Source organism: Rhodnius prolixus, unplaced genomic scaffold, assembly GCF_049639745.1.
Source record: "Rhodnius prolixus isolate KJV_2025 unplaced genomic scaffold, Rpr scaffold_5, whole genome shotgun sequence".
NCBI classification, from domain to species: domain Eukaryota; kingdom Metazoa; phylum Arthropoda; class Insecta; order Hemiptera; family Reduviidae; genus Rhodnius; species Rhodnius prolixus.
The window spans coordinates 31,527,278-31,663,525 of NW_027411624.1; the positions used below are offsets into that span (position 1 = coordinate 31,527,278).

The 136,248-nt window shown below is 32.2% G+C and overlaps 6 protein-coding genes and 5 long non-coding RNA genes across 19 annotated transcripts; 7 read left to right on the forward strand and 4 right to left on the reverse strand.

Annotated features, from left to right (window-relative positions):
* The first annotated feature begins 26,758 nt into the window (after positions 1-26,758).
* LOC141458835 (uncharacterized) lies at positions 26,759-34,925 on the forward strand. Its single transcript, XR_012461213.1, has 2 exons — positions 26,759-27,951; positions 29,681-34,925. It is a non-coding gene; the product is annotated as an uncharacterized lncRNA (long non-coding RNA).
* A 7,694-nt stretch (positions 34,926-42,619) lies between these two features.
* Adi1 (acireductone dioxygenase 1) lies at positions 42,620-46,239 on the forward strand. 2 transcript variants are annotated; one of them, XM_074137359.1, is made up of 4 exons: positions 42,620-42,754; positions 42,842-42,964; positions 43,032-43,211; positions 46,018-46,239. In XM_074137359.1, exons 1-4 carry the CDS (start codon positions 42,632-42,634, stop codon positions 46,135-46,137), a joined length of 546 nt encoding a protein of 181 aa, XP_073993460.1. In that variant the 5' UTR covers positions 42,620-42,631; the 3' UTR covers positions 46,138-46,239. The 2 variants fall into 2 exon arrangements, with proteins under 2 accessions (XP_073993460.1, XP_073993461.1); XM_074137360.1 differs by lacking the exon at positions 46,018-46,239 and adding an exon at positions 45,644-45,880.
* On the reverse strand, positions 43,715-47,106 carry Naa40 (N-alpha-acetyltransferase 40). The gene is made up of 3 exons (XM_074137358.1): positions 46,258-47,106; positions 45,951-46,094; positions 43,715-45,671 (listed from the first exon to the last, which is right to left on the reverse strand). Exon 1 carries the CDS (start codon positions 46,957-46,959, stop codon positions 46,297-46,299), a length of 663 nt encoding a protein of 220 aa, XP_073993459.1. The 5' UTR covers positions 46,960-47,106; the 3' UTR covers positions 43,715-45,671; positions 45,951-46,094; positions 46,258-46,296.
* Positions 47,107-47,367: 261 nt separating this feature from the next.
* LOC141458832 (uncharacterized) lies at positions 47,368-59,461 on the forward strand. Of its 2 annotated transcripts, none has more exons than XM_074137356.1 (6): positions 47,368-47,792; positions 48,078-48,206; positions 49,347-49,487; positions 51,404-51,571; positions 51,766-51,878; positions 53,870-59,461. In XM_074137356.1, exons 1-6 carry the CDS (start codon positions 47,744-47,746, stop codon positions 53,978-53,980), a joined length of 711 nt encoding a protein of 236 aa, XP_073993457.1. In that variant the 5' UTR covers positions 47,368-47,743; the 3' UTR covers positions 53,981-59,461. The 2 variants fall into 2 exon arrangements, with proteins under 2 accessions (XP_073993457.1, XP_073993458.1); XM_074137357.1 differs by lacking the exon at positions 47,368-47,792 and adding an exon at positions 47,872-47,896.
* A 2,355-nt stretch (positions 59,462-61,816) lies between these two features.
* Positions 61,817-69,496, forward strand: LOC141458871 (ejaculatory bulb-specific protein 3). Of its 3 annotated transcripts, none has more exons than XM_074137425.1 (2): positions 61,817-62,056; positions 68,334-69,496. In XM_074137425.1, exons 1-2 carry the CDS (start codon positions 61,870-61,872, stop codon positions 68,474-68,476), a joined length of 330 nt encoding a protein of 109 aa, XP_073993526.1. In that variant the 5' UTR covers positions 61,817-61,869; the 3' UTR covers positions 68,477-69,496. The 3 variants fall into 3 exon arrangements, 1 of the variants encoding a protein (XP_073993526.1); XR_012461234.1 differs by lacking the exon at positions 61,817-62,056 and adding an exon at positions 64,714-65,428 and having other exon boundaries at positions 68,334-68,474; XR_012461235.1 differs by lacking the exon at positions 61,817-62,056 and adding an exon at positions 65,489-67,530 and having other exon boundaries at positions 68,334-68,474.
* A 967-nt stretch (positions 69,497-70,463) lies between these two features.
* Positions 70,464-76,945, forward strand: LOC141458873 (uncharacterized). The gene is made up of 2 exons (XR_012461236.1): positions 70,464-71,251; positions 76,721-76,945. It is a non-coding gene; the product is annotated as an uncharacterized lncRNA (long non-coding RNA).
* On the reverse strand, positions 73,525-84,232 carry Marf (Mitochondrial assembly regulatory factor). Of its 2 annotated transcripts, XM_074137423.1 has the most exons (14): positions 84,022-84,232; positions 82,756-82,885; positions 82,519-82,681; positions 82,200-82,430; positions 82,003-82,110; positions 81,843-81,866; positions 81,150-81,303; positions 80,918-81,056; positions 79,473-79,650; positions 77,437-77,644; positions 77,128-77,354; positions 75,493-75,675; positions 74,939-75,135; positions 73,525-74,849 (listed from the first exon to the last, which is right to left on the reverse strand). In XM_074137423.1, the coding sequence occupies exons 1-14, from the start codon at positions 84,230-84,232 to the stop codon at positions 74,642-74,644; spliced, it is 2,361 nt and encodes a 786-aa protein (XP_073993524.1). In that variant the 3' UTR covers positions 73,525-74,641. The 2 variants fall into 2 exon arrangements, with proteins under 2 accessions (XP_073993524.1, XP_073993525.1); XM_074137424.1 differs by lacking the exon at positions 81,843-81,866.
* A 22-nt stretch (positions 84,233-84,254) lies between these two features.
* Positions 84,255-90,053, forward strand: LOC141458874 (uncharacterized). Of its 2 annotated transcripts, none has more exons than XR_012461238.1 (3): positions 84,255-84,897; positions 86,364-86,599; positions 89,661-90,053. It is a non-coding gene; the product is annotated as an uncharacterized lncRNA (long non-coding RNA). The 2 variants fall into 2 exon arrangements; XR_012461237.1 differs by lacking the exon at positions 84,255-84,897 and adding an exon at positions 85,563-85,669.
* A 16,655-nt stretch (positions 90,054-106,708) lies between these two features.
* LOC141458298 (uncharacterized) lies at positions 106,709-117,010 on the reverse strand. Of its 3 annotated transcripts, XR_012460878.1 has the most exons (5): positions 116,559-117,010; positions 115,521-115,764; positions 111,168-111,220; positions 107,783-111,022; positions 106,709-107,512 (listed from the first exon to the last, which is right to left on the reverse strand). It is a non-coding gene; the product is annotated as an uncharacterized lncRNA (long non-coding RNA). The 3 variants fall into 3 exon arrangements; XR_012460876.1 differs by having other exon boundaries at positions 106,709-111,022; positions 116,559-116,976; XR_012460877.1 differs by lacking the exon at positions 107,783-111,022 and having other exon boundaries at positions 106,712-107,512; positions 116,559-116,975.
* Positions 117,011-127,994: 10,984 nt separating this feature from the next.
* Positions 127,995-131,087, reverse strand: LOC141457887 (uncharacterized). Its single transcript, XR_012460593.1, has 3 exons — positions 130,914-131,087; positions 128,676-128,797; positions 127,995-128,355 (listed from the first exon to the last, which is right to left on the reverse strand). It is a non-coding gene; the product is annotated as an uncharacterized lncRNA (long non-coding RNA).
* Positions 131,088-134,065: 2,978 nt separating this feature from the next.
* On the forward strand, positions 134,066-134,686 carry LOC141458137 (uncharacterized). The gene has a single exon (XM_074135728.1). The coding sequence runs from the start codon at positions 134,066-134,068 to the stop codon at positions 134,684-134,686; it is 621 nt and encodes a 206-aa protein (XP_073991829.1).
* The last annotated feature ends 1,562 nt before the right edge of the window (positions 134,687-136,248 follow it).

Genomic DNA, 136,248 nt, shown 5'->3' on the forward strand with positions numbered 1-136,248 from the left:
GTACACTGGCAGCTAGCAGAATTTAATACCTGTAGCGCGCTATACAAACTATAACATTCGAAAAATAGTTTCTAGACACGTGAAAGTCACGTGTTAAGGTTGGCCACGTGTTTTACCTGTGTTAGGAACGTGCTTGACAGACGCCCCTAACATAAACCTCTACCTAGTACAAGAAAGGCTAAGTTTGGCCACCAAATCTAGGCCCTTTTAAAAATCTTTCACTCTTGACATTCAAGTATTAACGGCCATTTGTTAAAATGATTGGGGGTGGTCTTATTCTGGTGTTTGCTTCAAAACCTTGTGTAAATCCTTTAACCATACTTTCGAACTATACAGAAACTTGCTGCCAATAAAAATGGGTAAAAATCTAAAGCGTTTTATTACTAAAGTTTCTCAGATTTTTTGTTTACCAGTAACAAGAACATTGGCCAGATGAATTGCTCTTGCTTTGTAGGTATTATTGACCATTGCTAATACTGATTTCCTGCTAATTTACCATATTTAAAGGTATATACTACAATTCTATAAGATATATACTACAGTTCATTAGTTCTATATTGCGTGAATATTCTTTTGAAGTTAAATAAGTGAATTCAATGTAGCATTAATTAGTTTTATTTGATATATCTTTAAAAACAAATAAAAACTCACATTTAATTTAAGTTTGGTGTAATGAATAAATTGGGCATCAATTAAACGAGGAAACCCTGAAAAACTTAAAAAAAATAAGTAATTTGTCAAAATTCCTATCTAAAATTGAGGAAAAATTCACTTTTAGTATCAGTAGTACATGATGGTAAAGGAGCTCGTCTTGGAACCTATATGGAAAGGTTGTAAAGGATTGGGGGAAAATACCAGCCAATCATACGTCAAAGAACTGATCTTCGCCATTTTGCCCATTTTCAACATAACCAATGAGATACAGGAATCGTACTGGGCAAAATATAGACCTGCTCTACTACTTCTGATTGGTTGACTGTTTCTTCAAATCTGAAAATACCTGTTTACTATGAATTTGTATCGAGCTCCTAATGCATTATGTTCTCCTGATACAATTTTTTTTTTCTTCGTATTTACAAGGGAACTGATGACAGATTTCCTTTTTCTTTGTATTATATTGTTTTTTAGGTGTTATTAACCCTTATTAATGCTAATTTTCTGCTAATTTAGTAATTAATTAAATGTAAAAGTCAGAATTTTCATGACTAACTTTGTCTCTTTGTATTTTAGTGCGATGTATGTGATTACTTATATATAATAAAGGGTTTAGGGAAGGGATTAGCTATGAGGTTAGCATACTGGACTCCCACGCGGAGGTCCCGGGTTCGAATCCAGCTGCTGACCCTTAGATTTTCTCTTCCTAGGAGCTTCTTACAGCTCACTGTCCGGTGATGGACAGTGTTGTCTGTAACGAGAGAACACTGTCCGGAGGCCGGCAGTGCACTGGAAAAAGCTCCGGGCGCCAATAACCTTAGATGTTGACGCGCCTTAAAAAAAAAAAAAAAAAATATAATAAAGGGTGTAATAAAGACAAATCTTCTGATTTGATCTTCTGATTCTTCTGAGTAGTACAGTTGAAATCAAAATAAAGTATTTATTTAGATGATATACATATTATCATAATTTGACTAATAAATTATTATGAATGAAATGGCCAGCATAAGGGTCTGTGACATTTAATAGATTCTAATCAATATGAATGAAAATTTAATGCTGTGAAATTACTTAAATTATATCTATTGTTATATTTTATTAAATACATGCTTTTTGGAAGGTTTCTATATGGCTGAAATACGAGCTGAAGTATGAATGAAATGTTGGGTACTTGCTGATTTGTATGACGTTTAATCAACCTTCACACCTTACCTTTTTTTACTGTAAGTTCTTGTTAAGGAGATTACTTGGACGCTTTAGAAAGCATTAGGCCAACGCTTTTTTAATTTAGTGTCTTCAAAACAGTTTGATATCTGAGAAGGGTTATAAAACCTTTGTGGAATAAGAGTTTACATTATATTCCGTCTAGCAGCTCTCATCTTTGAAAATAGAGGTCACACACCAAGAAATCTAATTAATCTCTCGTATCGGAAGAGTCCGTAACGGAAGATCAACCGCTTAATATACAGTACTATCCTCAAAACTACACTCAGTGACAAAAAAAACCGGACACTTATATTTATAATAAAAAAAAGCCGCACATTTGTATTTATTCGTTTAATTCCTATTTTTTATCTATGTATTAATTATAACGCATGTAATAATTTACTGAATAAGTTAATTTTAATGCAATCAGATCAGAAATTCATAAGTTACAGAAAAATTAAGTAAACACCGGAAAATCTTTATACTGATAAATTGAAATTTAAGTAACAATTATTACCTTGTTGATTTCTAATTCTGCGTATTACCTCCTCTGGTCCTTCGGATGGCTTCCAGTCTCCTAGGCATCGAGTAAATAAGCGACTGAATTTCATCTTGTGAAACAGCATCCCATAACTCACCAACAGCAGTTTGTAGCTGATAACATTTGTTGGGGGTGACGGAAGATGCCTGAGGTGTCTCTTTAACATGTCCCATAAGTTTTCAATGGGATTCATGTCTGGAGAACGTGCTGGCCAATTCATTGTAGTAATTGAAACATCCTCCAAGTAATGGGTAACAATTCGAGCAACATGCGGTCGAGCATTATCCTGCATTAACACGAAGTTATCCCCAATAAATGGAGCAAATGGGACCACAGCTTCCTGAAGAATCTCTTCAATGTACCGTCGAGCAGTAAAATATCCATTCTGTATAGTAATTAGTTCGGTACGGGCTTGGGTGTTGATTCCACTTCATACCATAATTGGCTGCCTTTGAAAAGGTTGGGATTCTCGCATGGTACATGAAGCATAACGCTCACCAGGTCTTCTCCATACACGGTCCCGGTTATCTGATTGCCACAAAGCAAACCCGCACTCATCTGTGAAGAGAACAGCCCCCCATTGCTCAAGTGTCCAATGGAGATACTGATTTACAAAAAGTCTCCTTTCTACTCGATGCCTCTCCAGTCTACTGAGGACCTGATGCGAGACGTCTAGAGACTAAGTTATTCTTTTGAAGCCTTCTAATGACTGTCCGAGAGCTCACCCTGACATTACGGACCGTTTGTAGTTCGCTACGTATCTCGGGAGCGGTCACATGACGATTTCGCAGACTGTAAGAGTAATAAAACGATCGTCTCTAGGCGAGACTTCCGGTGGTCCTAAGTCGTTGAAGGCCATCGTGGATGGTAGAGCGCGGCTCACCTATGACTTGAGCGATGTACCGTACGCTGCGCCCTTCGTTGGCCAAAGCATCTGCCCGGGCAAGGTCTTCACGACTTAAAACCATCCTTTTAGGGGAAAAAGTCAATTTAATTAAATTTTCGCAAAAATTTATGTTTAATCAAAGAATATAATTTGAAAAAATTAAAAAACTCACTTGATAAGCTGACTCAAGAAAAAAATAAAAAATCTGTTAATCCGTTTTAAACACTTTAAAAGAATAAGTATCACTGATAAATGGTAAACAACTAGTCTGCAATGATTAGTTTGAGCTCAAAGATCATTGCTAACATTTGTACCTAATTATTAAAGAAGATAAACAAATAACTACAGGTGTTAACCGGCTTTTTTTGTCACTGAGTGTATGTGGACTTACGGACTAGAGCTGTAATTCAGCCAAACCTACAAACATACGGACTATACAGACATTTCAATCAAAACTACTGCCGACAGATAGTTGACGCTCTTTTCTACGGTGACTAACCTCACTCTTCACAACGACCTCAACATTCCCTTCATAGACCAACTTGCTAAGACTAAATACCAAAAATTCCATACTACTCTCTCGACTAGCTCTAATCCTCTTGTACAGTCTCTCGCTTGCTCTGACATCCCTAATACTCCTCGCCGACTGAATCGCCAGTGGCCCCGCGACTTCCTGGCAGTCTGAAGGCCTAAACGCCATTATTCTCCTATCTCTCCTCCTGCTTTCCTCCCGCACCAGTTCATCACTCTCTCCATATTTACTTATTGTATACAATGAACACAGATTGTAAATTACAAAATAAATTTTTTTTAAAAAAATTATGCTTTACCCAACTGTATTTGATGCAAATAAATCAAATAAATAAATATAATATAAATAGAAAATAATCATTTAAAAAAAAATTAACTTAAGATCTGACAAATTCAAAACTCAGGAATTCCAATTAGACACAATTTATTAAGACACAAGCTTTAAAAAAAAAAAAAATTTGCAAAAAAACTAAACGTTAAAATAAAAATAAAAAAAATTGTGCTGAGTGCTAAATTTTTGGGATCAAATGTTTTCGAGAAAAATGGTAATAAATTTAAATCTAAAGAAGATAATGGAGCGAAGTGTGGTCCAAGAGATGAGAGAGAGCTGCATCACACTGGAAGATAGATGGGTTGCGTGACATATACATACACGGATATCTCTTCCTTGTGCTGGTGTTCGTGGTGAGGAGAAGGAGAAGAGAGGTCGAACGTAGTGGCTGCTAGAAGAGGCACGAGATGCAATATAATCGAGGTTGAGTAGCTAATTGGATCCGTGGCTACCCGTGAGAACTTCACTACCTTATAACTGAACTAACACACAAACACAGTTTCATATCTTCTACACTCTTTCAAACACATACACAAATAGTTACTCATCACTTTAAAACGAGAGGGAGAAAGAGATAGAAGATAGTGACAGAGCTCACCACTTGTGCACAGCTTCCATTTCTGTACCATGACTCTTCACCTTTGCCAGAATTTCATCTTCTTTCCGTTATGCACTTTTTTCTTCGTCCCTCACTTGAACAAAATCTTCACTTAACAAGATAAAGATCCGTACGAGTGCAATTATTTAAAAGAGTACAATTTTTTTTACTACTTAAAAAAAAGTATAAAATATTGCAACAATTTAAAGCAGCCATGATTAAAAAATAAGAAAAAGCTCTGGTAATTAAAATAAAATCTCATTTAGAAAGATGACAAGAATATTTCCCACAAAGTTTAGCTCAGTCTTGAGATTTTTGTTGATGTAGTAGTTGATTTTGTTTTTAAAGAATTTTTTTATCTTGGATTTCAGCATTTTTATTATATTTTTTCAGGCGGGGCTTAACGTCCAACTACCAATTAGGTATCGCGGACGGAGACATAAGTTCATACTTTACTATAAAACAATTTTATCTACCAAATAAAAAGTAGTCCATACGCGGGATTCGAACTGGCAATCTTCCGCTCACTAAGCCATTGTTTTGACCACTAGACCAACACCTGTCCTAGACATCTAGTCGCTAGTTGGGCGTTAAGCCTCTCTTAAAAAAAAATTGGCAATTTCTTAATATTAAAAGAGTTAGCAAGTGTAGGTTCGAGACGGATACTTGAGTGAAATCGTAGTTTCTACATCAAACTATTCAATCTATTTCGAATAACAGATGATAAAGCTGGTCCACGGATAAAATAAACATGCGTGCAACGTTGGTTAATATCGAAGATACTTAGGGTGCGTTCCACTAAACGACCACGCTCACGACCGCGATTTTGCCCGTTCCACTTGCTTGCGAGCGTTGCGATCGAAAACCCAAGTGGAACGGACTGTGGGCGTTTTCACCGTTCATGTAAACATTACATATGGTGGCCTCGAAAATAAGTTAGAAGCTTGAAGAGGTTATTTTTTAATTTTAACCCCGTTTATATGCAGTTATGATAAACTTTATTAATTATTGGTAAAGTTGACTTATATTAAAAATATATATATAATTCAATTTTTTATATTACATTTTAGTGGAGTATTTATAAAATTTACGTTTAAATAAAATTAAAATGTCTGTGGCAACTGTTGGATATTTATTAATAATGCTTTAGAAAGTTCTTTATCTAGTTCCGATGAAGAGTGGAATGCAATTTTACAAAATTGCAATGGTAAAAAGCGAAAACTTAGGCTATTATTAGCTATCAGTGTAATTGATCTTTATTCAGATGAAGAATTTAAAAGTTATTTCAGGTAAATGATTTTGTGTTATTCAGTGATTTAGTATGTAAAGGGATAAGTAATTATTTATTTATTTATTTTTTGTAGACTTTCGAGAAACACATTCTATTATTTACATGAAATAATACTTTCATTTACATGAGATAATTTTTTCGGTCGCCATATTTTGTTTTAAAAATTGCGCCATATTTCTGAACGCCCACTTCGACCCAGCTCTATAGATATGGCGTTGTGGGCTTCGCGTAAGCGAAAATAGTGACGTCATTAGTGACGTTTTCGCCACGACCACAACGACCGCGGTCGCCAAGTGGAACGCCTGAAGGTATGTTTTGGTCGTTGTGGTCGCTTAGTGGAACGCACCCTTAGAGGTTAGTTTATAGTACTTAAATTTCAATAAGTTTGGAAAAATTTATGATAAACTTATTGTTTACACCCTTGGATTTCGTTCTTATACAGACAGATTCGCTCTACAATCATGGTTCTGGACCGTAGCAATGGTATTTACTGCTAGTGTTGGAGCCTTTGCGAATGATTTTTTTGAAGAGAGCAAACCGTCTTCGAAGTTGAACGAATAATTAAACATTACTGTGAAGATGTTCAGGAGGCCAACTGCACGATACCTATCCAAATAACGTAGATTAAACAATTTTTAACGCTTGAATAGAATGCCAGGCCATAATGGAAAGTAAACGGCTTCAATTGAACCCCTAAATAAGCAGTTCTATTAAGAAATGCGCAGCAGTTAATAGTGGGTGGTAAGTTGTAAGAAATGTGAAACAAGATAGGCCGCCAAAAAAAATATGGAAACCATTTCTAAACAAAAAAAAAAGCGTCATTTCTACACATCTACTCCGTCAGCCTGTTGCCTGTTTCAGGCTTTTTAACTGGGCACACTTAATAGGAGTAGCAAATTTCCAAAACTGCCTTCCTTCTAACATAGCTGAGATGAAAGCAGAATTTGGTTCTCTGCACTGTGATTGACGATGTCTTTAATGTGGTGAATATTTTAAAGTACGAGGGTCGTTTGAAAAGTCCGTGCAAAGTCAGAGAGATACGCACTACTGGCGCGTATCGAGGTTATGTTTAGTTAGTAGCATCTCTTGGAAGAAAACACACCAAGTTTCAGCCAGATCGGTCTATTTATTTGTGTTTGGCATTCGTTTGAATCGAAGAAGTCGAGTGATTTTCAAAAAATGGACGAAAAAGAATTTCGTGTGTTGATTAAACACTACTTTATAAAAGGCAAAACGCCTAAAGAGAAGCTTGATAAACATTATGGTGACTCTGCACCTTCGATTAGAACAGTTTATAAGTGGTTTCAAAATTTTCGGAGTGGCCATATGGGCACAAGTGACGCTGAACGTTCTGGACGCCCTGTTGAGGTTACTACTCCAGAAATCATTGATAAAATCCATGATATGGTGATGGATGACAGAAGAGTGAAGGTGCGTGAGATTGCTAGTGCTGTGGGCATCTCGAATGAACGGGTACATAATATTTTGCATCAACATTTGGACCATGACAAAGCTATCCGCAAGATGGGTGCCGCGACTGCTCACGCTTGACCAAAAACGAAATCGTGTGAAGTGTTGCAAGGACGGTTTGCAGCTGTTCCAGAAGAATCCGCAGGACTTTAAGCGTCGTTTCGTCACTGTGGATGAAACATGGATACATCACTACACTCCTGAGACCAAAGAACAATCTAAACAATGCGTTATCAAGGGGGAATCTGTGCCAAAAAAGGCGAAGACCGTTCCTTCGCCCGGAAAGATTATGGCGACTGTCTTTTGGGATTCGCAAGGAATAATCCTCATCGACTATCTGAAAAAGGGTAAAACTATTACAGGTGCATATTATTCATCGTTATTGGACCGTTTGAAAACCGAGCTGCAAGAAAAACGCCCACGATTGGCCCACAAAAAAGTCCTTTTCCATCACGACAACGCACCAGCTCACACCTCAGCAGTTGTGGTCGCAAAATTAATGGAAATAGGGTTCCAACTCGTTTCACATCCCCCCTATTCTCCAGACTTGGCTCCCTCGGACTACTATTTGTTCCCCAATATGAATAAATGGCTGGCGGGAAAAAGATTTTATTCAAACGAGGAGGTGATTGCAGAAACGAATGGCTATTTTTCAGACTTGGACAAATGCTATTATTCAGAAGGGATCAACAAACTAGAGCAGCGTTGGACGAAGTGTATAAGCCTAAAAGGAGACTATGTTGAAAAATAAAAAAGGTTTACCCCAAAAAATTAAGTAGTTTTTATTTTTGCACGGACTTTTCAAACGACCCTCGTAGCTAATTTTCACGTAGCTACCAAAATGAAAATAGCCTAAACACTACCATAAAAGACCCTATTTTTCAACTAAACAAACCGTGAATGAGGTAAGAATGAGGAAACATTTCCTATCCAAGGAAACATGTTTTAACATTGACAAAGAAGGGCCAAATCATTCAAAGTGGATCATTATTGATGTTGTTAAACTGTTCTTCTACAGAATTTTCTTGTTATTTTTATAAAATCACAGCAGATTATATTTTTTTAAATATTAATATTAATCAGTAAAAAATATTGAGAATTGAATAACAGATTGGAAGTGTTAAAAGCGACATTGTGGCACCTAGTCAATACTTAAAAAAACCTGTACCGTGGGAGTCTTTTCACTGAGATTTAGGTGCGAAGAAGAGGGGGAAAATTGCGGCAGACTAAAGGAGATTCTGAATTAATGATTACCGCCAAAAAGAAAAAAAAAAATCTCTTAAGAGAGATAGTCTGTTATTAAAAGATATACAAATTTAAGTCATAAAAAATAAAACTGACAGCAGATTGATTCCATATTATAAAGTTTATTAATTATTCAATTTGATTGAAATGAGACGCATATTAATTAATATTTTTTTTTGTAACCAGATAATAGATTTTGAGAAAAAAAAACGGCATTTTCACAAAACGTTCTTGTTCTTGTTACCTTTTGATTTTGTAAACAACGTAGCACCTAAACGCGTGAACTGATTTTAATGAACGAAGTGTCAGAATTTCATGTAGATGAGTCTTTATGGAGTCTTGACGCTGTACATCGAATGAGAGTGGAGTAAGACCCATTTATGTAAGGTTAAATCCATCAATCATGCACCTACAGCTGAAAGCCCTAACACAGGGGTCGGCAACCCACGGCTCGCGAGCCGCATGCGACTCTTTTATCCAAATTGTGTGGCTCTTCAGCCCGTCCAAAATAAATTGTATATTTCAATTTTATTGGATAAAATGAGAATTTCTTTTATTAAAGTTAAGATATTTTTCCAAAAAGAATTTTAACTGTGATTGGTGTGAAATTGAATAAAATTATATTAAAACAAAGGACGTAATTATTAAGACTGCCGCCATTTTCACTCAAATACAGTTTAGTTATTATTTATTTGTTTATTTACTTAGTAATATGTGAAAATAAATATATAAAACATTTAAATGTTATTAAATATCATAAAATAATAATTTGTGAATACAAATGATCTGCAGAGTTTTTTACACCATCATCCTTGCGGCTCTTGGTAAGATTTATTAAAATTATTTAAGGAGAAAATGGCTCTCTACTTAGAATAGGTTGCCGGCCCCTGCCCTAACATAATGTACAGTTTTTATTTGTGAACTTACTGAAGATGTTCAATGCAAACATTGTTTTAGAACACTTTTTAAGAATAGCTTTAGTAACAATTTGCAAACTTTGCTTTAGAATACTTTTTACATATAGTTTTATTAACAATTTATTATTAAATATAAATATTTTTCTACCAATTATATTCAAAGAACATCAGTACCTTACACATTGTTTTAACTGCTTTAAATTATTTAAAAAATCAAATAAATATAATAAAAAAAGAGAAGAGCTACTGCATTTACATGTACGTACATAATTCAAAATAATATAGTATGGAATAATTCAACCAGATAAACATCTCTTAGATAGCAATGAAAAAAAATTTAAAGTAAACTTATGATTTTCTTATTATACGTTACGCAACTTATTTTTTTTGTTTTGTTATTTGGATTTATCTAGTGGAAGAAAGAGAGAAAGATTGGATTACAGCATCAGTAACTGTGGGAACTACATCCAAACAGTACTAACAATGGAGAGTGGAAGAAATCTGGTAACGCCCGTGAATTTTCAAAAAAATAGCTCTCAGATCTCTTCGATAACCTAAGGTTTTAATAATATATGGTATTTGGAGTTTAGGTATGCAGTTTATTTTTAAATAGATAAGAAATAAAGTTGGACCACTACATCTTATAAGGAAAAAGTAATAATCATAGTAACACAAAAAAAAATAAAATAAAACAAAATCAGTAGCTAACATACAAAATTCCATTCCCTGGTACTGGCCTACGTTCTTACTACTGTAAAGGAATTAATAATAACTCTCCAGTTAGGAAAGGAATAGTATTCATCAGATTCAGTGGGATGGACTAGGCACGCTTTCAAGGTCCGGGGCGAAAGTGATTGCAGCAAGTTTAGGTTAGTGAGAGGTTAGACGGACGGTATAAAGGCTACTCTGTTTTAAGTAGCCGGCGGCATTCGGCTGACGGTTCATTAGGATCTCACTAGACCGTATATTATATTATACATATATATTTATCTATTTTTCTAATATTAATGGGCGTTTCAATATGATCCGGGAATATACTGTGATAATAGTTCTGAACTGACCAATACTATAAGCAAAGAAACCAAAAAATAAAAATAAACTCCTACAATATTCTAGTGGTAACTGATTGTTATAAACTCACCATTGAAAAAACTTTATACAAATTCATTTCAAAAATTTTTAATCATTTCCAAGGAATGACTACACTTTCAAGGTAACCAAATAACGTTACAGTAAGAATGTGTTCAGCTACCGGGTGTGAAGTCACCGCTGAAGGTTGGTGAAAATAAAATAAACAAAATTAACAATAAAGAATACTTTTCACCTGCTGCAGCAACACTCAATTTAACTAGAACTATCTTTTTAAAATTTTATTTCTACGTAGGTATTGCATTATTTGAGTTCGTCTTTTTTCCCTAAACTTACACAAATGTATTGGAAATTTTCTGAATTAATTTACCATTTAATGCAATGGGTTCTACAAGTAAGTATTTGTAGTATATCAATGTCTGAATTGTTGAAGATGTAATTGGGTCCATAGTGCTCCCGATAATAGCGTTGATTTTATCTGTTAAAACATGCATGACTGTTGGAATCAGCCAGTGTAGTGTCTAACAGAAACTTAGTGGAAACCTCACCATGAAAAAAAAAAACTTGCGAGTCTACAGTGAAGATGTTTAAGAAACTGCTGAAAAGTCTCAGAGATTCTCTGATATCCTATAGAATCTACTGGAATGGAGAAACACACCAATTATAAATGAAGTCCTCCAGGCACAGTGATCATTTGCTAGTATTGATGAAAACAACGCTTCCTTAAAGCCAAAGATTGTTGAAGATGTGACTAGAAAAATTAACAGTATGAATTGTAATCAGTCCAAACATTGGAATAATTATAAGTACTAAATCTTATTAAACATTAACATTAGTAAAACATACACACACGCTAAATGGACATTTTACACTCAAGATTAAAGGACTTTCAATTTGACTTTTCGCAATGAAAACTACAATTTTTGCAAGTTCTTTTATTACCTCTGGATTTCAAGTAACCTGTGGGCAGAGTTGGGCAAAAATTCAATCAATTAAAAAACAATTGAATTAAACCGAAATTTAATTTTAATCATGATTAAAATTAAAAAATTTAATCGGCCAAAATTAGTTGATTAAAATTAAATTCACTTTTAATTTAATCGGAATTTAATCAATTAAAATTTTTAATAATAACTAAAAATTAAGATTAACATTGAAATTAAATAATCATAATTTTAATTGATTGAATTAAATTCCAAATTTAGTTTTAATCACTTTGGACGATTAAATTTTTTAATTTAATCAAAATTTGAGAGATTAAATTTTTAAAACCAAAAATTGCCAATGGTTAAACCAGAATCGGAGCAATCCATCTTTATTCCGCCTAGCTGGTGCCTCTTCTCTATCAATATTATCACTTTTCCTAAACTTGGCACCTTCATTCTACCAGTCTGGTGTCTCATCTATACCATGTTGGTGACTCTCAAGACTTACATAGGACCACCTTACTCTCACATTTAACCAAGTTTACCACTCACTATACTTAGATAGGACTACCTTACACTCACATTTAACCTAGTTAGCAGGGTGACCAGAGTTATGTGTTCCACCCATTTTTTTTTTTAGTTTTCTTCAGTAATTGACCCATTTTTTAAACCCCAATTTCCCCAGATACAGTATCGTAAGTTTTTTTCAAATGGAACAAACCAGATCTAGGCAGGCTAGAGCTATTCGATATTCCGGATCTTCGATTGAAGCCAAGGGATTAAGGTTACTGTACACTTTATTTTTTAGATATCCCCTCTGAAAATAGTCTATTGGGGTTAAATCCGTAGTTCGAGGTCAAAATCGAGCTCTTCTTGAACCGGATGATAACTGGGGATGAAAAGTAGATTACCTACGAAAACATCGTAAGGAAAAGGACATATTGTGAACCCGGAAAACCTAGCCCTTCCACCTGTAAACCTAATTTCACTCTGAATAAGAGAATGTTGTATATATAGTGGGACATTCGAGGACCTAAACATTATGAGCTCTAAAACCGAAGGAACAGCTAAATTCGGAGAAGTATTGTTAGCAAATGCATAATTTAAAGACAGCAGTCCAAGCAAAAAGGCCGGCGATGTTCAATAGGAAGAACATCATACTGCATCATGATAATGACAGGCCAAATGCTACTTTAAAGACTCGTCTAAAAATTGCAGAACAAGGCTGGAAAATTCTGTCGCATCCACCATATTCCCCGAACTTAGCACCCACCGACTATCACTTGTTTTTGTCCTTGAAGGGCGAAACATTTAAAAATGAAGTAGATATCAAACAAGTACTGGTTCAATTTCTCGCATCAAAAAATAATACATTTTTCAAAAATGAAATACATAAATTGCGCTCACGCTGGCGAGATATGGCAATTATATTATTTAATAAAGTTTATTGATAAGAAAAATTTGTATTTTTTTTTATTCCAAAAACGGACAGAACTTTCCGGTAGTCCGTATCTAAGTCTAGTGAGTGGTAAACATGGTTAAATGTGAATGTAAGGTGGTCCTATATAAGACTATTTTTTTTTTTCTTATACACTTTGTTTTTCTCAATTATAAACTATAGTTATTTTGTGCACAGATCTAAAAAGGTAGAAGATATAAAGGGTAGAAAATTTTTTGGGTCATGAAATTCTGTAAAATTGAGGCCGTTCTATATCTCCCACTGTGAACCACGTATTGATATGGAATTTTGTTCTCTTATACACTTTGTTTTTCTCAATTATAAACTATAGTTATTTTGTGCACAGATCTAAAAAGATAGAAGATATAAAGGGTTGAAAATTTTTTAGGTCATGAAATTCTGTAAAATTATGGCCGTTCTATATCTCCCACTGTGAACCACGTAATTGTATGAACTTTTGTTCTCTTGTACACTTTGTTTTTCTCGATTATAAACTATAGTTATTTTGTGTACAGATCTAAAAATCTAGGAGATATAAAAGGTTGAAAATTGTTTGGGTCATGAAATACTGTAAAATTGTGGCGGTTATAAATTTGCCACTGTGAACCACGTATTGATATGGAATTTTGTTCTCTTATACACTTTCATTTTCTCAATTGTAAACTATAGTTATTTTGTGCACAGATCTAAAAAGGTAGAAGATATAATGGGTTGAAAATGTTTTGGGTCATGAAATTCTGTAAAATTATGGCCGTTCTATATCTCCCACTGTGAACCACGTATTGATATGGAATTTTTTTTTCTTATACACTTTGTTTTTCTCAATTATAAACTATAGTTATTTTGTGCACAGATCTAAAAAGGTAGAAGATATAAAGGGTAGAAAATTTTTTGGGTCATGAAATTCTGTAAAATTGAGGCCGTTCTATATCTCCCACTGTGAACCACGTATTGATATGGAATTTTGTTCTCTTATACACTTTGTTTTTCTCAATTATAAACTATAGTTATTTTGTGCACAGATCTAAAAAGATAGAAGATATAAAGGGTTGAAAATTTTTTAGGTCATGAAATTCTGTAAAATTATGGCCGTTCTATATCTCCCACTGTGAACCACGTAATTGTATGAACTTTTGTTCTCTTGTACACTTTGTTTTTCTCGATTATAAACTATAGTTATTTTGTGTACAGATCTAAAAATCTAGGAGATATAAAAGGTTGAAAATTGTTTGGGTCATGAAATACTGTAAAATTGTGGCGGTTATAAATTTGCCACTGTGAACCACGTATTGATATGGAATTTTGTTCTCTTATACACTTTCATTTTCTCAATTGTAAACTATAGTTATTTTGTGCACAGATCTAAAAAGGTAGAAGATATAATGGGTTGAAAATGTTTTGGGTCATGAAATTCTGTAAAATTATGGCCGTTCTATATCTCCCACTGTGAACCACGTATTGATATGGAATTTTGTTCTCTTGTACACTTTGTTTTTCTCAATTATAAACTATAGTTATTTTGTGCACAGATCTAAAAAGATAGAAGATATAAAGGGTAGAAAATTTTTTGGGTCATGAAATTCTGTAAAATTGTGGCCGTTCTATATTTACCACTGTGAACCACGTATTGATTTGGAATTTTGTTCTCTTGTACACTTTGTTTTTCTCGATTATAAACTATAGTTATTTTGTGTACAGATCTAAAAATCTAGGAGATATAAAAGGTTGAAAATTGTATGGGTCATGAAATTCTGTAAAATTGTGGCGGTTATAAATTTGCCACTGTGAACCACGTATTGATATGGAATTTTGTTCTCTTATACACTTTCATTTTCTCAATTGTAAACTATAGTTATTTTGTGCACAGATCTAAAAAGGTAGAAGATATAATGGGTTGAAAATGTTTTGGGTCATGAAATTCTGTAAAATTAAGGCCGTTCTATATCTCACACTGTGAACCACGTATTGATTTGGAATTTTGTTCTCTTGTACACTTTGTTTTTCTCGATTATAAACTATAGTTATTTTGTGTACAGATCTAAAAATCTAGGAGATATAAAAAGTTGAAAATTGTTTGGGTCATGAAATTCTGTAAAATTGTGGCGGTTATAAATTTACCACTGTGAACCACGTATTGATATGGAATTTTGTTCTCTTATACACTTTCATTTTCTCAATTATAAACTGTAGTTATTTTGTGCATAGATCTATAAATGTAGAAGATATAAAGGGTTGAAAATGTTTTGGGTCATGAAATTCTGTAAAATTGTGGCCGTTCTATATATACCGCTGTTAACCACGTATTGATATGGAATTTTGTTCTCTTATACACTTTGTTTTTCTCAATTATAAACTATAGTTATTTTGTGCACAGATCTAAAAAGGTAGAAGATATAAAGGGTAGAAAATTCTTTGGGTCATGAAATTCTGTAAAATTGAGGCCGTTCTATATCTCCCACTGTGAACCACGTATTGATATGGAATTTTGTTCTCTTATACACTTTGTTTTTCTCAATTATAAACTATAGTTATTTTGTGCACAGATCTAAAAAGATAGAAGAAATAAAGGGTTGAAAATTTTTTGGGTCATGAAATTCTGTAAAATTATGGCCGTTCTATATCTCCCACTGTGAACCACGTATTTGTATGAAATTTTGTTCTCTTGTACACTTTGTTTTTCTCAATTATAAACTATAGTTATTTTGTGCACAGATCTAAAAAGATAGAAGATATAAAGGATAGAAAAATTTTTTGGGTCATGAAATTCTGTAAAATTGTGGCCGTTCTATATTTACCACTATGAACCACGTATTGCTATGGAATTTTGTTCTCTTATACCCTTTGTTTTTCTCAATTGTAAACTATAGTTAGTTTGTGCACAAATCTAAAAAGATAGAATATATAAAGGGTTGAAAATTTTTTGGGTCATCAAAATTCTGTAAAATTATGGCCGTTCTATATCTCCCACTGTGAACTACGTATTTGTATGAAATATTATGAAATATTGTACACTTTGTTTTTCTCAATTATAAACTATAGTTATTTTGTGCACAGATCTAAAAAGGTAGAAGATATAAAAGGTTGAAAATGTTTTGGGTCATGAAATTCTGTAAAATTATGACCGTTCTATATCTCACACTGTGAACCACGTATTCATATGGAATTTTGTTCTCTTATACACATTGTTTTTCTCAATTATAAACTATAGTTATTTTGTGCACAGATCTAAAAAGGTAGAAGATATAATGGGTTGAAAATGTTTTGGGTCATGAAATTCTGTAAAATTATGGCCGTTCTATATCTCACACTGTGAACCACGTATTGATTTGGAATTTTGTTCTCTTGTACACTTTGTTTTTCTCGATTATAAACTATAGTTATTTTGTGTACAGATCTAAAAATCTAGGAGATATAAAAGGTTGAAAATTGTTTGGGTCATGAAATTCTGTAAAATTGTGGCGGTTATAAATTTGCCACTGTGAACCACGTATTGATATGGAATTTTGTTCTCTTATACACTTTGTTTTTCTCAATGATAAACTATAGTTATTTTGTGCACAGATCTAAAAAGGTAGAAGATATAAAGGGTAGAAAATTTTTTGGGTCATGAAATTCTGTAAAATTGTGGCCGTTCAATATCTCCCACTGTGAACCACGTATTGATATGGAATTTTGTTCTCTTATACACTTTGTTTTTCTCAATTATAAACTATAGTTATTTTGTGCACAGATCTAAAAAGATAGAAGATATAAAGTGTTAAAATTTTTTGGGTCATGAAATTCTGTAAAATTATGGCCGTTCTATATCTCCCACTGTGAACCACGTATTTGTATGAAATTTTGTTCTCTTGTACACTTTGTTTTTGTCAATTATAAACTATAGTTATTTTGTGCACAGATCTAAAAAGATAGAAGATATAAAGGGTAGAAAATTTTTTGGGTCATGAAATTCTGTAAAATTGTGGCCGTTCTATATTTACCACTGTGAACCACGTATTGTTATGGAATTTTGTCCTCTTATACCCTTTGTTTTTCTCAATTGTAAACTATAGTTATTTTGTGCACAAATCTAAAAAGATAGAATATATAAAGGGTTGAAAATTTTTTGGGTCATCAAAATTCTATAAAATTATGGCCGTTCTATATCTCCCACTGTGAACTACGTATTGATATGGAATTTTGTTCTCTTATACACTTTCATTTTCTCAATTGTAAACTATAGTTATTTTGTGCACAGATCTAAAAAGGTAGAAGATATAATGGGTTGAAAATGTTTTGGGTCATGAAATTCTGTAAAATTATGGCCGTTCTATATCTCCCACTGTGAACCACGTATTGATATGGAATTTTGTTCTCTTATACACTTTGTTTTTCTCAATTATAAACTATAGTTATTTTGTGCACAGATCTAAAAAGGTAGAAGATATAAAGGGTACAAAATTTTTTGGGTCATGAAATTCTGTAAAATTGAGGCCGTTCTATATCTCCCACTGCGAACCACGTATTGATATGGAATTTTGTTCTCTTATACACTTTGTTTTTCTCAATTATAAACTATAGTTATTTTGTGCACAGATCTAAAAAGATAGAAGATATAAAGGGTTGAAAATTTTTTGGGTCATGAAATTCTGTAAAATTATGGCCGTTCTATATCTCCCACTGTGAACCACGTAATTGTATGAACTTTTGTTCTCTTGTACACTTTGTTTTTCTCGATTATAAACTATAGTTATTTTGTGTACAGATCTAAAAATCTAGGAGATATAAAAGGTTGAAAATTGTTTGGGTCATGAAATTCTGTAAAATTGTGGCGGTTATAAATTTGCCACTGTGAACCACGTATTGATATGGAATTTTGTTCTCTTATACACTTTCATTTTCTCAATTGTAAACTATAGTTATTTTGTGCACAGATCTAAAAAGGTAGAAGATATAATGGGTTGAAAATGTTTTGGGTCATGAAATTCTGTAAAATTATGGCCGTTATATATCTCCCACTGTGAACCACGTATTGATATGGAATTTTGTTCTCTTATACACTTTGTTTTTCTCAATTATAAACTATAGTTATTTTGTGCACAGATCTAAAAAGATAGAAGATATAAAGGGTTGAAAATTTTTTTGGGTCATGAAATTCTGTAAAATTATGGCCGTTCTATATTTACCACTGTGAACCACGTATTGATTTGGAATTTTGTTCTCTTGTACACTTTGTTTTTCTCGATTATAAACTATAGTTATTTTGTGTACAGATCTAAAAATCTAGGAGATATAAAAGGTTGAAAATTGTTTGGGTCATGAAATTCTGTAAAATTGTGGCGGTTATAAATTTGCCACTGTGAACCACGTATTGATATGGAATTTTGTTCTCTTATACACTTTCATTTTCTCAATTGTAAACTATAGTTATTTTGTGCACAGATCTAAAAAGGTAGAAGATATAATGGGTTGAAAATGTTTTGGGTCATGAAATTCTGTAAAATTATGGCCGTTCTATATCTCACACTGTGAACCACGTATTGATTTGGAATTTTGTTCTCTTGTACACTTTGTTTTTCTCGATTATAAACTATAGTTATTTTGTGTACAGATCTAAAAATCTAGGAGATATAAAAAGTTGAAAATTGTTTGGGTCATGAAATTCTGTAAAATTGTGGCGGTTATAAATTTGCCACTGTGAACCACGTATTGATATGGAATTTTGTTCTCTTATACACTTTCATTTTCTCAATTATAACCTGTAGTTATTTTGTGCATAGATCTATAAATGTAGAAGATATAAAGGGTTGAAAATGTTTTGGGTCATGAAATTCTATAAAAATTATGGCCGTTCTATATATACCGCTGTTAACCACGTATTGATATGGAATTTTGTTCTCTTATACACTTTGTTTTTCTCAATTATAAACTATAGTTATTTTGTGCACAGATCTAAAAAGGTAGAAGATATAAAGGGTACAAAATTTTTTGGGTCATGAAATTCTGTAAAATTGTGGCCGTTCTATATCTCCCACTGTGAACCACGTATTGATATGGAATTTTGTTCTCTTATACACTTTGTTTTTCTCAATTATAAACTATAGTTATTTTGTGCACAGATCTAAAAAGATAGAAGATATAAAGGGTTGAAAATTTTTTGGGTCATGAAATTCTGTAAAATTATGGCCGTTCTATATCTCCCACTGTGAACCACGTATTTGTATGAAATTTTGTTCTCTTGTACACTTTGTTTTTCTCAATTATAAACTATAGTTATTTTGTGCACAGATCTAAAAAGATAGAAGATATAAAGGGTAGAAAATTTTTTGGGTCATGAAATTCTGTAAAATTGTGGCCGTTCTATATTTACCACTGTGAACCACGTATTGTTATGGAATTTTGTTCTCTTATACCCTTTGTTTTTCTCAATTGTAAACTATAGTTATTTTGTGCACAAATCTAAAAAGATAGAATATATAAAGGGTTGAAAATTTTTTGGGTCATCAAAATTCTGTAAAATTATGGCCGTTCTATATCTCCCACTGTGAACTACGTATTTGTATGAAATATTGTTCTCTTGTACACTTTGTTTTTCTCAATTATAAACTATAGTTATTTTGTGCACAGATCTAAAAAGGTAGAAGATATAAAAGGTTGAAAATGTTTTGGGTCATGAAATTCTGTAAAATTATGACCGTTCTATATCTCACACTGTGAACCACGTATTCATATGGAATTTTGTTCTCTTATACACATTGTTTTTCTCAATTATAAACTATAGTTATTTTGTGCACAGATCTAAAAAGGTAGAAGATATAATGGGTTGAAAATGTTTTGGGTCATGAAATTCTGTAAAATTATGGCCGTTCTATATCTCACACTGTGAACCACGTATTGATTTGGAATTTTGTTCTCTTGTACACTTTGTTTTTCTCGATTATAAACTATAGTTATTTTGTGTACAGATCTAAAAATCTAGGAGATATAAAAGGTTGAAAATTGTTTGGGTCATGAAATTCTGTAAAATTGTGGCGGTTATAAATTTGCCACTGTGAACCACGTATTGATATGGAATTTTGTTCTCTTATACACTTTGTTTTTCTCAATTATAAACTGTAGTTATTTTGTGCACAGATCTAAAAAGGTAGAAGATATAAAGGGTAGAAAATTTTTTGGGTCATGAAATTCTGTAAAATTGTGGCCGTTCTATATCTCCCACTGTGAACCACGTATTGATATGGAATTTTGTTCTCTTATACACTTTGTTTTTCTCAATTATAAACTATAGTTATTTTGTGCACAGATCTAAAAAGATAGAAGATATAAAGGGTTAAAATTTATTGGGTCATGAAATTCTGTAAAATTATGGCCGTTCTATATCTCCCACTGTGAACCACGTATTTGTATGAAATTTTGTTCTCTTGTACACATTGTTTTTGTCAATTATAAACTATAGTTATTTTGTGCACAGATCTAAAAAGATAGAAGATATAAAGGGTAGAAAATTTTTTGGGTCATGAAATTCTGTAAAATTGTGGCCGTTCTATATTTACCACTGTGAACCACGTATTGTTATGGAATTTTGTCCTCTTATACCCTTTGTTTTTCTCAATTGTAAACTATAGTTATTTTGTGCACAGATCTAAAAAGATAGAAGATACAAAGGGTAGAAAATGTTTTGGGTCATGAAATTCTGTAAAATTATGGCCGTTCTATATCTCACACTGTGAACCACGTATTGATTTGGAATTTTGTTCTCTTGTACACTTTGTTTTTCTCGATTATAAACTATAGTTATTTTGTGTACAGATCTAAAAATCTAGGAGATATAAAAGGTTGAAAATTGTTTGGGTCATGAAATTCTGTAAAATTATGACCGTTCTATATCTCACACTGTGAACCACGTATTGATATGGAATTTTGTTCTCTTATACACATTGTTTTTCTCAATTATAAACTATAGTTATTTTGTGCACAGATCTAAAAAGGTAGAAGATATAATGGGTTGAAAAAGTTTTGGGTCATGAAATTCTGTAAAATTATGACCGTTCTATATCTCACACTGTGAACCACGTATTGATATGGAATTTTGTTCTCTTATACACATTGTTTTTCTCAATTATAAACTATAGTTATTTTGTGCACAGATCTAAAAAGGTAGAAGATATAATGGGTTGAAAATGTTTTGGGTCATGAAATTCTGTAAAATTATGGCCGTTCTATATCTCACACTGTGAACCACGTATTGATATGGAATTTTGTTCTCTTATACACATTGTTTTTCTCAATTATAAACTATAGTTATTTTGTGCACAGATCTAAAAAGGTAGAAGATATAATGGGTTGAAAATGTTTTGGGTCATGAAATTCTGTAAAATTATGACCGTTCTATATCTCACACTGTGAACCACGTATTGATATGGAATTTTGTTCTCTTATACACATTGTTTTTCTCAATTATAAACTATAGTTATTTTGTGCACAGATCTAAAAAGGTAGAAGATATAATGGGTTGAAAATGTTTTGGGTCATGAAATTCTGTAAAATTATGGCCGTTCTATATCTCACACTGTGAACCACGTATTGATTTGGAATTTTGTTCTCTTGTACACTTTGTTTTTCTCGATTATAAACTATAGTTATTTTGTGTACAGATCTAAAAATCTAGGAGATATAAAAGGTTGAAAATTGTTTGGGTCATGAAATTCTGTAAAATTGTGGCGGTTATAAATTTGCCACTGTGAACCACGTATTGATATGGAATTTTGTTCTCTTATACACTTTCATTTTCTCAATTGTAAACTATAGTTATTTTGTGCACAGATCTAAAAAGGTAGAAGATATAATGGGTTGAAAATGTTTTGGGTCATGAAATTCTGTAAAATTATGGCCGTTCTATATCTTCCACTGTGAACCAGGTATTTGTATGAAATTTTGTTCTCTTGTACACTTTGTTTTTCTCAATTATAAACTATAGTTATTTTGTGCACAGATCTAAAAAAGTAGAAGATATAAAGGGTAGTAAATTTTTTGGGTCATGAAATTCTGTAAAATTGTGGTCGTTCTATATTTACCACTGTGAACCACGTATTGTTATCGAATATTGTTCTCTAATACACTTTGTTTTTCTCAATTATAAACTGTAGTTATTTTGTGCACAGATCTAAAAAGGTAGAAGATATAATGGGTTGAAAATGTTTTGGGTCATGAAATTCTGTAAAATTATGGCCGTTCTATATCTCACACTGTGAACCACGTATTGATTTGGAATTTTGTTCTCTTATACACTTTGTTTTTCTCAATTATAAACTATAGTTATTTTGTGTACAGATCTAAAAATCTAGGAGATATAAAAGGTTGAAAATTGTTTGGGTTATGAAATTCTGTTAAATTGTGGCGGTTATAAATTTGCCACTGTGAACCACGTATTGATATGGAATTTTGTTCTCTTATACACTTTCATTTTCTCAATTATAAACTATAGTTATTTTGCGCATAGATCTATAAATGTAGAAGATATAAAGGGTTGAAAATGTTTTGGGTCATGAAATTCTGTAAAATTGTGGCCGTTCTATATATCCGCTGTGAACCACGTATTGATATGGAATTTTGTTCTCTTATACACTTTGTTTTTCTCAATTATAAACTATAGTTATTTTGTGCACAGATCTAAAAAGGTAGAAGATATAAAGGGTAGAAAATTTTTTGGGTCATGAAATTCTGTAAAATTGGGGCCGTTCTATATCTCCCACTGTGAACCACGTATTGATATGGAATTTTGTTCTCTTATACACTTTGTTTTTCTCAATTATAAACTATAGTTATTTTGTGCACAGATCTAAAAAGATAGAAGATATAAAGGGTTGAAAATTTTTTGGGTCATGAAATTCTGTAAAATTATGGCCGTTCTATATCTCCCACTGTGAACCACGTATTTGTATGAAATTTTATTCTCTTGTACACTTTGTTTTTCTCAATTATAAACTATAGTTATTTTGTGCACAGATCTAAAAAGATAGAAGATATAAAGGGTAGAAAATTTTTTGGGTCATGAAATTCTGTAAAATTGTGGCCGTTCTATATATACCGCTTTGAACCACGTATTGATATGGAATTTTGTTCTTTTATACACTTTGTTTTTCTCAATTATAAACTATAGTTATTTTGTGCACAGATCTAAGAAGGTAGAAGATATAAAGGGTAGAAAATTTTTTGGGTCATGAAATTCTGTAAAATTGTGGCCGTTCTATATCTCCCACTGTGAACCACGTATTGATATGGAATTTTGTTCTCTTATACACTTTGTTTTTCTCAATTATAAACTATAGTTATTTTGTGCACAGATCTAAAAAGATAGAAGATATAAAGGGTTGAAAATTTTTTGGGTCATGAAATTCTGTAAAATTATGGCCGTTCTATATCTCCCACTGTGAACCACGTATTTGTATGAACTTTTGTTCTCTTGTACACTTTGTTTTTCTCGATTATAAACTATAGTTATTTTGTGTACAGATCTAAAAAGGTAGAAGATATAATGGGTTGAAAATGTTTTGGGTCATGAAATTCTGTAAAATTATGGCCGTTCTATATCTCACACTGTGAACCACGTATTGATATGGAATTTTGTTCTCTTATACACATTGTTTTTCTCAATTATAAACTATAGTTATTTTGTGCACAGATCTAAAAAGGTAGAAGATATAATGGGTTGAAAATGTTTTGGGTCATGAAATTCTGTAAAATTATGACCGTTCTATATCTCACACTGTGAACCACGTATTGATATGGAATTTTGTTCTCTTATACACATTGTTTTTCTCAATTATAAACTATAGTTATTTTGTGCACAGATCTAAAAAGGTAGAAGATATAAAGGGTAGAAAATTTTTTGGGTCATGAAATTCTGTAAAATTGTGGCCGTTCTATATCTCCCACTGTGAACCACGTATTGATATGGAATTTTGTTCTCTTATACACTTTGTTTTTCTCAATTATAAACTATAGTTATTTTGTGCACCGATCTAAAAAGATAGAAGATATAAAGGGTTGAAAATTTTTTGGGTCATGAAATTCTGTAAAATTATGGCCGTTCTATATCTCCCACTGTGAACAACGTATTTGTATGAAATATTGTTCTCTTGTACACATTGTTTTTCTCAATTATAAACTATAGTTATTTTGTGCATAGATCTATAAATGTAGAAGATATAAAGGGTTGAAAATGTTTTGGGTCATGATATTCTGTAAAATTGTGGCCGTTCTATATATACCGCTGTGAACCACGTATTGATATGGAATTTTGTTGTCTTATACACTTTGTTTTTCTCAATTATAAACTATAGTTATTTTGTGCACAGATCTAAAAAGGTTGAAGATATAAAGTGTAGAAAATTTTTTGGGTCATGAAATTCTGTAAAATTGTGGCCTTTCTATATCTCCCACTGTGAACCACGTATTTGTATGAAATTTTGTTCTCTTATACACTTTGTTTTTCTCAATTATAAACTATAGTTATTTTGTGCACAGATCTAAAAAGATAGAAGATATAAAGGGTTGAAAATTTTTTGGGTCATGAAATTCTGTAAAATTATGGCCGTTCTATATCTCCCACTGTGAACCACGTATTTGTATGAAATTTTGTTCTCTTCTACACTTTGTTTTTCTCAATTATAAACTATAGTTATTTTGTGCACAGATCTAAAAAGGTAGAAGATATAAAAGGTTGAAAATGTTTTGGGTCATGAAATTCTGTAAAATTATGACCGTTCTATATCTCACACTGTGAACCACGTATTGATATGGAATTTTGTTCTCTTATACACATTGTTTTTCTCAATTATAAACTATAGTTATTTTGTGCACAGATCTAAAAAGGTAGAAGATATAATGGGTTGAAAATGTTTTGGGTCATGAAATTCTGTAAAATTATGGCCGTTCTATATCTGACACTGTGAACCACGTATTGATTTGGAATTTTGTTCTCTTGTACACTTTGTTTTTCTCGATTATAAACTATAGTTATTTTGTGTACAGATCTAAAAATCTAGGAGATATAAAAGGTTGAAAATTGTTTGGGTCATGAAATTCTGTAAAATTGTGGCGGTTATAAATTTGCCACTGTGAACCACGTATTGATATGGAATTTTGTTCTCTTATACACTTTCATTTTCTCAATTGTAAACTATAGTTATTTTGTGCACAGATCTAAAAAGGTAGAAGATATAAAGGGTTGAAAATGTTTTGGGTCATGATATTCTGTAAATTTGTGGCCGTTCTATATATACCGCTGTGAACCACGTATTGATATGGAATTTTGTTGTCTTATACACTTTGTTTTTCTCAATTATAAACTATAGTTATTTTGTGCACAGATCTAAAAAGGTTGAAGATATAAAGTGTAGAAAATTTTTTGGGTCATGAAATTCTGTAAAATTGTGGCCTTTCTATATCTCCCACTGTGAACCACGTATTTGTATGAAATTTTGTTCTCTTATACACTTTGTTTTTCTCAATTATAAACTATAGTTATTTTGTGCACAGATCTAAAAAGATAGAAGATATAAAGGGTTGAAAATTTTTTGGGTCATGAAATTCTGTAAAATTATGGCCGTTCTATATCTCCCACTGTGAACCACGTATTTGTATGAAATTTTGTTCTCTTCTACACTTTGTTTTTCTCAATTATAAACTATAGTTATTTTGTGCACAGATCTAAAAAGGTAGAAGATATAAAAGGTTGAAAATGTTTTGGGTCATGAAATTCTGTAAAATTATGACCGTTCTATATCTCACACTGTGAACCACGTATTGATATGGAATTTTGTTCTCTTATACACATTGTTTTTCTCAATTATAAACTATAGTTATTTTGTTCACAGATCTAAAAAGGTAGAAGATATAATGGGTTGAAAATGTTTTGGGTCATGAAATTCTGTAAAATTATGGCCGTTCTATATCTGACACTGTGAACCACGTATTGATTTGGAATTTTGTTCTCTTGTACACTTTGTTTTTCTCGATTATAAACTATAGTTATTTTGTGTACAGATCTAAAAATCTAGGAGATATAAAAGGTTGAAAATTGTTTGGGTCATGAAATTCTGTAAAATTGTGGCGGTTATAAATTTGCCACTGTGAACCACGTATTGATATGGAATTTTGTTCTCTTATACACTTTCATTTTCTCAATTGTAAACTATAGTTATTTTGTGCACAGATCTAAAAAGGTAGAAGATATAATGGGTTGAAAATGTTTTGGGTCATGAAATTCTGTAAAATTATGGCCGTTCTATATCTCACACTGTGAACCACGTATTGATATGGAATTTTGTTCTCTTATACACTTTGTTTTTCTCAATTATAAACTATAGTTATTTTGTGCACAGATCTAAAAAGGTAGAAGATATAAAGGGTAGAAAATTTTTTGGGTCATGAAATTCTGTAAAATTGTGGCCGTTCTATATCTCCCACTGTGAACCACGTATTGATATGGAATTTTGTTCTCTTATACACTTTGTTTTTCTCAATTATAAATTATAGTTATTTTGTGCACAGATCTAAAAAGATAGAAGATATAAAGGGTAGAAAATTTTTTGGGTCATGAAATTCTGTAAAATTATGGCCGTTCTATATCTCCCACTGTGAACCACGTATTTGTATGAACTTTTGTTCTCTTGTACACTTTGTTTTTCTCAATTATAAACTATAGTTATTTTGTGCACAGATCTAAAATGATAGAAGATATAAAGGGTAGAAAATTTTTTGGGTCATGAAATTCTGTAAAATTGTGGCCGTTCTATATTTACCACTGTGAACCACGCATTGATTTGGAATTTTGTTCTCTTGTACACTTTGTTTTTCTCTATTATAAACTATAGTTATTTTGTGTACAGATCTAAAAATCTAGGAGATATAAAAGGTTGAAAATTTTTTGGGTCATGAAATTCTGTAAAATTATGGCCGTTCTATATCTCCCACTGTGAACAACGTATTTGTATGAAATTTTGTTCTCTTATACACTTTGTTTTTCTCAATTATAAACTATAGTTATTTTGTGCACAGATCTATAATTTTAGAAGATATTAAGCAGTGGTTCTTAACCGGTGTTCCGCGAATATGGTCCATGTGTTCCGCGAAATTTCAATTTTAAATGTATTGAAATTTAGAAACTTAGGAAACATACGAAAACCGAAAGTTGTTCCTTTTTTTTTTATTTGAATTTAATTTTAAGTTCTTGCTAAATACCGAATTTCAAATTATTTAATGTTAGTGTTCCGCGAGGAAAATATATACATATAATTGTGTTCCGCGTCTATGAAAAGGTTAAGAACCACTGGTCTAGAGACTCGTGAAGAAGTCCAAGTCTACAAAAATTAACCGAAAAGTATTTATTGAAGACGCTTAGAAAAAGGGCCTCGCCATAACGTGGTTCGAACCATTGGTTGAAAAGCCATAAATGTGGATAATTAAATTAGTTTGATTGACGATTGAAATTGAACTAATTCGGTGATTAAAATTAAAGTTTAATTTAATTCTCAGATTTAATCATAATTTTTTTAGTTTGATTAAATTAATTTGATAACCGATTAAATCTGAAATTTAATTGATTAAATAATTGTCATATGATTAAAATTACGATTAAATTCGCTGATTAAATTCTGATTAAAATTAAAAATAAATTCACTCAATTAAAAAATTTAATCAATTAAATTTAGAAATTAATTTTTTTTTTAATCAGTGCCCAACTCTGCCTGTGGGTATGTATTAAAATTTAATGTTAGGATCTCTTAGGTCACCTGAATGAGTCAAGCTTAAAGAAATATTGACAGGTAGATTTATTTATGTCAACAAATAATTTTAACTTCTTGAAATAATTATATTTATAAACTCAATAGCAGATCAGCCATCTACGAGGGTCGTTTGAAAAGTCCGTGCAAAAATAAAAACTACTTAATTTTTTGGGGTAAACCTTTTTTATTTTTCAACATAGTCTCCTTTTAGGCTTATAAACTTCGTCCAACGCTGCTCTAGTTTGTTGATCCCTTCGGAATAATAGGATTTGTCCAAGTCTGAAAAATAGCCATTCGTTTCTGCAATCACCTCGTTTGAATAAAATCTTTTTCCCGCCAGCCATTTCTTCATATTGGGGAACAAATAGTAGTCCGAGGGAGCCAAGTCTGGAGAATAGGGGGGATGTGAAACGAGTTGGAATCCTATTTCCATTAATTTTGCGACCACAACTGCTGAGGTGTGAGCTGGTGCGTTGTCGTGATGGAAAAGGACTTTTTTGTGGGCCAATCGTGGCCGTTTTTCTTGCAGCTCGGTTTTCAAACGGTCCGATAACGATGAATAATATGCACCGGTAATAGTTTTACCCTTTTCCACATAGTCGATGAGGATTATTCCTTGCGAATTCCAAAAGACAGTCGCCATAATCTTTCCGGCCGAAGGAACGGTCTTCGCCTTTTTTGGCGCAGATTCCCCCTTGGTAAACCATTGTTTAGATTATTCTTTGGTCTCAGGAGTGTAGTGATGTATTCATGTTTCATCCACAGTGTCGAAACGACGCTTAAAGTCCTGCGGATTCTTCTGGAACAGCTGCAAACCGTCCTTGCAACACTTCACACGATTTCGTTTTTTGGTGAAGCGTGAGCAATCGCGGCACCCATCTTGCAAATAGCTTTGTCATGTCCAAATGTTGATGCAAAATATTATGTACCCGTACATTCGAGATGCCCACAGCACTAGCAATCTCACGCACCTTCACTCTTCTGTCATCCATCACCATATCATGGATTTTATCAATGATTTCTGGAGTAGTAACCTCAACAGGGCGTCCAGAACGTTCAGCGTCACTTGGGCCCATATGGCCACTCCGAAAATTTTGAAACCACTTATAAACTGTTCTAATCGAAGGTGCAGAGTCACCATAATGTTTATCAAGCTTCTCTTTAGTCTCCTGAGGCGTTTTGCCTTTCATAAAGTAGTGTTTAATCAACACACGAAATTCTTTTTCGTCCATTTTTTGAAAATCACTCGACTTCCTCGATTCAAACGAATGCCAAACACAAAGAAATAGACCGATCTGGCTGAAACTTGGTGTGTGTTCTTCCAAGAGATGCTACTAACTAAACATAACCTCGATACGCGCCAGTAGTGCTATCTCTCTGACTTTGCACGGACTTTCAAACGACTCTCGTATATCTTCCGATTTCAGAATTTAGCTACTTATTTAACAGTTTCTAATTATTTCCAATCCTAAAATGCTCAGCATAACATTAAAAACAAGGTGTTATTGATGGTGATTTGATGGGCGAAGATTTTTAACCATAATTAACTAGTCAACAAATAGATTAAAACAAAATAATAATAAAAAGCACTAATTTAGCAATCAAATATGTTTTTTTACAAGATTGCTAGCAATCACTGAATTTTTATTTCTCACATTTTTTCTCTCCTCTAGATAGCTTAATCATTAGTTGTTTTTTTTTATACTTTCAACTAGTTTAGATCCTTAAATATTTAAAAATGATTCGATTTTTTTTGGGGGGGGGCTAGAATTAGGAATGTTAATTACAAAGAAAGAAAACATTTAACAACTGGTTCTCTGATTTTTTTAAATTTCGATTGAAATGCTTTCTGAAGAGAATTAATGAAATTGGATCGATTAATTGATGAGCCCAATGAATTGTGTAAAATAATTCCAATAGCAATTTATTGAAATTTTTAGAAACTAAAAGATGTACCATATAAAATATAAAAAAATGAAAATAAAAGATTAATATATTGACAGAATTATCAATGAATATTATTTTTATAATTTTTTTTGTTGATATTACCTAATATTACGAATTTAGTCAAACGGAAGAATGAATTTAGCATTTCAATAAATAAATATGTAGCATTTAAGCCTGACTGTAAAAGGTAAGGAAGATTTCTTACATCTCAAATTAATGAAATAAATAACGGAACCTATAATGACAAAAAGCGTCAAATCTGCTGACGGATTACTGGAGATTTAGTGGATCTTCTTTATAATCTAACAATTGCAATTGTTAATAGCAATAAGTTATTAATTTCTATTGTATCAAATCAATGTAAATTATAATGTTGTTAGTGTAAAATGCGATCCATAGCCTTGAAAACGATAACCTAGTCCCTAGGTTAAAAGCTTGGCAATAAAATAACGACTGAAATTGGCCCATATTCTTTCTTTTGAATTAATGAATCAGTCACCAAAAAACTATGAACCATACAATAGTAAATTAGAAAAATTCATTTTGATAGCGTGTTATAAAAGAAATATTGGGAATTGAGAGATGATGAGGAGCAATTGCATGGATGGAAACAATATTTCATTTTTTTAACTATTATATTTTTGGAATTGAGTAAAAAAAGTTGGGAAACCATAGTTTTATTTATTTTTATAAGAACTCTAGCCCAGGATTGAAGAGGTTATAAAATTAATTTAAATAGCCACTTTTTGACAAGTAACACACTTCTGTAAGAAGCAAATATTCATTTCTGTCATATAAATGTAAATGCTTTTGCTTTTGTTAACCATTTTAAATATTGATATGATCTGTTCAGTCTTACACTAAAATCTTGATGCTACGATAGGTTTTAAATTTTATTTTTTGAAAACTTTTCTACTTTTTAACTTCTATTTATTCTATAAAAAGCCTTCAGATTGAACCTGATCTACCACCGTCTCCTTAAAGTTCATTCATCGTCCACTTTAGGTACCCAAGTAGTTCAAAAAGGTCCTGTTTATAAAAACAACGTAATATCTTCGTAAGTAGGCAAAAATTGATAGTGATTATCGATTTTTTGATATCAAAATAAGACTGTTGCAAGAATTAGCGGTCCAACCACGCTTCTGTTATTACCATTTAATTACTAATAACAAAAAATAAAATAAATTATGCACTAGGTATCCATTGAGGTAAAATTGTTACGCACGGACAAACCAAAATATTAACGTTCGGATCAATCTAAAACAAGGCATGAATCGTCATGGCTTGTTTGAAAGTAACCAAAGAATCATGATAATGATAAAGGACACGAAAAAAAGGGAAGAGTAGTGGCAAAACAAAATACTATAGTAAAAGAAAATATCTAAATGACTGGGTAGCAAAGGAAGTTGAATTGAAGAGTTTGGTTGTATAACTAGAAGTAAGATAGGTGTCTGCGGTCTGTGGTCAGCAAGCACTCTTCTTGGAGATGTTATCATCCTTCTGGACATTGTACATCTGGGAAGTTTTGGACATTCAAATTATGTTAGAACTTGGTGGTACGTGTCAGAATGGTTATTTCTCTAGTCTGTAAACATTACATACGAAACATTAAAGCAATGAATGCTTTCCTTACATACTCTTCGAAATAGTACTTCGTTTTGTACGAAGCTTTTTAGTAATACTAAAATTGAATCCACTAGTTTGCTCCTACGTTTTTCAGCTGGTGATTTTCAATCGTACCCAGCCTTCTCTTGGCACTTCTTTTAACTTTGCCGCCATGCATTTTTCCGCGCTTTTACCTTCACTTCTTCTTCCCGCCAAACATCAATAACCTTTGTTGTGTTACCAGATAGTGCATCTTCTTCGTCTGCTATGATATGTAGAAGGAACATCAACCGCCATCCTGTATACTTTCAAATATTCATCAACAGTGTTTTTCATCATCTGCTTTCAGGTTTGTCTCCTCGGTGTTCTTATTTTTGCCTTTTTTTACGACCCTAGCTAGCCCTTCCAGCCTTGCCCCACTAGTGTCCAACCTTGACCAGGTGGTAGGAGCTTACAAACTAAGACTAACCCTCTCTAAAATTCTCTATTCTCTGTATCTAGGTGTAGGTGCCCTTTTGCGCTTACTGGTCATATAACCAGTTTCTTTTCGAGCACATTTAAATTGAATTTGAGGACAAACATTTTTTGTCCAAGAATAGAATAAAACTTCGCTCAAATTTAGCTTAGAAGCGAACGAATTTATAATTCTTCTAAATTAACTGGCTGAGCTAATGGGAAAGTTTATGCAAACTTACAATTGCATTTTAATCTGCCAGGCAATACATTATTTTTTTGGCAATAAAGAGAACTAAGCAAAAAATTATAAAATATGTTATAGCATTAAATGCTGATAAGAAATATGTGTTTAGATGTATTTAAAAGCTATAAAAACAAAAATCATTATAAGAAAAAAGCTTGTAAAATACTCGCCTTCAAATTGCACGCTAAAGCATTGCCCTTTTTACACCTAGCAACAGTCCTTAATAAGTTTTGGTACAAAGATTGCTGCAGAAACTTTACAGAATAAATTAGCCTCAATTCAGGATAAATATTGAAGAGGCTTTCATCACAAATAGACTATTCACAGTGAGAATCAGTGGCACCAACTCTTCTGTGATATTAATAAAAGCCGAAGTCTCTCAGGGCTCCACTACGTGGACCGATTGTGCTCATCATCTACGTATATGAATCCCTGGTCATGTAACACCCATGTTGTTGCAGCTTTTTGCCAGTAAAGAACATATTGGTAATTTGCATTAAGGAAATGTAAGCCGCTATCTACCTAATATTAAATAGCTAAAGAAACAGAAATTAAGAGACAGTAGCCAGCGGCATTGACGAATTCATTTGCCACGTTCAGACAATATGGTGGTTGCGCTGATTGGCTAAGTGTATCGTGCCAGCATCTCTATTGGCCGGTGAAACTAAAACGTTCTGCCCCCACTTCATCCTTGGATGTTGCCAGATTCGTGCGACCGTGTCCGTCACTGTTCCCACGCTCATGAAGTCCTAGAAGATTGTGTATGACAGCTCACTCATTGGAAATCTCTTTTGGCCTTCTTAAAAAAAAAAAAAAAAATTGAACTATAAAATACAATTTTGTCGTATCAACAGCCCTAATAATCTTCTGTTCTTCCACTTAAGTTAGGTAGACTAGACTCACTTAGTTCTAAACTTTGTTTTAAATTTTTAGCAGTTACTGCCTTTCTGCTTTCGTCAAGGTTGTGTCGTGATAACTTAAAAAAGATTTATGTCAAGGAAAATGTCATCTGTCAGTGTTTCTAAACTAAACTAAGTTTTATTTTAAAACTTATAGCTACACAAAAATAAATAATTAAAAATCATATTAATGACGAAATTTTCATTTATTAGATAGTTACTCTAAGTAAGGACAACAGGAATGCTTTGTTGTTTTTTTAAAAAAGGTTTAAACAAAAATACTTTCTTGATACCGTGTTCTTAACTTAAAGTATTTGAAACGGTAAATGGTAGGGCCCAAAATTCTTATTTTCACTCTTTGTACAAAGATTTGAATTGGAATTTGGGCTCAAATGATTATATTAAAGACGAAAACAATACTTGAACTGGAACTTTAATATTTCCCGAACAGAAAACAAGAGACTTAGCTCATTATGCAATTGGGGGAAAAAGAGCCCTATCCTGCGGGAATTCCGGATTTGATGGTTAGGCAAGCATTTATTAAAAAAAGGAGAAGGTAATCCCAAATTTAAATGGTAAACATTGGAAGAAGTTTTATTATTATCACTTACAGGCAATAAAGTACCGACAGTTTATTGGTAGATGAATTTAATTTTTAATTTAAAGAAAGAATTATGTATAACTGAAATTAATTTATGTATGTTATTATGTATAGCCTTAAGATTGTGCGTGGTGTGGTATTTGTATGGGTGTTTTGTACGTATTTGAGTGAGATTGTGTGATTGTAAATATTTTTTTTAGGAGTTGTTTTGTTTAATTTATAAAAGTAGAAAATATTTGTATCATTATTTTAATTATTTCTGTTTGCCAGACTGGTTTTATGTATTCTTTAATTTTTATTTTTCTTTTGGTTGGTAATCACTATTTATTGTTATTACTAATTAATGTACAACACTTCCCTAGCAGATGGACGGAGTCCGTGCTCAAGTGTTTGGGAGGTTAATGAAATTTCTGTAATTTGTGAAAAAAAGTATTTAAATAAACGCATTATTATTATTATTACTGTGTTCTTAAGTGCAAATTGGAATATCTGTATTTTTTGGCGAGTTTGAAGGTCTGATAGTTTTGGGAATTAATGTTTTATTAGGCGTCCTTACGGATGATCTTAGGCTTTCCTAAGAACCACTATAGATTACGAAACACATGTTTGAGAGAACAGAAAGTGGTTGTATGTTTTGTCAGAAAAAAAGAAAATGAAGCTTCTCTTGTTGGCTTCAGTATGAAGGACTTACTGAAAGTTCAGCTGATCGAACTCATAAGCCTAAATAAATTGTCAGTCTGGCAGAAGAGCCACAATAGATCCTGGGTTTGCAATTGACTTAGGCCACTGGTCGGCAACCCGCGGCTCTTTTATTCAAATTGTATGGCTCTTCAGCCTGTCCAAAATATATTATATATTATAATTTTATTGAAACAAATGAAAATTTCATTTATTACAGTAAAGATATTTTTTCAAAAAGAATTTTAAATGTGATAGGTTTGAAATTGAATAGAGTTATATTAAAATAAAATACGTAATTATATAATACTTTCATTCAAACACAGGTTTAGTTATTATTTAGTTGTTTATTTACTTTGTAATAAGTAAAAATAAATGTATAGAACATTTAAATGTTATTGATTTAAGTTTTAATGATTCTTTACTAATAATGTTTTCACTTAGCTTATTACAAAAATTACAATAATGAGTTACTAATTCAACAGAAGAAAAACTTAATTACTACATCTAAAACTGAAGATAATTGTAAAGATTTAACAAATAAAATAAACTAGACTTGTTAATAACAACAATTCCTTATAAAATACTTAAAAAAAAGTTTTATAGTGTCTGCTAATTTACAGTTTATCTACTTGGGTTGTAAACATAGTTGTAACTTCCATAAATGTGTTTCTATTAGTGAGAAAATACTATTGTAAATGATTTCCTTTTATAAAAAGAGCGCATTCCCGACGGTAAAATACTAGATAAAATTCTTTTTCTTTTAGAATGTTTTGTGTTCATTGTTTTTGTACAATATATAAATGGTTTGCTGTATTTGAAATGCAATTACATTTACCGATTATAAACGTTACTTAATGTTTGTTACATTTATAACATTACTGTTAATGCGTTGTCATGGTTAAGTGGTAAAACGTTTATTTATTTTTTTAAGAAATTTTTATAAAGAAAAAAAAAACATTCATATCATTTAAGTAGAACTTGTAAATGACCAGATTCAATGTTTCGTTAAATAATGGAAAAATTGACCAACTAGCAACATCTAGCGAATTATTTGTATACTAAATCTATGATGCAACTAACTAAACGTTTATTTTTCATTAATATTGGGAGTTTATTCTGTAATTGTCAGTTTTTTTGGTATTTTTGTTTTTTAACCCACTTCAATATTTATCCAAAGAAAAAACTTTGTGGGACACCTTCAACCTAAGAGGCATTTCCTTGTCTATTTTGAAACTTATTTCTACTCTATGTAGTTCACAACCATTTCAATTTTATTCAGTAACCAAATTGGTGTGGACAAAAAATATTAGAATTAAGTGAACATTCCATATTAACAGTTAGAAAAAGTATTTTAGATACCAATTCCTGTGTAGTGAGGATCATGTAAAAGAAACCAAAGATTGTAAAGGCTGCTATTTAATACATGTACCTTGCGTGAAGGGAGACGAAATTTGATTTCATCAGATAGGAATTGCTATGCCTCCGGGTTAACTGATCCTACGAGCAGAATAACAGAAGACATATGAGGACTGGTCCCATTGTTAGGATTGAAGTAATTCTTAATTTTCACCTTTTCGCCTTGAAGTTAAGGGGTGAACAAAAGAGGATTTATCTGATTAATCGTCGGGCGTACTTTCCAAAAAACCTTCCAAATTCTTAACTTGACTTGAAAGATGTTAGATGAGAGGATAATTACGGATACGGAAAGGAGTTGTAAAATCTATGATGGCGGAATTTTATCAGATGGGAAACAGAAGAAAAAGATTTATTCTAAACGGTTTAGAATGAGACATAATAAGGAGTACTGGTAATTTTCTTAAGCTATTAAATGTCATCACCGAAGGCTTAAAGTTTAAAACAAGCGTTAAATAAACACAGTTCTTGTCCTTTTTTACACATTTTAATTTTGAATTATTTTTTAAATTTGACATAAACATCATCATATAAAACGAATTAGTAAATACTTAATAATATAATATAGTGAAATAAATATTTAAAGAGTCTAGCTAATGGCAACATTATAATTAAGTTTTCCACTTTTTCCTTTTATAAATAAGTTATCAGAAAGCTATAATTATTCAGTTCTTTGTAAATTTACATAATAGTCTTAAAAGATTTTGTGGTATGGTAGGAAGGGAATGGAATAGTCTTGTAAACACGTATTAATTCTGTCGGTATCTTAAATTTTTTTTCTTTTTTGTTTAACTATAAGTTGTACAGACTTCTCTCACCTGAGGCACATCTCCTGCTTTTGGGTGGTCCTTATTCAAACAAACAGATCATTACTGTAAGTACAACAAAAGATAACAGATGTGCATACTGATTTCTTAATCCAACATTGTACTTGAACGCTTTTGAACTAAAGATCCGTCAAAAAAAACCATATTCCATTTTATTTAACTTTACTCAAAACAATTGTTTAAAGTATCATTTTCTCTAAGGTATTTTTAGTTTTTACCGCAAAATTGTTCTGAAATACATGTTACTAATGTGATAATCTGTAGTCTTCAATAATTCCAGATCCCTCACTGGCCCAGGTGACATCATTCTTTCCATCTTACCGCATTTTTATCCACCGTTAATACTTAAGTCATGCACATTTTTAGCTACAATCAGAATGCACAATGTGGCAAGATTGCCCCATCCACTGAGGCGTGATGAGTGTCGCAATCCACTCCTGGAATTCTCTAGAATTAGGATATTTTGCGGCCATCGCTGTTTTAAGCAGCGTGTTAGGTTGTTGGAGGACAAGAAGTAGTTGAGAGGATTTAAGCTATAATATTAAGATAACTGAATAGATAAGTGGGAAAGGTTCAAGAAAAAGCAAGAAGCGGAAGTAAAAAGTTTGTTGAGCTCTTTATGGATCTGTGGAGCTCAATAGAAACGTTGAATGGATTCCGCAATGGATTGTGGAAGGCCTGCATTCTTTGGATAATGGACAAATTGGAGGATCCGCTCCACATCGGAAGAGAGCTCCCAACGAACAAACTTAACTGTGATAAAAATTTTAAGTTTTACTTAGCCTACAAATAAACACAGAAGACTCGTAAGATTGTAAGTTAATTGGCTACACATATCCCAGTGGCGTCCAGTTCAGTAAGAAGATCCCTCTTAGTGATGAAAATGGATTCCTAATAAGAGACCCGGGTGGTCCCTCAGCTTCTTAAAAACACATGCCGCTGCTTCAAGCGCCATCAAATTACATACCATGTGACTTATGCGCAGTATACAAAACTCCAGCTAAGTCTGGCGCCTGTCGTCATCAACTATAAGTTCAGTTAAGCTCGTTTTCTTCTTTAAACTTTTCTCATAAAGTTTATCAACTCTTTCTTTTCTGTTTAACTTAATATAATGAGAGAAGGGATATTAGCTATACGGTTAGCGTAATGGATTCTCATGCGGAGGTACCGGGTTCGAATCCAGCTGCTGACCCTTAGATTTTTCTCTTCCTAGGAGCTTCTTACAGCTCACTGTCCGGTGTTGTTTGTAAAGAGATAACACTGTTCGGAGGCTGGCCGTGTACTGAAAAAAAAAGCTCCAGGCGCAAATAACCGCAGATGTTGACGCGCCTTAAATCGTTAGAAAAAAAGACTTCTTGGGTACACCCCTGATTTTTGGTTGATGCTCAGTGATCTGTAACAGACCATTAAACTGTACTGCCCTTTATATTGTTAGGATGTACTCTAGTCCAACATTAACTCTCAGACTAATTATTTTTTAAAAAAAGAATAATGGTCGTAGAAAAGTGCCTCTAACAAAAATCATATTTAAGAACAGTGCATTTCTAAAAAGTTGAGGGACATTACAATTGAAGTATACTAGTAAAAATTACAACAAGTACAGATTATGAAAGATAACTAACTAGATAATACTACCAGAACACTTTGCAGTTTTATATTTCGAAATAAGAGAGTCTTAGAATATTTTACTATTAAAAATATTTTTTATTTTGTTAAAAAGAGTAACTACCTACTTTACATTTATTGTGTAAAGAAAAAAAATAAGTTGAATAATAATAATAAAAAATTCAAGTTGGTTAAATTGGCATTTTGAAAGTGTAGAAGCTGAACAATTTAACGATAGACCACGCGCCTTAATAGCAGAGTTTTGGCGGTAGGTGTTTATGTTGGGTGGTAAGATAGCCGTCAGTGTATGACCGCCAGAGAGCGGACATGTATTATTAAATTCACACATATACACAGGTGTGCGAGCATGGTGATCTAGACAGGTAATTCAGAACGTTCAGTTAGCCACTAACTACTAGGCGGGCAGTGTACAATCTCTGGGGCAATGTGAGAGAGAAGGTGCTGGTTGCTAACTAGAGTCCCTGGGCACGTCCTGGACAAGCTCTACCGCGCACACAAATATATATACTTTACTATCTTCGGCAGGATAAAGTTGATTTTATCTTTATTTTGTTCTAACATCGTACATCTATTATATGTCGAACGTAGAGATATCATAGTACCTAAAAAGTCAGAACAGAGAGCACACCAATCTTTAATGTAAACAATTTGATTACATTTGTTTTAAGAATAAGCCCTGAGATGACCTAGTCTCCAGGCCGAAAGATTGGCAATTCAATAAATACAAAAAAAAGTATGATGGAAATTGGCAATAATTTGACTTAGACATATTCATAGATCTCAGTGCTGCATGTGCCAAGCTTTTTCAATATACTTACTGCCTAACCTGCTATCACCATACCTCATCGATTATAACCACGAAATACTAAAGATAGAATTTAAAATACAGCTAAAAACTAAATTATTACAATGCTAATTAGAAGACTTGTGCCCATAATTTATTTGGCCTAAATAATAAGAAAGATGGGAAGCTCTTTTTATACTCAAGAGTTTTGGATCTGAAGGATTTTGGAGTTTTACATTTTCACCACAAAACTGTGTCTTCCTGAAGTCTGACATCTAATAACTTCCAGTTTCTCAGTGAGACCAATATTTCTGAGGATAAAATCCGTAACAGATTTAAGTAAGTACAGTTAACATTTTTAAGTTTAAAGAAACAACCAGGATTGTAAGTAATTTAAATCACAGCAGTCTTTCTTTCTTTAATTTCCATTGTTTTCGGATGATTACGCATAGTTAATTCCACGTAACAAACTATTCTTTGCACTAAATCGATGAAGAAGCTTCTGAAGATGATTAAATGCGAAGCCGATCAGAATTAAAGAAAACGAAAGGTCTATTAAGATTGAGATTTCAGCATTTTGAAACCAATTTTATAATAGTTTATTTTTCCCAGGCCTCAACAGGCTGTTTCCTTGTCGAACTGCCTTCGTACTAGATTCTAGATCTAACTGTTCTTTTCACCTTCTCATTATTCTAAATATTCTTTTTCCAATCCAGTGAAATCATCACCACTAATTCAATCTTCTTATGCAGTAACCTTCTTCGTCACAGTCCAGGTTTGTCTACCTATAGTTGCAGCACTCTTAATGTGATGTAGAAGAATCTCAAGAGGTGTGAAGAAAGGCCTTCTATTTGTACAATAGAAGCTTCGAATCTCGTACAGTAACCGAAATAGTGTTGTAAGTTTGAGGTTTCTGCGACTTATGTTTTAGTGAATATAAACAAATACAGTTTTGTAAATCCTTAAATAAATGTATCTGTTAACTAAAATGATATAACCAAAAAAAAAAATCAATCAAAATGAATTTCGACGATATGACACCAATTTACTGCTTTCCAAAATAGCAAAAAGTAAATTGCAGAGAAGGAAATGTTCAGGTGGTCATGATAATAATGTCCAGTGGTCAACCTAAAACATGCTACACTATCTTGTCACGCACGCTCTTGAAGCCATCATTGACGGAACAGGTTACAATGAAAACTCTACTGTTTATAACCTACTTTTAACAAACTTGACTTAATCTCCTAAGTATTACAATGAGAAGAGAAAAAGATATCTGCTGTATCATCAAGTCCAAACCCAGACTGATGAGACTGTGGTACATCTCAGAAGCTCTTCAAGATTTCATCACACCTAATATGGTGCCAACTACTTGTAAGTTTAATAATTAATTTTGATGTACTCTACTGTGTTTTATTCCATTATGCTCTACCTAATTGAAAATGTTAAGACTGTATTTCAATAATAATTCTTTAGAGAATGAAGTTCAAGAATGGAAACTAGAGGTACACACATGTTCTTTAAGGAATGATAGCTAACCACAACAATCAAAATACAGTAGATAATATCCACTTCCAACTGTACTCTCATTTCTTTTACTTTTTTGCTCTTGATTACTTTGTGGGAAGATGTTCATACACGTACTCAGTTACACGATTGAACGGACACCTGTGCTCTGTGGTTATCTCATATCTGACACCTGTAGACGGTAAAAATCTCATCTTACTAATAATATTATGCCGGCCTCATTGCGGCTTCCCATAAAACTCCGCCCTAAAAATCTTGTCAATTCAAATATCTTCCAGAAAACTCTTATTTTATTTTTTTGTTCGGTTGTTTACATATTGTTTTATACTCAATATACTATAAAAACAAAGAGAAAAGTTGAATATTCATTCATTTTAGTTTAGAATAAACTTTGGTTCGACATAAATAAAATACCGAAATTCCAAACTAGAACCAAGTGAAACAACTGACAACTCACAAACCATGAAGTTCATAGTAAGGCCAATTGAGGATAATCATATTGGGCTCAAATAGTTCTTAAAAAGTCAAACAAGTAATATAGCAACTCCTTAAATAATTTGAATATTGTTCAGTTAATTAAAATTTAAAAAAAAAGGAGTGTTTAATTTGATAAAAAAACAAGAAGTAATTAATTTATGAGGTGGCCAGATAAAAGAAATATCTGGTAGCGAGATCTATTGAGAGCAAAGCACGAGCGTGGGTGGGCTGTTTACAACCTGGTAATTAAAAAGTATAAATTAGCGGAGAACCTAGGCCGGAGGCTACTAACTGGTTTATAGGACAACATTTTGGGAGCAATTAAACGTCGCGGTTCGTTACATTCTGTGTGTGTCTACTCTTTCAAAATCTTTGGGCCATCATTTTATACAATCTTGCATTTTACTGACCACTATCAATTCATGAACTCTCTCGTATTTTTTTTTTTAACCATATCTTTAGATCTACTGAAGAACGGAAGAGAGGAAAATGAAGTAGCAGAAATATCACCGAAATTAAGATCTGTAATTGCTTAAAATTAAGATCTTTTGCCCTGCATTAAGGACATTAATTACTTAATGTCTTATATTTTCTAAAAGTCTGTTATTTATTTGCATTAACACATTAGTAATAAATAATTTTTAGTATCACTTTATTCCTTAATTTTTCATCTCTCTTTAATGGTTCTTAGTTACATTTCATGCAGTGAGTAAATAATACTTTATTATTTCTGGTATTCTTTATTTAATAATTATTATTTATCCAATTTAATTTTAATTTATCATATTATGTTTATTGTTTAAATCACTACTTTATTGTTATTTAATTTGTAAAATATTATTATTATTATTATTTTCTCACTAATAAAGTGCCAAGAGCTCAATCTGTTTAGATAGGGTAATCCACCAAATGCAAATAAATATTTACCATTCTACACTACTATTAAAAATTCTTTAAAGGTTTTAGAACATCTTACCCTATCTAGCGGATAAATGGTAAACTAAATGTAACCAACTACGCTATTTAGTTTTAAATATTTCTACTGGATGGCATAAGCATCTAGAATTCACGTCGGCATCTTGTAATTGAAAACTTTTAGTGCTGTAGTTGCGTATCAATAGAACTGCATAATAATTTTTATGTATTTATATTTGTTTTAGGTTTTTTTAAACTAACCATTAAGCAAATAAAGAGAATTTTTGAAAGTTAAAGGCCAGAGATAAACCTTCAGCTACAGTTTAAGAGCGGCTACTTACGAGTTACAACTAGTAAAACAAAGTAATAAACAGGTTAATATTTATAGTAACTAGAGATACATGATATTGAAAATCATACTCAAAATGGTTTTGCTGGTAGCTTGCATAAATGCTTGAAAACAAGTTTGACCTTGTTTATTCCTTGATGTTTGATTGTTGACACACATTACACAAATGTGGAAGAGGGTGGAATGGTCAGTGGAAGTGGAATGCAGCGAATCTGCTTTCCTTATCTTTAATTCTGTTCTCTAGCCTTCATACGAGATATCTAGTGAGGTTATCTATTTAAGCTAAGCGTTGAAGTGAATTATAAACTGTGCTTAAATGAAATAAAAATCGATCCATTCCATTCTTAAAGGTTCATTTTACGTTAAAAATGGTACGAGCATGGTATATGGATAACAGCACTGCCGATCAAAGATTAGAGCATCATCAAGATCCACCTAAGTATATCTCGTTGCGGGATTTATACAAATTGACAGGAATTGAGTACTTTAAAGTGAGTATTTGTAATTTCTACTATTTTTTTCATTTTTTAAAAAGCTTTACTCTTTATATAATAATCTCAAGAAATTCACTTTTACAGATAGAAGGTTTGGATTCACTTAAAGACAATGAACTTTTGAATAAACTAAAAAAAGATAGGAATTACTCTTACGAGGATGAATTAGTCTGTTCTAAAGAATGTTTGCCTAATTATGAAGAAAAGGTTCATCATTTTTTTAGTATCTTCTTTTGTAGCTTTTTTGTTTGTTTAAAAACATGCATTGTTATAGCTGAAAAGCTTTTTCCAAGAACATTTACATACTGATGAGGAAATAAGATTAGTTCTTGATGGTTCTGGATATTTTGATGGGCGGGACAAAAATGATGAATGGATCAGAATCGAAGTTACCCCAGGTGATTTACTAATACTCCCTAAAGGAATTTATCACAGATTCACATTGGATACAAAGGTATGTTTTTATTATTATATATCATCTCTTGGTATAGTACGTTTAGTTTGCCATTACATATTGAATTTGTGTATCGTAATTTATAATAAAAATTACAGTATTCGCCTGAAATGTTTCTTGCCGTAAAAACTAAATACTCCTTACTTGAGTTAAGGAACTTACTTAATTTTATATCTTTAACATCACTTATTGATAGAGGAGGCAAAAGAGATTAGAACCAAGTAGTATTTGCATAATTTCTAAAACAAAACTAAAAGCTTCATTTTCTCCATAAAAACAGAAATGAGCCATGACTGCCCATCTTAGTTTGTTTAGGCTATGAGGAAACTAGGTTCATGATTTTAGGCAGTGCAATTGGTTTTTCATCCTGTTGGACAGATACGATTGTGAATAGGAGTTAGCTGCTTCAAGGCTTTCTTTTAATTTTCGTGGCTATGTTGAAATCTAGACTTACTTTTCTAATTAGGGATGCCTGTTACTTAAATTTGGGTCCATGGGCATCCAGCACTGGGAGATTCATAAATTCGTACTCTGTGGTGAAGACCTGAGGCTGATTCTAGGGACATCGCTCCATCATGGCTCTTCGAGCTTTTGAAGTGAAAAGGTAGTTACTTAGGCTATCAGTCGAAAATATTTCAACTCCTAGAGTTTCCGAGTTCTAGCCTGGGAGGAAGGAATTTGAGCCAAGCCTTCTGTGCTAGATTTTTTTTGCTCTTTTCGTTTAGCAGTTGGGGGCTTGGATGTTGAAGCTGTATAGATGACAATTAACATTATAAGGAGAGTGTTGAAGATACGAGAATATCTTGTTTAGTCTCTTAAGGCCATTTAATTTGGGTTCTACTCTCAGTGAATGTTGTTATCAATTGCTTGAAGAAGACTGTTAGAATTATGCAATTTTTGATTAGAATGCCCTTTATTCTTTATTGAAAACTTCTTATCAATAACCCAAGAGTTAATAACATCTTAGGAATTAAAATGAAGTTAATTGTAAGTTCGTTAAATCAGTGACTTCGGAGTGAAAAGCAAAAAGTCAGTCAAGAAAAACAAATAAACTAAATAAAAAAATTATTGTGCTGAACGTAATTTAAGCGTAATAAAAACATTATTTAATAAGTACATATAAAACTTAACACGTGGAAAATAAAATTTTATATTAAACTTTAATTAAATTATAAATTTGAAATACACTACTATACTCTTGTTTATTTGTTAATACAATTGATTTTTTTTAAATATAGCACAGCTGAGCTTATCAGCTATGTATTTCTTTGAAGTATGACTGTGATCCAGTCGTTCATTTTATAATTTATAATATAAATAAAAAAGGTACAATATCAGCACTATTCTGCATTTACCCAGACTTAGTCACATACCAAGGCTTTCGCGTGGGAAAAGAGATTTTACATGTACACAAAGTCTTGAGAAGCAATCAAAACAATTGAGCCAAAATCAATCAAAAAATTAATTGGCCAAAACTCAAGAAACTGTGAAGAAAGCAAATATTTTAGTGGGCCGTTGCTTGATTTTCCAGCATTCAATATTTTTACAAGAAATTGCCCATACATTGAATTAGAATGTAAACATTTCAACAGTTGTCCTAGAAAATGGTGCAGTGGTTATTGTTAGTGATGGAAACCAATATGAAAGTTATGTATAATCAATGCAATTGGGGTTGGGATGAAGTTAAAAAAAGATACGAAATGACAGAAGATGCAGCAAGGGATCTAATAGCATGTTTGAAATACAATTACGGTTATGAACCTGTAAGGTTTTCGCATTTTCGTTTTGATTTGGACTTAGATGATGCAGTTCTGTATGTATGGAATGACCTGCTTTTTTTTTATGATCCACTGTTTTCAAGAGTTAGTCTATCTTCTAGATATTATGATAAACTGGGTCTTTTCAGTCTTGGATTCACAACATTTGAGTGAAGGTTTGAGGTAGTTACACTTATTTGTCTACCTTTTTTTTAGCCTGCAGATGGGTGAACCTTAGAAATGCAGCTCACAAAAAAAACACACATGGATGTGACAAATAAATCGTAGAAAGTTATTAACTTCAATTAATGAACTTCGTTGTCAGGTTTAAAAACTACGGATTTAGAATCGTGCTAGTAAAATCAGTTAATATGAGCTTTGATGAAGTACTAAATATGTTAAGATCTGAACGAACGTAAATTGTCAGATAAATGCAAGGAGCGACTTCAATAGCGAAACAATCTATTGGTGATTAGACTCTCTTCAACCACCATTTGTGCTACGGATTATTACCCGCCATCCTTAAAATCTCATCCATTTATCGCACAGTATGAATAAATTGATTTATCTATAATGCTGAGGTGGACTCTAATCTCCTGGGTCCAGCCTCTGCTCTTCTATGCCCACTCTTCAAACATCTGTAATGGTTCTTAGATTTTTTCTAATTGTCGACAGCTCACTGTCCGCTGATGTACACGATTGCCTGCAACGAAAGAACATCTTATTGCCCGATAGTAGACAAAATATTTCGGCAGCCAATGTTCATTGATACCTCTGTGAAAGCCATATAACAAAAATAGTAATAAGCGCCAACAAAAACAAAAAAAATCGCTAATTTGGTTGAATTCTTGACTACGAGTGGCAACTTGTTCAAACAGCATATAAAAGTACTGAAGCTATTGTTAGGAATACTTTTTCATTGTGATGCAGAAATTTGTAAATATTATTTGATTTATAATCTACACATGAAATTACTACTTACATCAACTGTATTGTACATTCAGCCATGGAAGAGTAAATGCTTTAATTACTGTTCACTTTGTTTTTAGAATTACATAAAGGCCAAGAGATATTTTGTTGGTGAACCTGTTTGGACTCCCCACAATAGACCTGCTGATGATTTGCCCTGTAGAAAAGAATATGTCGCAAGGATGTTAGAAGGTTTTTAATATGAAGATATTCAATGAATACTGGTAAAAAAATTATATTGATTTATATTTTTACATGAGAAAAGTATGTTACAGTTGTAATAAAACATTTGAAATACGCAACTTAGTTATTAATTGTACCTGAAAATGTATTATTCCTGCCTGAAAAACTCCGTGGCTTCATTTAATATTTTTATTTAGTTTACTAAAAATATAGTAGCAATATTGAGCTTCAAAGTTATCCTCAGGCGAAGTTTCATCTAGGGTGTAGTTCATAGACCGGTAAAATGAGAGAGCAGGTGGGTTATGTTTAAAAACAGTCATCATTACCTTTTGCATATTGTTCTTAAAAGCAATAAGCTCTAAAACTTGGGACATGAATTTACCGAGTCCTTTTCTTTGAACAGTACAATCGAGTTGTAGTTCATACACATACAGAACTGCATCATCGAAGTCCATATCAAAACGAAAATGCGAAAATCCTACTGGTACATGACCGTCTTTTAAATATGCAATAAGATACCACGCTGCATCTTCAGTCATTTCGTTCCTTTTTTTAACTTCATCCCAACCCCAATTGCACTGATTGTACAGAACTTTCATATTAGTTTCCATAAGTAACATTAACCACTGCACCATTTCCGAGCTTAACTGTTGAACGCGTTTACATTCTAATTCAATGTCTAATCCATTTCTGGTAAAATTAACGAATGCTGGAAAATCAAGCAACGGATCCACTAACATATTTGCCTTCTTCACAGTTTCACGAGCTTTAGCCAATTGTTTCTTTTGTTGTTTAAGTCTTGATTGCTTTTCAAGGCTTTTAGCTGTTTTTCGTCCCATTTTTTCTAAAATTTCTGAAGTTTATAAACATCCACTAAATATTCGAAATGGTTTAATATTTAAACAATTATATTTATCTTACTCGATTCACGAACATTTAAGTAACAAAACTTAAAGGTTACACTGTCGAAAACAAGCGCCAATTTATAAGTGGGTGTGTTTAACTTTTTAAACATCTGGAAAGATGGTTTTTTAATTATTGGTAAGATGTCTTTTGCGATTGTGCATTAAATTATAGTCCATTAAACAAGAGGTTCAATTATTTATTTTAATTTATATCGCTTAAATAACTTATTATTAACTTTACTTAACAAATAAAAAACAGTCACACTAATCATCTGCTCTCTGTTCTTACCGAAACTGTTTTGGCTATCTACCTAGTGGTTGGTTTTCGAGTCCCATTTTTATCTACCAGGTAGATCGCTAAAACAGCTCCTTTTTAGTATTACGCAGCTTGAAGAACAATCATGGTTGTTGCGTTTGATCGTTGAATACATCAGCTGCAGCTGTTGTGTAATCAGGCCTTTCACTAGTGTCCAGTGATCAGATATCGTCTGAGTTGAGTTTTGGGTTGAAAGTGTAATAATCTCATAAACAATTAGACCAAGTGTGATGGATAAACTTATTTTGAATATTAAACTTGTGTTTTGTCTGGAATAAATATATGAAATAGTTTTTTTATTTCAAATTATAGTGGAGTTTAGATTCTTTTATTGGTTATTATGTACTGATCAACGGTTTTTATATTTTAACTCAAGTATTTATCAGCCACAATGACTATACAATGGTTTTTTATAAATATAAAAGCTGGAGGTGTCGCTCATTCGCTGAAGGTTAGTATTAGAAATGTTTTGTAAACTTAATGGACGAATTCATGACTATAATCGCTTCAACTGAGTGACATACAATGTAAACATCAACTCATAAAAATGGAATTGTATGTAAATATTGCTATAATTAATTATACTTATGTGAACTATTATTATTAGTTTAAATTTTACCATTACTTTTAATTGGATTATAAACTCCATGCCTAAGGTTTCCCCCTAATTTGGCTGTTATATATATATATAATGTATATCTTATTTTATTTCATTAATAAAATATTTTATTTACAGGTATGTGGCTAGTACTAGTTACTAGTATCGTTTTGTGCTGTGCATCCTCACATATTGATAAACACCCTGTGGATAATAAGGAACCAACTGCAAACCCCGTTTTAGAGCATCTATCAGGAAATGAAGAAGGTAAGTATTGTTTTTTATAAAATTGAAACTCCTTAGTTAAGCCCCTTGGTTTAAAATTATTAAATGGATGATTCTGTATGCTTTAGTGACATTTTGCTTAAGCATTTTTTTTTCTCTTGTTTCTAATGGTAATGCTTATTGGCTATCAATTTTCTTAAAAATTTAGAATTTAGACAGCTCAATTTTTTTTTTAGCTGGGTGTTTCATTTATAAATGGGTTTACTTCCATATATGTAGTACAACTTAAATGCATCGAATTTATCAATGAAACTATTGCAAAGTATTCTTCGCATTGTCTTAAACCCTAAAGTTGATTTCTTTATTTAATTTTTACATTTAGGAGCTACAATTTCCTATTATTGCACTGTAATGAAAGTAAATACTACTTGTCGAAATATCAAATGTCTTTAGAAAGATAACTCTGATTTTGCACCTCGAAGATCAACCAATACATGAATAAATATGAAAAAATATTTTAAAAAAAGTGGTAGGCATATATCTATCCGAAGTATAAGAGGTTTTAAGCAATAGTTGAAGGAATTTTTATTTTTTATTTTTTTAAACTCAAAAATAGAAAAATTGCACAGAGGCACTGCGGATTGATGGACGTTCAAGCTTGAATATTTGGATTAAGTCTTCTGTGACAGGTATATGTATGCTTTACTCATAGACACCTTGTACAGATTCATTTTTTCATCCTCTAACGATCATTACAAATTGCATACTCAAGTTTCTAAAATTTTATGGATAATATTTTATTTGTTAAAACATTTTTACCTAAAAATAAGAGTATTAATAGTCAAGAGGGGAATTATTGCGTATCCCCATTAAAACCCTACATGATCCTATGATATGGGCGGTACACGTATTAAAAATTATTATTTTATTGCTTGTAAAATGCCAAAAATTAAAAAAATATATTATGTTTGCATGGTTTGCTGCTTTTTGATAAAAATCTTTTTTGTGAAAGTTTATATTTATTGTGAAACCGAGAGTGTGGCGTTTAGTGATCATCTTTGCGGAAAATTATGTTGATGTTTTCCCATTTTCTACTTAAATAATTACTATAAATATGTGTTTTCCCCACCTCTTTTTTTTACTGTTACAGTTCATTAATTTTGTATTTTTTATTTTTTTTAGGTCAACATGAAGAAGTTCTACCACCGAATATTACAAATGTTTATATGACAGATATTGATGTTAACAATTTGACGGTATCCACGTTAGCACATTCTGTAGAAGATGTTTCTGAAACCACTTCACCCATCTACACTAATGCAAGTTAGTAATTGATGATTAAATTGATTAAGTTTTTGTTATAATTAAATAAATATTGATTCATTTACTTGATCTATAGCTCGAAAAATTTGGGATTTCTTTACTTTTTTTAATTGACTCACTTAAAAAGGGGAAAATAAGATATTTAATTTATACTTTGTTAATAATATATTTGCAGACTTTGTCAGTGAGAAATTTTTCTCTCCCAAATCCCTCAATGAGTGAAAAATCAGTTCTGGGTAAAGTAGTAAACATACTATTCTATGAATAGTATTTATGTAATAGTTTAACACTACCTTTGCTGCATAACTTACAATCGGCTGTCATGGCAGCACCCAAATACAATATTAAGTTTTTATTATAAACCATTATACTCAGGCATCACGGTAGCCGAGCGGATAGAGGCGAGACCTGCAGAGTTAATATGTATTGTGGTACTGGGTTTGATTCCCGGTCTATGCCTTGGATTTTATTTAATGGTTAATACAAGAATAGTCTCCTCCGTCCACGACACCTAATTGGTAGTTAGACGTAAAGCCCGCCTGAAAAAATAGGCATTTATATACATCTGAAAAATCAGGCCATTGTTTAGACAACTATTGCTTCAGATCCAGAAATCCTCAATTTGCGTGTTTTGAGTAAAAACTTAATTTTGAACGTTTTAATATGATTGCAATACTTTGTCTAATTAGTAGGATAAGAAAATCAAACTCAAATCATAATATTTTAGACGTTTTGTTAATATTGAGAAAAAATATTTATTCCTTAAACAATCTGAAACTTTTAATCTTTTTAAAACATTTTTCTACACAGATTGCGCAATGTTAGCACTAATTAAAGATCCCAATAAAATCTACTAAGGAAATAGACCGCGCTCACAATAATTCAATATTACAGATTCTTTTCAGTTCATCAACTGTTTACTTTCCACTACTTAACAAGATTATGTAATATAAATTGTCTATTGTTCTGAGAACAAATTACATTTTCTCTACATTTAGCAGGTCTGTCTTAGATAAGACAGTTAGATATAATCACATCTGGCGATATTAACCTTGAACAGTAGATAAATAAAAAATGGGTTTTAGTTATTGTTATTAATTTTTTTTAAAAAAAAAAAACAGAGGAAATTTGTAATGCCCTAGTTTGCAAAAATTTAAAAATATAAGGAAAATTGTATTAAGTCTTATTTATAAGGAAGTCATTGAAAAGACTTATGTAAGTGAACTATTTCTTCCACTTGTATAGATTCACATCAGATTATGTGTATAATTACTCTTGTTTATATCTCTACAAATATTATATATTTTAATAATAATTTTTAATTCTCTTGCCTAAAAGGATATGTTTTATAGTTGTCAATCAATCAATCTTTTAAATTAGAAATTTCTTTCGAAATAGTAAGTTTTTTAATGAAGAGGCATAATCTAGAAAAAATTTTAAAAAAATAAAAAACTGAGAAAACGCAAGACTTTATCTTACTACAATTCTGGAGGCCTGTAACTTAAAATTTTGTTTAAAATATCATATTTACTTATAAATATTTAACTCTGCCAACATTACTCACAATATAAAACTATGGGATACTATTGTAAATGGTTTCAGTGTGATTGTGATACCAAAATTATTGGATAAAGTATCTCATTTTTAGCAACGCTCGAAATGTTTTGTTTAGCTAACTAAACAAATTCATCTAAACGAGTTTTTTAAGTAAATAATACTTGATCGTGAAGAATATAATAAACACTTAATTTGTGTACAAAGAAAGTGAAGTGCTAGCATTTCTGTAGTAGCCTTCTCTATAAATAATTAATATCGATTATAATGTAAATTAATCATAAACCATAACAACTCTATATTATTAACAGATTGAAAATTTTGTTTTACCAAAGTTTTTAATTCTTTGTAACTGTTTGCAGGTTTATTAGAAGAATTTAATGGTACAGAGTACAACATAAGTAACTGCAACATAACTAACGAATTGTACCTGACAAGCAGAAGTAATGGTGAAGATTCTAGCTATATATTTAACGTTGGCATCATTGCAGGCATATCTGTACTTGTGATAATTATAGTTATACTGATTGGTAAGTTAATATTGTATATAACATTTTGATCATGTGAACTAAAGATAGCCCATCAATTTTACAGATACATTTTTTTAGGTATTTGTTGAATGCAATATCCAATGAAATCGGATGTCCTGAATTTTTCTTTTTTGGCTTGTTTAAACAAAGAAACTATGTTGTTATTAATAATAATAATATATACATATTTTTAGGTGTGATTAGCTTTGTTTTATATCGCCATTTAAGCTGGAATAGACCGCAAACATTGAGTGATAAATTTAGCAATGATGAATCTACAGGCTATATTGACGATACAGCATTTAGAGTGAGTCAAATATTTATGTCTTATTTTAGTTTTCTTAACGTATCCTGATGTTATATTCGAATCATCGCAAACAAGTTGTGTGTGTAAAACAAAAGGATGTAGAACACACTACTTTCTCTAATTACAGTTAATAACTCACATTCTTTTTCAGTCTCCGAATTTTAAAACATATTTAATTCTTAGATGTGGCCTTCTTGGATTCGATTCCTGGTCTAGACCTTGGATTTTATTTAATGCTTAATATGGGAAATTTACAGTAGAGTACGTTTACTATCTAAAACTCCTAAACTATAGTTGGACGTAAATCCCCGATATGACGCTTTATGGAGAACCTAAGCCAAATTGTTCTTAGAATAAAATTATTATTTGTACACATACTTCATTATAACTTTTGAATCTCTTGTATTAGTATCCCAATAGCGACAATGCTTTATTCCTGGATTAGTAGGTGTTATCTGTTATTATTATTATTATTATTATTATTATTATTATTATTATTATTATTATTTTAATGTAAAAGTGCTAACAAATTTTAAACGTCATCATCCTATAATTTTGTCACAGCATGCAATAAAAAAATAACCTATTTGATAAGAAATTATTTATCTATATAAATAAAAATGTAAATATTCGTTTGTTCAAAATCTTAATCACTCCGATTGCTTTGACATTTTGACACAACGTTGCATTCGAATGCGCGCGTGTTTTTATGTACCTATTATATAGATGTCACACGTGACAGGTAAAAGCAGCGCCATCACGTATAAGCAACACGAGCTATACTAAATATTTTATGATTCCATTTCAACGTTTCCGATTGCATTGATAAATTGAATTCATAAATTTCAATGTGCATTAAATAGCCCTGAATCTACCGCTACAACGTTAATTGCTTTCTTCACATTGTGTCAAAATGACGCGTTTACGAAAACACACGCTGCATTCGGAAGTGCCAACGTATTATACATCATTTGTACAACGCAAACGGGAAGAGCGAGTCGACGGTCAACCTGGCATATTTACAGAAACTACGCTAAGCAGACTGTACACATCCCAATCAAGATAAATGCTTCTTAAACTTCGCATGCTGTTGGTAAATGTGCCCGGTCTAACGTTTTCCAGTGACTGAGAATTTTCAATGGCAATAAATAGTTATAGTTTGCAATTGGTGTGCGAAGATTTAAAGCTAATCTCAAAAAGCGGAAAAATCCTTCCATAAATAGGAAAGTAAATGAGCATATTTGAATAACCGAACCAAACTATGTGGTATTTGGTCGAAATATCGATATTTGTTATTATTATTATTATTTTTTAATGATTTAAGGCGCGTCAACATCTAAGGTTATTGGCGCCCGGAGCTTTTTTCAGGGCACTGCTGGCCTCCGGACAGTGTTCTCTCGTTACAGACAACACTGTCCATCACCGAACAATGAGCTATAAGAAGCTCCTAGGAAGAGAAAATTAAGGGTCAGCAGCTGGATTCGAACCCGGGACCTCCGCGTGGGAGATCAGTACGCTGACCGCATAGCTAATCCCTTCCCTTATTATTATTATTATTATTATTATGGTGAGTCAAGTTTGAAGGTGTGCGTTGTCTAGTTGCTCTGCCAATCTCCGGACTGTGTGCTTTACCTTAGAGACAACTCTGTCAATACCGAACCGTATAGTTAGCTGTCAATGGCGAGGAAGAGGAAATCTGAGGACAAAATTGGATTCGATCCCGTGAGAGATCCACTGAGTTAAAACCTTCTTTTAATTTGAACATTCCACGCTTCTTTATAAGTTATGCTGTCCATACACACTCAAACCCATCGTAAAAACCCCTTTTTCATGATCTGAACAACTTGAAATATACCGAATCGAAATATACCAAACCCATCGTAAAAACGCAGAATCGAAGACGATTGCAAGATTTCTCTTATGACGCATAAAAGAATGTAAAATTTAACAATATATATTTATTATTATTATTATTTCTTTGTGTGTTTTAGGAAAATTCAGAAGAAATGTACAGTCTAGATAATGATTCATTTTTAAATAGCCTTGAAGCAATGACTATACAGAATTATTGGACAGATCATGTCAAACATACAAAACTTTGAATAAGAAGAATAATCCACGATGCCAGTGATAATGCAATGAACAAAAGTTCCATCTTTTTTCTTCTTCGATTTTAGGTTTTTTTAAAAAAAAAAAAATTCATGTAGTCACACAAACTGGTATAACTTTTCATATCTTAATAGTTTTGAAATTTACTTAATTTTTTTCTCATCTTTTGTATTTCCCAAAAAAGACATTCCCACGTACTTTCTAATTTTACTTAATATCCGCATTTGGAATATTTTTTTATTTCATAGTTCATAGTTGTTTTTATTCCATTTGATGGAATAAATTTGGTGAAATGTCGGTTAATTGTTTAGCGTACTTATTAAATGTATAAATATTTATTTAATTTTATTTCTTTAAAAAGGTTATATTTTTTAAAGTTGGATTTATTTAAAAAAGAAAAAAAAAGCTTAATTAATACGTTATTTGCTTCAGTTTAGTTACCTGATATTTGTTTTCTACATTATCGTAAAAACTATATTTATATTATCTATCTATCTTATAATGTTTTTACTTTATCTTTAATTTTAAATTGTTACACAAGTTCCTTCTGATAATTTTTCTTTTTACTGTACTTAACATTTTATCTGCTTTGAAAGGGAGAAATTAATAGAGTGGAGATCTTACTCTGGTTTGTAGTGCCTCAAAAATATATATGTATATCCAGATACTTATTCCTCATCTACTGTGCGGTTTAGAGGTTTCTTTCTTGTAATCTGTTTGATTTCGGAGATGTGGGCAGATTGGCTCACAGTCTCCTCTAGTGTCTTGGTGGAGGGATTGCCTCCTTTGGGCCACAACACTTGCCCTGGAGCATCTTCAGAATTTTGTACACGGTTAAAAACTCCTGAGACTGTCTGATGGCCAGACCCGTTTAGGTTGGTGTATTGTTGATCGTTTAGATTATGCTGGGGGGACACCACGAGCAGGCGTTTCAACTTCACCCCACATATATATTTATTACAGATATATCATTAATTTATCTCTGTTTCCCCCATTCTTAGCTCAACTCTTACTGGGGATTTTTTTTTTTTCAATTATTGTTATTAGGTATGTTCCAATTTCGAATGTTTATACAATGTTCGTTAGCTTCACTATAAGAGCTTTAATGTAATGCATAAACATTCCCCCATTTCCTAGTACTTTAAAATGAAGAGAATAATTATCAGTATAAGTTATTAATCCAGAAACAAGCAATCTTCAGTATTCCAAAACCCAACAACAAACTAAAATCTTTGTAGCTTTTAAGAGAAAAATCTTAGAAAACTGATAAATCGATACAGTACAGCTATAATTCCAATTATTCCAATTCGATTAAAATCGAAAAAATTGAAAAAAGCATCGCAGCTCCCATCCTTAATATTTTAATCTTGGTCCTATCTCTTCTTATCCGCCTTTCGGCCTTTATTTCATATGAGTAAAAATCATTCATCTCCAGCAGTTATCAGTTTCCATTTCTTGGATCACTTCCTCAGCCTGGCTTCACGTTAAAAATTGATAATTCAACGCAGAAAATTTGCATAATTGCCTCTTGAAGAGAGGTACAAAATGATATGAAAAATATTTTAGAAATTTTATTATATTTAGATTATTATTATTTCTATTTTTTTTTTGGTTTTGTTTTTTATCAATTTTCCCTTTTTGCTCAGTGAAGCGTTAACTTGCAATTTGTATTGGGGCACACTGCAATGCCATTCCCCTCATGATTGAGTTATCTGGAACAAAATTAGAAATGGTTCATTATTCCATGTAATATCTTTTACAAATATTACGAATCAGTATTTAATAGATTTTTTATTTATTTATTTTTCACCAAAATAAAGCAATATATTTTTTTTCTTTCTTTCTTTTTAGTTTCTCAATTTTAACTTACTTTGTTTCACCTTTTTTTTTTTCAAGGTTTTTAACCATTATCTATATTTCTAAAAGTATTGTAGAAGGAATTTTGTTTTTTGTATTGTGTATAATATAAAAAAGGCATATAAGTGAGTGAAATAAATAACAATCAATTTGCCGTCCATCGTTTAGACTGCGATCTCTTATTTAAAAAAAAAAAATATTCCATATTTAGTTTTTAGTCTATTTAGTAGGTTTTTCTTTGTGTTGTTTTTTTATTTATTCCTTTAAAACTAGTTTGTGTGATATTCGTAAAATAACAAGAAAATTATCCAATATCCTTCGAGATATTTATATTAGAATGCATCTACTACAAAAGATTTTGCGTATACACATAAGAAGTTATCCACCTTTTAGTTCCTTACAGCAAAAAAACAAAACAAAATACTGTTTTAAATTGCTAGATATGTAATTTTGAATTATGTACACTTAGCCCGTTATTTCAAAAAACATTTAAATTTATTACTTATATTTACTTATAAATCATTAAGCATTTAACCACCGGCATTTCTTTAAATTATTAATTTATAAATTACCAAATTAAGTATAGTATAAAGCAATACTATTATCTCTACCTCCTTTTAAAATAAAAATATTAATTTATTTTCTCTTAAAATATAAAATAAAATTATTTCAAATGAATCAATCATAAAGTGAAAAAAAACGTGCTAAAAATATAATCAAATACTGCCCATTTTTAAAATATCTTATATAAAAAGTTTTATATAAAGTAAATAAATTTTCTAATGTAAATAAAATGTATTAGCAAAAAGAAAAAGACAAATAAATAGCTTTATATAAACTTTTAAAAAAATATTAATTCAAAAATATTATTTTTAATTGTGTATTATTATTATTATTATTATTTTAAAAAAGAAATAAATAACAATTCCAATAACAGATAAAATGCCTTAATTGGATATATGTACTTTTTATGGAAATATGTTTGGGCAGACATTCTAACTTTTCGTTGTTATTTTTAGTAATTTGTTTCATACTCCTTTGTTTGTAATTGAATTTGTAACAGTCTTTATGTATGTATTTTTTTTTTTTGTAATTGTAATTTTTTTTGTTAATTAGATGGTTTAATTCGTTTTGTTGAGGGTTTCATCAGAGTTTTAGTTTGATTTAATGGTTCAACTTATGGTAAACATCGCACAGAGATAAATGAGGCAGTGGTGGATAAAACGGGTTCATGTGAGATTCTGAAAATATTTAGATTTTTGACACTTACAAGTTTTTCAGCTGATTAGCTTCTAAAATAAACCAAGTAGCACTGGTTTACACTTTATGCAAAATGGGATTCTTCGGATTAGATTTTCTCAAGATATTTTTTTTTTTTTTGTTTGCTTTATTGAGCCCAACTGTTTGACGCCAAAACTCTTTGCCTTTTGCGTGAAATTTGTTTCTCTGGATGATTTTGTTTCCCCTGGAGCTTTGGGTAAAGCTTAAAATCAGGATCAACTCTGAAGAGAAAATATTTGTAGAGGTTATTATGTTTCCTGCAGCAATAAATGTTTACTTATTAAATTTTACTGGTGGAATCGTAACTCAAAAGCTTTGGGAATAGAAGTAATCGTTAACTAAGTTTCATTTTTATCTCATCCGTTTTTGCATTTTTTTCTTTCATATAAAAGTTACCAAATGTTTATTTTGATATTAATATAACAACTGTCCGAGGTAATGTTTATTGTAGAAAACATTCTATATCCGCCCATTTTATTTTTAAAAAACACAGAAAGTGTATTTCCTCAATTAGCCTTTAAACAAAATGGCAGAATATAAAGTTTTATCATATTTATGATTTATTTATTGTAATAAATTGAACAATTTTATTTTATATTGTAAGAATATATTTTTTAAATTATTCCAATTAATATTTTGTGTGAAAAATATTTGTGTAAAATTTAGTTTTAACTTCTACGATTTTCCCATGAGTACAGGTGTATTGTGAATAAATAGAAATAATATTATTGTAAGGATTGGCTTCAGAAGTGACACTTTTAGAAGAAAAACCGGAAGTCATGTTCAGGAAAATTAAAAATTTAGAAATAAAAGGAAATGAGAAATAAAAGAAACGTATTTGTAAACAAGTTGTATTTTTATTTGCACACTCTTAATAAATTATTTACATCTTTGCTAACCTTCTAATAAGTAGATGACGAGTTCTAAAGTGATAAACAATCATTAATACGAAATTTTATTAAAAATTTAGAAATGATAAAATTTCGATAAATTTACTTTCAACAGATATTTTTATTAGTTATTAGATAGTATTTTTCGTGATAATTTGGTACCAATTTCTTCCCTTCTTTTTAATTAATAGAGAATATCATTATGAAGACATGTTCCTACATGCTTGCTAAATGTGGTAATAAATGAATTTTCCAAATTGTGAAAAAGTTGCGCCTTTTTTGGGGGGGCATAATCTGTGAAACAGGATCACATTTTGGGGAGGTGGAAGAGCTGAGAGAGAAAGAGAATTCGTCATAGGCATCTAGCCTTCGGAAACAGCATTTCATTGCACAAAGTGGACACATCTGAAGCTGAGTCTTAAATAAATTTATAACACCTTGTATTGTATTACATTGTATTATATTTTTGTGGGTGAAAATTAGCAAAGATTTATGTTATATATATTAATAAGGTCCTGTCAAATTATTTTATAAAATAGGACATTTAAAAAACTATATGTATGTAAGAAAGTAATATATTTTTCCATAATTTAGCTGATAAACTAAGGTTTTTGTTTTTTTTTTTATCAAAAAAGCCAACTTTGAATATAACAGTCTTTTATTTCTGTCTATATGGTAGTTTGGCTAGACATTTTTAAGTTTTTATTAAAAAAATATAAAAAATGGACAAATGTGCTAAAAGGGGACCATTAATTATGTGTCTAACAACAATATTAATTAATCCCTTTCTTAAATTGTTGAAGTTATTTTCTCATATTTTGTCTTCTTAGAATGTAGCTTTGTGAAATAATTCATTCCTTATTTCAGTTAGAGAAATATTAGGCTATTTTTACATATCCTACAATATAATAATGTAAATGTGTATAATACAACAAAATAAAATAAATGAAACAACAGTATTTTCAAAATATGTATATCAAAAAGAAATTATTTAAAAAAAAAGGAAGTAGATATTTTTATAGATTGAGTTGTTATTCATGTTTTTTGTCATTGATAATATATTTTCAAAAAAGTAAAGAAAAAAAATTTATAAAGACAAATGAAAAAGAAAGAGGATGTAATATTTAAGTACCTGTATCTAAAAAGGTTGTCTGTTATTAAAAATTGTAGAAATAATTAATAAATTTTGGCATTTCCATAATTATTTTTAAAATGTTAATATAAATTCTGTATTTACTAAAATAAAAGTTACCTTTTTCCATATTGCAATAAATAAGTGAAAAAATAATATAAAACAAAAAAAAAAGTTGTGAAATTTTTATGTGATGCTAATATATATATTTTTTCGTGCATTAAATAATAATTTTATTTTAAATTAAGTTTAGGGAAAAAAATGAAACTAAATCCTATTTTACTATAACTATATAAATAAAAATGTAGAATTTCCATGGTTTTGATCATTTATTTATTTATTTTTTGTTGAATCTGGTACCTTATCTAATTTTATACTTTTCATTACGCTGGTAACCTTGATAGGAAGTCTAGGGAATGCTGCAGTTTTATCAATACGAGGACTCTTTTGGACTCACGTTTGTTTATTATTATTGTTTATTTTAAATTAAGGCGACACAACATATAAGGTCATTGACGCTTAGCGTTATTTTTTCAGTGCAATAATGGCCTCTGGGCAATTTTCTTTTTCCATTACAACATTCTTCATTACAGAATAGTGAGCTGAAAGAAGCTTCTTGAAAAAAAAAAAAAAAATCTAAAAGTAGCGAGCCTGGATTAGAACCTGGTATCCCAGGAGAAGAAGTCAGTCCAGTTGCGCAAACCACTTAGCCTTATTGTTTTAACCTTCCCTTATTGTTTTTATTATATAAATAAATAATAGCCGAGCGGTTAGAGGCGAGACCTGCAAAGCTAATGTGAATTGTGGCACTGGGTTTGATTCACAGTTTACGCCTTGGATTTTATTTAATGTTAATCGCTTTTCTCTGTCAAACAAAACAGTTTTTTGGTATGTTTGTTTCTATTTCACAGAATTTTGTCTCGGATGATTTCGAAAGCTTACTGTATTCCTTAACGCTTTAGTACTTTCGTCCATTATCCTAGATTAATCAGTTTGCTATTGGGAATTCGACTTCAGCTACGTAATTTTCAGATATTTTGCTCATCTTTCAGTTTAACTCCTCGATCTTCTGTCGGAAAGGTGTCACACCAAATGTTAAAAACTGTCCTCAGTAAAACTGTTAGAAAAATATAGTAAAACCGAAGCCTTCTGAATAACATTTTTTAATTTGACAGCTGAGTACTTCCGAATAAGTGACACACAATAATAGATAGATGTAGATAGATAGTTATATGTAGTCTAGAAGTCTTTTCAGAGGTCCTCATTGCACTGCTTTAAAAGTTTCAGTGCTCTTTAATCACTTCAATTACACTTGTTAAAAAAAAATTAAGCCATTATATTAGCAGGAAAGCGGTTTTGCGCTTGACCGCAATTATTGAAGAACGGAAGTTCAAGTAAGGTTTTAGATTATTTAGTAATGTTTTTATATTCGAAATTACTTTGAAGAACACTTGTTAGGCGTCTTGCCTTTTCCGAAAGATTTTTTTTAGACTTCCAACTTCACATTCTTCAAGCAGTTTATCCAACTGAATGGAGAAGGCATAGTCCCTCTCAGCTCTTGGCAGTTATTTTAATCGATGGGTTTATTAATACAAAAATGCTTTACAAAATGGTGTCATGGATAGAAGATGCATTTGGGCTATAAATTATACATGAATAATCAGTACCTTTAAAATGAACTTATAATAGCAATGTTTTCTTTATTGATTGTACATTGGCTCACTTCTTGGAGCCACAAGGTAAGTTATGTCACTAACTTTTTTTTCACAGTGGTCTGCACTTAGTCATAGGTGGAGAGGGACCATTGCCCTCTTTGCTTACATACATATTCACTCTCTCTCTGGCCCATATAACATGAATCAATTATTTGTTGGTTCTACACGTCAAGATAAGCAACAAACTCCAAATCTATCCTCGCATCAAAGGCTAAAGAAATTTTAGCACTTAGCTGGGCGAAGGCTTAATCTAAATCATATGAAAAACTACCAAATAAATTATCTTAAAGAATAAGAAACAAAACTTATTAACAGATTTTTTTTCACTGACACTATCTTTGACTTACACCTAAATATTCAAAGCGAATTATTAAGATGTAGTTGGGGAATTCTAAGCTTTAATGATTATCCTTAATAAAAGACAATTCTAATGATTAAATTTAAATTAAATATAGAAGGGAATTCTAAAGTTAATTGATTATGTTTTATGAAAAACAATAATTCTAGTTATTAAATTTAAATTAAAACCTTGTTATTGTATTTTGATAAAATTTAGATTAAATTGTTTGTCTAAAAATTTTATTTTGAAGAAAGGTTTTAAACCATCCAAAATCCTCGTAAGATTAAGTAATGACCTCTTGTAATAATCTCTTATCAAAATTCTTGTACTTAAAGCCCAATTTTGATCAAAGTAGTAAATTTATCTAAAATATTTAAAACTAAATGAATCAACAAGCACAGGAATACTTATTAACAACCACAATTAGGAATAGATAAGCTTTGTTCCTAGTATGAATAAACATGATTATTAACAATATTTTCAGTAGAAAAAAAAAGATTTCCAGAAGGAAAATAATACCACAGAGAGGGAAAACTAAGATTTTAATTCTATAGAGTTAGTGGGAGAAGTGTATTAATGGGAAGGGGTTATTTTTAATATAAATAGTCACAAGAAATAGAAGTGAAAGTCAGAGCGGAAGATATAACGTGCACAACAAGGAGGGAAAATGAGGGTGCCAATAATACTTACATTAGGGGTTGTTAGTGTACTGATAGGACAGAGCTTGGCTCAACAGAGCATCCTGAATGGACAGAATGTCAACGCACTTCTGGCTGACAGTGGCTTCATTCGCAAACAGATAAATTGCGTGCTTAGTAAAGGACCATGTGATATAACTGGTAATCAGTTGAAATGTAAGTATTTTTAATAAATATATTTAATAATTATTTTTACCCCTAGTCTCAGATCTCTAGAGATAACATGGTGGAAGTCAAATTGAATGATATCGGGTCAGGATGCAAGAAAACAATGATGCTTTGGAGAAATTACTGCTGTTATTCAGCTTTGCGGTTCCAATAATTGTTCTACATTTTGAACTACATTTTCAACTATATCTTTTTTAAATCTCGCCCACCGTTCTTCGCTTTTGAAATATTTTATGCACAAAACGAAAAAACAAAGTTTTGTGTTTACACTTTATCTCTTTTAGTGATCTGTTCTCTTGCTGTCACTTTTTCTTTTTGTCTCTCTTTCTGTAGAGTTTTGTACGTCGATTAGACTTGTCAATCCTTTAGATAGAACTTGGCAAAACTGCTAGTTTTCTTGGTCTTATGAGTTATTGTTCGATTTGCTCACAAATACTCCACAATTAGGTGTGTTGTAAACTACCAACTGTATTAGTGGTTTAACATAATTAACATTTTTTACCTTTCAGGACGCCCCAAGACATGACTTTATAAGAACTCTAACTTTTCAATTTTAGATTATTTTCTTTAGAGTTTCCTATCCTGGAACTAATCTTCTAAATAATTAACAGTGGTTCTGTCGTGGGCGGCTGAGTACTAATATCATTTTCTTCAGGGATTTTCCATCTCTGTAAGCATCCCAGCTAGTTAACATAAACAAAAATTTCGTAAGTCAGACCTCACTCAGGAGTCTGCAGAGAACATTATTTGGCGAGGGCAACAATTAGCATATTTAACTGACACACCAAATTCAAACATTATTGTTATGCTGAGTAGACTCCTTTAGATTTTAAGGGGAGAAGGGCTGAGTTCCTCCATATTAGTAAATAATAGTTATTCAAGTTCTGTTAGGGGTTTTTATTCAATTTTCCAATATCAGGAGTTAGTATGTAAAAACGAGTTCGTTACATTGTATTTTCCTAATTCTGAAGACTTACATAATAAAATGCATTTATTGTTTATTTTACTTTCTCCTTCTGCGCTTAAAAAGTCTTACGAATCAATTTTTTTTTTTGTAATAGTTTTACATGTTACGCTCTATTTGTATAATTCGCACCTGAAGATAGCTCTATCCGCGTAAACAAAGAATGCAAATTATTCTTATGGCAGTCTAGACAAAATTCTTTCCTCGTGACATTTATTAGTTAGTTTTAATTTTACTAGAAAATCAGAAATTAAAAATTAATATAAATTAAAATTTAATTTAAACCAGAAAATCATGAAAACTTGACTACCCAATACAATATTTTACCCTTCAATAATTTCTTAAATTGTCATTTAGTTTGAAATCTTAATTGCTTTTATAATGCAATTATTGTGGAACTATTTTTTGCCTTTTTTGTTTCAAAATGCAATGAAGCACAACTAATGTTAGAAAATACAATCATTAGCTTAATTGTCGGGAATATTAGCCAATACTGTTTGAAAAAAATATTGACAGTATCCAGTTTTTAATAATTTTCTGTGTCTAAAATGAACATTTTTATGGGATATGATGAAAATTTGGGATATTATTAATAAAAAATTATTATTTTTAATTCATTCTGAATAATAATTTTGGAATTGAAACTATTTTTTATTATTTTTTTTAATGTCAAACATCTATTATTAGTGATAACAACTGTCATGCATTGTTTTATTTATATGTTAATCGGACTTTTATACAGCTTCAGAGTTTAAATCTCTGCGTAAAGAAATGCGATTTCCACTAAGCTTCTAAAATATTCTGTCTTTAGTCACCATAACCTCTCTTCTAGTCGATAAATGCAATTTCTTAAGTTTAGCGAACTCAAAGGCGAACCCCAGATCACTACTACAATACGTATTCACTCACATAGACGCATGTTACAGACGCCTACAATCTCTGATCAAACACTATGAAGGAAGGCAACAAGCTAATTGTCATGGTTTTCTGCGTCTCTGCCGGTATTCCTGCCTAAAAAAACGGTCTACACTCTCTACATTACCCAATTCACTAAGGGCCTTTAGATTAACTAGTTGTGCATAAATATGTGCACTTGGCGAACCCACAGACAATTCTCTAATCATCACACAAATGCGAACTCTCTCTTAAACTTAGTTAAAGTCTCTTAGTTAAACATTTTACACTTTACAGACGCATACATTCTATGAACAAACATTGACAATTTAGAAAGCCTTATTGGTCTTTTATACGTCGTGAATATGGTTTATAATCATCCTTGTCAAATTGTTTGACAAAACTTTGTCTTCTCCCGTCTATTTGGCTGTGTTAGAATGGTTTAGGTAACATTTATTATTATTATTATTTCGGAAAGCAGACGCTACAGCTGCCTAGTGTTAGAAACAGGGCTCGTGATGCTAAGATGAAGTGTGTAGTTGGTACGATTCCCGGTCTAGGTCTTGGATTTCATTTAATGCGATAATATAAGATCTGTAAATTAAACTTAATATTAACCGATGAAATAATTTGTTCTTCAAAGATAATTTAAAAATAAAATTAAAGATAAATTTTTATAGCATTAGAAATTATTGGAGCTAACATATCAGTGGAAATTTTGCTGCAATAAAAAAAAAGTCTTTTTAATTTTAATTATTAATTCAAATATTAAAGTGAACGTGAAGTTTTCTACAAGTGGTTTTTTTTGCATTATTTTTGCGCAGTATAATTTCTCTTGTTCAAGTGGTTGACAGGAAAAGCATTGGAAAAAAGATTCTTCTTCTTTTAATTAATTATTAATTCAAGTATTAAAGTGTACGTGAGGATTTCTCTGAGTGGGGTTTTTTGCATTATTTTTGCGCAATATAATTTCTCTTGTTCAAGTGGTTGACAGGAAAAGCATTGGAAAAAAGATTCTTCTTCTTTTAATTAATTATTAATTCAAGTATTAAAGTGTACGTGAGGATTTCTCTGAGTGGGGTTTTTTGCATTATTTTTGCGCAATATAATTTCTCTTGTTCAAATAGTTGACAGGAATACTAGTGTCATCTACTTTGTAACATTATTTTGCAATTTAAAAATAACTAAATTAAAATAAAAAACTAATTTTTGTTAAATAAGTTTAAGGAATAAGTTTAACATTTTCTTTAAATGTAAAATGAAAAATTTAAAAAAGAATTGGACATGTCAGTGATGATTAATATAGTATAATTAAAATTCGATAATTATAGATAATTTTGTGTGAATGAGATAAGCGTCAAGAAAATATATTTTATCAAGTAAACAATCGAAATTTAAAAACGGAAATTGCTGTTCTCCAGTTATCATTCATAGACGTAGTACTAGGCAATAAACATTTCTGTGCCAATAATAATAGTGGTTGTTAGCGCTTTCCAACAGATGTAAGTTTTTTTTCTTCTTCTTATTGTATTATTAAATAAGGGAAATAATTGATGATTTTTTCTAAAAGCACTTTTCTTTGGACTCCACTTTGTTTATTAAAACTAGTTTTGTTTTGTTTTTTGTTTGTTTTTTTAATTGTTGAATGTGTTCGTGCGTTTTCTTATTTTATTTATTAACAAAATAAAATTGACGAACCACATTTTCACTTTCATTGGTAGTAAGAATAATGGAAATCTAGTAGGGTTTTCACCTTAAATAAATATTTTGTATTTCATGATCTAGAAAACCACATCACTCCGTTTCCGTCAATTATTCAAGCAGAGACTTTCAATTGCATTAGATTTTCTTTTCGTGAAAAATTTTAAGGGTTATAAACATATTTAGCAATAGATTTATTTTATCCTGCATTGGTAATAAACCACTTTCCCAGGTTCTCTGTGGAAGTTCAGGGAATAGCCGGGTTGAGCCGGCAGTCTGGAATATCTACCCCCTGGAGCCATCATAATCCTCTGATGCACACCTTGAAATTCTGAAAAAACAAAAAAATGAATAGAAATAGGTTTCCAAATAGGGTATATTCCCCTCCAAAACTTAATAAAATAAAAATAAGTAAAAGTAAATTGACATGTCAATTGAAGAATGGTTTCAACTTGAGAGGCAAGTGAAAGTCCCCTGCAATAATTGCTAGCTTTCTTTATGCTTTATTAACCTAAATATAAAGTCCAATACCAGAAAGAAAATGAACGTTAATCCAAGCCAAATTTTAGTTTGTTTTAAGCGTTCACACAGAATATTAACAAATAACTTTTTAGTTGTAACGATAAGTTCGTTATTGTATTTTTCAGTTTTTGCTATAAACAAATATTACAGCTGCGGCTGATGCACATATTTTCATTTGATAATTAATTAGGTTTGAATTAATATAAACTTGTAATAAATGGGTTTGCATTAACCAATCCGACATGCATACCGAAATACCAAATAGGCTCGTGTGCAAAACGTTATTAAAGAGGTGAAAAATATCTCTAGCGTTTTAGCACGGTGCAATGGGTGAGTGAATAACTCAAAAACAAAGTTCTACAAAGCTAAAATTTGGTTTGGCGCTTCCAAAAAAGTTTCGTCTAAAACGAAAAAATGTCTTTGTGATGCCATTTTATAGTTTTTTACTTTTCTTTCAACTTCGGCTACTAGGAATTGATATAAATGCTTAACTTTTATTTGAAACTCTTTCCAAGATTATTTAAGGGAGAGCAACTATTGTATTAGGCTTACATCTAACCAAAAAAGAATCAGTCTTCTTTCTGTGTTTTGTGGTAGTTTATTTTGAATTAAAAGTGAGTTGTGTTGTGCTGCTGTTTTGTTACTCTTTTTTTTTTCTTTCTTTTTTTTTACTCAGTATGGACCATCCGCGGTTTCTTGAAAAATTTAGAATAAGAATAGCGTCTTTCTGAAAATTAAAAATAATTTGTTATACCTATATTATTGCAAATCACTTTTGTAAAGAGTGAATTTTTAACTATGGTTATTTGTCTACTAAATGGTTCTCATCACAATGGAATTTTTGTTTACTACATTTATGCCTATCTTTTTACTAATCTATAAATTGGCCTTTCTGTAGACATTGTTATTTTTATTTAGTCTAATACATATTCCATGAGCTTGTGTGTCTTTTAAATAGATATTTATTATCTGGTAGTTTTTTTTATCTGGATAGTTTTAATACAAATCTATATTTATCAAAAATCGAACCAATTCCTAGAAATTCGCTGAAAGTAAAAACATCATCAATCTTCATCTAAAATTTAAACCAAACAAATGACATTGATTTTATGCTTAAAAATTCGATCAATATTTCTTTTAACTAGAATTTATTGATTAATATTGTAAAATATTTTCCCCAAAGATGTCAGGTAATACATACATACCACCATTCGGATTTCATTAATGCTCGTTGTACTGTTGTACAAAATAAGTGAACTAATTTTTGGCCACATCTTTAGCTAAGTTTATTTTATAGAATGCTCGCATAGCTCAGATATTTTTCAATAATTCATTATCATTTTAAAGGAAAATCAACATCTCTAGGAAACTTGTTCTTCATGTAAGTAGAAAATGGTTGAAATAATTAACACAAATTTTGTTTAGTAACGCAAACTTGATTCTCATTGTTTACTACTCCCATTATGACGAAAATTTATTCAGTGTTAAAGTTTGTTTGTATTATAAATCGTCATAATATGTTAAATTAAATTCAGTTGATGGCAAATTTATAATGGACTTACAGTTAAAAAAAATATAAATTTTGGACAGAAGTTACTTAAAACAAATTATTATAAACAATTTTTTTTAAATCAAAATATTAAATTTTCTGTATTTTCATTATTTGATTTGAAAGAAGTAAGCATTAAAACTAAATATGTTTAATTTTAAACCAAACTGCAATACTTAGCTGGTGCCATTATCATTAAAATTTATTTTAAATGCATATATTCTACATACTACAGCCTGGTCTGCCCTTGGCTTTACTTTAAAATGCCCTTCTCCTAGTCGCCTTCAACATGGCTTTGAGGCCCATCTCCTCAGGGTGCAGTTTAACGTCTTACCCAGGACGGTTTAGATATTAATGCCTACTTATTATTTAATAAATCCATAAACTTAATTGCGAGGAACTTTAGACAAATACCTGACCACACTACTCGCCCCAAATCACTCTTTATGGAATCGCAATTAGGAAACTCTCATCTGAATAGTCAATCTTCCGGCTAAGGCAACCAACCCAAAATGTAAGGGTCGAAAGTTGCAATGGAAACTGATCGTAATACCAAGTTTTAACTTTTTGAAACTTTTTTTTTGTGATATTTTAATAAAAGCAGGTAAACGAATTTACATGATTTTTTATTGCAGTGGCCATTCCAGAAGTGGTTGGAAGAAATTGCAGATCTTGTACTAAACAACAGGCCGCAAGTGCTAGAAAAGTAATCAACTTCATTCGGACTAGATATCCAACGGAATGGTCTCAGATTCAAGCAAGATATGGGAGGGGTTAAATGTAGATAATACCATTAATGAAAAAAATGATAATATTAATCGAAAATATAATTTAAATATATTTAATATTTGGAAAAAATATTTATACTCATTAACAATAAGAAGTGATGAAGAAACTCGAAATGTCAATAAAATTTATAATCATTCAGCAATCTCTTCAAATAAGTTAAGCGAATTAGTTTTTGTTTGGAGAACTGCATGACTTTTGACAGTCATTTTTTACCTAATTTTTAAAGTCATTTTTTACTTTAAAGTCGCCATTGTACAAATCAGAAATAAAAATATTACTCGTCACCTAACATTAAAAAAAATCGCACTTATTTGTTAAATACCCAAGTTTTATCGTCATATTTTAATAAATAAATCTGGTTAATCACAGGGAGAACTTTTTAATTTTCTCAAAGTAATATATACGCACTTTTTTTTTTTAAACCCTGAAATCTGCAAAAAATATTTTGTTGCATGCACGCATAATAATTCTGATTGCTTCGGTAGCATCGTGGGCCCTTCTACTCTATAAAAAAAATAAAAAAATTAATCATTAATTTTGGAAGGGATTAACTCAGTGATTAGCGCACTGGATTCCAATGCAGAAATCCCAGGTCCGAATCTAGCTACCAACTTCAATGATCTCTTCCTAGGAGCCCACTGTTCTGTAACTGGAGAACACTGTCCAAAGACGGCACTGAAAAAAGCTCTGGGCTCATATGACCAATCAAAGATGGTGACAGGCATTAAATTAAAAAATAAAAGTGATCACTACAACGCTAGGATATGGGCAGAAAAATAAATTAATTTCAATAAATTCAGCACAATATATGTTATTGTAGCTTAATTCCACTAAAATTTACTTTTTCATTATAGCCTAGTCTTCCCGCAGACGTAGTTGCATCACTGCACTGTGATGTTTATTTGATGCAGTAGTTATTTTTGTATTATAATAAGTAAAGGATTGTACAGTAAGTGAACAAGAATTGTAATGTTAAATATTGCTAATAAAGGAAATTATCTACTTTTTATTCTAAATGTAAACATTTCCACAAAAATAGTAGGCTTATTACTTGTAAGTTAGAGAGCATAAATTTGGAAAGTAGCTCTCGCCTACTGCCTAAATTTCTTCATAATTTCCGTGATAGTGGTGGTGTCAAGGGGTAGTGTTTAGAGTTATGGGTCTAATCTGGGATGGACGTTAGTTTAGTTTGGAAGGAATGGATTCTTAAGAGTCCAGCTCTGGGCAATGGGCAACTCTGACTCATTGGCATAGGATTGGCGGCTATTCCAAGAGAATATATTCAGCCCTTTTAGAAGGAGAGGAAATTACTTAGGACCAGCTAGCAACATACAGAGCCAAGTCCATCAATTGGGCTGAGATGGTAATAAGAAAATAGTCAACTTCCAAGATGTAACTGGACGCAGCGTTTCTCGGAGTAGGCGCTGATATTTATTTTTACTGCACAGAGAAAGAGTCAAATCTTATTCTGTTGATGGCGTTGCAATTGCAGGCTTGTGATTTGATTCCTTTGATATCTTGAAAACCTGTAGTAACAGAGCAGACTAATGGAAAAATTCTGGCCCTAATAAAGCGAGAGTTTCTATTGGTTCTTTTCCAATTTCTCTTTAATTGTTTAAATTAAATTGGTTTCAAGAAGAGATAGCAAGGGATAGTTTTTAGAGACTGTATTTTTGCTTGCTAAATTGAATTACCCAACAGCCAGCACAGTAAGCTTCTGTTGGCTTCACTGCTTGTGGAACAGGCACTAATCTAATCCGATGTTCTAGTTCTAATTTAATCTCCACTAATAAGTAATTAAGTTTTCTGCTTTATTAAACGTATATCAAGTAAGCAAGCATATCAAGTTATGCATTAATATTTCGATATTCAACTGTATCGTCCTCTGATTGGTAGAACATAATTTTTACAGATGTAAAATTCTAAGCATTCATCATTCCGAAAATAATATGATGATTAAAAAAAATCTATCAAAACTTATTTTAAAACATTAAAGAATTTAAAAAACTTATTATTATGGAACATTCAGGATTATTAAAAATTTAAGAATCAACTGGAACTAAATTATTTTTTTCAGAAACAAAAAGTGAAACAACTTGGACTAGTTTTTTCAACAGCACATTATTAACAATAATACAAATATTATTATTGGTTAATCATTAAATTACGAGTATTAAGTTTTAGTTTGTTTTTAATCATAAATATGTACACACAAAATTTAAAATTAATTTTATTAATTTATTTAAATATATCTTCCCCTTCTTGTGGTTTATTTACAAACACTACTTGGTAATTAAAACATCTGCTGGCCTATTATTATTATTCTTGTTTTAAAAGATAACGCAACGGTGGTGGTTTTGTTGTCTTAACATTTGTTTAACTGTATTATTATTATTATCCAAATTTTATGTCGATATATTTAATTCAACAATCAATTACTAGATAAAGAACTTTTCAAGAATCTTAGTTAAATAATGATACATATTGGATTGAAACATCTGTCTAGGTTGAAGCAAAGGAAAATTAAAAATTAACATAAATATTATTTAGTATAACGTTTAATATTAGGATCTAATAATATTATGGAGTTTGTTGTACGAAGTTTAATGAAATAATTCGTAATTAATTACTGAAAAATTATTCAATAAGCTTACTTAAACAATTGCTTAATAGATATTGTGGACTTTAGAACAGAGCGAAGAAAGTTCTCTTAAACATGAAAATAAGTAATGATTTAAAAATGGAGTATAAGACTTCTCATTAGGTGAGTTTAAACACCTTTAAAATAATTTTTAGTGGGATGTTCACCATTGTCTTGCCTTGCTCTGCCATTTTAAAAATTCATTTATTTATTACCAGACAACTAGCTAGTCTCGAACAAAAACCAGCTGCTATCTTAAATTTGAGTCAAACAACGGCTTGAATTACAAAAAAAAAAAATTATTTTTCATTTTTAAATCGAGCTGTTGTAAATTTAGTATGTTTTATTTGTACAATAAATGAACTCCCGATTCTGAACGCAACGATTTCTAAATAGGAAGCTTTTTTTTGACAATAAATTGAGATCATTGTATTTCCGGGCCTTCCCTAAAGATATCTCTTTAGAGACGTCACTGTCCGTAACACTGAACATTACGCTACAAGAGGTTCCTAAGAAGAAAGTAAATTTAGGCTCACCCCTGGGATTCACGCGAGGAGTATGATGAGAAAAGTTTACAAAGATAATATTTATTTAGTAGTAGTAACATGCTACAAATTAATTGTTTCAAATTAATTTTCGATTTGAAATCATAGCAATAAAATTTTAAGTAAACTTTTGCTCCACTTCAACGATCTTACTGTCAATTTAATAAATCATTTGCTAAGAAGGTAAAAATGTGAGTTTAGTAAGTAGTAATTAGTAAGTTTATCCAAATACTTAAGAAACCTTTAAAAAATCAATATTTTTACTTCCACCGTGAAGTTTAGAACAATTTATAATAGTAACAATTATTAAATCCTTCTTTTTTTTTTACTTCTAATATTTTAATTATTTCTTAAACATATACAACAAATATGAAAATAAAAAATTGTTTTAAACAGATCAGTTACTGTCCATTGATATCAGAAATACCCCAAATAATTGAGTCCATGCTGACATCTTTCCTAATAACTGTGATATATTTATTAATAAGTTTAAAAAAATATTCCTTTGTTTTTATAAGCTAAATGCTCCAAAAGTTTTAGTTTTATGTCCAAATATAATGTTTAAATCAACATAAGTACCACACCCTAGCATTATGGAAGATTCATTGAACATTATCTGAAAAGAACATGAATCCCTTTTTTTAAAGTTTAAATTTAATAAACTTTCATTTAAATATATAACAAGACTAAACATAATAATGAAGTCGTTGGACTCTTTTATAGATAATTCGAGAAAGTTAGCACAATAAAATTAGAGGTGTAACTGATTCTAAGGATGCACGTACGAAAATAACAAATAAATTAATAATAATAATAACAATAACAAAGAACTTGGGTTAAAACTGAAGGGAGTTGTCAAAAAAAAAAAGCAACAAAACATAATAAAAGGATTCAATCCTAGAAATACTTAAAAATAAAAATTACACCTCGAAACTGTTAGTAAATCTATTAAGGTTTAAGACCTGCTTTAAACTATTTGAATGTGGTAACTTAAGAACAAACTACCAAAAAAACAATAAAAAACAAAACAAACAGAAATGAAAGAGAGAAAAGTTATAAGAAATATTGGAAATTACTTTCGAGAGAAATTTTCTCCCGCAATCTACTTTGCAAAATTAGGTTCACGGCACAATTGATAATTTCTCTCAAATAAATGAAGAATCTGGATTTTTTTTTGTTTTTGTTAAATCAAGTATTCAAGCTATTTCAGAACAAGGGCAAGATATTTCATAAGGCATTTGGCTTAGGAAATGAGGCGAAAAAGTGAAGAAATTTAATTTACTTGTGAGAAAAGGGTTTAAGATTAACTTTAACTTTAAGATTTAACTTCTAATATTGAAGCCAATGAGTGTGATCTTTTGCAGCGATCCGATATAAAAAAGAAACAGTGAAAGTATTCGGAAGAATGTAAAAATAATAGTAATAATACATAATACATAATAATAAATAAAAAATTTATTTGAAAAAATCGAACATTTAACGAACCTTTCTTAAAAAAAAAAAAAAAAAAAAAAAAACTTGTCCAATGAACCTCACATTTTATTTAAATTTACAGATTGATTACTATTTTAATTAGGATTATAAAGATCAAAAATGGTTTAAACACTAGGGATTTGAATTAATCGTAGTGTACATTTTGGAAATGACAATAGTTACAAAGAAGTTCAAATACTAGGGATTTAATTTAAAATAATCTTTAAATATTATGTTCATTTACTTCATTAGGGCCAACTTAAATGACAGTTATGAATAAATGATCACAAGAAATTAATGAGTAAACAAAGAATTATATTGTTCAAACTTTAAAAAATTTAATTTAATTTTTTTTTAAATATAATTATTTCAAAAAAAAAAAAAAATCATTGATCTCTTTATATCAAAATGAAATCTTTCTCACTTTTAGTTGTTAGAAAGGTAGAACATTTTAATATCAAGTTTACGCCTTGCATTTCAAAAAGCATGGTTATTTTTAGGTTGCCTTTCCGTTACTCTAAAAAAGGCTCATAGTAATAACTTTTCTTTCTTACAAATTTCGAATATTGGACATTTAATCCGTCAAATCTACCCATAAATGAATTTAAAATTTGGCATTCTGTTTAATAAATGTTAAGAACAGAACAATAAAGATAGTTCTAAGGGAAACAACTACAAACAGATCTCTTAGGATCACTGTCTGTATCGCTAAGAGGACTCAATAAGAAATACAAATATAATTTATGAAATTTTTACTATCGTAATTAATGATAAACTATAATTAAAAAACTGATTTTCAATTTAGAAATTTTTCACAACTACGAATTTGGTAAAAAGACAAATTACTAATACAATGATGCTAATATTAATGATTAAATGTTCTTAAAATAGGGAGATAAATGAATGAAGAACTATGTTCTTTGTTAAAAGCTACTTAATTCTTTTTCATGCTTGGAAATGGACATCACTTTTGTGCTTTTATGAATATCACTTCTAAAAAAAATAAATAAAAGACTGAAATCCTCTTAAGAACTATTTCAATTAAATGAAAATTGGTAAATGTAAAAGCTTTTTGAAATATAAAACTTTTAAATGAGAATAACGTTCCCACAGTGATTTTAGAATCTTTGTTTACCTGTTAATTAGTTGTGATCCAAATAGTAGTATTTTTTATTTTTTTTACAATCAATTTCTCGCAATTTTGGTGATAAATTATAAGATAACTATAAATCTATTATTCCTTTAAAACATCACAAACTTATGTTACTTACTATAATGCTTCACTCTAAAGCAGATGTGTATTTTTCTTTTCTTTTTTTTTTAAATAAGGGAAGAAAATAAGACTAAAGATGTATCAACCACTTTCACCCCACGACAAGAAAAACAAAAAGGTTATAAAGTTTTACTAAATTTTGGTAACAATAATAAATTACCAAAAAAAAATTCACTAACATTTTGAACCCGACATATTTGATCCAGTATTATTTTTTTTTTTTTACGCTTTTGTACTTTTTAAATATACTTGTTCAAACATATCAAGTTCTTTTTGTAAATAGCTAGCTTTATTTCTCAAAACTTTAGCTGAATTTGCTGCTTCTTCTAATGCTCTTAATTCTTTTTCAAGTGATTTCATTTCACCACCCATTTCTGTAGTTGCTTCATCAACTAGATGGCAAAGACGAGCAAAAGTACTAGATAATTCTCTAAAAACAAAAACAAAAAAAAAAAAATTATTGAGTAACTACCTACCAGAAATAAGTGATGGGTAAATGTATAAATGACGTATACTGACTGTTGTACTTGATGACTACAATTTGCTGACGTTAGGTCAACTATTAGCTTAAGTTTTTTAGTAGCATGATCTACATATTGCTGTTTAAATTTCCTCTCTTTAGCTTTATTTGTCCAAGTCAACCTTTCATAAAGATAAAGGCAACCATATAATGCTGTAGAGACGGCAATTATTCTCCACCCAACTGTTTTTAACATCTATTCCAATAAGAACAATCAAAACAACAGAAATATTATGCATTTGAAAATGAGATTAGGTAGGTCCGCAGACAATATCTTTGATTTTAGTAAGACTCAGATAGAGTAGTGCGAGACGGTAACGTAAGAATAACTCTCTACACTGATAAATCTACTCTGTTTAAATGAAAAGGACTTAAACGAAAAATGAGCAAATGTAAAAACTTTTCGAAATATAAATTTAAATAATGATTTTTAAATGAGATAGTCCGAAAACGGACATGTACGCAATGATTATTGCATGATTATGCTAGCTATCACGGATAAAATAAAATCAAAGATATACATATTTGTAACAAAATGTATGAGTAAAAGTACCATGCCAGCGAGTAAAAGTCCTCCCATTGTACCTTGAGACCCAATAGAGGCTAGAGCAAGTTTCGAAGTTAGAGACCAGTCTTCCGGTCTCATTACTGCTGTGACTGGAGTAGAAGAGTGTCCTTGAAAATATGAGCTCATCTCTCCCACATCAACGGGAGATACAATCGATGTATTATAATTCTGAAAATATTAACAATGAACAGCTACAATTAAAGTTTTTCATGAAACAGCCAGTACTTTAAAATAATAAATCACAAGCCACTTAAAAGGTTCTTATACAATCAGCTAGTATGAATCGAATTTTCTAAACAAGATTCGAGTGAGAACAAAATTCACCTCTTTTAGAACCACTTTTATATAAGAAATAGATTCTCAAAACCGTTCGAGATGACTAGCTTCCACGATTATCTTGAAAATATCATCTTTGATAACCATAGATCGGCCAGATGTGAGCAAACTTCGAGTAAAAATCTCCAGAAACTTTAGGAAGCAATGTTAGGAACATTTCTTTAACGAACACTAAACAGCAATAATTTTTCAAGTCTCATTAACAGCGCTTTATCCTAGTTTGAACTCAGATAATACAAACTTCCGAAAATGCTTCTTCGACTAGTTGCAATACTTATGAAAAAAATGAGAAAACAATAAAGTTAGCGGTGGTAACACTGTATGGCGCATTCTTAAAAAGCAGAAAATTTGCTGTAATGTAGTCCACCAACTTGGAGTAAAGTAAATATTTCTTCCAGTAAAACGCTCTGAATAAGTAAAAAAGTACATAACATTCCTAAAAACCTAATTAATATATGTAGCTTCTGAAAAAGCAAACGTTTACGTGTTGCCAACTTATAACTGACAAAAATAGCTTCGACTCTCTAACACCAAAAGCTCTTCTTTCTGTAATTCTTTCACGAAAAGTTAGTCAATAACTGTTATTTACTAAGTTGTGTGAGCCTGGATTTCTGACAGGGTTGCCAGATATCTAAGTGTGGGCCAATGAAGGCGAACAACAACTAGTGGTAATTAGTCATTATCTGGGCGATTTCCAACATTTACGGCCTTGAACTTTTGTGATGGACAGACAGTTATTCAAGGCAAACAACCAGTTAGCCTTTGCTGGACAACGCAAATGGCACATTCCAAGTGATCCCTCCGGTAACCGGACGCAGGCTGAGTGCCTTCGCCGATTCAATCTGGTCGTCATATGGTTTTTTATTTTGTTTTTTAGATGCAGTAACTCAGAAAACAGAAAAGTAATCAACTCAGAGACTATTAGATGATATGGCATTTATTATCCCGTTTAATGAGACCAGAGTAGAGAACGACTGGCGATAAAATCCTGGACCTTACGCACAGGGGAAGCTTCTCCTATTAGAACGAAAAGGAAACTAAGCGAGCTATCCTATGATTCGCAAGCAGAAAATTAAAATTGTTATTCTGGATTAAAAAAAAATCGATAATTTTTATTTTGAGCATATTCTAAACAAAGTACATTAATTCTGGCTAATTTTTCCTGCATTTTTCCTAAAAATTTTATAACTCAATAATTTTTAAGAATTGTAGATGCAGAATACAAGAGGAAAGTGCCAAGATTAATTAGAAATGTCCGTAAACAATTCTAACTAAATGACTTACCGCATGAGGATAATTTGCAATAGCGATTTTGTTTGTTTGCCCTTTGCTAACAAATCTTGTTATAAGTGCAGTTATTCCCCAAGAAAATTTAAATTCCAAATCTTCCTGAAAATCTGCACATAAATTATCACAATTTAAGCGATAAAGTATTTCAAATGGTTCTCGTCTAGGAACTACTGAATTTGGTAGATGACGTCTTGTGTCGGGTAACAATGCTGACATCCGATCTGAAACACGCAATAGTTTTTAACTTGTGATGAAGTTTCCTCCCAGGTTGGTAGGATATTTGAAATAAATATTTTGAAATACCTGTCATTTCTCGCTGACTAGACTCAATATTCATAGCTAACGCTGTGGATAATCTAGCTCTCAGATTGCTGCCTAGGCCATTTTCCACATGAAGATGTAATTCTTTCTTATATACATTTAAAACTAACTGATCTGTATGGAAAGGGATGTTGAATTCGTCGACTAATGTTGACAATCTTCTAATTTCTTCATTTAAAGCTTTCGATACCTACAGATAGAGAAAATAAATTATAATTGGAGCCTATTTAATAAATATATAAATCATGAGTGCAACAGAAGCAATTGCCTAATTATGCGACCCATATTTCTCAACTTTGGTCTCCTGGACCAGAACACTAGTCTGTAGTCTGTGAAATAATTCAAGTTTACATGTAGCCATTGACTGGCACAAAAATGTTTGGAGCTTTTGGAACCTGTTGTAAATCCCACAGTAAACAGATGTCTTAAGGCATGAGCTAACAATCTGGCAAAAGTGGAAGTTTTCTACTCAGTTATGAAAATTGACAATGAGCAGCAATCAACTAGACTTAGCAGACTCATGTGGCTGATAAGCCTGCAGGGCAAAGTCAGCAGTCGAACTATTAGATCTGTCAGGTCTTGAAGCAGCAAGCTTACGTCGAAAATTTGGCGAGGGTTCACGAATGAACCCTCATTCAGTACAGAAAATCATAGAGAAGCCAACTACCTCGTTTTTTTCAATTTTTTCCCTTTTTTTTATTGTTTATTTTTCTTAACAGCTTCCTAATTATGTTCAAATAGTGAATAGTGTCAACATTAAGGAATTACGATATACCGAACAGAAATTAAAGTAATTACCCAAAAAACCTTGAGAAAATAGCGAACTTGTAAGTTCGTGCAGGAGTCTCCATTGTTAACGTTTCAGATTTACTTTGAACCCAGGTCTTAAAGTCTATTTTAACTCAGACTTAGATAAGCAGAAGAGTTCTGAGGTTAAAAATTTGGACCAAATCGTCCTATTTCTCATTGCCGACAAAGTCTGAAAGATTTAATAAGCATAAGATAAGAGCGTTACAGGTGCCTACCTAGGTGAGGTACTGATTACAGTCCTACTCCAGGCTAGAAATACTTTATAGGCTTAATGGACCAATGGCCACCTGTCAGTCGGAGAAAATGTCAATCCTTCTCCCATGGGATTCGTTTTACAATCGCCTTGGCTCGGTAAGTAATAACTGCAATCCCCCTTGAACCTACTTGGCTAGGATCATCCAAATATGTTCCAGCTAAAGATAGCTTCAATTCCTTCTAAGATTTTTAGACTTCAAGCTTTCGCTGTAACAGATAGATTTCTGACCCATTTCAGAACTGCCCGGAAATTAAGCTTACCCAGGACCGGTTCAATGCAACTAATCTAATAACATCATTTAAAAAGCAACCTAATATCATCTAATGATACGTAAAGACATCAGCAGGAGATGCCTATCTGACTTCATAATGCGAGAAGCATTAGATAAATCAACAGTTTTTTGCTGAAGCATGGTTTTAAGAGCCTACAGTGCCTGTTTAGACATTTCAATAATGAACATGTGGCAATTCGGATGGCAATATCAAGATGGAGAAGACCGAGTAGCGTACAATCATAGAGAAGTCAACTACCTCGTATTTTGCGAATTTGTTCTCTTTTTTTATTGTTTATTTTTCTTGACGGCTTCCTAATTATGTTCAAATAGTGTCAACATTAAAGAATTACGATATACCGAACAAAAATTTAAGCAATTACCCAAAAAAACCTTGAGAAAGATAGCGAACTTGTAAGTTCGTGCAGGAGACTCCATTGTTAACGTTTTACATCAAAGATGTGATTTACATAATAATCTAAAATTGCTCTAGAGTGTTCTTTTAGACTTTGTGTACTAAAAATGTACATATTAATTACATATGTAATATTATGTAATGTATATATTACTATTAAAATAGGCGCTCTTTCGACCGCAAGCTGTGTAAATATAAATGAATAAATAAGATTATGAAATCTTTCAATGACATTTTAAATAATGAAATAATTAAAAACCACTTACTCGCTGTTCCACATCCTCAACCATGTGATGTATTTTCTCTTTCATTTCTTGCGTAATCAATAGTAATTGTTGTTCTGTGTAATTCAATTTATCATTTACATCTTTCTTAATAGCTGATTTTTCTTTCTGCAATGCTAATGCTTTCTCATATACACCTCCCATAACATCCTTTATATCCCTAAACAAAAAATCAATTATTTTAGTCCCTATTAATTAAATAGTAGCATTAATATTAACTCTAATTTGAAGCTTTATTGGCTTATTGGTTTTGGGTGTGAAACGTGTGACATCAAAATTAGTTCCGAAATTGCGAACAAAAACAGGGGCGAATGGAAAGTTGCAAAATAAAATCAACAACGACGCAGAACTACTAAAACGTGTCATATCCGGTGATGAAACATGGGTTTACGGATATGACGTCGAAGTTAAGTCTCAATCGTCCAATGTTGTCGATTTCAACAGTACAGTGCACCATGAGTTCTTGCCCCAAAATCAAACGGTCAATGAGGAGTACTAGTTACAAGTTCACTGCCGTTTGGTGACCCAATTAGAAAATAAAAACGCCCAGATTTGTATTTTTTTACAAAAAATCATGGCTTTTGCACCTCGATAACCCACCTGTTCACACTTAATTGCTTTTTGGAATTATTGGGATTAAAACAACACTGTAATGATGCCTCAGCTTCCCTATTCGCCAGACCTGGCTCCGTGTGACTTTTTTTCTATTCCCAAAAATAAAGAGAACTACGAAAGATTTGCAAGCCAAGATGAGATTAAAAAACGCTGAGAGAGCTAAAAGCTATCCCAAAAAAACGAGTTCCAGAAGTGTTGCTTAAGAGCGCTGGCTTAAGTGTACAATATCTTATAGGGACAACTTTGAAAAGGATAACATTGAGCTTTTTCCAGTGCACTGCCGGCCTCCGGACAGTGTTCTCTCGTTACAGACAACACTGTCCATCACCGGACAGTGAGCTGTAAGAAGCTCCTAGGAAGTGAAAATCTAAGGGCTAGCTGCTGGATTCGAACCCGGGACCTCCGCGTGGGAGTCCAGTATGCTAACCTCACAGCTAATCCCTTCCCTATTGTTGTGGACGAACAAATAAAATTTTTAATTTTTGAAACTCTGACATTCCTAATACTCCTCGCCGACTGAATCGCCAGTGGCCCCGCGACTTCCATTGTAGGCTGAGGATCTAAATCATAAATCATTATTCTCCTATCTCTCCTCCTCATATTCTCCTCTCTCCTATAGAGAGTGCTACCGCTGGGTAGCTTCTCTCCTCCTGCTCTCCTCCCGCAACAGTTCATCACTCTCCCCATATTTACTGATTGTATACAATGTATACAGATTGTAAATTACAAAATAAATTAAAAGAAATTTTTTTTGAAACTGCGATCGCCAGAATTTCTGAAAATAGATTTTTAAACTCTAATAATGTACATACTGGCCAATTGACTTTCCACGCTGAGAATGTTGTTCAAATTTAGTTTTAATGGCTGATTTTGATATACATTCTTCAAATTTCTTTTCAAAATCTTGAAATTCAAAATATCTATTTGGAAATCCTTCGGCTAAGGCACCACCTGTGCAAATCAATCAATTGAGAATTTAATAATATGGATTAATAAAAAGATTTAATTAAAAAATGTTTGCTGGAGAATAAAAAGGAGAATTACTATGAGGGGGTAATCCTTGTTCTTCTTTAAGTCTAGCCTGTAAGACTTCCTTGGCTGAGACAAAAAATATTCTTTCATTTGCTTCCTTTGGTGTACACACTTTAAGTTCTTTGACTAGAAAATCAGCTGCTCTGTCCGAGTGTTGAGCTCTAACCTGAAAGTGTTAATGTAACAAATAATACAAGTAATATTTACAGCTGTTAGACTAGCAATGCTTCAGGTAAGATACTACAGGAATTTGGACTACATTTTAGAAAGTACCAGATATCCTCTATTCAAAGTTTGTTGAATTTTGTTGGAGAATGAAATGGCTATTGTAGAGAGAACTTAAAACACACCACAAATACAAAATAAATAAGAACCAACACAACTTAATCCTCCTGTTCCCCGTATTCGATACCAAGAAAGTAATTTTATCATGCAAAGTTTGAAGTAAGATTGAGAACTGCAAATAGCAAACCATCCTGACAAAAAGCACCTTCTCTGTCAGTATAGAACTCCGGAATCAACAAAACTCATTTACTTTATATTGTTCATACGTTGAAGAGAATTTCTGGCATTTTTTTCTATAAGGATCTTTTTTTCATGCAAGAAGCAAACCATTTTAAGGTGCAAAAATGTATCAAAGTGCATAAATTTCTAATAAGAAACCGCTACTTAACAAAATATGGAAGTGGACAAAAATTAATGTACCTGGTTTTGGATATCATTTGCCTTCTTCCGGAAGCAAATTGGGAAAAAGAGGTACATAAGCATATTAGAAGGATTGTATTTGGTTATTTTTAATTAAAGGAGGATATCATAAAATTAATGACGTCAACTACTACATATAAAATAAAAATAAATTAATTACTTGATCTTGAAAGTCAATTTCTGAAGCTGAAGCATCCCAGCGGTTGTTCAGGATAAATATATTCGGTTTCGAAAGTCTCGTCGAAACTTTGTGAAAGAAGTTCTTTTCCTATAAATGGTAATATTTATAATATTGAATTGCAATAACACATGTTAATACTATCATATAGCTGAATAGATAGAATGTAAGTGACTTACGGTAACCATAAGCGTGGATTCAGCATTAGCTACGAGTACAAATACATCAGCATCAAGACAATGTTTATCAATCCATTCATCTAAATTTGGGGACACATCTATGCCTGGTGAATCTACAAAGACCACATCGTCACGCAATAATAAACATTTATCTTTTGGCCAAAATATTCGTACTAATTGGTTTTCGCATAATTTTTCTTTGCACAATGCGTGCGCAAGTTGACCAACTGACTGTAAAAAAAATAAACAAAACTTTATTTCCCACTTTGCTTTTATTATTAAACACATAATGATAAAATAATACTGATTTTTGGCTAACTTTAACATTTTGTTTCTCTTTAGAATCTTCAGTCATTAAATAAGATTCGCCATTTTCTGAACCTTCTACTTGAAGGAAACAGTTCGTCGTATGACCAATTCCAGAAGGAAGTATTTTATCACGTAGCATAGCATTAATGACACTACTTTTCCCATTACTAGTTCTATAAAAATAAATACATAAAACTATAATATTGCATTACTTGATGCTAAAATTAAAGTTAATTCAGAAACTTACCTTCCGAAGAACGCAACTTTCATGTGATCTCTGCTGAGTACATCTCGTATGCCTCTAACTTTTTGCACATAACCAGTTACCAAATTTACATCATTTACATCAATTATAGCAGCATTTTCTTTATGAAGAGCTAAAAATTCATTTGCTGTTAAGAAAAATCAATAAATGCAAAAATACTTCAAACTTATATTTTATTTTTTTTTGTAAAATCGGTCAACTTTTAGTTTAAAACAAAGGAACCCCCACAAACAAAGGAATACAGGTCAAAACGATCGATGAATGATAAGACAGATGGATGAACTAAGCTCCTTCAAAAATCGATAAGAAAATTTCAGTATATAAAAGAAAAAAATGGTTTTCTCTTAAGACAATTATATAAAACACTTCGATAGAAATCAAGGTTCCACTTCTGTTGCAAAAAGGCATCCACGATAATAGCTGACTCGATTTCTAGGCCAACGATTACAATAACCGAAAGAATGCCAACAAAACTGGACTAAATTTGGGCTGACCTTCTAGCACGTAAATGGCAAAGTTAGTAAGCAGACCTAATAACTTATTCATGATTGATGAAAGAGTCCATAGAAAAATACTGGAAAATGAAATGAAAAATAAGTGGATTGTATCTAGCTAAAGAGTTAGATAAAACTCTGTACTCAAAACCACGTAGTTTAGCTACTTCTGATCATCTTTCGTCTAGTGTTCACCATTTCATGTAAACTTTTCTTTCGCAATCAATGCCCAATCTGTAATAAATTTTTTTCTGATATTTCTATTGCCAATATAGTCTGAAAGCTCAAACTATTCTTGACTATAATGTGGAAGCTTTAAAACCAAAACCTCTGTTAAATCTAAATTAATTTCTCGATGCAACCTTCTTTTGTAAGTGATGGGTTACTGGAGCTTTTTACCCTATTAGCAAATAGTGTGATTGGGAAATAGACACAGTCACTAAATTTTTTAGGCTATTACAGCTATAATAGTATAAAGAAACGATTTTTTTTCGATTCTACCACCTTTAAATGAGCATGTTACTTTCACTAATGCAATGGAAGAAGATTTTAAAATGAAAAAATGTGAGTGGAATACATTCATTCAAGCTAATCTAGTTCACATAGCAGTTACCCACCAGCTAATTAACTAGTATCTGAAGTGGAAATATGATTTTACTGATTTAAGTACGATTTGTTTAAAGTTTAGAGTCCTGAAACTTATTTCATTAATTAAACGAAACTAATAAGTACTTAATGTAAAAAATAAACTTACTTGAAACATAATTACTGGAATCAAGTACATAATCTTCAATTTCATAAAATATATCGTTGATTTTACGCTTGCCCTTGACGAACCTCTGCAGAGGAGAAGATGAGTTACGATGGTCAATAGTTGTAGTCGTGGCGAGCTGAGATGGACTTAAGCCACCTGCGCTTCCACCACTCATCACAGATAGTGTGCGATTCATATTTGCAGCCATCATGCATCAACAACCAACATCCACCATGCACTGCGACATAATAATTTACAAGCAAATTTACTACTTTAAAAGTAAAAATAAATTTAAAAAAAACTTAAATTAAGAAAAATCAAGTTTCGGTTTTCGCGCGTTTAAATAAAATCTTCAACTTATATAACAGTTCTTCAAGGTGGAATCTCTAATAATATAACAATTATTTTCAAAAGACACATCTTCAAAAATACAATAATAGACAATTATATTATTCACACAAAGTTAGCTAAAACCTGAGAACAAGAATCATTACAAATTTCAATTTTTTTAGTAGCCACTGGTTATTGTTCTGTGGTACGATTTACATGAATGCTGCGTAGTATCTGTGCACAACAGCAGCCTGATTTAAAAATAAGGTTACATGGGATGTCTATCTTAAAAAATGATTATAACTTGCATTCATGAAAAGTTAATGAATTTTAAGTATTTCTCGCATGAAAATCGAAACTTAAAAAACTAAACGGTAAACCAGTCAGTTTTGATGTAGTGAGTGCTGTGTACGTTAAGCGTTTTAATGGAAGTGAATAAACAAAGATTAAAACCAGTTACTTTATTACTTTTGCACGATTATGCCGATCTACTAAGTTACTTACAAAACTTGTGTGTACTACACTAAGGATAAATAAAAAAAAAATGTATGATGCAATATTGAAAAGTCGAAAATTTTTTTTTTTACAAATCATGCTAGTCAATAGCTAGATTTTGGAATCTAAAGTAAAAAAAAATTATGTGTTTTCTCATAAAATGAACAACGATACACAAAAGTTCGTCTAAACATCTTCACTTTTTAAAATTTTTGTAAATGAATTGTTATAAAAAAGTATACTGCCACTCGTGCACAAAATGAAATAAATGAAAAGGATAAGTTATTGTGAACAAAAAATTGAGAATGTGAAATGGTAACCTGTTCATTTTGAGGCATTTCAAACTGTTATCATACATGGAAGTATCTGAAAATAGACGGGTTATGAAATGTCAATGTGTCGCAGTAAACTTGAAAAGATTATTTTCGATAACACAACTAACGCATTGAATTCTTAGGATTTAAAAAAAAAGAAAAATGTAACAATTGAGAGGGTGATAAATTATGTATAAGTACAATGTGATTTTTTACATATTTAGGGAGATACGCATATTTTTAAACTTACCTATTTTATTAAAAAGTTACAAACTAAAAGAGAAATCACATTTTGATTAACCTCGTACAAAAAATTAGCATATTTCGATTATAAAATAACAAAACCTTCTGCACAGTACTTCATCCACTAAGTCCAGAATAGTAGCGAAGGTTACAGCTGGATTAAAAAGGTTACAGCTGGTTATCGAGCATCGATTGTACGTACACTTTAGGATAGGCAGAAATGACTTACTAGTCCATGCCCTCCCATTATATCAGTAAAAAACCAAGTAAGAAAAACATCGTTAAAGTGAATGAAATAATTCTATTACTTTGGGTTCTATTTTTCAATTCAAAAACTCGTCTTAGAACTATGACGAGCAACCCAACTAGGAAGTATAGACGTTTTTATTAACCAATTCCCAAATTTTTTTGACTTTCAAGAGATAAAATTGGAAGTACTTTCTCTTCTCTGGGCAGACAAGTCAAAACGATAGCTAAAAAGCATTTGCTTTTTGTATTTAAGTTAGATTAAAGATAAAACAATATTGTATATAGTTCTAAAATCGCATCCGTTACAGAGTTTATGCCCAATAATGATTGCTCTGGGGTCCCCCTCTCTCACAGATTCGAAGATTCTATTTATATTTAAATTTAGTGCTATTCTTTTTAGAAAGTCAAACTTTGTTTAATACAAAATATATTTAAAATCATGAACAATCAATCTTTTTAACATTCATGATAACTGCAGCGATGAAGGGAAATAATTGACAGAAAATCTTCTTTTCTAATACTAAACTGATTATTTAAAATTCACCCATATCTAAATAAAATAAAAAAATCCTTAATACCCTCTCCTATAAGAAAGTATAATAAGGAATGGATCTCATTCAAGGGACTTCACTTTCCGAAATTTAATTACTAATTAGATGATTTTTATATTTTTTTGACAGTGTTCGTAATCGGTTCTTTTACTTTTGACAGGTGAAAGAAGCAAGCAACCTGCGAAAACCGGGGCAACCAATTATCTACATTCAAGCTAAAGCAGGCATAAAGGGAAAAATTATGGGGATAGTGGAGGAGGAACAGCAGACCAAGGCAAAACGGAAAGTAAAAGGAGACACTCCTGAGAGAGTGCCACTCTTAATTTCTGACTTAAGATTGACAACACTATAAAATCACTATGAAAGAGAGCCCTATATGTCCTCCTTGTGAACCAGGTGAGCTTATGACTCTCATGTTGCAACGCCTAAAATATTCCAAGACTGTGAGTAAAGCAGGCAGAGCCTGTGACAGAGATCTTTAAAGCTTCGGTCTACGTAACCAAATAAAAAAATACATTTTTTCACAATTAGAATTAAGAAATTATTGCCAAATAGTTCTTACAGTTAGCCGCATGAATGCAGCACAAAATTAAGAAAATAGTAGTATTATAGTAGTTAAGAAGGTTGCCGTAAGAGTGCAGAAGCTTGTAGGTTTTACAAACCAAAGTTATAGTTGTAAGACACAATATATAACTTATTTGTGATGTAACATGCAGTAAATTCTTAAATGCTCATGTGATTACTTTTTACACGTAAAAAATAAATTAATAAGTTACTTTTACGCTTTAAATACAAAAATAAAAAGTGTTATTAAACTGCTTGTATCGTTGGTACTGATGTTTTCGCCCAACTAAAACTTGTATAAATTAACAAATACAATAAATGTTATTAGGGTTGCTCGGTGGAGGCCTGTATGTAGTCGCCAGAAACTCGGTTGCATCCTGATAATGGAGTGTGTTGATTGCTCTGCGGCGGCAGGACAATTTAATACCTTTAATATCTCATAACGTGTAATGTATTAAAAGAACATATAAATTAGGAATATAGTCTAGAACTTGTATCTTTCCGATCAAAAATGAATGCAATAAAAACATGTATTTAAGTTTTACTCTCAGTTAAGCTAAATATTATTTAACAAAAACTTACAGTTTAAAATGTTAAGTATAAGGGTTGATTAAACGCCAAAAGGTACACAAATCAGCAAGCACCCAACATTTCATTAATTCTTCATTAATATTTAAGTAATTTTACTGCATTAATATTCATTAATATTTTTTAGAATTTATTAGATGTTACAGACCCTTTTGCTGGTCATTTTCGTCTACAAAATATATGTTCAAGTAGCACTGCAGATTGACTGTACTATCTAGTTATTTATAATAATCAAATTGTTAATTACTGGTTAAAAAGAAAAACGTTATAAAAAAAAATTATGAGGCTAAACAATTCAAAATCTTTTTTAAAAAATGCTTCCACCAACATACATCAATGATTTTGTTTATTTATTTTTATTTTTAAATAAAAATCGTCGGTTTAAGTTCATTCTTCGATTAAAGTAATTGTTACTTTATGTAGTAGTCAAACGTTTATAATAATAGGTAATAATTATCTGGCTTTATCGCAAATAATATAGTTTTCTTCAATTACATTCTCAATCTAGGTATTCATCCCACAATGTTGTAAACAAGTAATATAAAATGAATAAGATATGCATATTTTTAGGACAGCTGATTATTCCAGAATTTTACTATAAGTAAAATTAGGGGGACTAAATTGAATTACAATTGAGAAATCAATAATTGTTGAATAATCTACTTGTTATAACTGTGTGTTATTTGTGCTCACGAATATTTCGGTAAGACGAATTCAAGACAGTAGCCGACTCTAACTTTGTCTTTTTCTACTTTAACATGCATGTACGAATATGTGATTTATCATAATTATAACAAAAAAATATTATAAATGAACTGGCCAGCATAAGGGTCTGTGACATCTAATAAATTCTAAAATATATTAATGAATATTAATGCAGTAAAATTACTTAAATATTAATGAAGAATTAATGAAATGTTGGGTGCTTGCTGATTTGTGTACTTTTTGGCGTTTAATCAACCCTTATATTTAATATTTTAAACTGTAAGTTTTTGTTAAAGAGATTTTTGTACCTTTTGGATAGATTTTCCTTTTTGTCTATTTTGCAAAGTTACATATCTGCTTTACAGATTTTTTTAAATTTGGAATAAGCAATTCTATCATTATAACCTGATAAGGTGTTAAGTCGGAACCGTAACTACCACTAGAGAGATCTTTTTAAAGAATGATTATAGTTGCTGTCCCCCAAACCATCCTCAATAACAATTTTTTTTGAAAAAGCGTTTTGAATAACATAGGAAGGTATTTGTACGTAAACAGCAAAATTAAACTGCGATTTCAGTACTTCCTTTTAAGAGGAGTAAGAAAAATAAACTGCGATTGCAGTACTTCTAGGCAAAGAGGCAATGATTTTTTAATCGAACGACAATTCATTGATTTAAATCGGTTCACTCATTGATAATTTAAACTATTGCAGTACTTCCTCTTAGTAGGTGCAAGAGCGTGATAGCACTTCACAGCCACGTAGAGGAGCTTTAACCACTTATTTGAGCTGAATTTTATCAAAATCGGACTAAGCGTTATAGAAATATTGGTAATATAGTTTTAGAAAGGGCCTTGCTTGGGTGGGGCAAACTCCCCTCCTTATGAGGCACAGCGTCGAGGCTTTTAAAATGCAAATCTGTACAAAATTTCGATTCGAATGACACTTCATTCATGAAAATCGGTTCACGTGTCGATAATTTGAAACGATTGCTATACTTTCCCTTAACAAGTGTAAGAGCTGATCGCCGCTTTAATGTTACGTAGGGGAGCCCTAACTCTATCGTCCTACCAAATTTTATCAAAATCGGGCCAAGATTTTCAGAGTAATTAGTAATAATAATTTTGGAGGGGGCCTTACATAAAGGGGGCTAACTCCTCTCCCATTCGATGTACAGCGTCGAGACCCCCAAAAGGCACATCTACATAAAATTCCGAATCGAATGATACTTCATTCATGAAAATCGGTTTTCGCGTTTAGGCGCTACGTTTTTTACAAAAAAGGTAACAAGTAGAAGAAGAACAAGAACAAGAACATTTTTTGAAAAAGCCGTTTTTGCTCATTTTCGGCAACTTTTTTCTCAAAACCTATAAGATCTAGGTTGTTGCAAAAAAATTACAGTTATAAAGGAGGATTTGCCCTTTATTTTAAAGAAAATTTGGGAATTTTATCTTTTATAGAAAAAGAGAAAAAAATTGTCAAAGTTGGGTGTTTTTCAACGTTACGCTTTTTCGTGCAGTTTTTGATGATCAACCCTTATATAAGCTAAATATTATACTAAATTACCAAAAATCACGTAATTGATTTGTATATTCTGTGCAGATTCCATCTCCTAATGAAAGGACAGGTAGACGATCAAGAACAGCGACCTAACCTAGTGTTTGTTGTGCTGGTCAGTATGGAAGAAAGTGAAAGAGGAGATTCTGATGAAAGCATTGTATCGTAGACAGTCAGGATTCAAGTTGAGTGACTAATAATTAAGTCTAGAAATAATTCCTCAAGACTGGTCTGTCGAAAAAATAGTAGAGAGGGGCTGTTCTAGATATTCTAGAATCTAGATTGTTGTAGAACATTTTAAAGAGCAAATAAAGAGGGCAAAACGAACCCAGTCAGTCCAGTCCTGTTTATAAGATGTTAGGTTACATTTCAAGTTACCGAAGATATTTTTGTGAATGTTTCTCAGTTTAACTGTAGATTGTATTTGTAATTTATTTCATGAAGTAAAAAATATTATTAAAAGTATGTGTTTTTTCTTTTTTTTTAATTAAATCGAACCCACTTGTTAACTATTTTTAGTGTCTAGTTAAAAAGGATATTGTTACAACAAAAATTACTTTTAGAATTAAACTTTTTAGTTATTAATGATGCAGATACTAGAAGAAATAAACTACAAGTAATTTATACAGTATATATCTTTTTATATTTATTTAAAGAACAAGCTTTATTAAATGAATATAAGTAACAAATGTTCCTTGAAGATACAAGTACCCACAAACTTGGTTACACAGCGCGGAGTGTAAAATGCCACAACATCGCTCTTCAGTTAAGCCCATCTCTTCATTTGATATGAAGCTAGCGCACTGAAAACAGTAATAGTTATTCCCCCGCATCATTCTACCAAAACTAAATAACCTTCCTTTTATCTAAATAATAGTTCCTCTACTTTATCCTAATCCTTTCTTATACAAAGCACCTCGCTAGAACTTCATATAAAATACATATGAAATGTATTCATTTTGCAGTAACATAGGAATATATTTATAATGAATATACCTATTCATAATTATTTATTTTTAATTATTATATAGTATATTTTTAATTCATGTACTACTTCATGTTATAAAGGGCAATATTTAGCTTTTGAAGGCGTCACGTCCAATAAATAACCTACTCCAGTCTTTATTAGCATGTGCACCAAAAAAAAAAAAAAAAAGAGCACCTCAAATTTAATAAACCATTCTACACATGTTGGTAAAAAACAAAAACATTTCTGTGAAGATTGTTTGCACATAATAAACAATCTTTGAAGAAATCTCACTTTTGTTTTGTTTTGAAGCAACATACAATTTTGTTTCATCAAGAAATGTTATAAGGAATTCGAATTTTATGAAAAAAGAATTTTCGTTCTTCAAAAATAAAAAATATAACATTTTCCTTTTGCTCTGAAAATGGTTTTACATCTAACATTCATGATTATGAATTAGATTTAATGCACCTCAAACGTTTCAAAATATTTTGAAGACTAATTGTGGCGACATTTGTAAGCTTTTTGCAATAAAGTCGTGATAAAATTTTAAATAAAGCTCAATTAATAGACGAAAACTTGTAAACATTCTTTTTAAAGTTCAAACTTCATACCAGAAGAGAATAATAATTATTATTACAACATTCGAATTGCTACTTATGAAAGTGTTGCTCTTGATGTTCTTCAAAGGTGTTGTTGTCTGCATTAGTATCCAGTTTGCCAAGAAATTACTGCCGTAGAGCTCCACTCCAAAAAAGTCTCTTCTAAAGACCGTTGTAGGACACTTCATGGCTTTAGCAAACCAATGGCTGTACTGAAATTCAACATTTCACTTAAACTTATTTATACTAGCAAATTGCACGTATACACAATTATATTCTATAAACATTTACTGATAATGAAGGAAGCATCAATAGATATTTTTGATGGTAGAGGATCAAAACTTGCTCCCCAAACACATCCATCTATCAAGTCGGTCAATTATTGAAATTCCTTTTCAAAAACACCATCTGAGCAAAAAAAAAAAAAAGCAGGCACTACAGTCAGTGTTCCTTCAGTATATAGCTTTGCATTCTACGAAAAATAAATGAATCATCTAAGGAAACATTAAACTTCAAGTTTATAACCTTAACTTAATCGAAAACCCTAGACCGTCAGTATTGATAAAACGAAAGTTTGTGTTCCAAGCTTATACCCTTGTTAAATTCTGCAGAAGCACTGCAATTTTTCCCATAGACAATGCGACATCTGTGTATTAGGGTGAGTGAATAGAAATCCATTTCAACTTCAAGTTTCTCTCCCTTCAATTCTTTCCCCTTTTACACATTTACCTTGGGCCAATGTATTGGGGGATGAACTACATAAATTTAATGGTTTAAGCCGAAGTCTGACGAAATGAGTCAGAGTAACATAACGTTGCGACTGGACATTGAACATCATTAAACATTCACTATAATATAGGTGGAAGTAATATTGAGGCAATCTAAGATGCACCCCCTTTATAGGAAATCCCTCAGGGAAGAAATCCGTCCCTTTGTTGGGTGCTTCAAAAGGGTGTCAATACTACTTGATCTTGTTTCTAAAGTACAGGGTTATGTGTACGCAAGTGGATTGAATTCTGCTTGTCTTTGTGTAAATTTTATGAGACACCTAGAACGTTTCTTAATTCTATTTACGGTTCTCCCACTTAAAAAGTGAGATATAATAGTGTTTTAGATGTGTGAGACAGTTTACTGCAAGAATAATTTTATTGTTAAATAGTTAAATCGATCTATAATTCAATCACATCATTTTTCTATGAAAGATAATTTTGTTCCTCCAATATTACAAGTATAAGCGACAAATTCATTTCAATCTTTGGCTTCACTCAATTAAATATATGGATGATAAAATAATTAATAATAAACTATCTCTTACCTAACAGGGCGAATTTAGGTTGATTGAAGCCTTAAGCGCATACTAAAATTGGACCCCTGCCTCTAACAAGTAAATAAAAAGAAATCTGAACAAAGGATTATAAATTTTATTTAATTAAATACAATTTAAAGGTATGTAGTTTGATAACCAAAAATCTTCATCTCTTTATCACCAATAAAAAGATTTTCAGTTCTACTTCCTTCCATATGAAAGCAAGAAGAATTATTGAATCATATTTATGAGGGACTGGAAGTTGGCTGATTAGGATTCGTTTCCTTTATTATCAGAAATTAATTAATTAATGCAAAATTTATAAAAAATAAACACAATTTTTGAAAATAGTAAATTAGGGATGCACCTGCCACCCAGAATATCTGGATAAGAACTACCTAAATATAATAAATATATTTTTATAGATTAAAGACATTTTTTAATATGGAAATTGAATTATCTAATTACTTAAGGTATAAACCAGTAAATTAATATGTTACTTTTACAGTTTGTATTATATTGTTAATGGAAGAGAAATTTTGGTTGCAAACTAAACTGATTTCATCTGAACCCCAACATTAATTATTTAAGTTCAGTCTCCCTAAACATACAGCTAGACAATAAAACGCATTCTTGGTAGGAATTGTTTTTCCTTCTACTTCTATTGCCCCTTTTTGGTTCTTTGATTGCCTTTGGAGGGTGTGAAACGCATTGTCATCTGATTAAGTTTTAACATGTTTGTAGGGATAAGGTCACAGGGAAAGGGGCCTTGCTTTAATTTATGACTCATGCCTTGACAAACTCTCACTAAGTGTACTGGTCTTAATTCGATTTCAATCCAGTAATATAGCAATTTCCTTTAATTGCTTTAATGGTATTATGAACCAATGTGGGCAGAATTCTTCTTTGCTAATGGTGTAAATAAAATATTCGTTTCTCCAAATAATCCAGCATTATTTATTGACGCCTAATCTCTGATCCTACCAAAATGGCTTTGTAATGTGACGCAATATAAATAACCAAACTAGATAAACTAACTCTGATCGATCACGGGTCTTTTTACCCTTTTACCCAAAATTTATTAAATTTAGGGCTTCATACAAACAGTAATTCAAAATTATCGCAAAATCCAAGACTGAGGACAAAATTAAATTATTTGCAAGAAAAAGGAGATATACTTTTTTTCATTTTTATCTTAGAAAGAAAAATACTGCTTTGAATTCTAAATACAAAAGTAAAATTCATTTTTTACAGGAAGACTTAGATTCTGGGCTACATAATGCTGGCTTAACTTTAGCATTTCCACCAGGACTCAGCTTAGGTTAGTTTTTGCTTCATTTACGCTTCATTTCTGAACTTCAATCATGTTTCATATAGATTTTACGTTTGGTAGATTCTTCTGATGCCTTCTAGTATTATAAGAGCTTAAAGTTTGCAAATCAATCTTCTACAACTAATCTGTGATTACTACAAAAAAATCTAGGGTTGTTGAACAAGAAATATAATATCCTAAAATTTCATTCTTTATAGCAAGCTTGTTTTCTTTCATTTGAGAGAAAACTCTGCATCATATGTGAAGAAACTGTGGGTCTCTTTGTTGGTATCATGTGATGGGAATTCGTGATCAACCACGACAATGGAATCAAAAAAAGAGGTCGCACTATTTTGGCACTGCTGATTCATAAAAATATGCAACAGCCTATTCTTCACATTTGACAGAGACTTTCCTGACTAAAAGCCACACTCCTATTTTTTTTTTTTTTTTTTTGCGCATCAACAGCTGAGGTTATTAGCGCCCGGAGCTTTTTCCAGTGCATTGCCGGCCTCCGGACAGTGTTCTCTCGTTACAGACAACACTGTCCATCACCGGACAGTGAGCTGTAAGAAGCTCCTAGGAAGAGAAAATCTAAGGGTCAGCTGCTGGATTCGAACCCGGGACCTCCGCGTGGGAGTCCAGTATGCTAACCTCATAGCTAATCCCTTCCCTCACACTCCTATTATTCTTATTTAATTGTTCTGTTTGTTCTATAATACATTAAAGAAAGGATTTTCACAAAGAGGAACTTTCCAGTGAGATATTAATTGTTTACTTCTAACCATGTAACAGAAGTATTGTTACATCTTATTAAACCTTCCTCTCTACTTAATTCAACCACAGTTCATCGCCTTGCAGTTTGATTGTAAGCCAAACTTTAATTCCTAATATCTGGAAATAAGAGCTGGTGGAATGAGTGAAAAATTATTTCATGACTACGTGAGTTTGAGTTACGGCAGTTTCTAATAACACAGCACACATATACTGATTGGATAACCCAATTAACAAGCCAACTTTTGCTTGTATACAAGTTAGGACTAGGGCTAACTAAAATCTGTTTTTGATTTATAAAGGTAAGGGTGCTCATATAACAAAATTAAAATTATAGCCTTCTTTACAATATTTATGTTTACAAGTTCTTCTCATAGGCTGATTATTTACTTTAAAAACCTTTAAACATTTTTGTGTGATTTTGATTAAAGCTTTTGTTACTGCTTCAAATTTTTAAAACGTTCAAAATATTTTAACGAAAAAATTGGTTCTCATTTTTTACAGACATGTAGTCCAAGTTTAAGAAAGTTTAAGTTAAAACTTAGATTAAGAATTGCAGTAAAAGAGAGTTGTCAGTTCAAACCATATTTTTGTCTTGTAAACAGAAAATATAGGTTAATAAAAAAGCATAATTAAAGAAGAAATATACCTTGTCAGTTCAAATAGAATTCTAATAAGTAGTAGAAAAGAACATGTAAAACTGGAAATGCTGCAAAAAAAACAGCGTAGAAATCCAGTTATCTTTTCTTTTTTTGTCGTTTTATATCAGGACCCAAACGAATGAAAGAGGTTGCATAATTACAGATTTTGTTTGACACATATAGAGAGCAGTACTGATGGACTTTATCCTTTGAAGGAAAGAATTTAGTGTGAATTAGCTGACATGTAAGAGATGTGAGGAGGAGGCCAACAGAACAGGATGTACATTGAGGACTAACTGGAACCTCTCCTTTGTAAGCTTTACCTTCAATTTACATATGATTGAGACTTTTTTTTTTTTCTTTTTATCCTGGAAATGGTGTCCAATTCTCTCTAATCTGATCCAACTGGATGTCAGGCCATGTAAGCCTAGAATGGTGAAAAAAGGTGCCTCTTTATGTTACTACTTCTAATCTAACAGACGTACTCATACTGTTCCAATTCTACTTTCCAGAGACTTAAATTATTTACGTTAGTATTTGCAGCATTTATTGATTACATATATTAAATCTCCTTAGAAGCATACATTGTTTCTAATGCATATGAAATATTAATAAATCGACCCAATTGATTGAGGTGACTTCTAGTGGCAGGAGGTCCCAGAGTGCGTATGAAAGAAATATATTGTAGATTAAAATAACTAATATGACATTAAATATATACATATATCACTTATAGTGGTCAGTAAATAAAAAAATAATAATAACACGATTAGTGGAGTGGTTCAACATTCGCAGAATACAATCTTAAGTCCATTGTCTTATTGTCAACGCTGTTTGTGTCTTCAATTTAATGTATGTTCAAATGCCAAAGTTGGCTTCTAACCGATTGAATATTCTTTTTCTTTTCCATTTAGGCATTAAATAAAAAAACTAAATAATTATTCGCTCTTTGTATAATTTTAAACTAAGTCTTAACGTAATAACTAACATTTCTTTGCTTCTGGTCTAGTCGCCAATGAGAAGAGAAGGCTGTTGAAACTTCTGGAGAAAAAGGGCGTAAAATGTTTGTCGAAGTGTGTTGTGACAACATTGATTGCTTTTTGCGGTAAATTAGCTTACATAATAGATCCAAACATGGGACGAACGATTCCGAACAAGGACTAATGATGAACCTGGAAAAAAAGGCAGTATGTGAAGTAAGTGCAACAGCAATGAAAGATTTGGAGGTAACTTCAAGTGTATGGTGCATCATTCCAAACCATAGTTTGGATCGAGAGGAACAACTCCCAAGAGGTCCAAGGAGTTCTTTGGCTCCAAGGGCATAAATATTGATCAACAGACAATCCTCATGGAGTCAGCAATAACCAACTTAGTGGGGATATTACACCATCATTATCTATAATGTTTATTTACTAGTCCTTCATGATCTCATGTAAATTGACAAGTCTACCTTCTTCTAGCGTAACCTTCTCAAGTTAGTGTTTGGCTTTATACTTCGTATGAAAATAGTTCATTTTTCTACCTCCATATATCCTTGTGATTGATTAACAGCAACCCGGAGTATCTGGGTGGTGTAAAATGGTGTAACTAAAACAGTGAGGAATAGAGATAGCTCTGAGCAAGGTCAAGATCAGGCTTCTGATTAAAATAAGACATAAATATGCGCTCCAAAAGGATACAACCTGTCATGCGTTCTACAGCATGCTTCCTCTACCTCTTAAGACAGTTTTTAGTATTTATTGTGAAGTTTGTTTTCGACATTTTATTTGGTATTAATCTGCCATTAATGCTAGCCAATTAATTCTAAAACAGTATTTTTATCTTTTATTTAACTGAGTCCTTTCTTTCGCACCTAAATTACACAATATATCCATCCTCTAGCGCCATTAACAACAACTACGTATTCAGCAATATCTTCGTGAATTTCTACAGTTCATTAACAAATAGACAAGCTCCATTACATTATCATTGGGGATTGTGAAGTTGGGAGCCTATTACAGACGATACTAACTCCAATAATATGCTATAGAGGCACCCAGGAAGAGTATCTAAGGGCTCCTAGTTGGGTTCTAATCCAAGCCTTCCGCGTTCTCGAGGCCACCAAACTGAAAATTCATATGACTAATTACATTCTACACTTCTGCTTTATTACCCTTCCCAAATATCTAGTACATTCTATAAGATTTGTTAATGAGGAAGAATATTTGAAAGCAAATACTTACAAATAAGTATATTCAAATGAATAAAAACTTCTAATTCATAATTATTGTAGAAGTTGAAACAATGTACTGAATAATTTTTAAATATTAGCAAGATGTCTGGTTGCATCCTTGATATGGTTTAATATGGTTCATGTTGGTGTAAAACCAGCCACAGAAACTCGTTTGAACTTGTAGCTAGCTGTTGGTTTTTGCTTCTCATTTAGCCCTTAATTAGTATTCCATGAAATAATATTCGCTTCTAATTTCTCAGGCATGAATATTTAAAATTAAAATTATTTCCAGTTTTATACATTAAATTGCCGTTGTATCATTAATTTTAAATAAGTAGATTCTACTTTTACATATTCGTGGAATACTTTTGCAGTGTAACCATTAATGCTGATATCTTACAACATTTCCTGGATGACTTCAGGGTCACAGGTTTTAAAGAGTCATCCTTATAAAAAAAGGCGTAACCTTCTACTTTTTCGTATTTTTGTTTTGTTTTTAACTGATTTGAAATATTCTTACCAATTTTGCTGATTCCCTATTTTCTTTGTAAATGCCTACAGAGTCTGGATGGTTCTATCAAGTTTTAGAAGGGTTTTTAATTTCTGGAGAAGCTGTAAGGAGAAGGAAGCAAAAGCCTTCAGCGAACCAGTTCGCCAACTATTAGATCCACTATTTGTGCATCTTCTAAACTGCAGTCACTCAGCCTACTTGTTGCTCTTCTTTTCTTTCTGGCTAGAATTACTTGTGGAGCAAGAAGACCTCAATAGCACTAGTGAAGGCTTGCTTTATCTTTTTGATTTATTAAAGCAAGAGATTATATTTTTGCTGGTCTCTATGCAAAGGTAAGGATAGTTCATCACCTAAATCCAGAGACTTTTTATCAGGCCAACTGGTCAATGAAAAAAAGCAGTAATTCTTCCTGTAAGGATACAACGGTTCAACGTCTGGAGGAGTAACTGTGTCTCTATCTATGGGCTAGCAGAGAAACCAAAATTAGTTAACTCCAGGGTTTGGATAAAGAACTTTTGGCTGTTAGTTGCCATTATTTCTTCTTTATTTCAAACAATTTTTCTTGTTCTTTCACAAAATATACACGAATATAATAAATATAGATTAAAAAAAACCGTTGAAAGTCCAACAGTTAGAATTCTAAGAGTAAAGAAAATTAAGTTGTAAAGAAGTATGTTCTTATAGACCTCAAACTTGAACACTTTTAAACCTAATACACTAATCGCATAAACAGTTTTTATTTGAAAATATTGAGTTCGAAAAGATGGGGGTGTACGCATTTTGGACTATTTGGAACCAACCATAAATCTTAACCAGAAATTTGTAACTACTATCCAGATCATTTAATTTACCGTTTAATTTTAAGTAATTTTTAATTATTGCCTTAAGTCAAAAAAGTGTTTCACAACAATAGTTATTTATTTACTATTAATAAAAATTAGTGATATTAAATCAGCGGTAAATTTAGGTGCAATTATTTAGGAATAAAAATGTGATATTGTAGTCTTGGCGTAGTGAGATGAAATGGCCGAAATGTAGAGGACCAGTCGTCAATCAGTTACTGTGAGATAACCATGATTAAATACGTATGTTATTCTCTCTCTCTCCTCTACACACACACACACTCTATCATCATATATAAATATATAATATACAGTGAGATATATATATATAATGACTTAGTTATCATATAACAAATAATTCCCTCTAGAATGTACTAATTGTACAGTTGGGCCTTTGCAAGTAATTCTCATATTACTATGGAGTTCTGTTATTTGTATTACTAACACAGCCCTTTAACTGAAATAATTATAACTACTACGTTGTACATTTACTATTATGTTATCCAAATTTTATCATTTTACACTAATTATACCTTAGCCATTATTTGCTCCAAGAATACTTTTTTAATCGTTTATTTTATGTTGTACTTCATTTGAACTACTGTAACTAAATTCAAATCTGAATATCCATTAATTTAGGACACACTAATTGCGAACACTATATGCTTATGTGTTAGCTGCGAATAGCCGCAGACTAAAACTATGTAATTTACTTCAAAAATCTATAAAATAAAATCTCTGTTGAAAATTGTGCTAAAAATTGGTGTACTGAAATAAAAAAAATGTCCGTATTATTTAATGAAATAGATTCCTAAAAAGTTTTCCTAAGTTTAAGGTCTTTTTCTTCTGTGATGATGAGATATACCAGTTTTGCTTCTTTTTATTGTTATTAAATTCAAAAGTTAGTCTTTTTTTTATGTTTAGCTTTATTTAAGCCTTTAAATTTTTGTTATATTCTTTAGTGTTTTTCCTACAGTAAATCTATGTTTAGATCTATGCCTAGCCATCTCATAACGACATTACTAATTGCGTATAAAGAAAAAACAAATAAATAATAAACTCAATTATTCGAGATCTACTGTGCCGCTTTGTAAAGGCTTCTAAACTTGCAGGATCTAAGGTTTTTTCTTTACTTCTCTATTACCTGTCCTAAACTGTTAGATCGCTTCTTCCAAGCTACCCAAAGCTCTTCTTCCTCTCCTATCTATTCATCCACTCTTATTCTCTTCACCAGAATACGGATGATCTTCCTCTCCAATCCGAAACATCAATCACTTGCAAACTGACACTATTATATCCCATAAATGAAATCACGTAATTGTCCTTCCATCCATCAGAACATCTTCATAACCTTGGATCCAGATTTCGCAAATAAAGTTGAATATGACCATTCCACAGTTAAAACTTTTCCTTCAATCTTCCTGAACCTCTTTCCTGTCCCTCTAGCAGACAAAGTGCGATATCTTGGACTACAGCTGGGAAAAATTCCTCTCTTAGAACTTCATATATTCAACACAAGCGACAGTAGCTTATTGATCTAAAGATTACTCAACAAACTATCCAAATTTACACTACTGAACTTAATAACCTTACACAGCCCAACTAGCCCCAAATCTGGAATTATGGATATAGGCTGTACGGAGCACCCAACCCTAACCGTATCCAATCTCTCCAATTGAAAATCCTGAGCACCATTAATCAACTTTATACGATAGCAATCGAACTATCCACAATGACGTAAAATACCCGTTATACCAAATTAATTACAAAATGTTAATGTTACATTATACAAGCTCATAAGCCACTGTTCCCAACTATCCTGCTCTTGAGGCTGAAGCGTCAAAGACTTGACGATCACCTGATCGCATGGTGGGAAAAATCATCCTTCGAATTCACTTCATAGGGGAGAATAACTTGCGTTAGTCAACTCATAATGGTTTGTTTTGCTTTATATAAATAGAATTAAAGGAAAAATAGAGATAGTTATTACTACCTGATTATATAGATTGGAGATTCTGAAATCTAGAGAAAATGGGTCGTTCTAAATAACCAAAAAAAGAGAATATAAGTATAATTACCATTTTGAATTATCTTTTTATTAAATTGAAAACTATTAACGTTTAAGAACGAAAAAGTAACCTATTACTTTTTTGATTTTAATCTAAACTCTTCAGAAAGCTTTTTACGAATAATTAACCAGCATGATGATGGAAAATGGGTCGTATTTTCTACTTAGAAACGTGGTTAGTACAAACAATTATAGAGGTTTTAGCGTGAGTCTCCTTTAAGAAGGAAAAGAGCAGACGTTAAGGAGGACACCGAATGAAGGAGCTAACCTTTCTTTGGTTCCACGAGGTCAAAACTTTGTCTACCAAGTGACACACAACTAGCACACAGACCAAAGTTGTCTTCTATTCTATCCAACAACTTCAGACCTGCTTACACCCGTACTGGAGCAGTATTGGTGGTTTGTAATTTTGTAATTAACTCTCTTGCCATAATTGAACTATTACGGGTCTCAGCTCTCTAACTTCAACCAATTCTATCTAAATACTCATAAATTTCTTCTTTATTTTATATGCTCTCTAAAAGTTTAATTATTTGGCAAACTCTTTATATTATAATTAAGTCCTCTTTTGCTAAATTTAATTTTATACTTTTAAAAGTACTAGACGAAATGAGTGTTTTCTGTGAAGAAGATTTAATTACGGGAACTGCATTCTACTTTCAAAAGCCGAGAGTGGTCCTTTGGAGTCCTTTCTAATGACTTTCTTCAAGGTCAAATGGTAAGAACACTATCTGAACGAGAAACGTCTTTAGCAAAATTATTGTTTTCTGAGACTTCTTAATTCTGACTTAAATAAAAAGTTAAGTTTTACAGAGAACATTTGTGTTTCGGTAAATAATGATAATATAACTTGGTCGTATCTCTGTGAAAAATTTATTTATAAAATTGTTGGTTTACAAAATAAATCAAACATAATTTTACAAATATTACTGATCGTATCTTGGTCATTTGTACATCCATTGTTCAAAAAATATGATGCTGTGAATGTAATGGAAAACTGCTGAAAAGGTGGAGGTCGAAATATCTAGTTGAAATATTGGACACTGGAGGGTAATACCATCTCTATATATCTACTATAATGGTATACTTTGTGATGTGTTTACATTGTGACCATAAGGTGTAATTTGTGCGTTTTTTTTTTTGTTAGTTTCCACCAACCATATCTATACTACACGATATGCCTTACAATAGAAGGGAGATTAGGTTGTTATAGCATATTGTTTCACCTAGCCGTCAACAGAGTTTACTAATTCTCCTTTTATGTACTAACTTATCCATGTTTTGCAAGAAATTTGGGCGTAAGTTGAGGTATTTTTTGTGAGGAATATAGTTGGAAATATTGTTATGCCTTAACGCACCTTTAGTTTAAAATACATTGATTTAGTTAAATCAAACATTGTTTATATTCAAATGTATGCCTTTTTTTTTACCTCGTGAAAGTAATTAATGCTTTCTCCTTTGCGAGTCTATCCACTGCACAATACACTCGCGAATCCAGGCAAGAAAGTAAAGGGTAAATCACGGCAAAACAAAAATGAAACCGGTACTAAAAATATAGAATTAAAGAACGGGGTGAACTTAGTCCTAGATCTGCATCGCATTTTAAGTTACCACTTGACTCTGAAGTTTCATTTCAAAAGTGATTTTTGGACCATGAATTATGTTGATGAAGTTTAGAATTTGTGATTATCAACAGGTGATCACTAATGGGTCTTGCTACAATGCAATACAATGGACTTTATTTCACTTGCAAGTATTTTGCTAAAAACCAATCACATCCAACTTTTATTTGAGAGAAATCACACTTATTTATTTTATTTTTTATAAAGAAAATTTGTCAATTTAGGAACGAATTTTGATTTGAATAAAATATAAAAGTTAGAACCTTGAGAATTATAGCAACAGATAGATATTTTCATGACAATTTTATTTATTCAAATTTAATTAAAAACATCCAAATCTTATCACATTTACCGACATTTTATTGAATGACAGGGCGGATTAAACAACTCCCAGCAGCAAACTAAGGTCGTCTTCTGAATGTTTGGAAATAACAATGTACTTCACGCCAATTACTACGAATGTAACAACAATAACGAATCCGGGTATCAAAAAAGTACGAATCAGGCAAAAAAAAAGTGACAGAATTAATAAACAGGACAATTTTAGCTCTAGGTTTGCGTTTAATTGACAGCTAACACGTGACTCCCTCTCCTCCTTTCTAAGTTTTTATTAATTGGGTCTTTTTTTTTAATTATAGCTTCAGCCATACGATTTTTGCTCTCCAATATACCGTAATGCCATTTTGATGTCATTGATGGACGCCATGTTTATGAATCTCAAACAAAATCAACCAATTGAAATTACCATCTTGATGAAAGATATTTCTCTAAAATAGCTTTGAAAAATCTCTTTGAAATTCCTTAAGCTAGATCTAAAACTTGTATTTGAAACATAGCTTTCCTTTTGCTGGGACCCTTTAAAGCGTTATATGTTCTCACTTTATAGGGTGTAAGGGAATAATTTTGAAAGTAGCTGTTTAGTCCCTTTAAAATATTAAAATAATCAATTTTCTGCTTTCTAATTTTTCCCATTATTGTATTCTTCTTCAGTTATTTAAAGTGTTTGTTTATGATTGTTAAGATTGATAAGAGATTGTTAAAGTGATTGTTTAAAGTGTCGTTTGTGAATTGTAGAGAGATGAAACGATTAAAGAAAAAAACATATTTCGGGCAGTGAAACATCTCTACCATTTTAAAAGTTGTGGCCATCGTTGGATAACACTTGTCCATCTTCAAACTCATTAGAAAACTTGCTCTTATACATTCATCAGAACAGTGGAACCCTATATTATGGGAGTAAATAATTCGACCATTATTAGGTCTAATCTCCAATCTATATAATCAGTTGGTCAAAACTATCCCTATTTTTCCTTTAATTCTATTTATATAAAGCAAAACAAACCATTATGAGTTGGCTAAAGGTTCCATTATTCAGCCCAACTTACTGGAATTCCGTTACTTTAATATAACATTTTCTTACATTAAAATTTGGTACATTAAATAATTCCTTAGAATTAATTATTACTTCGAGTATACCAGTACATATAACTAGCTATAAATATATAAATAAAAACTTCAAATATGAAGAAAATTATTGAGCAAAGATGTCTATTTACTGAATAAATTTTTTGCTTCCTTTGATTTTCCGTACAAATTACAATTTTTAAGTAAATTTCATTTTGTAAAACTATACTAGCGCAACCTATACATATACAGACTATATAAAACTGTGTGAAGGTTCACAACAAATGTTCTCACTTAGATAAAATGCTTACGTGAGTCCAAATTTTGATAGTTTTTATTGTTGTAATTTTTTCAGTTGCCACTCAAATTAAATTGGGAGTTTTATTGTGTATTTTTTTCCCCTAACTTTATTACCAATCCCATAATAAAATAAAATAGTTTGCTTTCGATCGTCAGTAACTTGACATTTACTTCAAATTTGCAGGTTTGATAACATCATTCATGTAAATGTGAGGTTAGGTTAACTTTTTTTCTTATACGAGTGGCCCACTTAATGTCACAATATAACGAATTGTTTCGAGCACATTTAAAAGAACATAGGAGAAATGTTCTATGTATATCTGAATGTAGGTAAAGGTAGAGAAAGTAGGATATCAGTAGCGTTGCCATGAGAAACCATTTGTCAGTGGCAAGGTAAAGGGGAGCAAGTTTGGGTACTATTTGTAGCTTGCGGGCTGTTCATTTAACTTGTGTCTGCCGGACCCTTTTTGGATGGTCGACTATATACCCCTTACTCTCACACATTGAGAGAAAAGAAGGGTTTTGTATAGTAGGAGAACTTACCTCATTACGGAATACCTCTTCTGTGTCTATCCTATCCAACCTTACGAGAGCCTTTAGGCGTTTCTGTTAGGAGTTCGGCTTGGTTTTTGTTGTCGAACAATTTTATGACTGTCTGAAGTGCGAGAGAGAAATGTTTGGCCTAGGATCCTCTCCAACCCTGGGAGCTTACAGCAGTTTTCTTCCTCCTTTCCCATCACTGTTCGCTTTTCCACGCTCTGACTCCTTTATCAACTCTTTCTACCTGCCTCTTCATCTACCATCACGGCACGGCCTTCTTCCCCCTATTCTCTGGTAATTTATCATAACTTGTGTTCAAGCGTGCCCTACCAACCAACCATTCCTCCCTAACACTACAAACTCTACTGGCGGAGTGCGCGGACAAGTTTACCCGCTCGCGCGCCAACGTTGACTTAAGGATCAACTGCTTCTCTACACAACTTGCCGCCGCCCGAACAGGGTAGCTGTCTTTCTTACACCATCCCAATTTCCCACATCTAGACCATTATTTATCACGTGTTACCTACCCACAACTTTCAACAGGGGCTTACATATATTTGCATACTTCATTCTTTACAAACTAAGACGTTGTAAAAAAGTAAATATGGGATATTTCTTTCAGTTTTTTCCACATTTTTTGCAAAGCTTTGATTAAACGTATAGAGTTAATTCGTTCTATAACTTTACTTAAATGTAACCATTTGTACATTTAACATTTTAGGTAACATAGAATCTATTTAAAATAAATATTGATTAAATCTATTCAACATAAATCAATATTATTAAAATAAGAGAGTTGATAGGGAAGGAATTAGATTGATTAAAGATCCCGGATTCGTATCTAAATGCTAGCCCTTAAATTTTCTCTTTCTAGGAGCTTCTTACAGCTCACCGTCCAGTGATTGGCAGTGTTGTCTATTAAGAGAGAATAACCTCTTATATTTGGCGCACCTTAAATAAATAAATAAAAAAACAAAATATATATAGAATTGATCAATTAAAAAAAAAGCTCAGCTGATCTAGTCTGAAGCTTGTCAATCTGGAACTCAATTAATAAAACAGTACTCAACTACCGATTTAGCAAATTTCCCAATTTAATTTTTCACTAGAAACACATATTTTGAGAATAAAAGAATATAGAATCTACTTGTGCATAATGAGTGCAGGAGATTCGAATTTTAGACTTGTGAATTAGATTGGGAGTTGTTATTGTGTGCTCGATAATAAGTTTGCTTCTTTTATACAGTCTTTTAAGAAGGAATTAACTTTCCGGATGTCCTTAGAATCAAAGGTACTTTGGTTACTTTCAGCTTAACTTTTTTTTATGGTCAACAATCGTCTCATTAAGTAGCCCCAGTCTTCTTACAACTTTTCCCTTAGTATTTTACGCATACTCGTATGTTGTTCTTTCCCATCGATTTGCATAACATAATATTATGAAACTACTCGAACTTTACAATTTAACATTTAGTACTAAATTTGTAATGAATAGTTAGAAAATGAAGGCACACAAAAACAGATCCTCTACAGAGCTATAGCTACATATAGTTCATAATTATGAATAGTTACCAAGATTTTTTCTTAAACCAACTTACACTACGAAAAGTTCTTACAACAATAACTTTCATTGAAAAAATCGCTAAAACCACAAAATGTGTGTAAAAAAAAAAAAACGTGTATAATTAACTTGAATGGCACGTGAAAATTTAACAATGATAACTGCCCTGAACTGTTATCATTGTTAAATTTTCACTTGCCAACAAACAATACTAGACAAAGTTTTCTAGAGTGTGCCATAGTACTAATTATTGTAAGTTCAGTTATTTTCCAAGAATTATAGATCAAGTTAATCATCTATATGCTGATTTCGATTTATTCAACACCAGCATGATCGAATTGAAACGTTTTTTAAATAACTGATTTTGCAATGATTAGTACCAGTTATTTGTGATATCATTTAGATTTATTAATTAAGTAAAGTATATCTATTTTTAAAGTATATTTTATAGTTATCTACTAAGTAAAGTATGTCTATATTTTTTTTTTTATTTCAATATATGTACATTCTATGACTATATATTTATTATTTATTTGTTTACTCTGTTCATGCCGTTAGGCTTACAGAGGGAGTTGGTTACATGTGGAAAATTATATAAAATAATACAATATGTATATTCTATAAATTATTATATGATACGTTATTATTAAATGTTACTTTAAATTATATTTCATTGTAACTGGATGATTGCCCGTATTATAACTAAATAAATAAATAAATAAAAAATCTATAATTCCAATTACCATCATAGAGAACGATAAATCATCAAGTCTTGTTCTTTCATCCTATAACTTTTTACCAGTCCCAAATTTTCTTGCAATTATTTTACCAGTACTTTTTCCTCGAATTATCTAATTTATAATAAAATTATTTAAAAATACATGTTATAAATCAAAAAATTCAGGGAAATAGTACTGGTAAAATAGTCGCAAGAAAAATTGGGACTGGTAAAAAAGTTACAGGATCATAACTATAATAGGGACGCCAATCCAGAAGTAATTGTTTTAATAGTTTCAGCTAACTATAAGGTAAATTAAATGTTGTAGTTAATGTAAATGTTATTATAATTATTAAATGTATATAATGTTAACTTGGAATAATGCTGACGCCCTGAGATCCAAATCTGGCCGTGCAGATTTAAGCAGCAGTATTCCCTCAAGTCCATAAATTATCTCCTCTCTCTTCCTTAGAATCAAATGTTCAACCCAATATCCTTACTGTTAATCCATAAGTGGCTTCTGTAAGAAACAAAACAAAAGTTTTATTGATTCAAGATAATAAGTAATAACACAGGGATATTATTATTTGTTTTGACTGAGTAACTTAATGGAGTTTTGGACATTGATTTTAGTTAAAAGACAAGTGAGAGACAAGAGAGAATTGAGGTGGCCATTTACTCTATCATTGGGCCCGCCAGTGCGGGTCAATAAAACTAGATGTTGTCTCTAGAGACCAAACACTGACAATACACTTCTGCTGTACACCATTGCAGACCAATATATCTCTACCTTTCTGGTGCTCCAGAACAGTATACTCCTCTTTCTTTCCGGGACGTCCATACTCACTCATCTTCTGTCCAGAACCATCCACCATAGTGGCACTTATTTTCATTTTCTTTTCCTTCTTTTTTTTGGACCAATATTATTACAACATTTCCACCCTTCTCTGCACACATATTGTGCGCCATTTTTCTTAGATATTTCGATTTATTTTCTTTTTATCGATTTCATTTTTCTGCCTTAATGATATTATTTATACATTTTTAATACGCTTTTAATGGAAATGTTACACGGAGGCACAATTTTTTTTTACGCTTGACTCCATTCTCTACAACATCCTAACTTTATAATCTTTTTAAATCTCTTACTTGGTAAGGAATAAACTGGCGATAATGTCAAATGTTCTGTCTCAAGTTACCACCTGAAAATATCCATTTTAAAGTCAGAAAAAGTTGTTTTTTGATAATGAAAACCTAGTGCCTAAAAATAAAAACACAAATTGCAGGAAACTGATATTTCACATTTATATTGAGTCATCAGGGGAATCGAATTGCAACGTAGTGGTTAGTTTTTCTAAACCAGAATTACCTCACAGGTATTTTTTATTTTATTTTTTGAAAAGACTAACGATTTCAAGCAATATTCGCCCATTGTACACATAGATACATCGATAGCCCACAACTTTTGTATACAAAATTTTTCAAGTAAAGTTCAATTAAGAGCATTAATGGCTACATAGTAGATTTTTCTCTAATTCAAAGAACCATTAGAGTGTAATTCGATCCTTAAGGATTGACAATGTAGAATTTTTTCTCCCCTGAAATTTAGAATTAGATGAAAATTCAACAATGGAAAGTACCAATTTATTAAATGGATTATTAAATATGGCCCAAAAATTATTATTTAACTTTGTATCCTCATTGGACTAGCGTTATTGTTCTACAACTTTGATTGGTGAAATTTGTCCAAGACAATTCGATTAAGGAGAACACTTGGGAAACAGGGTTTAGATATTCTTCCTCTTTAAGAAAGTACCTTTCTTGAAAAATGTACTTTGCGGTTCTAAATATATTAATGATTCTTATATCTAGAGGAAGAAGAGTTAAAAATGACCTAGCTAAAGTTAGGAGTTTGTAGAAAATTTGTTAGTTTCCTGAGATTATTTCCAAAACGTTTCTAGTTTTTATGTTAACTACGTATATAGATCCAAAGTTTGTTAGGCGGAAAAAAAAAATATTCCAACAAATCAACAGCATCCGCCAAAATTCTGTAAAAGTGTTCACGCCAGATTTTTGTTTTTACAAAACTAATTAAGATGGATGCAAGAAGCGATTAAAACCAAGGCCATATTCATATTGTAAGGCTGGGATACCCTTATGAAATGAGAAATCAATTTCCTTTACCGGAGTTCCCATTTTTCCCAAAATAAGGGGAAGTAAAATTTTTTTCCAAAAAAAAAAAATTAAGCGTCATCTATTCAGATTCCAGATAAAGTGACGTACATCAGGTTTCACTAAGAGAACCTTCCAATTCAATTGATTGCTTAAGGATTCAAAAGTCTCAACTCTTGGCTAGCGGCAAATGAAGAAAAGGTTGAAATAATTTGATCAGATTCATGTGCTTCAATATCTTGCACCTTATTTTATATGAAGAGTACAAATTCATTTTGCGATAAGAAATTTCATAAACTAGACAAATGAACCGAAAGAAATGGGTTGATTTATAAACATCGTCCAACAGTCCCTAAGTACAAACAGTTTCTGATCAATGATTACTTTTCCCATTATTAAATCTTCTTATCTAGATTTATTACAAGTTTTAGTACTTAGAACCTCTCGTAAACAATTATTAAATACAAAGAAAACAGAAATTGAAAGAAATACATTTCCCATAATAATTTATGAAATATTTCTTATAACTAGATTCTGTGAGATAACAAAAAATATTTTAAAAGGTTAGACATGACCCCCATTTTATATATACATTTTTTTAAATTTAGTGTAGATAATGTTAAAATATAATTTTCAATAGTCATCGTTCCATCATTGCATTAGTTTAATGACTTGCAAATAAGCTTTTACCCTTCTCTCATCTCGTTTAGGGTAAGTCAGCATCCAGTCTCTCTAATCTTCCATGTACCACTCACCAAACAATAGAGGCTATTAGACCAGATGTTTTTAAAGATATAAGCACATTCTAAGCTGGAAGATACATCATCTATGTTGCATATTTTAATTATTTTCCACTCATTTTAACTAGTTATTTATTTCCATGCGGTAAGAGTAGCAAGAACTAAAATTTATAACATAGAATGGGCAAGTGAAGATAATCGTACTGAAGGCGTGGCAACCTTTACTGGAAGGTTAAGAGGAGTGATTAATGATGGTCTCTGGACACCCTCCTTGACCGTCCAGGTCTACCAATAATCAGCTAACTACAAACTACAGAGATGAAGGGAACATTGAACAACCAAACATCCCATGTGGGTATTGTTTTTGTTAACCAATGTTGGTGCTTCTGTATAAAGGAAAAGAATTATCCACGTGTGGGTTCAGAGATATTCCACCATACCCTCCAACTGTAAACAAACCTACAAAACGTTGACCACATAACAATTTACTATCCTACCAATAAATCTTACCACTACAGGTGATACGATACTCTACTTCTTATTACACATGAAGAAAAGAATTATTTTTTAACTAAGCTGTCATCTTAGCAGAGAGAGGATCTAGTGTGCAAACAATGAAAATAGCAGTTGTTAGTCTTCTGAATGGTTACCGAAAAGAATTTAGTAACGCTTCATCGTTAACTGTAAGAAAATCAAAGTAGGAACTACAGAAGGAGGATATCCCAGATTAAACTCCCAATTAGAACTGGGAATACGTTAGAATTCTCAAACAATGCGATCAAACGATATTGCGATCAAAGAAAATGTTGTTAATATACCTTTCTCAGAGTTTGTCGTTAAAAATACAAACTTTTGTCAACATCTGAGGTCGTTGGCACATCTGAAGCCTTCTTAAGTGCACTGAAGGCCTCAAGAAGTGTCCTCTCGTTACAGACAACTTCTGTCCATCACCGAAAACTGAGCTGAAAAGAAACTCCTAGGAAGAGATAGTATAAAAACAAGCAGCTTTACTCGAACCGGGATCTCCGCGTTCGAATTCAGAATACGATAGTCCTTCCTTCTCAACTTATATTCATATCAATTTCTTTGCATTTTGGAGAGAAGTTTCTTTCGCCTGCCTAAGTGAAAAAGTGTTAGTGTATTAATTATTACAAAGTTACATGCTTCAGATCACTATAAACTAAATGCTTCCAAGCTTGACACTTATAAAGAATATACATTTTTTTAATTTAAATACGTAAATATACTATTGTGCAAACCTACCTTATTTCATGATGTACATAATTTTAGAAGTTCATCATTCTCCTCCATATGCTCTGTAACCAATAAAAGATTACAAAAAAAACAGGTTAGTATAAAAGTATCTAGCTTCTTGAATACATTATTCATGTTATTAATGTAAGCATTTGGTTTATAGGGTTTGCCACTTGAAACTTTGTATAATTAGTACATTAGATTTGATTATCGGGGTGGGACCTATGCCTCATGGCATCGCAGCCAAAAGAGGCTTATTGGGTCATCCCCTATGGATCTAGTAGACGAAACCTCTCCTCCTAAAGAGGTGGAGGACTTTTCCTACTAGTTCTTTTTGCGCTACTATCTTCTTTAGACTCAAAGATCCAAAGGTTTCAATGCGCAATCGAAACATACAGGTCGTTTCCTCCTCATCATGACACAATCAACACTAATAAGCCCCCACCTTGTACAAATGATTATGCCCTATGTGTACTGTGTAAATGTAATGGGGTGTTACAGTGTAATGTTACTCATATTCATGTTGTTAGGCTGGGACACCCGCAGGGACGCCAAGTACCCTGAAGAAGTGGCTAATCTACTTCTCCCTACGGGGATAATTTTTACAAACAAAAATTGTTTTTAATTCGATATAAAGATGGCCACCGGCTGAACTGTCATAATATCAATAAGATGAAAAGAAATTGTGACAAATAAAAATACAATAATTTAAAAGAATGGAAGGTTGTATTTTTACCGAAAAACTATGAAACAAAAAAAGAAGAAACAAGTCAAATTTAAAAGAAGTTGAAATCGAAAGATGATTCGCTAATGGAATTTCTTATATTCCATCATTGCAAATTGAATCTAGCTAATTTCATGGAATGGTCTCAATCAGAACTAATCTTTTGGGTGAATTTTCAGAAAATTGTCAATTTGTCTGGTGTGTGTCCACTATTTATCGTTAAATGTTCTTCGTTTATTTTACTTGTCTTCAATATATTTTATCATATTCAATTTATTTCACTTATTTTAAGGATTATGGCTCTAATATATTATTTTTCCAGTCATCAGGAAAAAGGGGTTGAAATCGGAACTTTAACGATTGGGCTGTTCCTTTATTTAATCAAACAATTACGCATCTACTGTTAATTATTCAAAAAAATGTTTCAAAGAATTTTCACATTTCATTCAGGTATATAGGAAAAAGTTTATTGAAAAATGATCCAAATTTCCATTTACATAAGTAATAGGGGAAATTCGATCAGATAGTTAGGACACTGCTAATTAATCAAATTACAGAATTAATCCAGAGTAAGTCAAAGCCAAAGCTTGGCTAGTAGAAATACAGAACCAGAACACAGCCTGCACCCCCTTGTACAGTTTGGAGCCTTTATGATTCTCCGGTCGTTCTAATTAACAAGTATAGCCTGCCACGTTGAACCGGCAGAACTTCCTTCGGCTTTCCAGAACCCCTCCAATAATAATATCACTATAAATCAATTTCAACCGTCGATTAACACTCACCAACCGACTTTGTCGACAATGTTCTACCTCCTCCTTTAATTATATAGCCTCTCCAATTAAAGCTATTATTCCTTCTCTTTTGGGGCGGCAAGATTTCCATCTCTATCTTTGTAGTTATATTTATGCAATTAGACACTAAAATTGCTGACTATGGCACTTCGTTTTTGTTTTACTAAGAAATTTACTAAACTTCTGACTTATTTATGATAATTTTTCTACTAGGGTATGAGCATGCAGAGACCTGTTCGCCGCGTTTATAAGGGAAGCCTAGAAATTTAAAAAAAAAAAAGGTTTAGGGCCGCGATCAAGTGTTATTTCAGCCTAATAATACTCATCTTTCTCGTAAAACAAAAACACTGCTGTACAAAATACTCATGCTGAATTAAGACTCCGAAGCGTGGACAATGACTAGCCTTGGTGATATCTGAACTGAAGGGGCTTCGTAGAAACTATGGGACCTATAAGTGATAGGCTGAACTGGAGTAGAATTAGAAATAGTCGAGAACTTTACTGTCTCTGTTTAAGAAGTCCCTGGATATCTCTAAAAAATCATAAAACTCAGGAGACTGCGGTGGGCAGCTGAGCTCGTAACAAGAATGAGCGCTGAAGAAACAGGATTGTGTAGCCGGGAGACGTACTGGCAATGCTTGGATTCCACAGTTGGTGAGTGGTGGCTGCGCAAGATCTTTCAAGACCGCCTGGGGGGGCTGTCTCTGAGTAGGCCAAGACTCTTCATGAGTTGTAGCGCCATTATGAAGAAGAAGAATTCTTCGATGTTGTTTCGGACACCTCTGGAGTTCGACTTCAGGAACTGGTATTTGTTTTACTTTTTACGATTTTTTGGTTATTAAATTTTGCAGAACACATACTCTACAGACAGATAGGCCGACATAAACGCACATCTACTCAGACTAATGAGTAAATACCACTTTACGGAGGCAAGCACCCTCAATGCAGTTATTTCAGATAAAAACTATAATTTGAAAGTTCTGACTTGATACTTCTTATACTCGAACATTATACGGAAAGTAGGGGCGGGTGTTGGTCTAGTGGTAAAGAGTGTGGCTTTGAAAGTGGGAATCCAACGTAAGACTACTTTTTATTCGTAAGAAAAAATTGTTTATAGTAAAGTATGAGCTTCTGTTTACGACACCTAATTGGTAGTTAGACCGCCTGAAAAAATAGGCGATTACTTTACTTTTCTACTCCTCAACTATTCAGATCAACTTACGTTAATTATCATATCGTTAATCATAAAAAGTACTTACTTGTACCAGATTAAAATTCAAGCTTATCCTTTCTTTTTTTATGTAATATTATTGATGTCACCACGAAAGAAATGCTAAGCCTGTAAAGCTTCCAACCATTTAGAGTCTTCTTTTTATGAAAAAAGAACTATTTAAGTTTAAAGATTAAGTTTATTTCGATCTAAACAAACTTTTAGCTTCCATGTAGTTTGGAACATTTTTTTTTCCTCTCTATTCTCGGCCTTTCTTTTAACTCGCTTCCACTGGCGGCAAAGAAGAAGGTAAAGGACACATTTGCAAGACTAATATTGGGTGGGGGATACAGAAGTAAGGAAAGAAGTTGAGGAAAACAAAGAAGATTACGAGTAAGGGTAAGTTTGGGCAGAGCTGAACTGTTATTTTTTTCTTTTGCTTCAAGGTGATTTCATCACAACTTTTCTTTCTGTTTAAACAGATAAGCACGAATGGAATACTTGTCACCGCTCTCTTTTATAGTAATGTTGTTTCTCTACTTCAGATATCATTACAAAACTTTGACGCCATTTACTATCTTAATCTCTATTTTTAATTAATATTGTTTTATCTGTATAGATTCTATTTAACAATTTACTAAACCGTTTGCTTTTACGCGATTTTACTGACATTTATTGCATAATATTAAATGTTAAGGAAAATTTAGCAGGTTTCAGAATATATACTTTCAAATGATATAACTCAACTCTTGTTTGCTAACAAGAAACAAGTCGATTGATTCTTTCACTGCAAACATTGGGTCCTTAAGCTTCAAGAAATTTGACGAATGCTGTTTTTGTTTAGTCCACAAATGGTTCTAAGAGTAAAAAAACAAAGGTATCCAGTTGCTTGGAAAAGGCGACCTTTCAGTTGACGAGTATTCTGAGAAATATGGTGGAAGATGTTTTGTAAACGTGAAGCGATCATTGGGAATCGGAACCATATCTTAACTAGACTGCCAACTCATTAGAGATAGCTCCAAGAGAGCAAACATGAAAATAACAAATGATCCTTCTGAATAGTTAGTAAAATAATTTAGAACTGAATAACTCAAATTCTTACGCCGATAATTCTGTACCTGCAGTTCACTTAAGTAGACATCGTGGGCCATTTCTAATGAATCTTCATTTTGGCCATTCAATTAAAAATTATCGTCTATCTTCTCTTAAGTTACACATTGAACAAAAAAAAAAATATACACATATCAAGTATGTAAAAGTTTCAAATTCCTGTCTACATTTTTAATGTAAATTAACTGATTTTTCAGTAACTGGTTTTCAATTTCAAGAGTTTAACAATACCACAGTTTTAAAACAATATCAATATTTACATCATACTAAATAAATTTTCCTTGCATGAAAAATCATGTTTGCCAATCTCCCTGTTGAAAGTGATATCTTGAGGGCTTTGTAGAGAGTAAGTTTTGTTTGTTTGGAGATTTGGTATGCATGACTGTACAAAATGCTTGCAAATTTTCAGCAATTTGGCTATTCAGCTTCTTATAAAAAGCAGTTAGTAACTAAAATAAGTACATTGTAAATAAATTTCATCATATACAAACTGGACTAAACATTTAAAGCGATAAATATTTGTTTACTGTTTTACAGTTAGCTTTCTTTGTAATCTAGATGAGTCTTGTTTCTCCTCAACGAGTCTCTTCGAGTACTGACTACTTCTTGAAGGCCCTTCAAGAAGATTGCTCGCTTCGTTGGCAACATCATACAGCCATTCTGGATCTAAAGCCAACCTTTGCCCAGCACTCCTTTCGACGTTCTCTTTCTAGATCATCCAGTTCAAAGCCAGTCTATTCTTCAATAAGCTTAATCTTCTAATTCATCTGTCTGAAAGAAGATACGGTTTTAAGTCTGTTTTAATGTGGCAGTGTAGCAGTGTACAGGGTATTGTAGTGCAGTGTCTAATTTTTGTTTCCTGGGAGATATAGTTCATTGAATTTTACAAAATGCGTGCTTACTTTTCTTGAATTTCATAAGAACTGCACACTGTACAAAATTAGTAATAAAATAAAAACGCATTAACGTACATTAATTTAAAAGACTTGGTTTAATATCCTTTATTGTTTTAATAATTGCGGTATTATTATTTAAATGTTTTTCCTTCTATACTTCTAAAATGGGTTCTTATTCCCTAAAGTGGTTAACCGTTGTCTAATTTAGAGTGGTATTTAATGTAAACTCTTGTGCTTACAGAACGAGTGAGTCAGAGACGCCAGGATTGTTGTGGAACGTGCTGCGATCTAATTGGAGAAGTTAAGGTTGAAGGAGAGGAGTCGTTGGTACAACACAGGAGAGTATTAGAGAGCTGCAGTAGCGGCGACCGACCGACCATACTCCCGGCCAAAATAAGGCCTGAGGGGGTTGAATTGTTTTGGAACGTTCCAAAGTTAAGGTTCTCTTTGCAAAGCATACCAAGTCCAAGGAGAACGGACAATTAAGCTAGTTAACAAACTGGATTAAACCAAATTCAAAACCTTATTTGCACAGTTTACATACACTTTAGCAATGTTCACTATAGCTTTTATTTTGTTTTACTCTTCTATTATCATTTACATCATTCATTGAATTTTTTTCTGGCTCATATTTCCATCACACATTATTTAATGTTTAAAGTAACATACTTGAAATGTAGAGACTATTTTCCTTTCTTGAAGACTGAAGAAATAGAATTTATTTCACCAATTTCAGATTTTTAACAAGTTTTGAAATAAAAGCAATAATTTCTGTTCCCTTCCTGATAAATCAATCAGTCACCGAACACGATGAATAATACCTTAAAATGTAACACGAGAACCAACCGATATAACATATTCACCAAAGTATGAAACGAGGAACCCATTTTTGGAAGGTTATTACCTTCCAACATTTGGAAAATATCAGCCTACCCAACATGCCAATTTACTAATTATTCGCTTTTTTGGGGGGATAAAACGACTGCAACAATATTCTTTAACTTCAAATGCTTCAGTTGAACAGATGTAGATCCAGATCATTGAAATTCATTAAAAATTGTTTCATAAAAATGTCATTATGTAATTTGCAGTGTGAAAAATCGTGAGAATGTTCGAATCAGATTTTAAAAAAAATTAATAATTGCTTTAAAAACCAATATTAAGGACTTTACTTCACATAGATCACCTGTAAAAGTGATGATTTTCCAATTACCATCTTTCAAAAAGCAATCGAAGATGAATCGTCGATTACCGAGCGGCAACACAGGCTATACTTTGTAGAGAGCGTATTGCAAAATTATTAAATACATTGTTCAGAAATAGTAAGCAGAAAATGTAAATAAAATAACAATAAAAGCAATGACTATTATTGTTATGGGTATATTACACCCTTGGAGCCTCAAATAATGAGGATACTACGCTGCTAGAAGTAATATTATTGACAATATTGACTAATTTAAAAGCAGTATTGCCTTGGTCTAATAATTGTCATTATTTTAATTGACAAAATGCAATACTGTTGGCAGAAAGTTTGCACAATTTTGATCATTAATATTGGGTTCACCCAGTAAGCCTTCCAGCTATACTGCTGTTAATGTTATCGCTAAATTGATGACAATGTTGGGCACGTCTATAATTTGACATTAGCATTGTGAAACGCATTTCTCCACGTTTAAGTATACATATCTTTTGATAAGACTTTTCCACTGTTCATAGATGTGGCTATTAAATAACGAGGCTATTGCTGTAAAACATTTTATTTAAAATTTATACATATTTAGTTATTATCACCTTCAATGTACACCCCTCCCCAATCACTACAACGCTCCATGCGAATTTACCATTGTTCGAAACAGTGCTGGAAGTCTTTCTCTGTGAGCTCCTGCATGACGCGTGCCACTTTTTCTTTCACAGCTTCAACGGACTGAAATCTTGTTCCTTTTAATGCAGATTTGACTTTTTGGGAACAGATAAAAGTCACATGGGGGCCATAGAAGTCAGGCGAATAAGGCGGATGACCTAAAACTGGGATATTGTACTTGGCTAGAAAGGTCTTGACAGACAATGCAGTGTGAGCCGGCGCGTTGTCTTGATGGAGAACCCCGTGACTTGTTTTTCCAAAAATCAGGTAGTTTTTTTCCTTACTCTTTCACGGAGTTGAGCAAGCACCTCACGGTAGTAATATTGATTAATTATAAACGATATTTTCATTCGTTTTAGACGTGGAAGGGCGACCCGGGTGGTCATCATCTCCGATCATCTTCTCGGCCATCTTGGAAACGCTTGAACCACTCAAAAACTCGCGCACGTGATTAACATACATCACCATAAACTTCTTTTAATAAAAGATAAGTTCCAGTAGCGGTTTTATCAAGTTTTGATGTGAAATTTCACGACAATTCTACGAAACTAACACCTCTTACACAAACGACGGTTCCGGTCAGACAGATTTCTCTACAAACAGGTGAGACGCTGCAATCGAAAGAGAGGGCTTTACGCTGCACAGCTGTCGGTCGTTAAGATTTGGCGCATGCATAGTTTTTCTGTAGCAGCATCAGTCTCGTTATTGAATAGCCACGTATTTATATATAGATTGCCATCTATGTATATTTAATCGTTTACCTCAATTAAATGCTGTTTTTACAATTAAAAAGTACTTGAGGGCATTTCATTTAAATTTAAGGGACCAGCAACAGGATTCGTACCCGGGCTCTCCGCGTTGGAATCTAGTAAATGCTGAACACAGAGTTTACATTCTTGGACGATTTTGAAGACGGAACAAGTCTTCTGGCTTAATCCGTTGTTGTTGTTAATAATGACGAAAAAAAGACAACTGAAGAACGTATAAAATAATTCTTGCAACACGATGAAGTTAATTAATTAAAAAATAAAATCTTAATATTAGAGAATTAAAAAAAAAACATTCATTAAGTGATGAAAAAGGAAATGAGTAAAAAAGTGGTATTAATGGGACGCCAGTTGTAATTAAATCTTAATCGCAAATATTATCACTAATTGTTTATCACTTGGAATAATAAAAGCAATAGGTCATTAAATGGTGGCACCAACCGCAGAGTTCAACAACTTGCATCCTCTTCGCAACCTGTTTTATAAGGCTTTTTTATTTTTTTTTTTATTTTATTTAAGAGAAGTAAAGAGAAACCTAAGCATTCTATCTCCCTCTTTCCAACTTAGAGTATCTTGGCTCTACTGTGCGCAACAAGTGGTTGCTTAAAAGGGATGCTGGGTATTTTTTTTCATGGTCGCATTAGCATTTAAGACATTCTAGACTTTATATATTCTTTTTTTGTTTTGGTTTAAAGAGACAGGCCTGTTCGTACATGTATTGTACCATTGTATAGCACTCTCTGACAAGAGGTTTCTTCGTTAAAATATTTGCCTTTAATTAGGAAGGAAAAAAATCTCAGTTGCATTGTAAGAAAGAAAAAGGAAAACATTTATTGTACAGATCTGGGAAGTTAAGTGAAAACACTTCGTTCAAGGTGTAATATTATTATTAATGTTTTGTATGCAATCATTTCTAAAATGTAGAAAGTAAACTTCTCAAATTAGATTTAGAGACTGCAGGCTGAAGGTTAGAATATTGAACTATCTTAAGCTTTAGAAGTGTGAAATTTCTAAGGATTAATTTCATTTTCTCTTTCTTATAATTAAATATCTAATTTAATATGATAATTTTAAGTGAATGAGGTCAATTTTCAAGTGAATTTGGGAAAAGAATCTAGCATGAATTGTTTAAAAAGATTCACTCTAAACAGAATCCTTTTGTAAATTTTTTTTCAAGCATGAGATTTTTAAAAATTACTACAGTTTTGAAGATGCACCCCATTCTGAACGACATTTTCTCGTTACTCAGAGAAACGCGCAGTTCTGGGCTCCCCAAATCTAAAATCATTATCGGACAAACGATAGTTCTAATTAATGACTATCCTCCGAAATGAGTTTTTCGGTGTATCCAGCGATGTGAGACAGGGTTGCATCCTCAGTGCTATACTATTTTCTGTTTTTCTTGATGACCTGTCCAGAGAATTAGAGGGTGGCGTTAAAGTTGGCACCGTTAAAATTAACTGCTTACTATATGCAGATGATGTGGTGCTCATAGCTGATAATCCGGTCCTTCTACAAAGAAATATTAACATTTTAGAAACGTACTGCCTTAGATGGAAACTGGTCTTGAATTTAACGAAATCAAAGATTTTGGTCTTTCGCAAGGGAGGCAGAATGGCAGCCAGGGAAAGATGGTTCTATAATGGTAAAAGAATAGAAACCGTTAACACATATAAATATCTTGGAATACACCTAACCTCTCGCTTATCGTTTAATTTTCATCTGAATGAGAAAATCTCCGTTGCCAAGATTGGAATTAACAAAGGATGGGCTCCGTTCACCTGTCGGAATGATGTTCCATTGAATGCAAAATTCCAATTCTTCGAATCCATATCTAAAGCTATAGTGTGTTATGGATCACAAATATGGGGCTATCAAAGCTTTGATAACCTGGAGAAATTTCAAAGATTCTTTATTAAAAAAGTTTTCTCTCTACCTCCCTCTACTCCGAACTATCTACTCCATATAGAAACTTCCGCAGATCCTCTTGTCTTATCTACATTAAAACTTCACTTCAGATACATCACTCAGATTTTATCTCTGCCAGACTTCCGCTACCCTCGTATAGTCGCACTTGAATTAATTAAAAAGAAAGCTGCGTTCCTCAATCATTGGTATTCAATTGCTGCAAGGTACTCGGTTGAAGTCGATTTTTCGTTAGGCAAAATGGAAACTTGGCCTAAACAGCACTCTGATATAATAAACAAAATGAAAGCCTTTTTTCGTGAAGAGTCTCTGAAAAGAGCAAGAGGTACTGAACGGTTTTTATTATTCAGAACGCTGATGGACATTAAGCCTCAATTTGGTCAAATCACTAGTGATGAGTACGTAAACATAAAGTTTGACGACTTGAAGTGGTTGGTTAGACTTAGAGGGGAATTATTGGCATTGAACAAGGTCCCTTGGATTATGAAGGATCCAGAGACTGAGATTTGTCCTTTGTGCTCGCAGGGTCCTGAGGATCTTTTCCATTTTCTTATTACCTGTCCTACATTAGCCAATCTCCGTACAGAATATCTTGGGTCCAATATATCACCACACCAAATTGTGAATCTTCTCTGTTCAGTAAACTGTCTAAAAGTTATTTATTTTGCTAAAAAAGCGTGGTCTTATAGAAATAAACAATTCACCTCCACTTAAATTAAATTATATTAACCATGATTATTATTTATGTATTATATTTAATTACTTTTTACAGGATATGTTTCATAATATTGTGTAATTTTATTTTACTTTATTTTATTTTGTTTTATTTATTTATTTTAGTTATTTATTTATTTTTTTCTCATTATTTAAAAGTATATTATTTAATTTAATCATGCGGCAGCTCCAGCAGACGGCTTGTAGCCATGCTATTTCTGTATTGTATGTAATAGTGTTATTTTATGTTTTTACTGAATAAAGAATTATATATATATATCCTCCGAAATTATCGAGTTTCCATTTCCCAGATTTTGTTTTGTAAACTGAAGGATCGATCATTTATGACGACTTAGAGATGCTTCGATTTATCGTCTGATTCTTGAACAAGTCATAACATGCTCGACTCTCTAAATTTCTAATATCTTCTCCAGACATTTCACACAGTTCTCACTCAATTACACATTTCTTACTAACCAAGCTATTGCCATCCGCTCCACATTCTCTTGCGAGGTTGTCCCAGAAACAAAGAGAAATGTGTTCGTTGAGTTACACGTGCACAGCGAGCTTCCAAACAGTGTTCGCAAACTTCTGAGTTATTTGCTTCATTTTTCTAGTCCTAATTCTAGCCAGTATGGGTTCCTCTCTTCTAGACTGGAGTAGTGGAAAATAAAATTCATTAAATGCGGAAGTTACTTTCAAAGAAGCCTTTATGATCATAAAAGATTACGATCTACACTAAATACATTAGTAGTGATGCTTCAATCAGTAGCGCAATCAAACTGCCTAGAACATTGAGGAATTCAGGTATTGAACGATGTTTCTAACATCCTAAAATGTCTAATGAAGCAATGGTTTCCAAAAATACACCTAAAATAAAAAAGTAGAGTTTAAAGATAGAATAGTAGAGATAAAGTAGAATTTAAATTGAATGTTTACATTAAATCTACAAAATTGATCTTATAAAACTTTTTCTAATTAAAGAAAGACGATTTTTAATAGATCAATGGATGCGAAAAAGTAATGAAATTAAACGGGAAATTTTCAATATTTTTGTAGATAATAAATGTATTCAATTACGCAAAGTATTTCCCTTTGATATAAATTCCCAAATGTTTTTCTTTTCAGGCGGAAAATATAAAATGGACTAAATTCATCAATTTATTGTGATATCCGGCCTTTAGGCTTTTTGCTCTAAACTTTCATGTCAATGGAATGTATGCTGTATCATTTATAAAAATTAATGAGTTACTAAAAATTTTAAATTGGAAAAAAAAAATAGCGTTACTAAAAGGAGTGACTTTCAATAAGTTTTTCACTTTTACACGATTATCTTGTAACTAATTTTGACAGAATTGGATATATTCAATACGGATTAGAAGACTTTTAGGTTTGCTTGAAATTTTGATTTTAAGGGTTTCGAGAGATTTAGAGTATTTCGGCTTCCCTCTAAAGTTTAAATTTCTAAGAAATTAGTTACCCAAACTATAATGTGTAAGTAACATATAATTAATTAGAGATAGGTGCCCTTGGTGTGGTCACCAAGGCCACTAAATTTCGAACTGATTAATAATTCTAATATTATCAATACAGTTGAATGGAATTTTTTTTTTTTTTTTGTAAGACTGAGATTAGTTACTCCAAAATTGAAGTTAAATCTAAGAAAATTTCGAGCATTATATCTTAGTTTATTAGTAAAAAAAAATCATATTCTTATAAATTTAATTATCAAAATTATTACTAAGCGAAATGGAGGCGCCACGGTAGCCAAGCCAATACGGACGATGTCCGCAAAGCTATGGTGTATTATGGTATAGTGGGTTCGATTTCCGTTCTAGGCCTTGGATTTTATTTAATGATCAATATGAGCCCGCTTGATAGAAAAATAGACATTACTTTACTTTTACTTTTTAACCGAAATGAATAGGGCTTAGCGATACTGAGGCTGAACTTGTTTTTACCCTTAGATTTGAGTTGTGATTTCTTTCAATAAAATTAAGAGATCTACCAGCTCTTCTGTGCTAATAAAACCAAAAATAAAGTCCAATGCATAAAAGAGAGAAAAAAGCATGTACAGGTAGTCCTCGACTTACGACGTTGATCCGTTTCTATGAGGCGTCGTAAACCGTTTTTTCGACGTAAGTCGGAACATACGTAAACTATACCATATACAGTACAGTACTGTATTACCATAATAACAGTACAGTACTGTAAGCACTTAGCCTATCCTAACACAGTACACTACATAATTATGAAAAAACACATAAAATACTGTACAGAACGTTTAATAATGAAATGAAACAGTAATAAAAAACAGTAGTGTACTTTACGATATCTAATTTCACTTCCATGGTGATGGCCTTCCTTTTCTTCGATGCACTGCCATCAGTAGAGTCTGTCTTCCGTTTGGGAGCCATAATGAAGGGCAAAAAGTGAACGTGACAACGATGTTAATGGCGTACTGGGTTGCTGGTGACAGAGCCGCTGCACACCAAAACACGTACAGTAGTTCGCGGGCTTTTCATAGTACATACTGTACAGTACTGTACTGTAACCACGAAACGTCGTAACTCGAGACCGTCGTAACCCGAGGACTACCTGTAATAGATTGTGTGCAAACCAAGAATCCAAGATGAAGGTGCAGATTCAATGCTAAATAGATCTGAATGAAACAGACTTGCATGTTATCTTGAAATTTAAGAGAAAACAACAGCTCAAAACAGAGGGGAGAACCGTAAACTGGTAACTTCACCTCTACAAATACTTTAATGGGGAAAATATTAATAATCAAGAATTTTGAAAAAAAAAATAAAACAAGAGAAGATTTGATTGCCCTCATATGTTTTATAAAAACGCAGTTCATAAACCATAAATCCTTCTATTTTAGGAGTAACCGAGATTCTCTAATTGACCACAACAGTGATAAATTGTAATAATATTCTGTCGGAAAACCCCAAAGGTTTCTAAATCTACAGAGACTAGTTCAAAATATATATATATAGGAGGCCATGACCTGTGTGCTAGTGCGGTGTGGTTTGTGTATCGTTCTGGTATTCCTGGACCAAGAAGTTGTGGCGTTCCCTCTCGATACTTCTACAGCAGGACCTAGCTGGTTAGGGGTTGTGCCTCTCGGTTTGTTTATGTGTATAAGAAAGACAGAAAACGTTTCACCCCACCCTTTCTCTTTCACTCCTGAGTATTCCATCCTTATTTTCAGTGGGTTGCTCCTCGCAAAAGCCTATCCTTTCAACCCTTCTTTGCCATATTTCTTACCAGCTAAGTCAGCCCCTTTACAATAATCGCATTAGAGGTGTCGGTGTCCCTTGGTCTACGCACAGGTTACTTTCTGTTGGTAGGTTCTAAGCCTTTTCCTTTACCTTCCGGTCTTTTACTCTCTCACTTCCTCTCTTGTAACGCACACATTCATTCGCTAATACCTAGATATATTGCTTAGTTGGTTCTTCCTTCATGTATATTGAGCCCAAACCTACTCTTCCTTAACGCCTCGTCCTTCTGCCTCTTTCCCTTTCCCTCATATAAGTTACAACCAGACATTTCCCTAATTCCATACATTATCTCATTCACTAGGGAAATCTTTTAAGGCAATGTCCTGTAAAAATATATAAAAGGAAAAATTAAAAATATAAAAGACAAACTTTGAACAGGATTATAGGAGAAAAAGCTGTCTTAGACAAATTAGCTCCTACAGAATTAGTGATTTCCACTAAGTTAACCATTACATTACTTAAACCGATAATATGACTTTATAAAAACTCAGCCAGATGTACCATTTTACAACAGTTAGCTTTCCCATAGCTAAATGAATGAACTGGTAGTTGATAAGATTGTACACTTTCATTGGAACAATATTCAGCTGAAATTATTACCCTCATTAGAAAACAAGAACAAGAAACAGAAAACAAAGAACGCTTTGTGTTTGCTTGAAGTATTTTAAGATCCTCTCCTCTTTGCGTAGATTGCAATGAGGAGGAGAGGATTTCAAACATATAATAATGATATGTCCACGTTATGTGGTAGAAAGGAAACGAATGTTAGACGATTTTTACAGGTATTTAGATGCACCATTTCGCTTCGAAGACTTAATATTCTCCAGCAACATCTATGTGTTTAAATCTATAGCAGAGCTAGTAATGAAATATGAATATAGTTAAAAGTTATAGCCGATTAGAATGAATGTAAGAAAATGATTAGAGAAGGATTACGTGAATTTAATTCAGGTTAAACTATAAGGATGGCAGGAATATAGAGTACGGATCCATCCATTAGCTGTAGTTTATGTAAATAGTTGTATATAGTAGAAGGATGAATGTGTGAAGCGAATGTATTTATAAGTAAGAATGGAGAGTGATATTCCAGTGATAAGTATCTAGACGATGCTGGCAGTATGGCGAACAGTAAATTATTGGATAAATTATTTAAAGAATTAAACTTTCATACCGAGGAAATTAAAGAACATTTTAAAATAACTAATCCAATAACCAGAACAAGATGTGCAATTAACGAATATAAAATATAAAGAACTAGACAACTACGAAATTTGTAAAGTACGTAGATCTAGCTTTGCTGAAAATAGACTTTGTCCGGACCGAAGATTATTTAGTTTTTAAATAGTTTGCATCTATTGTGTTCCTGGGCAATTTACATCCTTGATAATCGTCAACCGCAAATAAAACTTGAAATAACTTGGAGTTTTTATAATGTTTAAATATTTGCAATTTCTGAATTCCTATTTCGAATTCTCAGCTTTTCATCTGTCTCCATTTTCCTCAACAAAGGCTTGTTTCGTTCAGCATTAAATTCATTGTCCAACTCATTGTACAACTAATCCAAAGTTTCCAGATACAAAATTGGAAAAATCGAAAGTATTTGAGAAAAGAGATAATATAAAAAAAAAAGAATACAAAAAATTCTTTTTTTTCCCCTTTCTACCAAAAGAAAATATCAATATGTCGATAAGAAGGTAACACACAATGTATCATTACAGAAATTGCTGGCCAGAGATTAGTGTACTACAATAGCTGGCAGTATTATGGGCATGATAGAATTTTCCACTCAATGTATGTGGTAATCCTGATTGATAAAGGTACATCCCGATCTATTTTCACTATATATAGATATAGTAATATTGTGTTTATAGATAAATAACATTGTCAGATTGGACTATAATAATTGCTAAAAATCAGCTGCGAATTCTGCGAATCACTTTCTCAATTCGCAATGCAAGCAATGGAACCTTCTTGAAGCTTAGAATTTTAGTTAAGAAATCGTTAAAAAAAACCTCAATATTCATTCAAATAAAGTGGCACTTTATCTCTCACCAACTTGCTTACAATTTGGTAAGATATTGTCATATAGAAAAGGAAACCGTACATTACCTCTCAAAAACACGTAAGAGGTAAGTTTGGACCAATCTCTTCTCCAGAATTATCTTTTCCTGGGTAAATGTTTCCAATGGAAGATACAGATTAACATCTCTGCAACGGTATAACTAGTTTAACCTAGTTTATCCTCTAACCGCTAGGCTATCCCGTTTTTTAAAAAAAAGTATTATTTGATATGTATTAACTATAAAAAAAATACATGTATATAATTGTTTTTCATGCCCGTAGAAATTAAAACTGTCTGGTAGGACAGTTGTATAATGGGTTGACCGTCAATAAGTGAACGAAAAAGCGTAACTTGAAAAACAGCAAACTAGGACAATTTTTGTATAAAAGATAAAATTCCAAAATTCCCTTTAAAGTATTTATATTTATCAACAATCCAGATCTAATAGATTTCGAGAAAAAAATTGGAAAAAAAACAAATTTTTTTTTTGGCGCATCAACAGCTGAGGTTATTAGCGCCCGGAGCTTTTTCCAGTGCACTGCTGGCCTCCGGACAGTGTTCTCTCGTTACAGACAACACTGTCCATCACCGGACAGTGAGCTGTAAGAAGCTTCTAGAAAGAGAAAATCTAAGGGTCAGCAGCTGGATTCGAACCCGGGACCTCCGCGTGGGAGTCCAGTAAGCTAACCGCATAGCTAATCCCTTCCCTAACAAACATGTTGTTACCTTTTTTTGTAAAAAACGTAGCGGCTAAACGCGTTAACCAATTTTCATTAATGAGTTGTCATTCGATTCGGAATTTTATGTGAGAGAAGTTAGCCGCATGTATGTGAGACCCTCTCCAAAATTATTATCACTAATAACTCTGTAAATCATAGTCCGATTTTGATTAAAATTTGGCAGAATGAAAGGGTTAGGGATCATTATTAATTAAATTTAGTTTGAAAATTTGCTGCCAAAAAAAAAGAAAAAAAGGTTGTTGGTTTGTAGCTGTTTAAAGTATTCCTGAATGTTCTCCAGAGTAAAGGAAGTTAAAAGACTCTTCGAAGAAGACTCTTGTTTTAGGCTATTTCAAAAATCATCCAAGTATATTAAAAAACTTTTAAGATTTCCATGGACAATATCAAATGACATGAAAAATTTTAACAAAAGTAATTGACTACTTTTAACAATGATTCATTTCAGTTTATGTAACTGTTGAAAGCTAGCTGAACGGATCATGTGGTAAAGAATGGTAGGAGTTAGAAATTGAAGAACTAGAGAGAGAGAAAGAGAAAACAGTAGAAATTGTGCAGGTTGACTTATTGTGGAGACAATATAGTGGACTTTAGTGTGTACACACTCCTAGGCAATGCCTATGTAGGCGTCTGCCAAGATGAAAAATGTTACCTTACTCTGACAACCACCATTATTGTATTGCCTTAACTTCCACCCCTTATATATATATATATATATATAACCTCCTGAGGAAACTGGAAAGTAAGAAAAAAAAGAACAAACAGAACAAAAAGAAGGAAAAATATAAAGAAAAATCAACAATGGCGGTGTGATCATAAAGATATTTTATAACCTCACAAATAAATGATTTATAACTACTTCCTTTTATATGTATTTGCTTTTATATGTTATTAATTATATTAGTTCCCTTCTAATAAAATAATTTATGTTTTATCTTTAATATTAAGTCCATAAAATTTGATATATTTTACCTTAAAAGCAGCTTAGAGTAAAGATATCTTCATTTCAGCCAAAACTCGCGGTAGTTGGAAGCAAAACTAGTGACTATCAACTTTTCCTTTTTCCGTAAATTATTTTTGGGCCCGGGTTTGTCTGATAGGAGGTTTCGACACTGTAAAAAGATGTTCATTGTATATTTTTTAAATGATTTAAGGCGTGTCAACATCTAAGGTTATTGGCACCCGGAGCTTTTTTCAGTGCACTGCCGGCCTCCGGACAGTGTTCTCCCGTTACAGTCAAACACTGTCCATCACCGGATAGTGAGGTGTAAGAAGCTCCTAGGAAGAGAAAATCTAAGGGTCAGCAGCTGGATTCGAACCCGGGACCTCCGCGTGGGAGTCTAGTACACTAACCGCATAGCTAATCCGTTCCCTCGATTCTCATTGTATTATAGAAGAGAGTTTAATTCTAAATAAAATGTCATAAATTTACCTTTTGGTTCCAAGATATTCTTTGGAACGTTCCCACAAATATGAAGAAGTGATCCGCTTGTAGATGTAACTGGTTCCAGCATTAAAGACCTTTCATCACAATATTTTCTTTTGAGCGTAATACTGCAAAATAGAAAATAGCCTCATTACTTTGGGTTACAGAAAGGGCACGCTGAAATTAAATCTGTAGACAAGCCCTCTTCGAAATAGATTGCGATAGAAAATTTTACATTTACACTTGTTACATGCCAAAGTAAACTAGGCAAAAGTTTCTTTTTTAAACCATATTAATAGGTACTGAGTTATGAAAAGCGATGTTAGCCAATATAAAGATTACCTAAGCAGAATTCCAACTGGAAGATGAATTAGAAGAAGAAGCTATCAGATATTTCTTATCCTTTACATAGTCTACATCAAAATGGCTTTAACTTTATTTTACACGCTTTGGGTGCCTCTAGAGTTGAGGTTTTGTTATAATTCGTGTGCATTATGCTGCATTTATACGTAGAGCACTAATTCGAAATGATTTGTTCCAAAAAACTACATTCTTTTGTTGAAATGTAGGTAGATGGAAGCAAAACTATTAAATCAATTTTTTTCTTTTTCCATTAAATATTTTAGGCAGAGTACGTTTAATAGGAAGTTACGTCTACAACGATGTTCATTGTATTATTGGAAAAAGTTTAAGATAAGATTTGTTACCCTGATAACAAAAACAAATACTTTTTCATATTTTGAATTCCAAACTTTCATTTTTTTTTTTTTTTTTTTTTACTACCTTATCGCTAAACTGGATCCATGAAAAGAATTTTATTTTATAATTTTTTTCTTGCCATCCAATCATAAAACTAGAGATAACAAAAAGCCCAATATTAGCGTGAAAACGTTTTCAATAAAATGAGTAAATCTTGCTATATGAGATTATAATGAAGTAAGAAGGGAGTAAAATACTTTTCTAGACCAGCTTTTCTCTACCCACAATCTCTCGTGAATTGCGAGGGGGCCGAGGAACAGTTTAGTACAACTTTATGGTACCTATATTTAACATATTTGGAGTTTGTAAATCCTGGGAGTAGACCGAGGAGATTTAAGACCAGGGAGATTAGGGTACCAAGATGATGGCGTAGACTTCTTCTACCGCTTCACTTTGCTTACACTTTGTATAACATTCTTGAACTCATTGTTACGTTTTGCCTTACAATATACAATTATCGTGAATATGAAACGTTTAATTCCGAATTTTATTAACATTTTATTTATAATTTAATTTGAAAGAATTGAATGTTACTAATCCTTTCATAATTACCACTAGTTCCTAAGTCTTGAAAGATCTTTCAATGTGCAAAATCTTTTACTTAAACTTTTCAAATTAATTCTTTCTTCTATAGATATCTCATGAATTATCGAATTAAACAATCAAAATATTTCTGTCTCACAATCACAGAAAATAAAGATTTTTTCCTACGATATGTTTTCTATTTTAATCTTCTAATGTAATTTAGAAACAAAAAACCTTTTGAATTTGGTTTATTTTATAGAAAAAAAAAAGAGTAAAAGTAACTTGAGCATGTTTGTTTAATATAAATTTGCTATTTCCTAAGTTTGTTAGCAAATGGCTGTCAATTTGCAAACCGGTTTTATTTCAATTTGAAATTCTAGGCATTAAGTTTTTGTTTTGTTTTATTATCGATTCCAAAAATAGAATTTGAACTTTCTGCGACTTTGTTTTTTGTCTTCTGTCAATCAATTTGTAAAAATCACTTTTTTTGAACTCGAAAGAATCAATGACAATTTAAAATCGAAAATCTGTTCGATTGCAATACCGACGTTAAGTTTTACTGATGGAGTAAGTAAAAGATGAACATTATTTTAAGTAACAAATTACATTTACTGTAGAGTTAATTATCGTTAATAATCTAAGTGGAACTGACCAAAATTCATTATTTACCATTTACTGTCAGCAGGCTGTTGATGTTAAATGGTTGCCAGTAAACTTTACGATTTATTGACAAATGAATGCAAGTTTAGAGTTTAGATAAGTTCTCTAACAGATAGACTTGAGGCAATTTCAACTACAAGGACATTTCCTCTGGCTAGTTTAAATTTAACAATTCTCTTACTTCCCTTTAAAGTAAAATTTAGGGCAACAATCATTCCCTAACTAAGGTACTTTTCGGTGAAGTATTTACTGCATTACTTAAACTACAATTAGTTTAGAAGAAATTACTTTTTTATATACTTTTTCTTTGTCTAGGCGTATTGTTAGTGTTGTTTTTTCTGGGGGGTAGCTGTATGAGAGCAGAGGACGTTTCCATTGCTTGTGATTTTTCCCTTCTCCTGACGAATTATTGAAACATTTTCTTCTCAGAGGTTCCAAACATTGTGGTGTATCCCTTTCTTAGGAAGGCGCCTAATTTTGTTCCTAAAAATTGAACAGCATGCCATTAATAAAACATTTATACTCCAATTTATTTCTGTATGAATTACTTTTTTTAGGCTATCAAATTACGTTCTGTTTCCCTAATAAGGGCAGAATACTTATAACTTTAATGATAATGCCACCTAGTTAGGTCAAGTGAATCCAAGGCATAGGCCAGAAATCGAACCTAGTATTACATTTACTTATTAGCTTTGCGGGCCAGCCCCATTCGCTTCATTTAGATGCTTTGATTCACCTGGACTCAAAGTTGCAACTCGGTCTAGTCCGTCCGAGAGGAGATCCACGGCCAATGCCAGTGAAAATACTAGGTGTACCGTTTGCCTTGAACATTAGAGGCAGCTAGAATGAGTTTGTATGTTATGAAGCCCTATCTACCTTTTTAGTTCTAAAACTCCAAGTATCGCAAGTGGAAGTGTGACCCTTGGCACATCCGCCAGCCTTCGCTACAGGGCCGAGTGTATTTCCTCGTTCTCCACACGCCAAATGACTTTCCAGATGGGCAAAAAGTAAGATACAAGTATCCTCTATTTAGAAATTTATTTGCTCTAAATACTACTATGGGAGTGGAGAGAAACGTCTTGGAAATTAGATTAAACTAGGGCGGCCTCAAGGCCTACGCCACTGCGACCCCTTTGGATCTATTGTGGCTCCCCTCACTCTAAAGCTCACCCTCCAGACCTGTCCTTTTGATCAGACTCTTAATTCTGGAGAGCGACTCTTGCGCAAAGCTCACCATCCTTTTGATCAGACTCTTAATTCTGGGGAGCGACTCTTGCGTAAAGCTCACAGGCCTTGGTTTTTCCTACCCCGAGAAGTAACATCCTTAGCCACACGAGCCCCATCTTGGAAATTAAAAAGGCTAAGGCACTCACGTGGAATGGATATGTAGGGAGGATGGATCCAGAAAAAGATTGCCTAAGGTGGTGATGGACAGCGAGGTGGATGGTCGAAGGAGGAGAGGAAGACCTATAAGTGGATGGATGGACCAGGTGGAGGAGATGATGGCAGGATATGGTCTGACGAAGGAACAGACAGAGGTTCGTGTTGTTTGGCAGCATTTACATTCGATGGCTGAAGGGAACCACTACCTGCTCTTTGTGAAATCTCCAAGAACACAAGAATGAAGTGAAACTGGAACTTCGACAAAGCAGTAATATATATTTTTACTTAAGTTTTTGAAAAACATAGAAACCAATTAGTAAATACTTCAGAAACTTTAAATTTGTGATTTCCTTACGTGACTTCAAAATCGGACATTTACGCAATCTCAGTATTTTCTCTTAATGAGCAAGAAAAAAAGAAACTAACCATCTTGAACCCTGCTATCTCTGATTTTTCTCAGGCAATAATGAACATAAAGTCGTTTTCTCTGCTGCAGGCTACCGGAACCTTCCGAGTGTATATAATATATTTTTATTTAATAATGAATCAAATGTGACTTGTTTCGCTCTTCATATTCACACCCAACATTGTTGTTGATTAATCAATGTTCCCCGCAAATCTGGAACTAGTAATGGAGATCTCTACCTGCGCATATCTCTACAGGCACACACGTCCTGGTGGTATACTAACTGACAGAATATGACAAAGAGGGAACTCACTAAGTGAACATACACGGGAAGATGGGAATGAGCGTCACGATATGTCTCATTGCCGCGCACTCTGCCCGCCACTCTATCACCATTACCATAATTAGAACCAGTGCCACATTGATACGGCCGCCGCTTGGGATTTAATCAAGACTAGATTTTCTGTAAGCTCTACAGCTTCCAGGCTGTCTGGTATACACGTTGTACGCTTTCTCTATGTCACACCAAAACCACTGTTAGCTTTCCAGGGGCTCCTTTACGAAAATCTTGTACTACCAAACTGATGAAGGAAGAAGGTGTTCTTCCTCTTCTCTTCTAGTCCTCCCGTTGCCCAAGTAATACTATTCAGCTTTGCATCATTAATATTCTTTGTGAACACACTTATTTAATACAAAGGTAGACGAAGGAACCTTTAGAAGTGCCTTAAATTCGTTGCTTAGACTCGCAGGCACTCAGTTAATGCCCGTCTACTCATCCTTTCTACACTTTCACGACAAACCAATTAGTACAGAATGAGAAAATTAATTGTTGGAATAATTAAGCTAATGAAATTAAGTTTTTAACTCACTTGAAGGGAGGTTCATTAAAGAAAATGTTTTATTTCAGTTTAAATAATTCTAATATTTTTTGTAATTACTATAATTTAAGAAAAGAATTCCACTGATTTGACTGTTATTGCAGCAAAATTAACGAGTGTCTTATTTTAAATAACAAAAAATCTCTGTGATAACAAAGTGTCCAAATTAAGATTTCTGATATTTTTTTCTTGATTATCTTCTTCATTGAGACAATCAAAGTGGCCTTAAAAGTGAAAGATCTACTATAAGATCAAACGTTCTCTTATGTAAAACATTCGTTTTAAGTCCAAATGTAACCTTTCAGCGCCTCCCTGAAAATATAAAGTACAGCCTAAAAAGCTGAAATTATAAAAATATCATACAATTAGAATCATGTTTCAAATAAAAATATTGAAATAGTGTAGGAATACATATTGTACAAACAATCACAGAAAATATTTTCGTAATCTATTCAGTAACCGGTCAACCGATTTTCAATACAATTGTAATTTTGCAGAAATATTTGAAGCAATGGCCATTATTATTTTTTTTTTTTTAGGTAAGCTTAATATCCAGCTTCCTAAAAGTAAGTTTCGAGACCGGTGGTACTAGCATAATATTATTTAATGTCTATCAGTATTTTGTACAAACGTAGCCGCACTAGACACTAAATAATAATAATAATAATAATAATAATAATAATAAGGCCTGGTTGACGCGTGGGCTGCTGTTCCCGGAAACGGAAGGTGCCCTCATCGCGATACAGGACCAGGTTGTTCCCACCAGGTACTACAGGAACCGCATCATGAACGATAGCGGTGTCGCCGACGTCAGGTGCAGACTGTGCCGGGCTGCGCCGGAGACAGTTCACCACCTGCTAGCGGCGTGCCCCTTGCTGGCACAAAGAGACTATCTCCAAAGGCACAACAGTGTGGCCAGGATCCTGCACAGAGAGTTGGCGCAGAAACTCGGTTTGATTCAAGACGCCCCCCCATACTACAGGTATGTCCCCCTGCCCGTGCTGGAAGACGCGCGGTGTCTCTTGTACTGGGACAGAGAGGTACTGACGGACCATGCCGTCGCCAACACCCGGCCGGATGTGATCTGGCATAACAAAATAACAGGCAGGGTGTGGCTGATTGATGTATCTGTCCCGGATGACGCCAACATAGCCCGCGCGTATACCACGAAATTGGCTAAATACAGGCCACTGGCGGCAGAAATATCTGCTGTATGGAGAGGAGTCTCAGGGGTGGAGATAGTCCCGTTGATTATTTCAGCCACGGGACTTGTGCCGCGGTCGCTGTGGGAGGGCCTCTGCATGATGGGAATCAGGAGGACCATCATATACGAGATGCAGCAAGCTGTGGTTCTCCACACCTGCCGCATTGTAAGGGAAGTGCTAAGGGAAGACGCCAGAGACTAGCACGGACATATTTTTCTTTTTCTTTTGTCTTTATCATAGGACAATTGTCCGGTTCCAGTTAGAACCATAATACCAGATAAAGAAAACAGGTTCCTCCCTTGCCTGCGGGCCGCGAGGGATTTGGAAAAAAAAAAAAAAAAAAAAATAATAATAATAATAATAAGGAGGGAAGGGATTAGCTATGAGGTTAGCATACTGGACTCCCACGCGGAGGTCCCGGGTTCGAATCCAGCAGCTGACCCTTAGATTTTCTCTTCCTAGGAGCTTCTTACAGCTCACTGCCCGGTGATGGACAGTGTTGTCTGTAACGAGAGAACACTGTCAGGAGGCCGGCAGTGCACTGGAAGAAGCTCCGGGCGCCAATAACCTCAGCTGTTGATGCGCAAAAAAAAAAAAAAAAAAAAAATGAACGCATTTTAAAAGCTCCAATAATGTAATAATACAGATCATTAACATTCACCAAATTATCCATAGTAAGAATTTCAGCAAAAACTAACGGATTAAAAAGCAATTAGTTGCATTTTTCAGTCACTTTTTATTTCAATTAATTATCTAAACCTTTAGAATGGACAAATGGGTCAACACAAATTTGACTTGCGCAATCAACTGTCAATTATTTATCAGAGGAAAAAATTAAATGAAAGGAAATAAAAAAAAAGTAGATTATTTTTAATTTTTGAAATTTCCTCACTTGTTCCAATCAGTTTGGGGTGTGGAGTGATTTACTAAGTTTCGAAACTGATGTTTGTGTTGTTCAGTTATGGTCTTTTTTATATTTTAAACTTTCTTTTGTTGGGTGTAGGAATTGAAAAATCAATCCACTATACAATTTTGCTAACTTTTCGCCACAGATCTGGATCTTACTTCTTTTTAGATAAGAAGATAGTACTGGAACCACATGCAACTCAAAATAAACAAACTAATTTCATGTACTCGTATAAACCTAACTGCAACAACTACACTGTGATATTTAAATATTGTGCATTACTTCTGCAAGGCGACTTTGGAGTCTTATACAAGTAGTTGGGCAAATGTCAGAAGACTGAACGATTCATCGAATTTTTATTTAGTGAACCCTTTAAAAATATTAGAATTTTCTGGAGTTAATTTCAATAATTGATTCTGTTAAAAATGGTAATGAGGAAGTTTTGATTGATTTGAAATGTACTTTTAGGTTACGTTTAGTAATCAGAGAGGACAGGTTTGCGGTGCCTTTGACATAAAGTATAAAAGGTTACAGGATAAAGTTACCAGAATGCTGCTTGGAAGCGTTAGGGTTGTGGATCCTTGAAACTGGAAAGGTACACAGCAAATTAATTATCGTAAAAATATCAGAACTAAAATCATGGTACCACTAATTAAAATTTAAATAGGAAATCAATATTTTGTTTAAATATTTTCTGTGAGATAGAAAGAAATTTCTTTCAATATTTCTGCAAATTAAAATAAATTTAACAATAACAATTCCTGGAATGGGACTAAAAATGATAAGTACATCATTTTCCGTCAAATTCAAGCATCTTCAAGTGCTAAATCATTATTTCAAGAAGGAGAGACTAAAA

What these genes read in the sequence shown, in the direction of transcription:
- LOC141458137 (XM_074135728.1), top strand. Translation starts at nt 134,066, where the DNA reads ATGAACGATAGCGGTGTCGCCGACGTCAGGTGCAGACTGTGCCGGGCT.
- LOC141458871 (XM_074137425.1), top strand. Translation starts at nt 61,870, where the DNA reads ATGAGGGTGCCAATAATACTTACATTAGGGGTTGTTAGTGTACTGATA. An exon ending in AACTGGTAATCAGTTGAAAT is followed by an intron (nt 62,057 to 68,333) that starts GTAAGTATTTTT and finishes TTTTTATTGCAG; the next exon opens with TGGCCATTCCAGAAGTGGTT.
- Naa40 (XM_074137358.1), bottom strand. Translation starts at nt 46,959, where the DNA reads ATGGGACGAAAAACAGCTAAAAGCCTTGAAAAGCAATCAAGACTTAAA.
- LOC141458832 (XM_074137356.1), top strand. Translation starts at nt 47,744, where the DNA reads ATGGTTTTTTATAAATATAAAAGCTGGAGGTGTCGCTCATTCGCTGAA. An exon ending in GTGTCGCTCATTCGCTGAAG is followed by an intron (nt 47,793 to 48,077) that starts GTTAGTATTAGA and finishes TTTTATTTACAG; the next exon opens with GTATGTGGCTAGTACTAGTT. An exon ending in TTGACGATACAGCATTTAGA is followed by an intron (nt 51,879 to 53,869) that starts GTGAGTCAAATA and finishes TGTGTGTTTTAG; the next exon opens with GAAAATTCAGAAGAAATGTA.
- Marf (XM_074137423.1), bottom strand. Translation starts at nt 84,232, where the DNA reads ATGATGGCTGCAAATATGAATCGCACACTATCTGTGATGAGTGGTGGA. An exon ending in CGTGGAAAGTCAATTGGCCA is followed by an intron (nt 79,651 to 80,917) that starts GTATGTACATTA and finishes TTTTTTGTTTAG; the next exon opens with GGATATAAAGGATGTTATGG. An exon ending in TAGTCAGCGAGAAATGACAG is followed by an intron (nt 77,355 to 77,436) that starts GTATTTCAAAAT and finishes TGCGTGTTTCAG; the next exon opens with ATCGGATGTCAGCATTGTTA.
- Adi1 (XM_074137359.1), top strand. Translation starts at nt 42,632, where the DNA reads ATGGTACGAGCATGGTATATGGATAACAGCACTGCCGATCAAAGATTA. An exon ending in CAGGAATTGAGTACTTTAAA is followed by an intron (nt 42,755 to 42,841) that starts GTGAGTATTTGT and finishes TCACTTTTACAG; the next exon opens with ATAGAAGGTTTGGATTCACT. An exon ending in GATTCACATTGGATACAAAG is followed by an intron (nt 43,212 to 46,017) that starts GTATGTTTTTAT and finishes CTTTGTTTTTAG; the next exon opens with AATTACATAAAGGCCAAGAG.